Source organism: Salvelinus namaycush, chromosome 14, assembly GCF_016432855.1.
Source record: "Salvelinus namaycush isolate Seneca chromosome 14, SaNama_1.0, whole genome shotgun sequence".
In the NCBI taxonomy this organism is placed as follows: domain Eukaryota; kingdom Metazoa; phylum Chordata; class Actinopteri; order Salmoniformes; family Salmonidae; genus Salvelinus; species Salvelinus namaycush.
This window is the reverse complement of record NC_052320.1, coordinates 15,163,572-15,307,750: the sequence shown is the minus strand read 5'-3', so window position 1 is coordinate 15,307,750 and position 144,179 is coordinate 15,163,572. Positions and strand designations below refer to the sequence as shown.

General features: G+C 42.0%; 4 protein-coding genes across 8 annotated transcripts; 2 read left to right on the top strand and 2 right to left on the bottom strand.

The window, feature by feature from the left end:
- Nucleotides 1–68,930: 68,930 nt before the first annotated feature.
- On the bottom strand, nt 68,931–74,807 carry LOC120058860 (transcription factor E2F1-like). The gene is made up of 8 exons (XM_039007598.1): nt 74,709–74,807; nt 73,358–73,710; nt 73,098–73,200; nt 72,759–72,978; nt 72,416–72,568; nt 72,187–72,301; nt 71,800–72,031; nt 68,931–69,731 (listed from the first exon to the last, which is right to left on the bottom strand). Exons 2-8 carry the CDS (start codon nt 73,601–73,603, stop codon nt 69,466–69,468), a joined length of 1,335 nt encoding a protein of 444 aa, XP_038863526.1. The 5' UTR covers nt 73,604–73,710; nt 74,709–74,807; the 3' UTR covers nt 68,931–69,465.
- A 415-nt stretch (nt 74,808–75,222) lies between these two features.
- LOC120058858 (zinc finger protein 341-like) lies at nt 75,223–82,366 on the top strand. The gene is made up of 15 exons (XM_039007597.1): nt 75,223–75,296; nt 75,758–75,868; nt 77,672–77,862; nt 78,100–78,249; nt 78,497–78,712; nt 78,856–79,039; nt 79,173–79,260; nt 79,381–79,598; nt 79,757–79,965; nt 80,175–80,383; nt 80,548–80,644; nt 80,725–80,857; nt 80,950–81,061; nt 81,236–81,306; nt 81,453–82,366. Exons 1-15 carry the CDS (start codon nt 75,266–75,268, stop codon nt 81,800–81,802), a joined length of 2,370 nt encoding a protein of 789 aa, XP_038863525.1. The 5' UTR covers nt 75,223–75,265; the 3' UTR covers nt 81,803–82,366.
- A 5,613-nt stretch (nt 82,367–87,979) lies between these two features.
- On the bottom strand, nt 87,980–102,903 carry LOC120059184 (E3 ubiquitin-protein ligase Itchy-like). Of its 3 annotated transcripts, none has more exons than XM_039008040.1 (24): nt 102,778–102,903; nt 97,109–97,185; nt 96,627–96,768; nt 95,971–96,095; nt 94,817–94,954; nt 94,631–94,676; nt 94,363–94,553; nt 93,963–94,176; nt 93,543–93,638; nt 93,165–93,348; nt 92,602–92,671; nt 92,434–92,518; nt 92,079–92,207; nt 91,353–91,425; nt 91,093–91,164; nt 90,926–91,014; nt 90,554–90,713; nt 90,301–90,434; nt 90,005–90,145; nt 89,780–89,900; nt 89,556–89,660; nt 89,337–89,433; nt 89,126–89,198; nt 87,980–89,035 (listed from the first exon to the last, which is right to left on the bottom strand). In XM_039008040.1, the coding sequence occupies exons 2-24, from the start codon at nt 97,176–97,178 to the stop codon at nt 88,936–88,938; spliced, it is 2,655 nt and encodes an 884-aa protein (XP_038863968.1). In that variant the 5' UTR covers nt 97,179–97,185; nt 102,778–102,903; the 3' UTR covers nt 87,980–88,935. The 3 variants fall into 3 exon arrangements, with proteins under 3 accessions (XP_038863968.1, XP_038863969.1, XP_038863970.1); XM_039008041.1 differs by lacking the exon at nt 102,778–102,903 and adding an exon at nt 101,702–101,764; XM_039008042.1 differs by lacking the exon at nt 94,817–94,954.
- A 10,364-nt stretch (nt 102,904–113,267) lies between these two features.
- Nucleotides 113,268–141,360, top strand: LOC120059183 (calcitonin gene-related peptide type 1 receptor-like). Of its 3 annotated transcripts, XM_039008037.1 has the most exons (13): nt 113,268–113,407; nt 129,705–129,759; nt 129,866–130,007; nt 135,302–135,409; nt 135,533–135,645; nt 135,807–135,898; nt 136,484–136,610; nt 136,778–136,931; nt 139,028–139,088; nt 139,276–139,342; nt 139,436–139,654; nt 139,780–139,821; nt 139,995–141,360. In XM_039008037.1, exons 2-13 carry the CDS (start codon nt 129,709–129,711, stop codon nt 140,256–140,258), a joined length of 1,440 nt encoding a protein of 479 aa, XP_038863965.1. In that variant the 5' UTR covers nt 113,268–113,407; nt 129,705–129,708; the 3' UTR covers nt 140,259–141,360. The 3 variants fall into 3 exon arrangements, with proteins under 3 accessions (XP_038863965.1, XP_038863966.1, XP_038863967.1); XM_039008038.1 differs by lacking the exon at nt 129,866–130,007 and having other exon boundaries at nt 113,269–113,407; XM_039008039.1 differs by lacking the exons at nt 129,705–129,759; nt 129,866–130,007 and having other exon boundaries at nt 113,269–113,407.
- The last annotated feature ends 2,819 nt before the right edge of the window (nt 141,361–144,179 follow it).

The following is a 144,179-nucleotide window of genomic DNA, read 5'->3' as shown; positions in this document are numbered from 1 at the left end:
TGACTCTGTGTCCGTGTTCCCAGTTCTTCCATAGATTCTAAGGGCCTTAGCTGTAGGTCTCCATAAATTCAGAGGCAACAAGTTTGCACAGATACCATAGAGTGACATTGATTTTAGATGTTATATGGTAATTATACAGGTGATCACTTTTACAGGACTTATTCATTTGATTTTCATTATTTGTTTCCTGCCCGTATCTGCAATTTACAGCATTGTAATTACATAATCATAATACGGTTATTAATTATAAAATAATTACAGAGCAATTATGGCATGATGCGACACACACACACACATACACACACTGTGCAGCCTTGACAGTCCTCTAATCGATGCTCCACCAGTGTCTGTTTACAAAATTTCAAAATAAAGATTCAGCGCAGGGCCGCATGTGAGACGAGCAGAAAATCACCTTTTCAATCTGCGTCATTCAGAATTTATGAGTGTTGTCTGGCAGGGGCCTCCATCTTGTCGTCCTTCACTGTGACCAGCGATCTGTGACAGTAGTGCAATAGCAACAACATCCAAACAGGAGGCCATTGTAAACCAGTCAAGCTTGAGATCCCATCAACTGCCAACGTGATCTCAGGGCAATTTGTATTTGTCTGTAAGTAAATGTGTGACACTCCATTTAGTATATGTTACGTTACGTTAGGTTACATTATAAATGGAATAGCGGTCGTACAATATCATATGAATTAGAGGACGTATAGTATCATACCTCTTACCCGGTTGTACAATAGCACACGAATTGGATAATGTAACTTATCATACATCTTGGAGGATAGTATTGCACGTCTTTATCTGAGACACCAAAGGATAATTAGGGGAGAATTTACCTTGGTTATGTGAATTTATGTAGCAGGTTAGGTGAATTGGGTTAAGTTTAGAGTAAGGGTTACGGGAAGGGTTAACTACAATGCTAAAGTTGTCCCCGACGCGACTCGAACATGCAACATTTGGATTGCTAGACTGTCACAGATTACGCCCACCCATCCTCCTCGACCAACCTCCCTACTTTCGTTTCTGTCTCATTTAACTAGACCATTAGTACTGCAGGTATCGTACGTCTTGGAGGTGCTCAGAAATATGTAAAGTATATTTCGTATGGCTCTGAGGCCAGGCTGCAGCAACACAGGGGGAAAAAGAGAAGGAGACGGGGGAAGTAAAATCCTAATATACTGTACACTGAAAGCACAAGCAGTTTGGCAAAGCGAAATATACACACTTCATGGTGCTGTAATTGATGAAAAATATGTTTGTTCTTACCAATCCAGTGAAGATAACCCTACTGTATAAAAGCAGGGTATTGATAAACATTTGTCGAAAAGGAGAAAAGTGTGAATGGCTCTCGTAACTGGTCAGCAGTGTCTCCCTGCTATATATGTAATTAAAATCTGTCTTAACTCACACTCCACATGGAAAATATACCATAAGGTCTCTAAGAAACACTGCTGGAGGTGACATCTCTCATCACCATGGCAACTGTAAATGGTTGGCTACTGAGAATTACTCCTTTTTGCTGTAAATAGTGTGTGTGGTAATTCTAAATTAAATGTAGCTATTTCTTTTTCATGGGGTGCACAATTGTTATTTTAATGTGCTTCATGTCTATATTACTTTAGTCTGTCTGGATTCTTTGCTTGACTAAAAGTTTCCTGCGAAGACATGAGAGAATAACTGTAGATCTACTGTGAACGCTTGAAGTTAGAGAAAGAACCCAGTTGATGAATGGTACAGCATTACAAACCAGGCCCAAGACATATTTTGAATGAAACCATTGGAACATCTATTAAATATGTCAAATGAATCTTTGGCTGAAAATACATTATCCAGAGACCTAATTAGCAACAACTGTTATGGTTCTCTGGTTGTTATAGTTTTTCTATTACCTCCCTCCTAAAGCAATAAAACAAGGCCTGATACTACGGTGCTATTATTTCCTCTCTACCCACCTCCAGATGTATAACTTGATTAACTGCAGGTAAAACTTTGTTTAATCTTTAATACACAGATACAACATCAACTATTGTTTTATAGAAGTTAACCTGGTCCTTAACTTAAAGATGGTCAAGGGAACCGTATAAGCCTACAACTGCACAATATTATGTTAATAAACATGTGATGTGGTTACTGATTACCGTTTCCTCCATTTTGTCCTTGTGGCATTCAAATCAACATGCAGGAGCATATTCCGAATAGTGGCTCGGCTCTGACAACAATGTTAATCAACAACCAACTGCAAAGGGGATCCCCTGACAGAAGGAAAGCCAGAACTTGATGTAGTTTGCTTCAAAATTAGTTTATATTCAGCTCCTCAGGTTCCCACACTAAATCGTCCTGCAGAAAGACATGACACACATTGATCTAAAAACGTGAAAAACAAGTAGACCTACTGTATGTAGGGATATTATACTAACGGTAAAACATTTGAACCTTGTCAGTGCCATAAGGCATGCATGCCTGAGGAGACAGTGTCAGTGAAAGTCAGGTACTGTAAAACATAAAACAGGAGATATCACAGAGGACAGGGTTTCTCCTGTATCTACAGCTGCAGTACAGTCATCATGTGAGCAATGAATTTCAAGGACCATTTGGCAAAAACGGATAAAAAAGAAAACCTTGAAATCAATCCACTCTTGTTTCCTCCTGCTGAACCACAAAGCCACCATTAATAACCCCTGTTCAACAGAATGATTAACTTGTACCATGATCCCTGAAGATGTTGGGTCTTTTTATGCGGAGTCTTCTGGCTGTGTTAATAACATCTCTTCCCCCCAATGTATTTGGGCTGTGCCGCTGGATCATTTCCATAGAATAATTTCCATTGAATGATCCATCCTTCCAAACGGAACAATATAATTTCACACAAGCTGTGAGAGCTGATTACCCTAATCCGCGGAGGTCACCAGTGATTGCATCACAGCAGAGCAGATACGCTGTGTGCACCCGAATCCACACTGTGACTCCATTATTTAACATCAGGGTGATCTGGTGGCCTGAATTAGTCAACTACAAAGCATTGTTTGACTCCACATTTCACCCTGAGATACAGTGCATTCGGAAAGTATTCAGACCCCTTAACTTTTTCCACATTTTGTTACGTTACAGCCTTATTCTAAAATGTCTTTAAAAAAAAATGTAAATCCTCATCTACACACAATACTCCATAATGACAAAGGAAAAAACATATTTTTAGTAATGTTTGCAAATTTATAAAAAATAAAAAACAGAAATACCTTGTTTCAATAAGTATTTAGACCTTGTGCTACGAGACTCAAAATTGAGCTCAGGTGCATCCTGTTTCCAATGATTATCCTTGAGATGTTTCTACAACTTGATTGGAGTTCACCTGTGGTAAATTCAATTGATTGGACATTATTTGGAAAGGCACGCACCTGTCTAAGGTCCCACAGTTGACAGCGCATGTCAGAGCAAAAACCAAGCCATGAGGTCAAAGGAATTGTCCGTAGAGCTCCTAGACAGGATTGTGTTGAGGCACAGATCTTGGGAAGGGTACCAAAAAATGTCTGCGGCATTGAAGGTCCCAAGAACACAGTGGCATCCATCATTCTTAAATGGAAGAAGTTTGGAACCACCAAGAATCTTCCTAGAGCTGGCTACCTGGCCAAACTGAGCAATCGGGGGAGAAGGGCCTTGGTCAGGGAAGTGAACAAAAACCTGTTGGTCACTCTGACAGAGCTCCAGAGTTTCTCTGTGGAGATGGGAGCACCTTCCAGAAGGACAACCATCTCTGCAGCACTCCACCAATCAGGCCTTTATGATAGAGTGGCACCGACGGAAGCCACTCCTCAGTAAAAGGCACATCACAGCCCGCTGGGAGTTCGCCAAAAGGCACTTAAAGGACTCTCAGACCATGAGAAACAAGATTCTCTGGTCTGATGAAACCAAGATTGAACTATTTGGCCTGAATGCCAAGCGTCATGTCTGGAGGAAACCTGGCACCATCCCTACAGTGAAGCATGGTGGTGGCAGCATCATGCTATGGGAATGTTTTTCAGAGGCAGGGACTGAGAGTCTTGCCAGGATCGAGGCAAAGATGAACGGAACAAAGTACAGAGAGATTCTTGATGAAAACTTGCTCCAGAGCGCTCAGGACCTCAGACTGGGGCAAAGGTTCACCTTCCAACAGGACAACGACCCTAAACACACAGCCAAGACAACGCAGGAGTGGCTTCGGGACAAGTCTCTGAATGTCCTTGAGTGGCCCAGCCAGAGCCCGGACTTGAACCCAATCGAACATCTCTTGAGGGACTTGAAAATAACTTGGCAGCGATGCTCCCCATCCAACCTGACTGAGAAGAATGGGAGAAACTTCCCAAGTACAGGTGTGCCAAGCTTGTAGCGTCATACCCAAGAAAAGTCGAGGCTGTAATCGCTTCCAAAAGTGCTTTAACAAAGTACTGACTAAAGGGTCTAAATACTTATGTAAAAACAAAACAGTCATTATGGGGTATTATGTTTATTTTTTACCTTTATTTAACTAGGCAAGTCAGTTAAGAACAAATTCTTATTTTCAATGACAGCCTAGGAACAGTGGGTTAACTGCCTGTTCAGGGGCAGAACAGCAGATTTGTACCTTGTCAGCTCGGGGATTTGAACTTGCAACCTTTCGGTTACTAGCTCTAACCACTAGGCTACCCTGCCGCCCCAGGTTGATGAGGGAAAAAAACGATTCAGTCAATTTTAGAATAACGCTGTAACGTAACAAAATGTGGAAAAAGTCAAGGGGTAAGAATACTTTCCAAATACAATGTATGTCCACCTTCCTCTTGCATGCTATTCCTCCCCAAAACAATTTACGTTCAATTGTTTCAGGCCTATACCTGTAAGTGTGTGACAGCTGTCAGGGTGTGTCAATTAAGGAGTCAAATGGTTCCCACTTGATAACACAACCACAAAGTCGAAATGGGTATTAATCGTTAAAAAAAATATGAAAACAAAAATGTGCTTTTTAATCCTATAATTTAAGGATACGATTAGGCCTAAGGATAGCAGTATGTTTCAGGATATGGTTTCCATTTTTTTGTGTACTTAAGTATATTTAAAACCAAATATTTTTAGACTTTTACTCAAGTAGTATTTTACTGGGTGACTTTCACTTTTACTTGAGTAATTTTCTATTATGTATCTTTACTTTAACTAAAGTATGACAGTTGAGTGCTTTTTCCACCACTGACTGTAAACATACGGAGGAGGAATGGTTGAGTGGGGTGTTTAGGGATAGAGGGTTTGCCTGAATATAAAAGATTGTATTCTGGAGCCTATAAATGTAGCAATCACTTAACTCGATTGTTACAGAAAGGCTGAAATAAACCTACATTTTAAACCCATATACTGTAAACAAGTTAAACTTGCCGTCCATACAGGCCATTGTTTTTCAAGAACATGGATGAATAGGATCCCACTGGGCACAGACATCAGTTCAATGTTTAGTTTTGATTTACATTTGGTTGAGTTGTCAACTAACGTGAAATCAACAAAACATTTCACCATGTCATTGGATTTAGGTTAAGAGAGAGAGAGAGACTGAATTTTATCTTGGTCATGAATATGTTCACTACGGCCTGTGCTTTGGAGGACGGCTAGAGGACCAGGTGCTGTGCTTGGGGCAACAAATCTGCATACACACACACACACAAAGTCACAGACACAGAGACATGCACAGACTTTTATTTGTTTTTATTTATCCTTTATTTAACTAGGCAAGTCAGTTAAGAACAAATTCTTATTTACAATGACAACCTACCCCGGCCAAACCCTAACCCGGACGATGCTGGACCAATTGTGCGCCGCCCTATGGGACCCCCAATCACGGCCGGTTGTGATACAGCCTGGAATCGAACCAGGGCCTGTAGTGACGCCAATAGCACTGAGGTGCATTTCCTACAGTTTAGAAAAACCAGAGGGTAAAACAATCTCAGATCCTTTTTCACAGACACACATACACACTTCAGTTTCTGGCAAATCCTTGCTGTGTCTATCACCTCCACTCTTGCTGTGGGGTAATTTAAGCCACAAGTGATGCTTATAAATCTAATTTCCATAAGCTTCTATATTTTCTATGAATAATTTACACTTGAAGAATCCAAACCAGTGCCAGACATGAGATGTGGCCAGACATGAGAGGTGGTCTCTGAATCCATTACTGCCCCTCAAAACAAGAACATGCATACCTCGCTATAGCATTTGATAGACAGATACAGTGGCAAGAAAAAGTATGTGAACCCTTTGGAATTACCTGGATTTCTGCATAAATTGGTCATAAAATTTGATATGATCTTCATCTAAGTCACAACAACAGACAAACATACTAATAACACACAAATTATTGTATTTTTCTTGTCTATATTGAATACATCATTTAAACATTCACAGTGTAGGTTGGAAAAGGTTAATTGGAGTCAGGAGTCAGCTAACCTGGAGTCCAATCAATGAGACCAGATTGAAGATGTTGGTTAGAGCTGCCTTGCCCTATAAAAAACTCACAAAATTTGAGTTTGCTATTCACAAGAAGCATTGCCTGATGTGAACCATGCCTCGAACAAAAGAGATCTCTAAGATTAAGAATTGTTGACTTGCATAAAGCTGGAAAGGGTTACAAAAGTATCTCTAAAAGCCTTGATGTTCATCGGTTCACGCTAAGACAAATTGTCTATAAATGGAGAAAGTTCAGCACTGTTGCTACTCTCCCTAGGAATGTCCGTCCTGTGAAGATGACTGCAAGAGCACAGCGCAGAATGCTCAATGAGGTTAAGAAGAATCCTAGAGTGTCAGCTAAAGGCTTACAGAAATCTCTGGAACATGCTAACATCTCTGTTGGCGAGTCTACGATACGTAAAACACTAAACAAGAATGGTGTTCATGGGAGGACACCACTGCTGTCCAAAAAAAACATTGCTGCATGTTTGAAGTTCACTAAAGAGCACCTGGATGTTCCACAGCACTACTGCCAAAATATTCTGTGGACAGATGAAACTACAGTTGAGGTGTTTGGAAGGAACACACAACACTATGTGTGGAGGAAAAAAGGCACAGCACACCAACATCAAAACCTCATCCCAACTGTAAAGTATGGTGAAGGGAGCATCATGGTTTGGGGCTGCTTTGCTGCCTCGGGGCCTGGACAGCTTGCTATCATCGACGGAAAAATGAATTCCCAAGTTTATCAAGACATTTTGCAGGAGAATGTTAGGCTGTCTGTCAATTGAAACTCAATAGAAGTTGGGTGATGCAACAGGACAACGACCCAAAACACAGAAGTAAATCAACAACGGAATGGCTTCAACAGAAGAAAATACGCCTTCTGGAGTGGCCCAGTCAGAGTCCTGACCTCAACCCGATTGAGATGCTGTGACATGACCTCAAGAGAGCGGTTCACACCAGACATCCCAAGAATATTGCTGAACTGAAATAGTTTTGTTAAGACGAATGGTCCAAAATTCCTCCCGACCGTTGCACAGAAAACTACAGAAAACATTTGGTTGAGGTTATTGCTGCTAAAGGAGGGTCAACCAGTTATTAAATCCAAGGGTTCACATACTTTTCCTACCCTGCAATGTGAATGTTTGCACATTGTGTTCAACAAAGACATGAAAACGCATAATTGTTTGTGAGTTGTTAGTTTAAGCAGACTGTTGGTCTACTGTTGTGACTTAGATGAAGATCAGATCAAATTTTATGACCAATTTATGCAGAAATCCAGGTAATTCCAAAGGGTTCACATACTTTTTCTTGCCACTGTACATATACGTACTGTAACATGCTGTTAAAAAGCTGAACCTCCACTTCTAATCAGGGGTTGGAACCGGTTCAGGGAATAAAACCGGAAAATAACAAACATTTTCAAGGAACAGAAACAGAACCGGTAATGAAAGTGATCCATTTTCCATACAGAAAGTGATCCATACAGAACCGTTATTTTAAAAGCATGGGAACCGGTTAATAATGTTATTTTACATTCCAGGCAATTTTTTTCTAGTCCAACAAAAAAACGCAACAAAGTGCCTATGCAAAGCCCTCTCTGTCACTCAAAAACTTGCCAGCGTGTGTATATGTTTAAGCTACCTGCCCCTCCGAAGGATAAGCTACTGTACTGACGTTAGAAGCATGATTCAGAAGATTGGCTAGAGAAGAATGGATTCACTTTTTGAATGCTAATTAAGGACACTATAGGCCTAGTTATCACATTTCACATGACCATTTCACAAAATGACCTGCCCTTTTTTATCCCAATTTTGATCTTGTCTCATTGCTGCAACTCCCCAACGGGCCCGGGAGAGGCGAAGGTGGAGTCATGCGTCCTCCGAAACATGACCCGCCTAACCCCGCTCCTTAACTTCTCTAGGATAGGGGGCAGCATTTTCACGTTTGGATGAAAAGCATACCCAAATTCAACTGCCAGCTACTCATCCCCAGAAATTAAGATATGCATATTACTAGTAGATTTGGATAGAAAACTCTCTGAAGTTTCTAAAACTGTTTGAATCATGTCTGTGAGTATAACAGAACTTATTTAGCAGGCGAAACCCTGAGGACAAACCATTCAGATTTTGTTTTTGAGGTCACTCTCTTTTCAATGGATTTTCATTGGGAATCCAGATTTCTAATTGACATTCTTGCAGTTCCTACCGCTTCCACTGGATGTCAACAGTCTTTAGAAATTGGTTGAGGTTTTTTCCTTTGTGTAATGAAGAAGTACGGCCATCTTGAACGAGGGTCACTTGAAGTGTACTGTTTGTTAGAGGCGCGTGACCAGAAAGCTAGCTACAGTTTGTTTTAATCCTGTATTGAACACAGATCATCCCGTCTTCAATTTTATCGATTATTTACGTAAAAAAAATACCTAAAGTTGTATTACAAAAGTAGTTTGAAATGTTTTGGCAAAGTTTACAGGTAACTTTTGAGATATTTTGTAGTCACGTTGCACAAGTTGGAACCGGTGTTTTTCTGGTTCAAACGCGCCAAATAAATGGACATTTTGGATATATATCGACGGAATTAATCGGACCATTTGTGATGTTTATGGGACATATTGGAGTGCCAACAACAGAAGCTCGTCAAAGGTAAGGCATGAATTATATTTTTATTTATGCGTTTTGTGTCGTGCCTGCAGGGTTGAAATATGCTTCTCTCTCTTTGTTTACTCTGTTCCTCAGAAAATAGCATTGTTTGCTTTCGCCGAAAAGCCTATTTGAATTCTGACATGTTGGCTGGATTCACAACAAGTGTAGCTTTAATTTGGTATCTTTCATGTGTGATTTAATGAAAGTTAGATTTTTATAGTAATTTATTTGAATTTGGCGCTCTGCATTTTCTCTGGCTTTTGGCCAAGTGAGACAGTAGCGTCCCGCCTAAACTCAGATTTTTGGATATAAATATGAACTTTACCGAACAAAACATACATGTATTGTGTAACATGAAGTCCTATGAGTGTCATCTGATGAAGATCATCAAAGGTTAGGGATTAATTTTATCTCTATTTCTGCTTTTTGTTACTCCTCTCTTTGGCTGGAAAAATGGCTGTTTTTTTCTGTGACTTGGCTCTGACCTAACATAATCGTTTGTTGTGCTTTCGCCGTAAAGTCTATTGTCTACACGTCTACACGTTGGCTGGATTCACAACAAGTGTAGCTTTAATTTGGTATCTTTCATGTGTGATTTCATGAAAGTTAGATTTTTATAGTAATTTATTTGAATTTGGCGCTCTGCATTTTTACTGGCTTTTGGCCAAGTGGGACGTTAGCGTCCCACATATCCCAGAGGAGTTAACACCCGCCAGTTTAACCCAGAAGCACCAATTTTTCGGAGGAAATACTGTTCAACTGGCGACCAGGGTCACCCTGCAGGCACACGGCCTGCCACATGGAGTCGATAGGGCACGAGGAGCCAAGTAAAGCCCCCTCGGTCAAACCCTCCCCTAACCCGGACAACGCTGGGCCAATTGTGTGCTGTCCTATGGGATTCCCGGCCACGGCCGGTTGTGGCACAGCTCGGGATTGAACCTGGGTCTGTAGTAACACCTCTAGCACTGCGATGCAGTGCTTCAGACCGCTGCTCCACACAAAATACACAACTTAAATTTTTGCATGATTAAGCTTTGATTGACAGGCCTCACCTATATAGTAAGGAAGCTAATTGAAACAGATGTGAGGGATCAGGGAGGAACACAGAGCCATCAGCTGCAGGGGCCCAGGGAGCAGGTTTGAGGAGGGCCAGGTCTGGATACATGATGGCTCACATGTGAGCAGAGCTGGGCAAGTCAGGTGTTAAACTGCAATAAGAGCCAGGATGAAAATGTAATTAAAATAAACTCTTATGTAGGCTGATGAGACAAAAACGTCAAAAAGCACTAAATGCATTTTCACTTAGTTTTGTAACTTTTTTTGAGTAGCTTGGATGAAAGGTGCCCATTTCAAACGGCCTCGTACTCAATTCTTGCTCGTACAGTATGCATATTATTATTACTATTGGATAGAAAACACTCTCAAGTTTCTAAAACCGTTTGAATTATATCTGTGAGTAAAACAGAACTCATTTTGCAGCAAACTTCCTGTCAGAAAGTGAAAAATCTGAAATCGAGGCTCTGTTCCAGGGCCTCCCTAATCATTTGCTTGAAATCTATTAGTATACATGCACTTCATACGCCTTCCACTAGATGTCAATAGGCTGTGAGAGGTGAAATGGAGTGTATAGCTATTTCTATGGTCAAAAGAGAGAGCTTGGAATGACATGACCCCAAATTCCTTTGTTCAGGAAGGCGCAGGAAGTACATCAGCATTGGCTTCTGAAAAGCTTTTGTTATAGACGGCTAATATCTCCGGCTTTGATTTTATTTGATAAATTTGACAATATCATCGTAAAGTATGTTTTTTCAATATAGTTTAATCAGATTATTGAAATTTTTTCGGGAGTTTTGGCGTGTTCCGTTCTCTGCGTTTGGTGACGATGGACAGCTTCGCGCCACTTGGCAAGTTTTGCTTACTAATTCGAGAGGGAAAAAGGACATTCTCAAACCAAACAACGATTGTTCTGGACGAAGGACCCCTTGTGCAAGATTCTGATGGAAGCTCAACAAAAGTAGGACCCATTTATGATGTTATTTCCTATTTCTGTCGAAAATGTGTTGTTGTGTTTTCCGCCTTGATTTTTGGCGCTGTCTCGCTATAACGTAAGCTGCATGTCGTACTAAAGTTATTTTTAGAATTCTAACACGGCGATTGCATTAAGAACTAGTGTATCTATCATTTGCTGTACAACAAGTATTTTTTAGTAACGTTTATGATTGTAACGGTCGTCTTGTGGTGAATGAGCGGACCAAGGCGCAGCGGGTGATGAATACATAATGATTTAATTAAATTGACAAGACGAACACTGACACGAAATACACTTGAATAAGCTACAAAACAAGAAACGATGTGAACAAACCTGAACGAGATAACATAACGCACGAACAGGAACGAACACATACACGAACACAAACGAAACAGTCCCGTGTGGTGCGACATACACAGACACAGGAACAATCACCCACAAACAAACAGTGAGAACAGCCTACCTTAATATGGTTCTCAATCAGAGGAAACGTCAAACACCTGCCTCTAATTGAGAACCATCTCAGGCAACACATTAAACCCAACATAGAAACACATAACATAGAATGCCCACCCCAACTCACGCCCTGACCAACTAAACACATACAAAAACAACAGAAAACAGGTCAGGAACGTGACAATGATTAGTTATTTGGTCAGAATAGGTGAGTGTCAGAAATATATCCGGAGATTCTGGAAAATATTTGCTACGTTTTCACAATGTATAACCACGGATTTCAGCTCTAAATATGCAAATTTTCGAACAAACCATATATGTATTGTGTAATATGATGTTATAGGACTGTCATCTGATGAAGTTTATGAAGGTTAGTGAAATAATTAATATCTTTTGCTAGTTTTGTCGCTATCGCTACTGTTGCCTTGAATCAATGTAGTTGTGTGGTTGGCTATTGTAGTAAGCTAATATAATGCTATATTGTGTTTTCGCTGTAAAACACTTAAAGAATCGGAAATATTGGCTGGATTCACAAGATGTTTGTCTTTCATTTGCTGTACACCATGTATTTTTCATAAATGTTTTATGATGAGTATTTAGGTATTTCAATTTGGTCTCTGTAATTGTTCTAGCTGCTTCGGTGCTATTTCCGATTGTAGCTGCAATGTAAAACTATGATTTATACCTCAAATATGCACATTTTTCGAACAAAACATAGATTTATTGTATAACATGTTATAAGACTGTCATCTGATGAAGTTGTTTCTTGGTTAGTTTGGTTGGTTCTTGGTTAGTTTGGTTGGTTTTGTGCAAGCTACATGTGCTGTGAAAAATGTCTGTGCTTTTTTGTATTTGGTGGTGAGCTAACATAAATATACGTGGTGTTTTCGCTGTAAAACATTTAAAAAATCGAACATGTTGGCTGGATTCACAAGATGTTTATCTTTCATTTGCTGTATTGGACTTGTTAATGTGTGAAAGTTAAATATTTCAAAAAAATATATTTTGAATTTCGCGCCCTGCACTTGGACTGGCTGTTGTCATATGTGTACCGACACCGGGCTTGCAGCCATAAGAAGTTGGCTTTTTAAGGCATTAGTGACATTTTTATATTATATAAAATGAGTCTCTGGTAAATCTAAACACAGCTACAAAGAGTCACATCCTGTTTTCTCTCTGACAAAGTCAACATTATTCCTGCAAGGTGTCGTCTTTGTTGATGCGAGCCACGGATAGATCTCCCCTCCTCTGAGAGCACGATCCTGGCGGCATGAAATCAAATGTTGAGAATTGCAGACCCTATCAGAATGCTGAGGAGATAAGGACCATGGTAACCAGACCACTGTGGTTTGCTGCCTGCCGCCATGCGGCATTGAAGAGTGCATGGCCCTAATGCAAATGCGCTTGCATTTCATTAGTTCTGCACAGGCATATGAAGGGAGGGAAAGCACGTGTTCTTAGGACATACAATACATGTTACAACAAACAAAACCTAGGTTTTGTCTTATCTAGCACGTATGTCCTTATATTTACACTGTACAGGTGAACATGCTCTGAACACAGTGAGGGACTTGGGAGAGGGGCCAGGGCGGAAGGTGAAATGAGATCCCCATCTATGACTGCCTATGCCATCTCAAACCGACAGACAGGGAGGAGAGAAGGAGCCTAGATGTGATCTTAACTCAATATGCTAATGTCCTCTTCTTTTCCACAATATAGCAAAAGCATGTATCAAATATGTTAATTATATTACGTGGTTTGTTAACACGGTCAGCGTCTCTGACTCTGCATTCAGGTATGGTTATGTCCTATGTGGGTAGAGAATTTAAATATTAAATATTGTAAAAACATTGACTGCATTTCAAAGCTTCTACATTTTAAAATTCCAGAGTTTTTTTACCACCTGAAATGACTGAGTCATTGCTTTGCAATACTAATGAGGTGAGGATATTGGAAATTGGAAGGTTAATGAGATTTTCACTAAGTGTTCGTCTAGCGGTTTGAACCAAGATTAAATTGACACACTATGATTAAAATTAATTGACCTGTGAAAAGGCTGTGTCCCTGAACAGTTAGGGATTGATGTGGGAAAAATAGAGATGGGAGGAGGATAAAGCAGAAACATGGCTGAAATACTCCTCACCAACCAGCAAACAGGAGAGAGATCATAAGGGCCCCAACCTATACTGTAGATGCTCCCACGCAGGCATGGCACAACCCAATACAATATATTTGCCAACTGTAAATATGAGGAATAAACCAAGAGTGCGTGTAGGTCACTGACATTGCTTAGCTGACACTGCAGCAAAATAAAGCAAGCAAAATAGAAAGAAAGAATCCTTAAGTGCACCTCTTCAAGGGGACTCAAGACATTGAAGTACAAGTGAAAAGTTCCACAAAGGGACAAAAGTCTGTGGAGGACGTAGGCGGAAATTCACATCTCTCTCTTCTTCTGTAACAAAACAAACTCAGTCAGAAAAATAATAATTATACTAGCAGTGTCATAAAGCTGTTTAAGGACTCTCAAATCAATGTTTCGCATAGGGCAAGATAATACTTCCCAGATATAACAAGAAACATGATAGTAGGTACTACAGGCCAATGAGCGGGACATTTTTTCCACCCAGGCTATAGTAGCTAAGTCTGAATGGATTGCATTACAGCTTGAATTTCAAGGTTGAAATGGCTTTACTGCAAATCGAGAATTGTCATGGTATGGTGGATGGTGAGGACTGACAAGAGGTCAATCTTTGTTTGAGCTCATTTACGTATCTCTCTCTCTATCTCTGTCTTTATCTCTACTACAACATTTTAATTAATGTTTTATTAATTTAGTCAACCAGATCTGTCAAAGCAGCATTTACACTGTGGACAACAAGTTGTAGCACCAAGCTACACAATATTATTCACAGCCAGGCAAGTATTATTTGTATGGTGCAACCTTTGCCATTCTGACTTGTTATTATGCAAATCACTTTTTTTCCTCAGTTGGTGGTGACATTGCATAAAGTGAAACGTAGCATGAAAATATAATTAATATGCAAATCAGTCATGAAAATGACTGGTTTGGTTGAAATTCAAATCCCTAGTTGGTTTACTGGTGTGACTGTACGCCTCAGACAAATCTTCAAAGGGAATAAATAGTATTCACATCAACAGGCTAGAGAAACCCGTTGAGTTAAATTTTAAAAAGATGCATGAAAACCATGAAAATAAAAATCACGCATAACATCTCACCAGGCACAAATTTGTTGAGTCAACATTGTTTCAATGTTATTCCTCAATTTCTGGATGTATCACATTGGGTCAAAGTTTTTAATGCATTTTAAAAAATTATCAATTTAAGTACAGTGTTCTAGTGTACATTTCAAGGTATGTTTAATGCATGAAGCTCTACAAACAATATTTTACATAAAATGCTTAGACTCAGACAACCAGAGCAAGGGTTGATGATGATCAGTGGTTGTCAATGTACTGTATTTACACCACAGGAGGTTGGTGGCACCTTATTTGGGGAGGACGTACTCATGGTAATGGCTGGAGCAGAATGAGTGGAATGGTAACAAATACATCACACATGGTTTCCATGTATTTGATAACATTCCATTCGCCCTGTTTCGGCCATTATTGTGAGCTGTCCTCCCCTCAGCAGCCACCTGTGATTTACACATAACAGGAACCTTGTTATGGTGAGTCACTGGTCTCTTCAGTTCAGTACAGCTCTAGCCTCATGCAGCACTCCAATGCAACAAGGCAAAAGGCTGGATTGTTGCTATAGTAACATCTGCACAGAATAAAAGTCAGAAGGAGATACAGAGAGCATCTTTGTATGTTTATTTTCTTCTTCTGATTCTTGGTTGCCAATTGTGACACTAGGAAATTATAACTATTCACTGGCAGTCTATGACCATACAGCAGGCAGAGAAGGATAATTACTGTAAGTGACAAATTGGACTCATTTGTCCACAGTCAAAATTTAAATTATTAAATCAAACTTGTTACTTTTGTGGCCATAACAATAGGATGCATATGATCCATTGAAATGAACCCAACGCACAGATCAAAACACCCAGATAAACTTACATGCTGACCACAATGATCGCGTTATATGTGCGTTGCAATTTTTTTTTTTACACATACATGTTATTCAATAATTTAATCCAAACTGCTTGCGCACATCAACGAGCGTCTGCGTAGCCAGGCGCTAAAATAAAACTTGGTTCTATTTTTGACTCTTGACGCGCTGCAAGTCCCTCCTCTCCCATCTCCTCATTGGTTTTTAGGAGCATATACCCACATGGGTGTTTGAAAGATGAACTGAGGTCCACACTCCAGTCCAGTTGGTGGTGGTAATGCACCTTAAAGTTGGTTGCCAACCACCAAATAAAGTCTAAAGAAGAAGAAGCCTGAAGGAGGAGAGATTACTAGAAATAAACCTGGTTTACCTTTTTATCTGTGGATGAATTATCGGAGTAGAGGACCTTGTGCATTTCAGGTAAAATAACAACACAATGTTTATATCCCAGGACAAATTAGCTAGCAACAGCAAGCTAGCTAGCAAAATGGCCATGAATGTTAAATACGTTTCGACCTGTCCCCAAATTATTATAGTTGGTTCAGAGTTCGTTTTGATATTTAAACCTGCACATCCTGATCTCGTCTGGTGTGGATGGACAAAATCAACATGCGGGTGATGGCGCATGCACGCTCGTGCCCAGTCTAGTCAGCATGTTACAGGGAAACCAGACCAGCCACGTAGCGTGCGCGAGCATGGCAAAATAAATGTACGTGTACGTGTTATTCAATAATTTCATCCACACTGCTTGCGCTCGTTGCGTCTGCATTGGCGAATGCTAAAATAGAACTTGGTTCTATTTGAGATGCTTAACGTGCTTCAAGTCCCGCCTCTCCCGTCTCCTTATTGGTTTTCACGAAGATACAAACCCACATGGGTGCTTGAAAGATGAATGGGGAGAGATTAATCAAATATAAGTTTTAAAAAACTAGGTTTCCCTTTTTATCAGTGGATTAATCATCAGAGTAGAGAAACACCTGATTTTGTATGACTCCAGTTCAAAATTCTACAAAGAACCAGCTAAAAAGAGGACCATATGCATGTCAGGTAAAATAACAACTCAATGTTCATCTTCCAGGACAAACTGCTAGTAACAGCTATCGAGCAAAATGTCATGAATGTTTTGTATGTGTTTTGACCTGCCCCAAAATGTATATAATTGATTCATGATCACGTCTGGTGGGGATAGACAAAAGGATCATGCGCACGCAGACACACGCGTGGGGCCGGTTTGGTCATGGTGTTAGCTCTATCCAAATGGGTTGGATCTTTATTATCAATCATGTCTGAACACCCAATAAAGTTTTGCACTTACTGTGTGCCTACATGGAGGGTACTTAGTGGTGTGGGTGGTGTGTTGAGTTAAATGACAGGGGATATCACAGGCCTTCCAGCTCAGTTCTCCATCTTAACAGAGGTAATCATTTATCGCTGATGGATTCAGAGAATGACTCTGCTACTGACACTGTGATGAAATGATTTTCTACTTCAGCGCTTTTCAATTCACATTAAGAGAAATGTGCACTGCTTTAAAAATTCCAGAAGGTAAATCGTTCATTATTAGTCCAAGTCTGGAGAGCTAGACTTCTTATCCCTACCTACATGGCTTCATATTTGGGGCTTAAATGTGCTACTTTGGTCCTCTTACTTTATATTCAAATCATACAGAATACCATGACTAACTCATGAAATGTCCTACAGTATCACCAAACTGTATATCAGAGGAGGGAACCCCTTCCCAAGGAAGTATCTCTTCCATCCAGGTGACCTTTAAATTGGGTCAGTTGTACACTGAAGATGAGGTTTCTATGGTCACTAAATTGAATTACCCATTTGCTTTGTCCTCTCACTCTCTCTGCTGGTATTGTCCTTAGTTGTCACTGGCACAATACAAATTCCACCTCAAAACTTCAGCATTGATGAAATCACATTGCCAGAAACCATTTTTTGGATTAGCACACTCACAGAGATGCCAAGGTACAGTAGGCATCAAGGAGTGACTGTAGGCATTCAGTAGTGGTTCAGTAAGCCTTTTCAGAGAAGATGATTCACAACACAACATGAGACAATTATCCCAGGCATTGATATTAGTGATGCAAACTGTGAGTGTACTGTCCTCACAATGTCAAAAGGATAACAGGGGCACTTTGAATTTCGACCAAAATCTCAAAGAAACAGCATCACTCACTGTAAGAATTCAGTGCAATCCACAAAAATAAATATAAACAACAGTGAGGGAAATCATAATGGCAGGGCATGAGCTGAAAATTGGTTGAGTGGATTGGACCAGCAGCAGTCCCACATAAAGTCCCTATAAGAACACTACCCCCCTCTGCAGAGCTATCTGTTGGGTAGTGGTAGCCCCTGCCCCTGAGTGTGTACTCAGTGGCAGGTCTACAGGAGGAGAGGGGAATGATGGGAACACAAGGCCCAGTGTAATTACCCACACTCTACTGTGGGACATCTGTTACACTGATAAGCCCTCTGTTCATCTATCTCTCTTAAAAATCAGTTGGCCTTCAGAAAGTTGGCTTGAGGGCTTGGCATGGCCTGAACTGGCCCGGTGTGTGTGTGTGTGTGTGTGTGTGTGTGTGTGTGTGTGTGTGTGTGTGTGTGTGTGTGTGTGTGTGTGTGTGTGTGTGTGTGTGTGTGTGTGTGTGTGTGTGTGTGTGTGTGTGTGCGTGTGTGTGTGTGTGTGTGTGTCACAGATGTGGCAGTAATTCCACCCCCCTGGAAAGCCCTGAGAAAGCCCTCGATCACACTGAGCACAAACCGGCCACTCATTCTCATTCCAGGTATCCCCTCTGCCTTTCTTTCTGTCTCCATTCAGTGTTTCCACAGTTAAGTACTATGAATGCTGATTTTAAATACTCTGAATGCAGCAACCCCTAGAGTTATCATATTGAAATATGAAATACTGTATCTTCAGAGCTCACTGTATCTATGCAAACGTACAATTCCGTCATTAGGTGTTCAGAAAATAATATATCAAGCAAGATATAAACAATTTGGAAGGAATACATGTCCTCTAAGAGATTTGTCTGACAGAAAAACGTGTTGGAAAAATAGACCTTGCTGCTGTGTCTTCTACCGTACTTCCCATTCTCTTTACTGATGATACCAATTCGATTTTATCACACATACAAAAATGTATTCACTAGTTAATGAATCCAACACGGGAATGGCCAAATTTTCTGAATGGTTCCAGATAAACAAATTATCTATAAATGTTAAAAAATTCAACTTTATTGTTTTCCCTAGTAAGAATAGGAAATATTGTCCAAAAAAAAGTCTGAATCTCAATTGATGGGAATGAAATGGAACAAGTCACGTCCACTAGATTCCTCTGAGTTGTAATTGATGAAAAGTTATCCTGGATCATATTAAATTTGTCTGCAGCAAAGTGATGAAATCTGTTGGTATTACCAGAAGGATTAGTGGTTTGGTTCATCAGACTTAATTTACCCATATCTCATTTACTGTAATATTGTCTGGGCCAGTACATATGCCTCCTGCCTACACAAATTACTCATCATACAAAATACATTTGCAAGACTAGCCACCAACTCTAATTACCTGGCTCCATCTGCACCTTTGTTTAAGAAACTCAATATCTTGTCTATTTAGGACATTCATGTACGCCAATTATGCACTTTCATCTACAAATATTCATACCTCCCAGACAGTGTTCATAAACTCGTCAATGGATTCTTCCAGGTTGATTCTGAAATCCATCTATATAACACAAGACACTGTGATAACCTTCACCCTCCCCACTGCCGCACCTCACATAGTCAATTCTCTATCAGATACAGAGGTACCATACTCTGGAATTCTTATCTTCACATTGCCAAAACATCATCATCCCTCAATAACTTCAAGCGAAGACTGGGGGTCAGCCTGATGAACCAAACTACTCAGTAATCTCCTCCATATAGCCTAACTCTCACACACTCACATGCACACATACACACCAGTGGAGACTAGTGGGAGGATCTATAGGAGGACGGGCTCATTGTAATGGCTGGAATGGAATTAATGGAATTGTATCAAACATATGGAAACCACATGTTTGACTCTGTTCCATTCATCCATTCCAGCCATTACAATGAGCCCGTCCTCCTATAGCGCCTCCCTCCAGCCTCCACTGACGCACACACACGTTTAAACTTATTTATTGTATTGTGTGTTTCTGGTGTGGTTTTTATATAAGCCTTTGGGCTCCCAACCACACCTGCACAGCGTTTATTTTTTATTATTTGTATCTGTATTGTTGTCTATGACTTGTTTTCTTTTGTGCAAATAAATAAATAAAATAAGAGTCAAGGTACAGTAAATGAAAGAGCTTCATTGTGGATGTTTCTGGGCATTCTAAGCTCTGTAGCTAAATGTCAACTAACTTGAATACTTTGGTTAAAATCTCTGTCATAATCAATTGAATTTGAAATGAAAATGAATTTGAAACACAAAAAAGTTCTCAAAAGTAGCTCAGGTTGAGAATCAATGAATCGAGGGATAGATGGATGGCCAGACTCCCAATGAGGCAATCAAGAGTCCATTCTTGTTACAACTATGGCAAAAAGTTACTTTGGTTCCACTTACTCTTGATTTGTTATATAAATGTGATAAATTGCAGTAGTGGGTGGAAGTAACATTCTAAACTTTATTTGATGAATTTTGTTTTGTTTCTCCCAAACTTTAAAACATAATGAAATTATTCCAAGTTCTTTCTGCTCTTAATTACTTTACTTTTTTGGATGCTTTTAAGCTAGAACTATAGGATGCATTGATTTAAATCCCATAATAAGATTCTAAGCAGAAATAGCCAACCCACACCCGTCTCTCTCTCTCTCTCTCTCCCTATTCTCGCTCTCTTCTCTCTCACACTTTCTTCTCCCTCTCTCGACCCCTCTACCTCTCCCTCTAACTCTCTCTCTCTCTCCCTATTCTCGCTCTCTTCTCTCTCACACTTTCTTCTCCCCCTCTCGACCCCTCTACCTCTCCCTCTAACTCTCTCTCTCCCTATTCTCGCTCTCTTCTCTCTCACACTTTCTTCTCCCTCTCTCGAACCCTCTACCTCTCCCTCTAACTCTCTCTCTCTCTCCCTATTCTCGCTCTCTTCTCTCTCACACTTTCTTCTCCCTCTCTCGAACCCTCTACCTCTCCCTCTAACTCTCTCTCTCTCTCCCTATTCTCGCTCTCTTCTCTCTCACACTTTCTTCTCCCTCTCTCGACCCCTCTACCTCTCCCTCTAACTCTCTCACTCTCTCTCACACACACACGTCACACACACACACACACATGCACGCACACACACACGTCACACACACAGACACACACCCCTGCTCTCTCTCTCTCTTTCAATAAATGCATATAACATAACGAAATGGAATAACACCTTAAAGACAGCGTAACAGATTCAGACAGAAGCAATATTTCTTCATTTGAGGCAGATTACTATAGAAATCATGTCCCTCTGTATCAGACATATGGTGAGCAATATGTTTGGAACATATTAGCAATAAAATCAGAGTCACGAATCACAATACATATCGTATCGGTACTTAAGTATCGTGATAATATCTTATCGTGAGGACCCTGGCAATTCCCAGCCCTAGTTACCAGGCAACAGCCTTATAAAACAGAGATCATGCAGTAATGCAACCTGGCACTCTGTGATTTAATCAGTACACCCACTAACCCATAAATCATCATCAGCTCTGAATTATTGCACCTTAAGACAGCCCGTCTCTACACCTACCTGAGAGACTCTTAGACCTAAGCCCATTGGCTATGCATGAAGGCCACTGGTGTAGCTGCACACTCTCGGGGAAAAGTGTGAATCAAAAACAACACAGATTCTGGATTGAATACTCAATGTGCTTGGACTTTATGTGGAGCACATTACTATAGCAGCCACACGTATCTCTCTACCCTGATCTGCTAATTCATCTACCTGACCACTTTTCCCTGTCTCTCTCCTGCCTCCTCTTTGTGTAACATTGATCATTCATGGCCTCCTGGTTCTTCAGGGTTTGGGGAGGCACAGGTGACTGTACACCTTATCTGAATCCCACAGCTGTGTCCCCATCGCTGGCTGGATCATCTGTTGAGGGGAATTTAGTTGGGGGTGTTTAAAATTAGATTTAGCATCTATCATTTCCCTGGGCTGAATGGGTTTATGTCAGCACTTGGCAGGGGCAATCCTTCACCGGGTGTCCGTCTGTCCTGGCTCAATAGCCCATCAGTCAAGCCTGCGAGAGCAGCAAGGTGACAGAAAGAGGGCCATCTGTGAGAGGAGGGGCACGGGAGATAAAATATCACTGCAGGACAAACCACAAATACACTGCGAAGTAAAACACAAAAGATGCCCCTGGACAAGCGAAGCGAATGTCAATGATATGAAAACATTCCTTTCGTAACTCTCAAGAGAATCCACAGGAAGGTTCCTGACAGGTGTCTGTGGTCAATGGGAAACAGGGAGGGAGAGAGGGCAGAGAAAAAGGACTTTATGTGTCTATTCTACAAGGCTTCAGCCATCAGCCAAGAGATACAAGGTAAAGATGGTCTTAACCTTGATGATCCCACGTGATAATTCTTCTTTTTAAATGTCATGCCACCTCTCCTGGTCCAGTTAAAAGGCAGATCCCCTCGCTTCCTGTTCCATCAAAATAATAATCTGTTTTGAATAGGTTGGTTTTGTAAGTCAGTATTAATTGACCATGCATCTGTGTATGATCACAGATAGAGTATAATAAATATTAAAAACCATGACCTATTCCTGAAAGATACATGTATTGATACAGTAAGATGGGGAAACTAGCAGAACAGAGCATTTTCCATCTTTAGATGGCCAGCAGCATACCACCCTGCATCCGACTGCTGGCTTGCTTCTGAAGCTAAGCAGAGTTGGTCCTGGTCAGTCCTTGGATGGTAGGCCAGATGTTGCTGGAGGTGGTGTTGGAGGGCCAGTAAGAGGCACCCTTTCCTCTGGTCTAAAGAAATATCCCAATGCCCCAGGGCAGTGATTGGGGACATTGCCCTGTATAGGGCAGCAGTCTTTCAGATGGGACATTAAATGGGTGTCCTGACTCTCTGTATTCACTAAAGATCCCATGGCACATATTGTAAGAGTAGGGGTGGTAACCCTGGTGTCCTGGCTAAATTCCCAGTCTGGCCTTCATACCATCATGGTCACCTAATCATCCCCATCTTAAAATTGGCTCATTCATCCCCTGTAACTATTCCTTCTGTTTCTGTAAATGAGAATGTGTTCTCAGTCAACTTACCTGGTAAAATAAGGGATAAATAAAAAGATGGTCACACTATCAACAAACTATTTGTTGATAAGCAACTGATTATATATTGATAAGCAACTGCTTGCTAAGGTTACAGTTATAGTTAGGTTTAGAATAAGGGTTAGGGCCTCCCTAGTGGCGCAGCGGTCTAAGGTACTGCATTGCAGTGATAGAGGTGTTACTACAGACCCGGGTTCATTACCGGGCTGTGCCACAACCGGCCGTGACCTGGAGTCCAATATGATAGCACACACCAGCGTCGTCCGTGTTAGGGGAGAGTTTGGCCGGTGGGCCGGTCCCCTCCTGTACTCCCTGTTCACTCATGACTGCACGGCCAGGCACGACTCCAACACCATCATTAAATTTGCCGATGACACAACAGTGGTAGGCCTGATCACCGACAATGACGAGACAGCCATAGGGAGGAGGTCAGAGACCTGGCTGTGTGGTGACAGGACAACAACCTCTCCCTCAACGTGATCAAGACAAAGGAGATGATTGTGAACTACAGGAAAAGGAGGACTGAGCATGCTAATCAACTGGGCTGTAGTGGAGCAGGTTGAGAGCTTCAAGTTCCTTGGTGTCCACATCATCAACAAACTAACATGGTACAAGCACACCAAGACAGTCATGAAGAGGGCATGACAAAACCTATTCCCCCTCAGGAGACTGAAAAGGTTTGGCATGGGTCCTCAGATCTTCAAAAGGTTCTACAGCTGCACCATCGAGAGCATCCTGACGGTGTTGCATCACTGCCTGGTATGGCAACTGCTTGGCATTCAGCCGCAAAGTGCTACAGAGGGTAGTACGTACAGCCCAGCACATCACTGGGGCCGAGCTCCCTGCCGTCCAGGACCTCTCTAACAGGCGGTGTCAGAGGAAGCTCCTAAATATTGTCAAAGACTCCAGTCACCCGAGTCACAGACTTTTCTTTCTGCTACCGCATAGCAAGTGGTACCGATGCAGTCTGGAACCAACAGGACCCTGAACAGCTTCTACCCCCAAGCCATAAGACTACTAAATAGTTAACCAAATAGCTACCCGGACTACCTGCATTGAACCAACTTTGCACTAACTCTTTTGACTCATCACATACGCTGCTGCTACTGTTTTTTTATCTATCCTGTTGCCTAGTCACTTTATCCCTACCTATATGTACATATCTACCTCAATTACCTCGTAACCCTGAACAACGACTTGGTACTACCCCTAACCCTATGTATATAGCCAAGTTATCGTTACTCATTGTGTATTTTTTTTGTGTTATTATTTCTTTCTATATTTTTCTCTCTGCATTGTTGGGAAGGGGCCGTAAGTAAGCATATCAGTGTCAGTCTACACCTGTTTACGAAGCATGTGACAAAGAACATTGTAATTTGATTACTTTTTGTTCGAATCACCTGTGAGAATATATACTGTAGATGCAGAGGTTAGCGCTTCAAAATGCTAGTCACACTATTAATGAGTTCATATGTACATGTGGTTCTGGACTAAAATGTTGCCAATAGATCTGATTAATGCGTTTAATGGCTAATTGCAGCTAATAAGTAGTCATTAGATCTTAGTCATAAGGCCATCTACCATCAGAGAGTCTGAACATTAATCACCATGGTCAATAGAATTTGTATCTGCTTTCCCCCATTTTTACTTCATCTATGATAGCATAAAGTCACCTTTGTGATAACCTATTCTGAGCACACTTAGGAGAAGAACACAGGGACACATCTGTTATTCTGTCAGTACAGTGTCCTGAATGTGTCACACTCATAAACTCTCCACGTACAGTAAGGCAACAAGGTGACTGTTAGCTGACCGCTCGCTCATTACCATGGTGAAACTTACATGAAAGGCAGACAGATGACTGACATTACATACCAAGGTTTGAATTTTGTGACATTTTTTATTTGACACACAAATGTGAGCGCACACACACACACACACACACACACACACACACACACACACACACACACACACACACACACACACACACACACACACACACATATTCACACGCACTATCCATCTTAATATGTTTCTGACAAGCAGTGTACCTTTGGATCCACGTCAACAAGCAGAGGCGGCAAACAATGACCTTATATTCTACAACAAAGTCAGGGATGATTGATGACCTCAGCATGTGACCAAGACCTGCAACATGCTCTGTAAAATCCAACAAGCCATCCATCTACATCTACATATTCCAAATTCCTAAGTTGCCAGACATGCTTCACTTCCCCTTTAATACATGTGGTTCATCATACATTTGGTTGTAACAGTTCAGTGGTTAGAGTGGACGGTATGTTGATTGAAACTGTCAAAGCACTATAGTGATATTACACAACCTGAAAAACGTGCATGATCATGCGGTTTTAAGCTGATTTCTTTCAGTAACAGTTACTACTTCTCTCAGCTGATGTTTAAAAGCCAGATGTGTACACAGCTAGAATAGTTTTCACTGTGATATACTCCCTGCAGTTTGAGCTTGTGCTGCTTGGGAATGTGCAAGTGATGATGATATTTTATGTCTATTGATTTCAGAAGAGAGATTTATAGAAAGCATAATGTCTATTGATAGGAATAGATTGGCAGCCAGGGTTATGGGTGGGGCTGGTCCAGTAAAAAATAACTAACTACCCTAGAGGGCCTAAATCAATGTCTCATTCGTTCTCCTTCAAGTATTACTCTGCTGAAAACGAATAAGAATGTAAATACAAAGATGGCAGAAAGCATTCCATACAATACTTTGACTTGTGTTTTGATTGCAATCTGTCAATTTAGAAATAAATTAAATTCGTAAAAATCGACGGGACACACTCTTTTTATGGTACTTCGATACAAAGTGATTTTCATTGCAGGTTAGGGGAGCATTTCCCTAACCTACTACGGAAAGAGTTCCCCAAAAATCTACAGCCTAAGCAACAGCAACTTGATGGATGTCCATCCAAAACTACTTCACACAACAATACATTTTGTATACAAGTCTAATTGTGACAATCCACCAAATTACTGGGGTGTTGCAACACAGCAGGGACTACAAAAGTGGTCTAAAGTCGATGTCCGTGTCCGTGAAAAAATGTAATTAGCATAATAATAAATCCTCATCAAAGTCTTTATCTTTAAGCTAACCTAACGTACTATGGGTAAAATAAACGCCTGAGCAGGGTTCCCGCCATTCAACCCTAGAACATGCCTCTTTTTACGCTACAATGCCCACAAGCCTTGCAAGACTCGTCCGAAGGTAACCCAGTACCGGGCAAAAATGAATGGAAGTAAATAGGGCATTTCCATGTTAAAGGTATACCGGTCATTCCACTGAGCATTCTTATATCGCTCAAATACTTATTTTTGATAATTGCCATATATGAATGTGTTATATCAATGTGTTTCTATGGGTTAATAGCAGTATGGCCAAATTCAATGGTTCATCAAATATTTGATTTGATATATATTTTTAAAACCACAGGGGTCCTACAGTTCCAAATAAAATAGCTAATGATCCATGGTATGACCATGTTAAAACAATTCCACATGTTAGCTAAGTAGAACTTTGTTGAAGCACCTTTTGAAGTGATTATAGCCTCGAGTCTTTTTGAGTATGGCGCAACAAGCTTGGCACACCGGTATTTTTGGAGTTTCTCCCATTCTTCTCTGCGGATTTTCTCAAGCTCTGTCAGGTTGGATGGGGAGCATCGCTGCACAGCTATTTTAAGGTCTCTCCAAAGATGTTCGATCGGGATCAAGTCCGGGCTCTGGCTGGGCCACTCAAGGACATTCAGAGATTTGTCCCAAAACCATTCTTGCGTAGTCTTGGGTGTGTCCCAGTGGTCCCAGAGGTCCTGAGCGCTCTGGAGCAGGTTTTCATCAAGTATCTCTCTGTACTTTGCTGCGTTCATCTTTCCCTTGATCCTGACTGGTCTCCCAGTCCCTGCCGCTGAAAAATATCCCCACAGCATGATGCTGCCACCACCATGCTTCACCCCAGGGATGGGGGTGGTTGGTGGAGTGCTGCAGAGATGGTTGTCCTTCTGGAAGGTTATCCCATCTCCACAGAGGAACTATGGAGCTCTATCAGAGTGACCATTGGGTTCTTGGTCACCTCCCTGACCAAGGCCCTTCTCCCCCGATTGCTCAGTTTGGCCGGGCGTCCAGCTCTAGGAAGAGTCTTGGTGGTTACAAACTTCTTCCATTTAAGAATGATGGATGCCACTGTGTTCTTGGGGACCTCCAATGTTGCAGACATTTTTTGGTACCCTTCCCCAGATCCGTGCCTCGACACAATCCTGTCTCAGAGCTCTATGGACAATTCCTTCGACCTCATGGCTTGATTTTTGCTCTGACATGCACTGTCAACTGTGGGACCTTATGTAGACAATTGTGTGCCTTTCTAAATCATGTCCAATCAATTGAATTTACCACATGTGGACTCCAATCAAGTTGTGGAACTATCTCAAGGATGATCAATGGGAACAGGATGCACTTGAGCTCAATTTTGAGTCTCATAGCAAAGGGTCTGAATAGTTATGTAAATAAGGTATTTCTGTTCTGAAAACCTGTTTTCGCTTTGTCTTTGTAGGGTATTGTGGGCAGATTGATGAGGAAAACTATTTATTTTAGAATAAGGCTGTAACATAACAAAATGTGGAAAAAGTGAAGGAGGTCCGAATGCACTATATATTGAGGGAAGAGTTAATTGAGAGCTGCACATGTTTTATTTAATGTATGATTTTATGTCCTGCTTTGTATGTACTGTATAGTGAGTTTAAGGTATCTAAGGCTTAGAAAGAGAGCAAAGTTCCTCCCAGACCAAGGCATCCAGCTCCATGTGCCTTTTGGTCACTGGATGGGGCTCAGGGACAAGTCCAAGCACATGCTGTGGTCTGTACCTTATGACGCTATCTCTCATCATCCCCAAAAAACGGTTGGGGCCAATGCGACTCAAGGTTTTCACAAGAGCACCACTCTCTGCGTGAACACATTGCCCGATGCCAGGGTAAACGTCCTGATCATGCTCCACCACACACCACTTTCCGATCAATGCTTCACTTAGATCTTCAATAGGCTGGAAGGTGCTGTGAGATGTGTTCTATTTTCCATCTTGGTCTGCCTCTGATTTTTCAACCGAAGTCACGGTCTGTGGGCTGAAACAGCTGCAGTGATGTGGAAAGGACCAGTAGCAACTGAGTATCGTCCAAGTTATCTCTCCTGGACTGTCGGTGATGATCTGGAAACACAGGAAATTCTAAAAGTTATGCACATTCAAAATATGTAATGACAGCATAGTTTAGTGATGAGGAGTGTAGTAATAATATGTTCGTATAACAAATGTGAGATTTTACATAAAATAACCCACAACTTTACCTGGTGTAGCTTCATAGTCCTTTTTCCTTGTTGTTGCTCTCATGTTGTCATCACGTTCATCACGTTCATATAATCTAGTGATTTTCTCTTCTGTGGCTGTGCTAATTCTGTTACATTGCTTTATCCTGGAGTATTGAAGACTTCTTGGCCTGTTTTCATTTGCTCTCATTGCTTTTGTTGAAAGTCCAAATTCCCTGTTTGTGGCTTTGACCAGGCCATACTTTCCCAGGATGTTGCTTCTGATCATTTTTGAAGACCCTTGTTTGTCCGTGGCACTGCACATTTTTTGATACTTGAACTCCGCAACGATGGCATTTTGAAACTATAAAATCCTTCTCAAGTTTTTTGAAGTTCCCTTCATTTGCTGTTTTGTCTTGGTCTTTGGGGAAGCCTGTCTCTCCATTTACTTCATCAGTCAATCATACCTTTTTTGTATTTCTCAGTTTTCCACAAAGCAATATCAAGTTTGACATTTGTCATGCAAAGATCTCTGTATGTTTTTGAGCAACCTCTTCCAACCTTTTTCCTTCCAGCAGGTATTAGACTACTCATTCCTGTTGCAGACGATTAGGAAGGGGTATCAGAGCATACATCAGGGGTAGGCAAGTTAGAGGCAGATATGTTGCCCTCATGTTCTGGCTGCAAGTTATCTGGTGACTGAGGTGATGTGTTGCTTGATAGGTAGGTCTCCATTGCATCTGTTCTCTTTAAAGTCTGTCTTCTATTCCGTTGCATTTCCGTTACCTTCTCTTGCTTCTTTGTTCTCGCTTTGTAAGCTCAGAGATAGATTTCACTTCTCCCTTTTCTTTTTTCTTCCTGTATCTCTCCCTGTCTTTTTGCAGATGTTCCTGGTATCATATAGGATATATTTTTATTTTATTTATATATGTCTGTGATCTCTGTGCTGTTTTATGTGGCATCTTCTAAAAACAAAGAAAAATACTACTTATTTTTTTTGTAACATGTTCTAGATTAAATTAATTTAAAACATTAAATAAGTCTAAAGTTTAAAAAAAGCTACAACTAATAAGATAATGGATTTTTGTCATTTCCACCACGTTCTGTCATTTCCACCACAGTTGAGTTAGTGATGGAAATGACTGTTTTTGGAGAAAAATGACAGGCTCCTTAACATTCTTTGGCTAGTATTACAGCTAGCATATAGTTTACACTAATTACATAAAATATACAACATTTTCCCACAAATTAAATAAATGATAGCCTGTATGGAAATTACTGACAATAAAATATTCTCTACACGAGCAATATTTACTTATATTTTTCTTTAACTTCTGCACATCACATCTGGAACAACTGTCTGCTGCAGTCATGTGCTTCAGTGTCACAATAAGTTTCCATGGTAACTAAATTAACATTCTCCTCATTTTTTTTCTGACACCACTAACAAAGGACAGGTATATTTTGTGTAAAAAACAATATAAAGGGCATACTCACAATAAATATTGATATAGATTTTATTTCATTGACTCTTTCTCTAGTAGATAACCTTATAGAATGTGTAATTTTTAATGCTTTCTCATATAAAAATATAGTAGTATCTCAAAAGTCTGGGTAAGGGACAGGAACGTAACAGTGAAATGTAGGTATAAAATGCATCTGAAAAGTAGCAAAAATACTTGATAGAGAGGTGTTAAAAAGGTCTGGAGGGATTGTAGTGTGAACTTAACATATAAAGAATGTAAAAATGTTTTACCCAGAGGACATAGAAGTGCCTGCAGTTGCAGAATCACACACCTACAGTGCCTCCATAAAGTATAAACACCCCTTGATTTTTTCTGCCTGTAACAGCCTGCATTTAAAATGGATTCAATTAACATGTCAAAGTAGAATTATGTTTTCCATTTTTTTTGGTACAAATTCATTTCAAATGAAAATCTTCCATTTCTTGAGTCAATAAGTGTTCAACCCCTTTGTTATGGCAAGCCAAAATAAGTAAACATTTTCTTAACAAGTCACATAATAAGTTGCATGGACTCTCTCTATGTGCGATAATAGTGTTTAATATAATTTTTGAATGACTACCTCATCTCTGTACCCCACACATACAATTATCTGTAAGGTCCCTCAGTCAAGCAGTGAATTTCAAACACAGATTCAACCATAAAGACCCGGTAGGTTTTTCAATGCCTCTCAAAGAAGGGCATCTATTTGGTAGATAGAAAATAATATTGATAGATAACAAATAAAAAAAGCAGACATTGAATATCTCTTTGAGCATGGTGAAGTTATTAATTACATTTTGGATGGTGTATCAATACACCCAGTCACTACAAAGATACAGGCGTCCTTCCTAACTCAGTTGTTGGAGAGGAAGGAAACTGCTCAGGGATTTCACCATGAGGCCAATGGTGACTTTAAAACAGTTACAGAGTTTAATGGCTGTGATAGGAGAAAATTGAGGATGGATCAACAACATTGTAGTTACTTCACAATACTAACCTAATTGACAGAGTGAAAAGAATAAACCATGTACAGAATAAAAATATTCCAAAACATGCATCCTGTTTGCAATAAGGTACTAAAGCAATTCTGCAAAAAATATGGCAAGCAATTCCCTTTTTGTCCTGAATACATGGTGTTATGTTTGAGGTAAATCCAATACAACACATTACTGAGCACCACTCTCCATATTTCAAGCATAGTGATGGTTGCATCATGTTATGGGTATGCTTGTAATCATAAAGGACTGGGAAGTTTTTCCGGATAAAAAAGAAACGGAATGGAACTAAGCACAGCCAAAACTTGAAAATTGTTATCTTGCAATGATCAACAACCAATTTGACAAATATTGTACAATCCAGATGTGCAAAGCTCTTAGAGACTTACCCAGAAAGATTCACAGCTGTAATCACTGCCGAAGGTGATTCTAACATGCATTGACTCAGGGGTGTGAACACATATGTAAATTAGTTATTTCTGTATAAAATGTTCAATACATTTGCCAAAATGTCTAAAAACATGTTTTAACTTTGTCATTATGGGATATTGTGTGTAGATGGGCAAGAAGAAAAAAACGATTTAATCAATTCTGAATGCAGTCTGTAACACAACAACATGTGGAATAAGTCAAGGGGTATGAATACTTTCTGAAGGCACTGTACATGGGCAAAAACCCATGGTGTCTGGGGAGAAAATCTGGTAATGCCGTCATTGATTTACATTTATATTTTAGTCATTTAGCAGACACTCTTATCCAGAGCGACTTAAAGTTAGTGCATACATCTTAAGATAGCTAGGTGGGACAACCACATGTCATAGTAAGTACATTTTACCTCAATAAAGTTGCTATCAGCAAAGTCAGTGCTACTGGGGGAGGGGGGGGGGGGGTAAAATGCGAGTAGGAAAGAGTGAGGTCAAAAGAGGCAAGGGGGGGACAGAAAAATGTAGATTTTTTTTTGCGAATGCAGATGTCAGGAGGTTGAAGTTAATCAGTACAATGAGACATGAGTCATCGTCAGGAAATTAGCTTATCAAGGTGTCAAGCTCATTGAGGAACTCTCTAAGGGTACCTGATGGGCGCCAGATGGAATTCAAATGTGAAGATGGACAGGTGAGTGAGGGAGAAAATATAAAATCTCCACTTAGGTGAAATGAGTAGCCACTACCGTGACAACCAGATGCTCTTGGAGTCAGATGAAGAGAGAGCAGCTGGAGTAGCAGTGTTCTCTGGGGTGATCCATGTCTCCGTCGGGGCCAAAAAGTCTAGGAACCGAAGAGCAGCATAGGCTGGGATGAACTCTGTGTTCTTGACTGCTGATCAGCAGTTCCAAACGTTTCTGGAGAGCAGGAATTCCACATGGGTTGTGTGCGGAGGGTATTCTAAATTAGAAGGGTTGCAGGCAAGATGTGGGGAGACTCTACAGGGAAAGGAGCGAACAGGTATAGAAAACACACACATAGTTTACAAAGCTACAAAGAGCAAAATTAAGTCATCTGAAAATAACTAGGTAAGATACTCAAGTGAGAGAGTGGTGTGGAGCCTTCCTCTCTTTCCTTCCTCGAATAACTCCGCAGAGCAACTTGGCAGAACCGTCTTTGTTTGTTGATGAGATTTCCTGCTCTAAGGGGAATTGATATAGAACATTTCAACTATCCTTCAGGCAGCTAGCTGGAATGAAGAAAAACTCCATTCTCTGTGTTAATTGTTTTTTAAAACCAGTTAAATTAGACTAAATGTAATGGAAAATGTTATCTGCGTAATCCACAAAAGTAATTATTTATCGTAAGAGGGCCATAAACAATAACTATTAATGCTGCATACTCCAAGAAATGTTAAAATCTCACCTTTCTGGTAAAAATAGTCCTAACTTGCTGAGGTGTAGTCCCTTTTGAGGACACAAACTCAAGTACACAGTACAAATACAGTATAAAATATTTTATATGATGTATTTCTTATTCAACAAAACTGTATGAATAAAGCTTGAAATGACTTATATACTTTCTAAATTTAGTATAATCAAATTATAAAATGACTAACTATAAGATTTCACCTTTCTTATAACTGTCAAAAACATATTTGTATGTTTGTGTTAGAGAAAATTTGCCTATTTCTAAATGTCTCTCTTGATCAAAATGTCTGCCCTCGTCGCTGTGAACGTCTCACAGAGCTCTAGCTTAGCTTCTTGAACTCGTTAGGAACTCACCTTTCATCTCATTAATCTTCTCCGTCTATGACAAACACATTGTTTTGTTTTTTTAAATGTATGAATTATTTTAGATGAATAGCTATATATGTCGATCTCTGGATGTGCTACAATGTCATGGTTTGTCAGTGGCTGTGACATAGGGTTCAGCCAGGAGTTGATGGACAGTCGGAAGAGCGAATTAAATGGTAGGAGGGACATCCCAACTTCAAGTGGTTTCAGATTTCACGTCCTACAGGCTCAGAATACATGCTGCTGTGTCTGTGGGAACCAGGGCTATTGCTCAATGCAAGCCGTTTCAATTACAGTGTCCACAGATCGATGTATAAGCAGAAATGTCGGTTGGAACCAGTACCAGAACCACGCAGGTCCACTAAACAGGGGACTTTACATTTAAGAGGTTTTAAGACCCAACATCATGGAGGAATCAACAGGCCAGACAACACAGAGGAATATGAATGGCACACAAAAGTGGAATGCCCTCAAAGTCAATCTCTTCATATTATATCTGACGCAGCAGACAGAGCAAACATCAGTTTGCTTCTAAAGCAGAGGAAAAAACATCTAAGACAAGTGAAGTAAACAAATGCAAAAAAAATAAACTTTTTCTTCTCTCTCCTTTGTGTGTGGCACTTACATTCTCTCTGTTAGTAACTCTTGACAGAAAATGAAACGTTATATTTTCTCTTCTGGCTGGTATCAGGGCATTAAGCGTGAAATTAAAGGGAATGCATTCTGAGACCAAAATAAATGTGCTCCTCTGATGAGGTTGGAGTTCTTCCAAGCCACTGAGATGAAATGCTTTTACACTATTTCCCTCATAGGAAAATTATCTCCTGCTTATTATTGTTCACGATTCATGATTCCTTCTCTGGGGAAAGGGAACTCTGTGCCAAAGGGAGCTTACTGGAGGAAATCAGACTTTTGGAGAGTTTACAATTGACTAGTCACAAAATCACTTTATTTCCAGCTTTTCAACATTTCTATTTTGTATAGCAGTATAGCTCAGTCCTAAATTCTCACAGTAATCTTTGTCCATTGAAAATTGTGAATACATATCTACAGTAGTAGCACACATCCATTAATTTACATAAAGTATTACAGTAAATGGTTTCTTTGGGTGATAACCTATAACATTGTATAATGCGATTCTGCAAAGACTATCCATTCCTGCAAATTCAATGTAGCTCATCACAACAGAGGAAATACCTAAATGTCAACATCTATAGTAAACTACAACTAATTTGGTGGCATGTAAAGTACCAGTAAAAAGTTTGGACACCTAATCATTCAAGGGTTTTCTTTCTTTTTACTATTTTCTACAATGTAGAATAATAGTGTGTCACACCCTGATCTGTTTCACCTGTCTTTGTGCTTGTCTCCACCCCCCTCCAGGTGTCGCCCATCTTCCCCATTGTCCCCAGTTTATTTATGCCTGTGTTCTCTGTTTGTCTGTTGACAGTTTGTTTTATCTGTCAAGCCTACTAGCGGTTTTCCCCTTGCTCCTGTCTTTTTCTGTAGTTCCTGTTTTCTAGTTTTCCCAGTTTTGACCATTCTGTCTGCCCTGAGCCTGAGCCTGCCTTCTGTTCTTTTTGACTTTGACCTGGATTACTGACCTCTGCCTGCCCTTGACCTGTCGTTTTGCCTGCCCCTGTTCTAGTGGTAAACTTTTGTTACTTCGACACTGTCTGCATCTGGGTCTTCCCTAAAACGTGATGTAGTGAAGACATCAAAATGATCAAATAACACATATGGAATCATGTAGTAAGCAAAAAAATGCTTTCATATTTTAGATACTGTCACGTTCGTCTTCCTCCTCATCTGACGAGGAGAAGTTTGAAGGATCGGAGGACCAATATGCAGCGTGGTATGTGTTCATCTTGAATTTATTTATTTACACAGAGAACACTTAACGAAACTATACAAAATAACAAATGAACGTGAACGCTATAAACAACGGAGTGCAGACATGCAACATCAACATAGACAATCACCCACAACCCACAATGACAAAACAGGCTACCTAAATATGGTTCCCAATCAGAGACAACGACTAACACCATATCAGGCCAAACACAGAAACAGAAAAACTAGACACACAACATAGAATGCCCACCCAGATCACACCCTGACCAAACAAAACATAGAAACATACAAAGCAAACTATGGTCAGGGCGTGACAGTACCCCCCCCCCCCCCCCCCCCCAAGGTGCAAACCTGAACCTATAGGGGAGGGTCTGGGTGGGCATCTGTCCGCGGTGGCGGCTCTGGCGCTGGACGTGGACCCCACTCCACCATAGTCTTAGTCCACTTTAATAGCGTCCTTTGAGCGGCGACCCTCGCCGCCGACCTAGGACTGGCAACCCTACTAAAAGTCCCCACTGGACTGAGGGGCAGCTCCGGACGGAGGGGCAGCTCCGGACTGAGGGGCAGCTCCGGACTGAGGGGCAGCTCCGGACTGAGGGGCAGCTCCGGACTGAGGGGCAGCTCAGGACTGAGGGGCAGCTCCGGACTGAGGGGCAGCTCCGGACTGAGGGGCAGCTCCGGACTGAGGGGCAGCTCCGGACTGAGGTGCAGCTCTGGACTGAAGGACAGCTCCGGACTGGCGGGCGGCCCTGGCGGCTCCGGACTGGCGGGCGGCTCTGGACTGGAGGGCGGCTCTGGCGGCTCCGGACTGGCGGGCGGCTCTGGCGGCTCCGGACTGGCGTGCGGCTCTGGCGGCTCCGGACTGGCGTGCGGCTCTGGCGGCTCCGGACTGACGGGCGGCTCTGGCGGCTCCGGACTGACGGGCGGCTCTGGCGGCTCCGGACTGGCGTGCGGCTCTGGCGGCTCCGGACTGGCGTGCGGCTCTGGCGAATCCTGACTGACGGGCGGCTCTGGCGGCTCCTGACTGACGGGGGGCTCTGGCGGCTCCTGACTGACGGGCGGCTCTGGCGGCTCCTGACTGACGGGCGGCTCTGGCGGCTCCTGACAGACGGGCGGCTCAGACGGCGCTGGACAGACGGGCGGCTCAGACGGCGCTGGACAGACGGGCGGCTCAGACGGCGCTGGACAGACGGGCGGCTCAGACGGCGCTGGACAGACGGGCGGCTCAGACGGCGCTGGACAGACGGGCGGCTCAGACGGCGCTGGACAGACGGGCGGCTCAGACGGCGCTGGACAGACGGGCGGCTCAGACGGCGCTGGACAGACGGGCGGCTCAGGCGGCGCTGGACAGACGGGAGACCCTGGCGGTGCTGGACAGACGGGAGACCCTGGCGGCGCTGGACAGACGGGAGCACCTGTAGTGAGGAGATGGAGAGACAGCCTGGTGCGGGGGGCTGCCACCGGAGGGCTGGTGCGTGGAGATGGCACCGGATAGACCGGACCATGGAGGCGCACTGCAGGTCTTGAGCACCGAACCTGCCCAACCCTACCTGGCTGAATGCCCCCCGTAGCCAGGCCAGTGCGGCGAGGTGGAATAGCCTGCACTGGGCTGTGCTGGCAAACCGGGGACACCATGCGTAGGGCTGGTGCCATGTACCCCGGCCCGAGGAGACGCACTGGAGACCAGATGCGCTGAGCCGGCTTCATGGCACCTGGCTCGATGCCCACTCTAGCCCGGCCGATACGAGGCGCTGCTATGTACCGCACCGGGCTATGCCTGCTCACCGGGGACACCGTGCACCTCACGGCATAACACGGTGCCTGCCCGGTACCTCTCTCTCCACGGTAAGCACGGGGAGTTGGCTCAGGTCTCCTACCTGACTTAGCCACACTCCCCGTGTACCCCCCCCAAAAAATGTTGGGGGCTGCCTCTCGGGCTTCCTTGCCAGCCGTGTTCCTTCGTAGCGCCGGTTCCCTTTTTTTACTGCCTCCGCTCTCCTGGCTGCCTCCACCTGTTCCCATGGAAGGTGGTCCCTTCCAGCCAGAATCTCCTCCCATGTGTAACATCCCTTGCCGTCTAGAATGTCCTCCCATTGCCATGAGTCCGGCGATCGCTGCTGCCCGATACCACGCTGCTTGGTCCTTGGTTGGTGGGTGATTCTGTCACGATCGTCTAAGTGAGAAAGAGAGGAGGACCAAAACGCAGCGTGATGTGAATCCATTCTTCTATTTATTAAACGAAGAACACTTAAACTAACTATACAAACTAAACAAAATAACAAACGACTGTGACGGTAATGAAACCGAGTGCAGACATGCAACATCAACTAACATAGACAATCACCCACAACCCACAATGACAAAACAGGCTACCTAAATATGGTTCCCAATCAGAGACAACGACTAACACCTTCCTCTGATTGAGAACCATATCAGGCCAAACACAGAAACAGAAAAACTAGACACACAACATAGAATGCCCACTTAGATCACACCCTGACCAAACAAAACATAGAAACATACAAAGCAAACTATGGTCAGGGCGTGACAGATACTTCAAAGTAGCCACCCTTTGCCTTGATGACAGCTTTGCACACTCGTGGCATTTTCTCAACCAGCTTCACCTGGAATGCTTTTCCAACAGTCTTGAAGGAGTTCCCACATATGCTCAGCACTTTTCCTTCACTCTGCAGTCCAACTCATCCCAAACCATCTCAATTGGGTTGAGGTCAGGTGATTGAGGAGGCCAGGTCATCTGATGCAGCACTCCATCACTCTCCTTCTTGGTCAAATAGCTCTTACACAGCCTGGAGGTGTGTTGTGTCATTGTCCTGTTAAAAAACGAATGATAGTCCCACTAAGCGCAAACCAGATGAGATGGAGCATCGCTGTAGAATGCTGTGGTAGCCATGCTGGTTAAGTGTGCCTTGAATTCTAAATAAATCACAAACACTGTCACCAGCAAAGCAGCCCCACACCATCACACCTCCTCCTCCATGTTTCACGCTGGGAACCACACATGCATAGATCATCCGTTCACCTACTCTGCGTGTCACAAAGACACGGCGGTTGGAACCAAAAATCTCAAATTTGGACTCATCAGACCAAAGGACATATTTCCACAGATCTAATGTCCATTCCTTGTGTTTCTTGGCCCAAGCAAGTCTCTTATTATTATTGGTGTCCTTTGGTGGTAGTTTCTTTGCAGCAATTTGACCATGAAGGCCTGATTCATGCAGTCTCCTCTGAACTGTTGATGTTGAGATGTGTCTGTTACTTGAATTCTGTGAAGCATTTATTTGGGCTACATTTTCTGAGGCTGGTAACTGTAATGAACATATCCTCTGCAGCAGAGGTAACTCTGGGTCTTCCTTTCCTGTGGCGGTCCTCATGAGAACCAGTTTCATCATAGCGCTTGATGTTTTTTTGACTGCACTTAAAGAAACTTTAAAAGTTCTTGAAATGTTCCGCATTGACTAACCTTCATGTCTTAAAGTAATGAATAGCTTTGCTTATTTGAGCTGTTCTTGCCATAATATGGACTTGGTCTTTTACCAAATAGGGCTATCTTCTGTATACCCCCCTACCTTGTCACAACACAACTGATTGGCTCAAACACATTAAGAAGGAAAGACATTTCACAAATTAACTTTTAAGAAGGCACACCTGTTAATTGAAATGCATTCCAGGTGACTACCTCATGAAGATGGTTGAGAGAATGCCAAGAGTGTGCAAAGCTGTCAACAAGGCAAAGAAAGGGTGGCTACTTTGAAGAATCTCAAATATAAAATGTATTTAGAATTGTTTAACACTTTTTTGGTTACTACATGACTCCATATGGGTTATTTCATAGTTTTGATGTCTTCACTATTATTCTACAATGTAGAAAATAGTAAAAATAAAGAAAAACCCTGGAATGAGTAGGTGTGTCCAAACTTTTGACTGCTACTGTATATTCTGACAATTATATAGATTTACCTCTAGAATAGGTAGATAGTCTTGGCATGTTGCCTGTTAAAGAACATGAAAAGCATGTGCATAACCATTGTAGCAATTGAAAGGGAACAGTTTGGAGATAATGGGGAAATGATTAGATCAGAGGTACACAACAGTTCCCCTGACATAAGTCTGAATCTTAACATTACACTGATGATTGTATGTGCGTTTTACATTTCCTGTACATTTTGCCGCATTTACTGATAATGAAATCAGAAAATACACTGGATACATTCAGTAACATGATATGAATATACCTAGAAAATGTGGGGTAAGTGCAACATAAGACAAAGAAATTACAAGGGTTTGAGTGAGAGGACTAACTGGTGTCTTCAAGTGGCCATACACCTCTCCAAAGTGAGTACAGTTCCTAAAGCAATGTCAATGCACTTTTATGATTAGAAGAATCTGGGTCAGGTGGGCATGATATGAAAGCTTGTTCTATTGCCAACATGACTAGCTAAGTTAAAAAATATGATCTTACAATGTTAGGCTTTTCACAAGGCAATTCAGGGAAACAGATTGTAATTGTGGTGTGCATAGAAAGGAGTCATTAGGCTTTTCACAAGGCAATTCAGAGAAACAGATTGTAATTGTGGTGTGCATAGAAAGGAGTCATTAGGCTTTTCACAAGACAATTCAGGGAAACAGATTGTAATTGTGGTGTGCATAGAAAGGAGTCATCAGTGCATTCAGGTGTGAATACCGTTGCAAATGTTCTTCACAATAAACAAACATAGGCTTTTTCTGTTCAGAACAACCCAGGGTATGACGCCATATCATCTTGTAACTGTACATCAAACATAGTGATCATAAATGTTGACACTGTATATGACATGAGTTTCATAATTTGGAAATGTGAAGTGCGCATTTGTGTTTGGCTTGCTTGTATGACATCAAAGCAGTATTTATTATAATCCTCAACATCTCATCTTTCAAAATACATCGAGACATCAAAATTTACAGCATTTCCCTTACTCAGACAACATTTTTTGTTGCAAAAGTTGCCCAATTACCGGGAGGGATGGGGGTAACTTCTTGTCATGTGCAATGTTCAAGTTCAGAACAGCTGTCAGTCAAAACCAATACAACGCTGTGAAACGCAGAGCCAGAGCTCTGATGTCATGTATTCCATGTTAATGTACAGCCACTACGTTCTAATTTAGGCACTTACAGTATTAGTGCCCAAATCTGCCATTTTCAACCCATATACGGGTACGAGTGTAAATGGCTACATAATCATTCAGACGATCTATCGCTGTGTAGTTTGATGTCATAACCCCAGGGGACGGGACTGATATACAAACTCGTCAGGCTCTGTTTGGCTCACCTGTAAAGTCACATTCTGATTAATAATCCCTCTATATTAAAATGGGAGAGCCGGGGACTTAATTAAACCTCATGGCATGCTGCTCCATTTGTACAGGCACGGCTTATCCTAAAGCTCCCTTGTATTCTACGGGAAAATGTATTACACTGTACTTATTTCTGGAGGAAACAGTGAGGTATTATTAGAATATTAATGAAATGTAGTGAACTTTAAATAGAGAATCTTGATCAATGCTCAGCAGCCTATATGACCCAACCCACTGAGCACAGATGTCAATTCAACATTTATTCCATGTTGGTTCGACGTACTTTCATTAAAATGACGTGGAAACAACGTTGAATCAACCATGGGGAAGGTTATGGATTATCAAGACGTTGATCTCTTGAATTGATTTCAGCCCCACCAACTCCTGACAAGATGCTTATATTTTAACTGATGATTACATGAATACTTGGCTACCAATATTAGTTTGGATTGAATTGAATTTCGGTATGCACTTATGCCGTATGTATGTATCCTGTTTTCTTTCTTGACTTCATCATACAAAATGGTCCCAACTCACAGCCCACTTACTGTAATTAATAGTGGGATGATCCTGGTTGGTTGGCCAAATTCTGTGTTGGCTCTAGTTCTGCCAATCCTGCCATATTCATCATCCGCTGGTCTAATTGATTGATTAAAACCTTACAAATATAGTGGCTTACAAATGGCTGACTTGCATGGCACAACTGGGAATGATGCAAGTTTTCTATTTCTCTACTGCAATATTGTATTGCGTCACATACTGTATCTCTACATACATGCTGCTATTCTACAGCACAGAGCATGACAGTGTGGTATCACATGACCCTCTATTGTAACATAACGTAATTTATGATACTAAATGGAGTGATACAAATTTACATACCAAATCCTACGAAATGCCCAGAGGCCAATTTGGTCTATCATGTCCTGTGGTTCTACAGAGAAGTAATAGCTTTAACATGAGAATGTGTTGCGAGTCAAGGCAGGACAAGGTGGGCTGGACAGAGGTCAAAAACATTTTCTGGCGAGTATTGATTTGGCCATGAACATGGCAACAAATAAGTTGTCATTTTAGGGGTATCATACTTTTCGGATACGGAGACAAACACTCAAAATACAGTTCATGTCAATGCAGGTGACCATCCCAATCCTTTCCTCTAGCAGAAAAACACAGAGACCTGGGTGTGAATGGCAATGTTCCCATCAATTCATTTTCCCTTTGGTATTTCAGTAAACCATTGAGAAAGATTGCTGTTGTCATCCAGACCTCAATCCTGCCTGTGATTTATGGTGGTAAGAAAATAGCCATTTCCACAAACGTCATCCCAGACCAGTCGCCATATCACCAGCCTGAGGACCTGTCTCTCTACAGATGTGGCTATGGGGCCATGAAAACCCAGTGATTCAAGATGAGTGTTAGTCAACTACAATAGCCTTTATAACAGAATAGCATTCTTGAAATAATACAAAAACAAGCTCCAAGAGAGATAAGCTAAGCACTCAGGAAAAATAGCACAGGCTTTATCCACAGGGTGCCTCTGCCCAGCAGACTGTACCATGGACAGTGTAAACAGGATCAATAAAACAAAGCAAACACAGAGCAAAGGTCTCTGCTAGACCTGGCTACATCTCCATCATTCTGCACCTATTAGAACAGCCCTCAGCAATTCCACTCATATTACCTAGCCTGGCCAGGAGTGGAAACATTTTGTGTCAGAGTAATTGCGACCACAGGCGACCCTCTCTTGGCTAATGAAACAATGCAGAGTTAGTATCGGTAGCATTGAAAATACCCTCACTCACCTCACCAAGCATTCATAGATCATAATGAAACACAGAGATCAATGGCGTGAGAGGAAGCAAGGCAAAGGCAGTGATACAGTTGCACAGCTAAAAGAATGGACTGTTTGACCAATGCTGTGGGCTTCTGGCACATAAGCCAATGTTAATAATTAGCTATTGAAGCTGTGACCTCGGGGAAAAACCCATTAACGGGTGACGACGGATGGGTCGCTACTAGATTCATTATCACAGTCATTAAAGTCTGATTACTCACATTTCTCAATCAGGGGGTGGGAGCTAGGGCTGCTAGGGGACTATTATTACCACCAATGCAATAGCTTGAATAATTTCCCTCTGAATTCCCCATTATATGTCCATATTTGCAATAGGTGACATAATTTGGCAGTGGAACTGTTCTCTGGAAAGATAGGGCATACTTCAAAATCATACACGATATAGACTACAGAATAATGAAAAGTAAAGAGAAATCAGTCTTTTTTATCCCAAACTATGAAACCTAGCACCCTCTCTGCTTGTCCATAAGAGTTAGTGGACTGACACTTTACTTTGCAGCTTCGTCATTGTTCAGTTTAATACATCTACTTTATATCTGCTCTCTCACTTTGTTTCCCCCACTCCTCTGTGAAGTTCAGAAACTTTACCTCTCAACTCAAATCTCAGTGTGAAGCTCTTAGAAATGGCAGAAGAAGGGAGAGAAGAAGCTGTTAAAGGTCCAATGCAGCCATTTTTATCTCAATATCAAATCATTTCTGGGTAACATTTAAGTACCTTACTGTGATTGTTTTCAATTCAAATGGTCAAAAAGAAACAAAAATAGCCTGTTAGCAAATAGCCATTTCTCAAGCAAGAATTTTGTTAGGACGGTCTGTGAGTGGTCTTAATGGAGGGGAAAACTAGCTGTTATTGCCAGAGAGGTTTGGAACTCTCTTTCTTGTTGGTCTATTAACTCATTTATCGCCTGGTGATGTCACCAGGCAGGCCAAAACTTCATCCCACCAAAACAGGCTAAAATTTCAGGCGGTCTTTTTAAACAGCTCTTACACTAAAAGGGCATTATCATAATTTCCCCAATTTCACAGGGAAATGCCGTTTTTGACTGCACTATGCCTTTAATAATTTATTGTTGCCTCAGCTTTTCAAACACTGGAGTGGTCCCACTCCCCGGTTTCCCCCTGACATTTAATTTGTCTGAAAATCAGCAACCGTGCAGTCTGATTATCGCACACATCTGCCAATATGACTGCGTGTGAAAGCTCCACGGAACCAGAAGAGAGAGTTCGCAAGGATGTTCAAAACATCAGCCTTCACCCACCATTTCTGTTACACCTAGCCTAGGTTATAGACCTATCAAATTGACTTCAGCAAAAATCATGCTTATTATTTTCTATGCCACAGCAGAACATTTGTCAAAACAATGTTGACATTAGAAAGAATTTGAAATATGACACCTTGCCATATTCACACAGAAGGGATACAAAGGCAAACACACACAGAGACAAGAAGGTGACATTAATTTTGAGACTTCAATACTGCCATCTAGTGACGACTCAAGATCATAACAGGTAGGACTACTCCACGGTACACACACCTCAAGTCCTATAAGCTGATCCATACCCCTGGTCCTTATAGGCTTGTTTAAGAGCACTTTCAAAATGCACAATGCACTCATCCTCTATAGCAACATTCCAGTGAGTTCTTCCTGCTGGAGGGGTGAGAAGACCTATAGTACCAGTCAAAAATTTGGACACACCTACTCATTCCAGTTTTTTTCTTTCTTTTTTTTCTAGAGATTGTAGAATAATAGTGAAGACATCAAAACTATGAAATAACACATATGGAATCATGTAGTAACCCAACAAGTGTTAAACAAATCAAAATATATTGTATATTTGAGATTATGTGCGTAAATCCATGATAACAATGAAGTATAAATTGAGGGACAATCAAGGCGGAGCAACATGGTTGTGGACGGAATTGCAGAATCTCCACGTGAGACCTGGACAGAGACAGGACAAATTGAGGGAAATGATCTCTGAGAAATTGAAGATGGACCACAGGAAGATTGAGGTGGAGCGCGCCCACAGGACTGGAAAACCCCCCACCGGCCCAGGTGATAGGCCCAGGCCTATAGTGGTCGTTCCTTACATTCAAGGACAAGGTAGCTGTTCTGGAAAGAGCCAAGAACTTGAGAGGAACATATATCTTCTTCAACAAGGACTATCCTGAAGCTGTGCGCCAGAAGAGGAAAGAACTGATCCCAGCCATGAAAGCTGCCAGTGTGCGTGGGGGCATTGCTTACATCCGCTATGACAGGATCATTGTCCACCCTCCCTCTCAGAAGCCTGGAAGGGATGAGAGAGCCAAGGCTATGGGCTCGTAGCTTCAACCTCACAGCACACACACACCAAGTGATTAATGGACTGGTGTATGTATATTCTTTTCTCTTGCTTTATTTTCTATTTTCAGTATTATGTCTATCTCTGATAAGCTACCCAGGAAAGGGCTGAAAATAGCCAATATTAATATACAGTATGTAGCCTTAGAAATAAGGTTAATGAAATCAATAACTTGCTAACATCAGATAACATTCATATATTAGCCATTTCTGAGATTCACTTAGATCATTCATTTGATGATACAGCAGTAGCAATACAAGGATAGAACATCTATAGAAGAGACAGAAATGCTTATGGGGGAGGTGTTGCTGTATATATTTAGAGCCATATCCCTGTAATGCTTAGAGAAGATCTTATGTCAAGTGTTATTGAAGTGTTGTGTTTGCAGGTTCACTTGGCACATCTACAGTCTTTTCTTTTGGGGTGTTGATATAGGCCACCAAGTGCTAACAGTCAGTATCTAAATAATATGTGTGAAATGCTTGATAGTGTATGTGATGTAAACAGAGAGGTCTACTTTAAATATATAATAAGAAGATTGTGGGAGCTATACTGTTAGATTTCAGCGCAGCCTTTGATAATATTGACCATAACCTGTTGTTGAAAAACATACGTGTTATGGCTTTTAAAACTCTGTCATATCATGGATTCAGAGCTATCTATCTAATAGAACTAAAATGGTTTTCTTTAATGGAAGCTTCTGTAATGTCAAACCATGTAAAGTGTGGTGTACCGCAGGGCAGCTCTCTAGGCCCTCTACTCTTTTCTATTTTTACCAAGCTGCCCACTCAAGAAAAAGCTTCACACTGTAACCAGTGCCTGCAACATGGTTCAGGTTATCAGTCAACCTATCATGGTAGTTACAAACAGCACAGGAATGAAATCATCAACATGTATTGATCTCATCTTTACTAATGTTGCAGAAATTTGCTTGAAAGCAGTATCCAGATCCATCAGATGAAGTGATCACAATATAGCAGCCATATCTAGGAAAACCAAAGTTCCAAAGGCTAGGCCTAATATAGTGTATAAGAGGTCATACAAGAAGTTGTGTAGTGATTCCTATGTTGTTGATGTAAATCATTTTTGTTGGTCTGTGGTGTGTAATGAAGAGCAAACACTTGACATTTTTATGAAATTGCTTATTCCAGTTACTAATAAGCATGCTGCTATTAAGAAATTGACTGTACAAACGGTTAAATTCCTGTGGCTTGATGAGGAATTGAAAAATGGTGTGGTTGAGAGGGATGAGTCAAAAGGAATGGCAAATAAGTCTGGCTGCACAGGTAATGTATTGCAAATTGAGAAATCATGTGACTAAACTGAATAAAAAGAAGAAGAAACTACACTATGAAACAAAGATACATGACAAAGAATGATAGTAAAATGCTTTGAATAACCTTAAAAGACATTTTGGGAAAAAAAGCAAACTCAGCTCCACCATTCATTGAATCAGATGGCTCATTCATCACAAAACCAACTCATATTGCCAACTACTTGAATGATTTTTTTATTGGCAAGATTAGCAAACTTAGGCATGATATGCCAGCAACAAACGCTGACACTACACATCCAAGTATATCTGAATATATTAGAGAAAGACAAGCACTGTCATTTTGAATTCCGTAAAGTATATCACTGGGGCCAAACTTCCTGCCATCCAGGACATCTATACCAGGCGGTGTCAGAAGAAGGCCCTAAAAATTGCCAAAGACTCCAGCCACCGTAGTCATAGACTGTTCTCTCTGCTACCGCACGGCAAGCAGTACCAGAGAGCCAAGTATAGATCCAAAAGGCTTCTTAAAAGTTTCTTCCCCCAAGCCGTAACTCATGAACAACTTTTCAAATGGCTACTCGGACTATTTGCATTGATTAAAACTGCATTGTTGGTTAAGGGCTTGTATGTAAGCATTTCACGGTAAGGTCTACATCTGCTGTATTCTGTGCATGTGACAAATAAGATTTGATTTGATTTGAGATTGACTTCATCACTACTTGTATTTATGAGAGGTATTGACATGTTGAATGCACAAGCTGTCTGTTGGCGCATAGCTCGGACACACATGCATACCCCACAAGACATGCCACAAGAGGTCTCTTCACAGACTTGGGGACTGTGTCTTGTCAGCACAGACTATGGGGGGGGGGGGGGGGGGGGGTGGTGCACAGTACTACATAGAGCCATGACTGGAACTCTATTTCACATCAAGTAACTGATGCCAGCAGTAAAATCTGATTTAAAAAACAGATAAAAATACACCTTATGGAACAGCGGGACTATGAAGCCACACAATAACATACGCACTATACACACGTACACATGGATTTTGTACTGTAGATATGTGGTAGTGGTGGAGTAGGGGCCTTGAGGGCACACAGTGTGTTGTGAATTCTGTGAATGTATTGTAATGTTTTTAAAATTGTATAAAATGCCTTAATTTTGCTGGACCCCAGTAAGAGTAGCTGCTGTCTTGGCAGCAGCTAATGGGGATCCATAATAAATACAAATGACCTGCTACTGGCATTAAACAAAACATGTGTGGCCATGTATGCTGATGATTCAACCATATAAGCATCAGCAACCACAGCTAATGAAGTCACTGAAACCCTTAACAAAGTTGGTCTGTTTTGGAATGGGTGGCCAGTAATAAACTCGTCCTGAACATCTCTAAAACTAAGAGCATTGTATTTGGTACAAATCTTTCCCTAAGTTCTAGACCTCAACTAAATCTAGTAATGAATGGTGTGGCTGTTGAACAAGTTGAGGAGACTAAATTACTTGACGTTACCTTAGAATGTAAACTGTCATTGTCAAAACATATTGATTCAATGATTGTAAAGACGGGGAGAGGTCTGGCCGTAATAAATAGCCGCTCTGCTTTTTTGACACCATACTCCAAAAAGCAAGTTCTGCAGGCTCTAGTTTTTTCTTATCTTGATTATTGTCCTGTCGTGTGGTCGAATGCTGCAAGGAAAGACCTAGTTAAGCTGCAGCTGGCCCAGAACAAACGTCCTGCTCTTCCTTGTAATCAGAGGGCTGATATCCAGTGCATTCGGAAAGTATTCAGACCCCTTGACTTTTTCCACATTTTGTTACGTTACTGTCTTGTTCTAAAATCGATTAAATATTTTTTTTCCCTCATCAATCTACACACAATCCCCCACAATTACAAAGCACATTTTTTCAAATGTATTACAAATAAAAAACTTAAATATCACATTTACGTTAGTATTCAGACCCTTTACTCAGTACTTTGTTGAAGCACCTTTGAAAGCGATTACAGCCTCGAGTCTTCTTGGGTATGACGCTACAAGCTTGGCACACCTGTATTCGTCAGGTTGGATGGGGAGCGTCGCTGCACAGCTATTGTCAGGTCTCTCCAGAGATGTTTGATTGGGTTCAAGTCCGAGCTCTGGCTGGGCCACTCAAGGATATTCAGAGACTTTTACACCAATGCCACTCCTGTGTTGTCTTGGTTGTGTGTTTAGGGTCGTTGTACTGTTGGAAGGTGAACCGTCGCCCCAGTCTGAGGTCCTGAGCACTCTGGAACAAGGATCGATCTGTAATTTGCTCTGTTCATCTTTCCCTTAATCCTTACTAGTCTCCCAATCCCTGCCTCTGAAAAACATCTCCACAGCATGATGCTGCCACCACCATGCTTCACCGCAGGGATGGTATTGGCCAGGTGATGAGTGGTGCTTGGTTTCCTCCAGATGTGACGCTAGGCATTCAGTCCAAAGAGTTCAATCTTGGTTTCATCAGACTAGAGAATCTTGTTTCACATGGTCTAAGAGTCTTTAGGTGCCTTTTGGCAAACTCCAAGAGGGCTGTTATGTGCCTTTTACTGAGGAGTGGCTTCTATCTGGCCACTCTACCATAAAGGCTTGATTGGTGGAGTGCTGCAGAGATGATTGTCCTTCTGGAAGGTGCTCCCATCTCCACAGAGGAACTCTGGAGCTCTGTCAGAGTGACCATTGGGTTCTTGGTCACCTCCCTGACCAAGACCCTTCACCCCCGATTGCTTAGTTTGGCCGGGTGGCCAGCTCTAGGAAGAGTCTTGGTGGTTCCAAACTTCTTCCATTTAAGAATGATGGAGGCCACTGTTTTCGGTGCTGCAGACATTTTTTGCTCCCTTCCCCAGATCTGTGCCTCGGCACAATCCTATCTCAGAGCTCCACGAACAATTCCTTCGACCTCATGGCTTGGTTTTTGCTCTGAAATGCACTGTCAACTGTGGGACCTTATATAGACAGGTGTGTGCCTTTCCAAATAATGTCCAACCAATTGAATTTACCACAAGTGGACTGAAATCAAGTTGTAGAAACATCTCAAGGATTATCAATGGAAACAGGATGCACCTGAGCTCAATTTCGTGTCTCATAGCAAATGGCCTGAATACTTATGTAAATAAGGTATTTCTGTTTACACTTTGTCATTATGGGGTATTATGTGTAGATTGCTGAGGAAATTTTTTCATTCAATCCATTTTAGAATAAGATTGTAATGTAAAAAAATTGGAAAAATTCAAGGGGTCTGAATACTTTCCGAAGGCACTGTAAATAATATGCATGTCAGTCTCTGTTGGCAAAGAGTTGAGAGAGTGACTTCTTCACTTCTTCTTTTTGTAAGAAACATTAATGTGTTGAAAATCCAAAATGGTTTGCATAGTCAACTTATACACAGCTCTGACACACACACTTACCCCACCAGACATGCCACCAGGGGTCTTTTCACAGTCCCCAAGTCCAGAAGAAATTCAAGAAAATGTACAGTGTTTTATAGAGCCATTATTGCATGGAACTAGGTTCCATCTTATATTGCCCAAATAAACAGCAAAACTGCTTTCAAAAAACAGATAAAGCAACACCTCACGGCACAACGCCTCTCCCCTATTTGACCTAGATAGTTTGTGTGTATGTATTGATATGTAGGCTACATGTGCCTTTAAAAATGTTTTTATGTAGTTCTGTCCTTGAGCTGTTCTTGTCTAATAATGTTTTGTATTATGTCATGTTTTGTGTGGAACCCAGGAAGAGTAGTTGCTGCTTTTGCAACAGCTAATGGTTCTCTTAAAAAAATACCAAATAACAAACAGCTACTTGAAACGGTACCTGAGGAAGTCCCACAGCATCATCAAGGACCCCACACACCCCAGCCACAAGCTGTTCACTCCCTTTCCATCAGGCAGACGGTATCGGAGCAGGAGACAGGTTTCTACAGTGCCTTGCAAAAGTATTCACCCCCTTGGCATTTTTCATATTTTGTTGCATTACAACCTGTAATTTAAATTGATTTTAATTTGGATTTCATGTAATGGACATACACAAAATAGTCCAAATTGGTGAAGTGATGGTTCAAAAAATTATTTTTAAAATTAAAAACAGAAAAGTGGTGTGTGCATATGTATTCACCCCCTTTGCTATGAAGCCCCTAACTAAGATCTGGTGCAACCAATTACCTTCAGAAGTCACAATTAGTTAAATAAAGTCCACCTGTGTGCAATCTAAGTGTCACATGATCTGTCACATGATCTCAGTATATATACAGCTGTATATAAAAGGCCACAGAGTCTGCAACACCACCAAGCAAGTGGCACCATGAAGACAAAGGATCTCGCCAAACAGGTCAGGGACAAAGTTATGGTGAAGTACAGATCAGGGTTGGGTTATAAAAAAATATCAGAAACTTTGAACATCCCACGGAGCACCATTAAATCCGTTATTAAAAAAATGGAAAGAATATGGCACCACAACAAACCTGCCAAGAGAGGGCCGCCGACCAAAACTCATGGACCAGACGAGGGCATTAATCAGAGAGGCCAAAGAAAACCCTGAAGCTCCTGTTTTTCCATCAGTAGGGACTAGGACTGGTCAGAATTGAAGTAATGATCGATGGCGTTAAATACAGGGAAATCCTTGAGGGAAACCTGTTTCGGTCTTCAAGAGATTTGAGACTGGGAGGGAGGTTCACCTTCCAGCAGGACAATGACCCTAAGCATACTGCTAAAGCAACACTTGAGTGGTTAAAGGGGAAACATTTAAATGTCTGGAATGGCCTAGTCAACGCCCAGACCTCAATCCAATTGAGAATCTGTGGTAAAGATTTCTGTACACCAGCGGAACCCATCCAACTTGAAGGAGCTGGAGCAGTTTTGCCTTGAAGAATGGGCAAAAATCCCAGTGGCTAGATGTGCCAATCTTATAGAGACATACACCAAGAGACTTGCAGCTGTAATTGCTGCAAAAGGTGGCTCTACAAAGTATTGACTTTGGGGGGGTGAATAGTTATGGTCTGTTTTTTTTGTCTTGTTTCACAATAAAAAAGATATTTTGCATCTTCAAAGTGTTAGGCATGTTGTGTAAATCAAATTATACAAACCCCCCAAAAAAATCTATTTTAATTCTAGGTTGTAAGGCAGCAAAATAGGCAAAATGCAAAGGGGTGAATCCTTTCGCAAGCCACTGTATCTACAAGCCACCTGACTGCTTAACACTCTAACTGGACTTCCCACCAATTTACTATTGCTAATACTGCACAATTTAAACACTTGCCCCTGAATACCCCCTTCCCTGGTACTTGTAAATATTGGACTATAAATGGTGCCTTCATGTATTATATACTGATGCTAAAATGTCTATATTCTACTAAGCCATATGTTTGTTTTCTTAACTTTTATTTCCAATTGTTGCATTGTCGAGAAGGAACCTGTAAGCATTTCGTTGGACAGTACAAACCATGTGTATCCTATACATATATCTAATAAAACTTCAATGTTGTCATTTAAAAATTGGGACAGCACTATATCTGAGAGCTAAACTTCACTGTAAATGTTGTTCATTCTATCATGTCCCATGTTTATTCATGTGCCTCTTATCTCTGTAAAACGTTTCCCTCACACTGTCTGTCGAGGAAACACTCCCTACCAGTGAGTGGTATGATAGCCCCTTATCATCCAATAGGAGTTCATCATACTACAGTCACTGGACAACACAATGTCTGTCAGAGGGATACATGTTCTAATGGGGGACATACACTCCCATTAATCAACAAAGAGCTGAATTAACATACAAAACCCTGTCAAGAGGTATATAACAATAATGCCATGCTCGCTCCACATTGCATTGATTGATTATTTCACAATGCATTCAGGGAAGAAGGCGGGACTTGCTTGATTTTTATGAAACGTAGACAAAACATTTTCAATATGTTGAAAAATCTTTCTTGAAACAAATCAATAATAGGAATAACACATTTGAACATTAACTTAGCAAAAGCAAAGTGAAGACATTACACACACTCACATCCTTCGGTGTGCTCAGTAGAAAGCAATCATGCTTTATGCAGAAACAGAGACTTTGTGGAAGTTTTTGATGGCTGTGGAACTGTTGTTGTAAACCAGGCTTGCCTGCAACAGTTTTGTGCCAGTTGTTTTGTGCCAGTGGGGGGTGAAATATTTTTTTTTTCTGCATGGTCTGTCCTGGTTGCACTAGGTACACCTTAAGAGGAGAAAAATATTTGTAGAGAATGGCTGGAGTAAATAATGTCAAGGAATGCCTGTATTAAGTTAATCTAGGATGTCACTATAAGATCCATGAATGCCCCTATTCCTTCTACTGTTGCTAAAACCATATACAGTATATAAAACACAGGAATATACTGTGTATATATATATAGCGTTTGTATGTTATTGTTTCATCTTATTGTCTGAGTCAGGCATTATACAACCTGTGTGACCTTTTTAGTTTGAGGTCAAAGTCTTATGATGCAACCACATGCATTAGTTCCATGAAACTGACAACCAAACGCATACCTGGCGACATACCAATACTACGTTTCCACAATACTTCCTCAAGAACAGGTGTTTTTGTTGTCATTAAAACAGAGAAAGTGTTAAACTTAGAATGTGTTCCATAGAGACAGAGAGCTCAATGTCTTGTTTTTTCAGAATAGTTTAGAATATAATCAGTTTCTAGGTCTTCCGGTGCACGATCACTTACTTTGTCTGGTCTTTGCCCTCGATCAATCCTGAGCCTTCCACTGTCAGCACAGCACCGCTCAAAGGATTAGCGAAACCATCAGTGAAAGAAACCAGGCCACTGTGCTCCTTCTTCAGCTGAATGTTATCTCCACCGATGACCTGTGGAATAAAAGCACTTCAGAAACTGGGACTCTGCCTTGAAGGTACGTCAGTTAAAGACTAGATAAGTTGTTAGAGAGCATACTATAGAGATCTGTGTTGGGATGATGTTTAACTCTTCTGACACTGGGACTCGCTCTTTGGTCCGCTCATCCTTTATGACCATCGCCAAGTTAAGCAAACCCTCACCCACAAGCATGTTCTCATACTCAGAGTGTGGGATCTGGTGATGAACTGTCAGAACCGGAAGAAACACAGTAACAACGTAAACACAGTAGTAATGAAAAGAACAACAAACTATTTTATTATGGGAGACTACTGGATTTGGTGTCGAGCATAGAGGGTGTCTAAATTAAAACAGATGAAATATTTTTTCTTAAATCAGGATTGGAATGATTTTAGTAGGCTATTTAAAATTGTTGGTGTTGAGTTAGGGTATGACGACTGCCATACCCAATTGAAACCCCTGGTTGTGACTTGTTACCTGCACATGTGCCATATGAAACTGCTTGTGTGCCTCCCAGAACAGTTCCGTGGGCTGCCATTGTATTCTTTTGTTTGAGCATTGAGATTTTCTTTCAGAACCTTGGGGTCTTTCGCCCTGTTGGTGAAAGTGACGCACAAGCAGTGGTGGAAAAAGTACCCAATTGTCATACTTGAGTAAAAGTAAAGATACCTTAATATAAAGTTACTCAAGTGAAAGTGAAAGTCACCCAGTAAAATACTACTTGAGTAAAAGTCTAAAAGTATTTGGTTCTAAATATACTTAAGTATCAAAAGTAAATGTAATTGCTCAAATATACTTAAGCATCAAATGGTAAAAGTATAAATCATTTCAAGCAACATTTTCTTGTTTTGTAAACGCATGGATAGTCAGGGACACACTCCAACACTCAGACATCATTTACAAACGATGCATGTGTTTAGTGAGTCAGCCAGATCAGAAGCAGTAGGAATGACCACGTGTTCTCTTGATAAGTGCCTGAATTGGACCATTTCACTTTTGGGTGTCAAGGTACTTTTGGGAGTCAAGAAAAATGTATGGAGGAAAAAGTACATCATTTTCTTTAGGAATGGAGTGAAGTAAAAGTAAAAGTTGTCAAAAATATAAATAGTATAGTAAAGTACAGATACCCAAAAAAACTACTTAAATAGTACTTTAAAGTATTTTACTTAAGTACTTTACACCACTGTGCACAAGTAAATGTTCTCCCCCAACCTTGCCACTGTCTCAATCTTCAAGGAAACCTACAAACTCTGAACTGTCGCTACGGAGAGAAATGGACAGAGGATGAGGTGTGATAAACAACAAAATACATAATGAAAAACTAAAACCAAAATGTTTCACTTTTACATTTTTACAGGTACGTTGCATGGGTAACTGAAAAAAGTATACGGTAAGTATGTCAGACTTTTATATCTTGACAGCAGAATAATTTTTGTATAGTTGTGATTTAGTTGTATGGTATTTCCTGATGTTAGCACTGTCTTACTTTCAGTACACTTGTAAGCACAGGTGAGGCTCTGAGGTCTCTCCGAGTCCACGTTCTTAGTGAGAACCGACCCTCTGTTTGTACACACTCGTCCCCAACACCATTCCTCACTATCACCATGACAATGTCCACATTGACCGAAGCATAGATGAATGGAGTATCGTACAAAGCGTCATAACATCGCTTTCTGAGGCCTTTCACTGGACACGGACTACAGGTGAATATTCCTGTAGATGTTGCCGATGTTATCATTCTATTCACTTGAAGAATTGTATGATCATAGGCTATCTATTGAAAGGGCAAACATTTGACGATCAGATATTTCAGACAATCAAAGGTCAAAATGAGATTAAAACAGCATAGTCTTAATTAGCTTTCAATCTGTCATCTTCATGATTTAATTAACAGAAAGTGATTATCAAATAGAATAAGGTATTTGACCTGGATCCAAATACCTGCCAACCGCCAAAACCTTGGCACAGGTTAGTTTGGCGACGAGTATGAAGCGAGGGCCAACCAACGAGAACGTACAGGTCGCAGTGGTGGGTAGTGTATGAGGCTTTGGTGACAAAACGGATGGCACTGTGATAGACTGCATCCAATTTGTTGAGTAGAGTGTTGGAGGCTATTTTATAGATGACATCGCCGAAGTCGAGGATCGGTAGGATGGTCAGTTTTACGAGGGTATGTTTGGCAGCATGAGTGAAGGATACTTTGTTGCGATATAGGAAGCCGATTCTAGATTAAAATTTTAGACTTATTATTAGATTTACCAGATGATAAACTATTCAATACAGACACAGAATCTGAGCCTACTATAATTCTAACAGGTTGTACATCCTCCACTCACTGGAGGGCAACTACTATCGCCCACTGAGTATACTGACAGTTCATCTGTTAGTCTTCTACATATCTGCACATCAAATCCAGGAACATGAACGCTTGCTCCTGTGAGGCCACTATCAGGGTTCATCTGTGAAAAGCAGTACAAAAGCATCAAAACTTCAACCAATGTAATTTTCAACCAGTTTCCCTATATCACTGACTTCTGACCAATCTTTCCTTTTCTCAACCAAGGTAATATCAACAACAGGATCTGGGAGTAACCATGGAAGAAAACCCTCTATCACCACAGACGGGCCAACCTCCAACTCCCTCAAATTTCTCTCATCAGCAATCTTTCCAACTGTCCAACCAAAACCACTGCCTTGTCTACTAGTATATTCCCAACAGGCTAGAACAGTAGCAGTGTGATGCTCAACCTCACAGTCTTTCAACCTAACCCAATAAGCTAATGACCATTTTGTATGCCGTATATCCAAAGGCATCTCAACTGTCTCCACTAGTAAGGCACATACAGATGTTGATTTAAATGCACCATTTAGTTTTCAAGCCCTCTAATCTCCCACCAATACCAAGTATTTCGATCTTAAATCAGTAGGCCTTCTTTCCACATAGTGTTATCAGCCTTTTCAATGTCAAAAAAAGACAATAGCCATTACTTCTTCATGACCAGAGTTTTTTTTTCAACTTCATTGCTTACCTTTACTAATGCATCCAAAGTAGATCTACCTTTATTAACGCATCCAAAGTAGATCTACCTTTACGGAATCCACTTTGATATTGACTCAATAAACCTCTATGTTCCAGGAAATATGACAATCTGTTGGCTATCATCTTTTCCACCAGTTCACACAAGTTAGAGGTCAGTGCTATTGGTCTATAACTACCAGCACATGAAGGGTCCTTACCAGGCTTTACAAAATATAATATTACTGCACGTTTCCAACCAAAAGGTATAACCCCCTCACTTCAAATCTTATTAAATAATCCCAGGGGAACATGTATGACCTCATCATGTCAATGCTTAAACATTACATAGCTCAACTGATCATGACCGATCCACAGCCTATTAAGGCTGAACGCATCTCATGTATGGTAAACACATAATCCAAAGAGTCAACAGTATCCCTTATTTTATACACATTAACATGAGCATTTAAAATCTCACACCTGCGTTACTTATATGTTTCATTCAAAGTAACCCCACTATGTACCCTCAACATAGACCATACATCCCCCAGCTCAGTACCCCGCTACGTAAATTCACCTAACGTTTGTCATTTTAGTTTCGCTAACAGCCAATGTAAATTGATGCAACAAGCAACGTGACACAGGAAGGGAGACTGGGGGAGTGGGCTGTCTGGGGATTGTCATTGCCAGAGAGGGGAATTGTGGGGGTCCCTGAGGTTTGGGGAGAAAGCTGCACCCGGTAAACAACCTCCCCTAACCTCTCAAGGATGCTGCAGGGCCCCACCCAGTGACTGTCCAACTTGGGGCATCTGCCTTTCTTTCTCAGAGGATTATAGACCCAGACCAGCTCCCCAGCCACAAAGTGCCTTCCCCGGGTGTGCACGTCATAGTTCCTTTTCTGCCTCACACCTGCATTCACCAGCTGCTCTCTGGCGAAGGTGTGGGCTGTCTCCAGGCGGTCCTGGAGTCTCCGGGCATACTCTGGCCCTGGGGGAACAGGAGGGCTATCCAGGGGCCGACCAAACGCCATCTCCGCAGTGGTGCGGATCTCTCTCCCCAGCATGAGGAGGGCAGGCGTGCAGGAGGTGGAGTCTTGGACAGCGGAGCGGCATGCCATGAGGACCATAGGCAGGTGCTTGTCTCAGTCACGCAGGTGTTTGGCCGGGATTGACAGCCAGCTGCTGTCCAAGCGTTTTGTTGAAGCGCTCCACAAGGCCATCACTTTGAGGATGGAGAGGAGTAGTGCGGGTCTTGTGCATACCCAGCCTCTCACACATGGTGGCGAACAGACGGGACTCAAAGTTTCTGCCTTGGTCGCTGTGAATGGACTCCGCAGCTCCAAACCTGCTGAACATCCCTGCTGTCTGGGCGTCGACGATGGTCTCTGCCTCCTGGTCAGGCAGAGCATAGGCCTCGGGCCATTTGTGAAACAGTCCATGGCCGTGAGCACCCAGTGGTTTCCTCTGACAGTGGTGGGGAACGACCCAACTACATCCTCTCCCACCCTCTCCATGGGAGCGCCCACTGGGAACTGTTGGAGCTGAGCATGAGAGCGGCCTGGAGGGCCCTTTCTCGGCAAAATTCCCTCTTGTGCTGCCCCCTGTAAAAGCCCTGACAGAGGCGGCGGAGTGTTTTTGTGACCCCAAAGTCTCCAGTCCCCATCCCCCCATGAGTGCTCTGGAGCACAGCCCCCCGCAGTGCTTTTGGGACCACCACCTGCCACGTCTTCTCTCCCGTAGCTGACTCCTTCCATGTCCGCTGTAGCACGCCATCAGCCAGCCGCAGTCTCTCAAACTTTGACCACAACCCTTTGGTCGCAAGTGAAAGTGCTGCTACCACTACCCACGGTGGCCTCAGCTGCGCCTCTACCCACTGTAGCACCGGCTGTAGGTCTGTGTCCCGTCCCTGCTGCTGCCCCACGTCGACAGTCTACAGCTCACAGCAGACAGGCCCGCTCGCCCGACACACTGTGGCACAGACCCCCTCTTCTGCACACAGCTCTCTCTCCACTCACAGTGGTGACACCCATCTGCAGTACAGGGCCGACACGACATGGCGTAGGCGTTGGAGTGGCGTGCCCCTGCCCTGTGCACCACTGTAAAGTCGTACAGCTGAAGCTCCTCCAACCAGCGTGCCACCTGCCCCTCTGGCTCTCTGAAAGACATGAGCCACTGGAGAGCAGAGTGGTCAGTCCTTACAGTAAAGGGCAGGCCACCCAGGTAGTACTTGAAGTGTTTGATGGAAGCCACAACAGCAAGGAGGTCCCGCTGGGTGACACAGTAGCGGTGCTCATGTTTGTTGAATGTTTTGCTGAAGTACGCCCCCATTCCCTCCCACCCTCTGGCCCCACCTGGGCCAGCACCCCACCCATGCCCACATTGCGCGCGTTTGTGTCCAGGATAAAGGGCAAGGTAAGGTTAGGGGGGGCAAGCACAGGGGCCTCGATCAGTGCACGTTTGAGAGTGTTGAAGGCTCCCTCGCACCCCACTGTCCAAGTGAAGGCCTTGTCCTTCGGCAGCAGGCGGTTCAGGGGAGCAGGGACGCTTGAGAAGCTCCGTACAAACCTCCTGTAGTACGAGGCCAGGCCCAGGAAGCTCTTCAGCTGATGCTGCTCGGTGGTGGTGGGTCAGTCTCGGACAGCCTCTACTTTGTCCTCCATGGTGCTGATACCCTCCTTCCCCACTCGGTGGCCCAAGAAGGACACCTCTCTCCTCATGAAGTGGCACTTCTCGGGGTGGAGCTTCAAGCCTGCTGCAGCCACCCTCTCCAGCACACGCCGTAGCGCCCCCAGGGCTGACTGGAAGGAGCTGCCATGGGCCAGGATGTCGTCGAGGTATACTAGACACTCCTGTCGGGGGATGAAATCCAGCACCCTGTCCATCAAATGCTCAAAAGTAGCTGGAGCGTTGCACAGGCCGAAGCACAGGACCTTGAACTCTGTTAGTGGAGAATGCCGTTTTGGCTCTGGCCTCTGGGGAGAGGGGCACCTGCCAGTAGCCACTGCGGAGGTCTAGGGAGGAGAAGCAGGAGGACCCCTAACCAGGTCCAGCGACTCATCGATACGTGGTATGGGGTATGAGTCCTTCCTGGTTACCTCATTCAGCCACCTGTAGTCCACACAGAACCTCAGCTTGCCCACCTTCTTAGGAACCATGACGATTGGCACCGCCCAGAGGCTGTCTGAGGGCTCGATGAAGACTGCCTATTGCATCTCCCACACAGCCTTGTCTGCCGCTTCCTGGCGTGCCAGCGGGATACGGCGGGGACACATCTTGATGGGCCGAGCATCCTCTGTGTCGATCTCATGCTGCACCAGATGAGTCTGACCCACCTCTTCCTCACTCAGCGCAAAGCTGTCTCTGAATTCAAACAGCAACTGCCACAACTGTTCCTGCTGCTCGGGGTCAAGACCAACACAGTTCCTCTCCCATATCTCCCGGGGTAGCTGGGCTGGGGGGGCGCAAGGAGGGATGTGTCGTGGAGGTAAAAGGGGAAAAGTCACACACAGGGGAAAAGTCACACACAGATGTTGGGGGGGGGGGGGCTGCCATGAGTCTCTGCTGCTTTAACTGTTGGAGTAAAGGGGTTGTTGGGTAGTTTGAATGTGACATTGGGGAGGCCATGGTGACTGCCAGCCCTCCCTGTAAGCTCAGTGTGCCCCCATTTAGGTCTAACTGGCAGCCTGTGCTCCTAAGAAAGTCCAACCCCAGGATACAAGGGTCCTGCACAGCCGCCACCCACATCGGATGACGCACAGTCCTGCCCCCTGTCAGCGTCATTATTCCCTTTCATGGGTGCCAGCTCACCTGTGACTGGGCAGAGCTGCACAGTTGTGGGCTCAAACTGAGACCAACCTGGCACAATATCTGGCCTCACCAGGGTTACTGTGGACCCAGTGTCCACCAGGGTAGAGCAGGGCACCCCCTCCACAGTGACATGACAAAAGTCCCCAACACAGGTCCAGCCCACCACAACAACAGGCTCCATCCGCTTGCCATCGTCTGCTTCTGGGGGAGGTGGAGCCTTGCTCCCCCATACGTGTCGGTGGTCTCCTCCTGATGATGGTGGTGGCTGGGAAAGAGAGCCAGGGGTCTGCACTGCCCCGTCTATGCGGACCCCGAGGTGTTTCCCTGAGGGACATGGGGCAATCCCGGCGCAGATGGCCTGGCTGGCCACACCCCCAGCATACCCTGGGACCAGGGCATGTGTTTTGTGCCGCCTGTAGCGACACAGCACGAATGAGTTCAGTCATTTCAGCCAACCATGCAGGCTTTTCCGGCTCTGGGCTGCTCTGCCCCCCAGCCCGCACAGTGGGTCTGTCTCCCTGCACCCCCACCGAATCCACAGCTGAAGCGCCAGCCCACACAAGCTCCCTCTCCAAAGCCATCTCCAAGTCTATCTGCAATGACTCGGGATGAGCCAGCTGGGTCTGTATGCGCAGCTCCGTTGGAGAGAGTGCATGTGTGAACTGCTCCCGTGCTAGCTCGCTCTTCACGGAGTGAGGCATGTGAGCATATGCCCACTGAGAGAGGCTCTCAATATCATAGGCTAGCACCCGTAGTGGCTCTCCAGGCTGCCTGTGTTTATTACCAAATTTAGGGTGTAGCAGCCTGGGCTGTACACACTGTCCAAAGCGCCTCCTCAATGCTCCCACTAAAGCCCCATAAACACGTCTGTCCTCGGGGCTAATCAATATCAAACAGGACAGAGTATCATCCGTGAGGCACAATGTCAACTGCAGTGCCCTATCTTCATTTGACCACCCCCAAAAATGAGCTAACAGTTCAAACTGAGCATGAAAAGCTTCCCAGTCCGCCTTACCGGAGTACTTTGGGGTCTTAACAGATACGGACGCAATCTGGAACTGGGCGCCGCAATGTTTGTTTACATCCTGACAGGCTGACTACACCACTCGCGTCGCATGCGCGAGCTTGGCAAAATACATTTTGAAATCTATGTTATTCAATTATTGCACCCACACTGCTCGCGCGTGCCAACGAGCGTCTGCGTTGCCAAGGGCTAAAATAGAAATCAGTTCTATTTCTGACGCAGATCTCGCTGCAAGTCCTGCCTCTCCCATCTCCTCATTGGTTTATAGAAGCAGGTACCCACGTGCCATCTCCTCATTGGTTATACCCACGTGGGTGACTGAAAGACGAACGAGGTCAGTGGCGGTAATGCACCTAATTTATGAAAGTTGCCAATCGCAATATAAAGTCAAGAGAAGGAAAAGCCTGGAAGGAAGAGAGATGACTAGAAACGATTTGGTTGACCGTTTTATGTGTGGATTAATTGGCGGAGTAGAAGACCTTGTGCATTTCAGGTAAAATAACAACTCAATGTTTATATCCCAGAACAAATTAGCTAGCAACAGCAAGCTAGCTAAATAGGACAAATTAGCTAGCAAGTGCAAGTTAACTAGCTAAATTGCCATAAACGTTTAATGCTTTTCGACCTGTCCCCAAATTAATATAATTGGTTCAGAGTTTGTTTTGATATTTTAACCTGCATGTCGTGATCGCGTTTGGTGTAGGGGGACAAAATAAATGGATGGCGCACGTGTGCAGCCGGTTTAGGTTCCGTGTCACAGATTCTTTGACCCGAAGCGTCGACATCATCCCTTCGGTCCGCCCACCAGAATCCGCGTGAAGCACAGTCAACGAAGCACACATGCCCGCTTCAGCCGCCATCATTCTAGCGGTCTTCCTCAAGCGGCCTCTGTACTCCGATGCCCTGGCGATCTCCTCAGCCAGATGCTCCGAAGTCCATGCACACGCACCTCCTTGGCCATAATTGTACCCTAACTCCAACTTCACTTTTGGATTTTCTCGAAGCATTTTCAACCCTCGTTCTCACGTACGTTAGCTAGCCACGGTAGTCAGTTAGCTAGCTGGCTAACTTTTATCTACATTTTTAATTCTGACACCAATGTAATGACCTGGCTAGATCATAAAGGAACAATTGTCCAGACAGATATATTTTTCAACAGTGCTGTGAAGTTTCATAAAAGTCCTGAACCTTTCTATTCTCATAGTTTCAAAAGATTGTAAATGAAAGATAACATGTTTCATGTTCATCATATAAATAGGCCTGTTTAATTTAGTCTAGCTTGCCATTACAAATAAAATGTAATCTTTTAAGCTCATATAATTAAAAAAAAAAGTATTTAAGTGTAGACAGGGCCATAAGCCCTGGAATATGGACTAAAGAGTTAATCAGGGTGATTTTTCCACAAATAGACAGTTATTTTCATTTCCATGGTAGCAAGATTGTATCTATTTGTGATAACTTTCTATTAAAATGAATTGTAGAGCGATATTTTATTTATTTTGGGATATGATTACCTAGAGATTAAGATTGCGCTAAAGAGGACAGGACGGCTGACGTTTTACTTGCCCGTAACCAATTGTGCTATTTTGTTAGTGTTTTTTGCATTGTTTTTAACTTCTTTTAACTTACTACTTATTTTGAACATAATGTTGCTGCTACCATCTCTTATCACCGAAAATAACTTCTGAACTGGGATTACTCACCACGAACTGGAAGAAGCTTTTTCCTTTAACGAGTCCGACGAGAAAGATATACTGCTCTCCCGGGAACAGGCCCAGATACCCGTCATTTGCGTGAAGAAAAGACGGAGGAAAAGAGCACGCAGATCAGGCTGCCTTTTGAGAATCCGTAGGCAAGCGAGTAAACTCCCACTGCCATCAATTCTACTTGCTAACATGCTATCATTGGAAAATAGAATTGATGACCTAATATAGAGCTGGAGGGATTTTCAATGCACCGGCAGAACAGAGAAGCTACGTTTGGTAAGACGTGGGGTGGGATGTGTGTCTTTTTGTCAATAACAGCTGGTGCGCAATGTCAAATATTAAAGAATTCTCGAGGCATTGCTCGCCTGAGGTAGAGTATCTTATGATAAGCTGTAGACCACACTATCTACCAAGAGAGTTCTTATCTATATTATTCGTAGCCATCTATTTACCACCACAGACCGATGCTGGCACTAAGACCGCACTCAACCAACTCTATAAGGGCATAAGCAAACTAGAAAATGCTCACTCAGAAGCGGCCGGGGACTTTAATGCAGGCAAACAACATTTTTTACCAACATGTCACAACCAGAGGGAAAAAAACTCTAGACCACCTTTACTCCATACACAGAGATGCATACAAAGCTCTGCCCCGCCCTCCATTTGGCAAATCTGACCAGAATTCTATCCTCCTGCTTACAAGCAGGAAGTACCAGTGACTCGCTCAATACGGAAGTGGTCAGATGACGCGGATGCTACGCTACAGGACTGTTTTGCTTGCACAGGAATATGTTCCGGGATTCATCCAATGGCATTGAGGAGTATACCACCTCAGTCATCGGCTTCATCAATAAGTGCATCAACAACGTCATCCCCACAGTGACCATACGTACAAATCCAAACCAGAAGTCATGGATTACAGGCAACATCCGCATCGAGCTAAAGGCTAGAGCTGCCGCTTTCAAGGAGCAGGACACTAATCCGGACGCCTATAAAAAATCCCGCTATGCCCTCAGACGAACCATCAAACAAGCAAAGCATCAATACAGGATTAAGATTGAATCCAACTACACCAGCTCTGACTCTCGTCGGATGTGGCAGGGCTTGAAAACTATTACGGACTACAAGTCTAGGACCAAAAGGCTCCTTAACAGCTTCTACCCCCAAGTCATAAGACTGCTGAACAATTAATCAAATGGCCACTGGACTATTACACTGCCCCCCCCCATTTGTTTTGTACTCTGCTGCTACTCGCTGTTTATTATCTATGCATAGTCACTTCACCCCTAACTACATGTACAAATTACCTCTAACCTGTACCTCTGCACACTGACTTGGAACCGGTACCCGCTGTATATAGCCTCGTTATTGTTATGTTATTGTGTTACTTTTGATTATTTTTTACTTTAGTTTATTTGGTAAATATTTTCTTAACACTTCTTGAACTGCACTGTTGGTTAAGGGCTTCTAAGTAAGCATTTCACGGTAAGGTCTACACTTGTTGTATTCGGCGCATGTGACAAATAAAGTTTGATTCGATTTTAGTATTTCCACTTCACCGTCAGACCATTTTATTGGAAAACTACACGGTAATGTAAAAGTTGTATTTTTTTGTGATCGAATACGCAATATAGTACACATATCATAATTTGATTGTAATCCAGAGAGGTTAGAAAAATGATCTAAATCATTATTGAGGCAGTGGAGGGATTCTAATTGTGGATTTGAAAGAGAACATGAATCATCAGCATACAATGACACCTTTGTTTTTAAGCCTTGGATTTCTAGCCACTTGATATTATTGTTAGATCTGATTTTAATAGCTAATATTTTGATGGCCATAATAAATACATATGCCGATAGTGAACAACCTTGTTTAACTCCTCTTAATACTTTCTTTCATTATTTACTCTTTTACACCTAGGGTGACTATACATCACTTTAACCCATTGTACAAATTGTTATATTCCAGGCATTTATATACACATTCCAGTCATACTTTATCAAAAGCCTTTTCAAAGCTAGCTATAATATTAACAAAAGATAGGCTACATAAGTTCTCATAACAAAATAACCTTGCTTTAAAGAGAATAGTGAGACAGACATTGATGAGGCAGCCTGCAATGCAGGAGGGAAAGGAGACACAGAGAGCGAGGCTAGTAATACAGTGCTTCCCAAACTTGGGGTAGGGGACCCATGTGGGGTCCCCTGAAATTTAAATAGGGTCCCCTGAGAGAATCTTTAATCTTATCAAATACATTAATAACTTGTTTCTCTTCAAATGGGTAAACTAAGGGCCTTTTACACTGTTAGAACGCACTTTGTGTTGGGACAGCATGTGGGACCTAAAATGCTGTCAAATATAAAGAATTTAAATATAAAGACAATTCAATATTATTATCATGTATATAAGGCAGGCTGCAATACAGGAGGAGGAAGAGGAGACAAACAGAGAGAGGTAACAGCTGTTCCCAAACTTGGTGCTGTATGTGATGAGCATGTTGTTGGCTTGGCACAAACATTACACCTTAGAAGTCAAGCCGCTCAACAATGGAGAATCCACCAATACATGACATATACACTGACTGCACAAACCATTCGGAACACTGGCTCATTCCATGATATAGAGAGACCAGGTGAATCCAGGTGAAAGCTATGATCCCTTTTTGATGTCACTTGTTAAATCCACTTCAATCAGTGTAGATAAAGACGAGGAGACAGGTTAAGGAAGGATTTTTAAGCCTTGAGACAATTGGGACACGGATTGTGTATGTGTGCCATTCAGAGGGTGAATGGGTAAGACAAAATATTTAAGTGCGGGGTATGGTAGTAGGTGCCAGGCGCACCGGTTTGAGTGTGTCAAGAACAGGAATGGTGCTGCCTTTTTCACACTCAACAGTTTCCCGTGTGTGTCAAGAATGGTCCACCACCCAAAGGACATCCAGGCAACTTGATACAACTGTGGGAAGCATTGGACTCAACATGGACTCAACATTGGACTCAACATGGGCCAGCATCCCTTTGGAACGCTTTTGACACCTTGTAGTCCATGTTGACATGGACTTGAGACCATGCCCGACAAATTTAGGCTGTGCAACTCAAGGGAGTGCAACTTAAATTAGGAAGCTGTTCCTAATGTTTTGTACACTCAGTGAAGTAAAAGAACACATTAAAACTCAGCGACATTTCAATTATTTATGTCTTGAACCAGGGATTGAGATTAAATTCTGAACGGCACTTGCCGATCAGGCAAATCGGGAGTATTTTTTTGCTTGCCTGATTTTAATGATAATTTACTCAAAAATGTAAATTAGTTATGTACACGCAGAAGTGCCATATATTGCCATATACAGTGAGGTCCAGAATTATTGGCACCCTTGATAAAGATGAGCAGAAAAGACTGTATAAAATAATACAAATACTGAGATACAAGAGATTTTGTTTAACAAGTAATATTTTTTTCTCTCAAAAAGAGGGGTAAAAATGATTGCCACCTATTTTCAATACCTTTCAATAACTCACCTTGAGAGAATAACTGCACTGAGCCTTTTTCTAAAAATGTATACATTTAGAGAACACATTTGGAAGGATCTTACACCATTCCTCAATGCAGAATCTTTCCAGATCCTTGATATCCTTCGTCTGCTCTTATGGACTTCCCACTTCAATTCAAACCACAGGTTTTCAATGGGGTTCGAGTCTGGAGACTGAGATGACCATTGCAAAAGGTTGATTTTGTGGTAAAAAAAAACATGTTTTTGTGGATTTTGATGTGTTCTTGGGGTTATCATATTGCTGGAAGATCCACTTGCGGCGAAGTTTCAGACTCCTGGCAGAAGCTACCAGAATTTTGGATAAAATGTCCTGGTACAGGGTAAAGTTAATGATGTTTGTTGACCTTAAGGGCCCCATGACCAATGGAAGGAAATTAAGCTTCCACTGGTCCTGGGGCCCTGGATCTTCCACCAAAACAATAACCCAAGCCTAAAATTATCCGCTGCAATTGTTGCAACCCCTATTACTAGCCTGTTCAACCTCTCTTTCGTATCATCTGAGATCCCTAAAGATTGGAAAGCTGCCGCGGTCATCCCCTTCTTCATAGGGGGAGACACTCTAGACCCAAACTGTTACAGATCCATATTTATCCTGCCCTGCCTTTCTAAAATCTTCGAAAGCCAAGTTAACAAACAGATCACCAACCATTTTGAATCCCACCATACCTTCTCCGCTACGCAATCTGGTTTCCGAGCTGCTCATGGGTGCACGTCAGCCACGCTCAAGGTCCGAAACGATATCATAACCGCCATCGATAAGACAGTATTGTGCAGCCGTCTTCATCGACCTGGCAAAGGCTTTCGACTCTGTTAATCACCACATTCTTATCGGCAGACTCAATAGCCTTGGTTTCTCAAATGACTGCCTCGCCTGGTTCACCAACTACTTCTCAGACAGAGTTCAGTGTGTCAAATCGGAGGGCCTGTTGTCCGGACCTCTGGCAGTCTCTGGGGGTGCCACAGGGTTCAATTCTCGGGCCGACTCTTTTCTCTGTATATATCAATGATGTCGCTCTTGCTGCTGGTGATTCTCTGATCCACCTCTACGCAGATGACACCATTCTGTATAATTCTGGCCCCTCTTTGGACACTGTGTTAACAAACCTCCAAACAAGCTTCAATGCCAAACAACACTCCTTCCGTGGCCTCCAACTGCTCTTAAATGCTAGTAAAACTAAATGCATGCTCTTCAACCGATCGCTGCCCGCCCGAGCAGCATCACTACTCTGGACGGTTCTGACTTAGAATATTTGGACAACTACAAATACCTAGGTGTCTGGTTAGACTGTAAACTCTCCTTCCAGACTCACATTAAGCATATCCAATCCAAAATTAAATCTAGAATCGGCTTCCTATTTCGCAACAAAGCCTCCACCTATGCTGCTAAACATATCCTCGTAAAACTGACTATCCTACCGATCCTTGACTTCGTAATTTACAAAATAGCCTCCAACACTCTACTCAGCAAATTGGATGTAGTCTATCAAAGCCCCATATATTACCCACCACTGCGACCTGTATGCTCTTGTTGGCTGGCCCTCGCTTCATATTCGTCGCCAAACCCACTGGCTCCAGTTCATCTATAAGTCTTTGCTAGGTAAAGCCCCGCCTTATCTCAGCTCACTGGTCACCATAGCAACCCCCACCCGTAGCAGGCGCTCCAGCGGGTATATGTCACTGGTCATCCCCAAAGGCTGCCTTTCCTTCCAGTTCTCTGCTGCCAATGACTGAAACAAATTGCAAAAATCAGTGAAGCTGGAGACATATCTCCCTCATTAACTTGAAGCATCAGCTGTCAGAGCAGATTGCCGATCACTGCACCTGTACACAGCCCATCTGTAAATAGCCCACCCAACTACCTCAACCCCATTTGTTATTTATTTTTGCTCTTTTGCACCCCATCATCTGCACATCTATCACTCCAGTGTTAATGCCAAATTGTAATTATTTTGCCACTATGGCCTATTTATTGCCTTACCTTCCTAATCTTACTACATTTGCACACACTGTATATATATTTTTCTATTGTGTTATTGACTGTACGTTTGTTCATCCCATGTGTAACTCGGTGTTGTTTGTGTTCGCACTGCTTTCCTTTATCTTGGCCAGGTCTCAGTTGTAAATGAGAACTTGTTCTCAACTGCCCTACCTGGTTAAATAAAGAATATATATATATATTTTAAAATCCTGCCTGTCATCTACAGGGGAGGAATCAGAAAGTTCAGTATTGGAATTCTTTGTATTTTGTTTGTAAAAATATACGCAGCTTCAACTTGCCCGACAGTCATAAATTGTCTGTCTTTCACTTAAACAACGGGATGGAACTAGAAATATCTGTTTTACGCTAATGGAACTCTTTGCAGTTTGTTTTCACTTTATTTTTTATCATCAACTACCCCATATAGCAATGTTTTTATTCTTCAAAAAACAAATTTGATACAAAAGACATGCTTGATAAACCACTCGGATTGGTACAAGTAATTATTTTCACCACTGAATTTGTGAAAAAAATATGTTTTTGTAATTGTTGTTATAAAACAAAGCACTGAACAATGTGAAATTGACTGCAGAGTTAAATTCCCTTAAGCATTTTTAACACAGTGGCTGAATTCTCAAGTACAGTAGCCTGACAGCCCCAAATAGTAGTAATCCACAATTTGCTGTTAAGAAATGCAAATCTAACACTTTCATTCAAACACCTCAATTAGACACAGAATAACACCTGAATTGAATCCATCCAACAATCCATTTTTTTTTTATAAGGCACTGCATAAGACCTGCAGAAAAGGAGCTGTGATAAGGTTCATGATAATGACAAACTGTGATATAATGTATGACTAACAATCAACCAAATGTAAGGCCTGGTAAAACAATATATTCAAACTGTAGACCAATATGGACAGGTTTTAAAAGAGATCATATTTTCTTATTGGTAATTAGATTACCAAACAGATCTCATCAATGTTAAAAGGAAAGGTTTGCCCATTTTGAATGTAAGCGTTTTTGTGCATCTCAAGATTGAAAAGACAATAGCTTAGATAAACATGAAAGGACCCCGGGAATCGATAGAACATCGCTCAGAGATGCACAAAAACGATATAACATTCAAAACGGGTGAATCATTCCTTTAAGGTACTGGTTCTCAATCCTGGTCCTGGTGACCCAAAGGGGTACACATTTTATTTTTGCCCTAGCACTACACACCTGATTCAAATGATCAACTCATCAAAAGACTTTGATGATTTGAATCAGGTGTGTAGTGCTAGGGCAAAAACAAAAATGTGTACCCCTTTGGGTCCCCAGGACCAGGATTGAGAACCACTGCTTTAAGGCATGACATCCCAACCCCCATCCCAAACTTCATCTATAAAAGGTCTCTTAACCTACATAGGCTATATCCTGCCATTACCATTGGCCAACATACTGTAAGACTTCTTAAAATGCATCTGAAACCCAACACTTAGCAGAAAAGTCTGACTCTTCCTTACACCTGAGACTATGGCAAAAATGCCTACTTAATATAACAAATTCAGTATTAGCTTCCAAGCTGATAAGTCCATTTCCCACAAGTACACCTTCTCAAGCCACTTAAGGGGGAAAAAAACAAACAAAACATTATTGGTACAAAAACATTATCTGTATAGAAATAAATTAAATAGCCATCTAAAGCTAACCTCTTTTGCTAGACGACTTAAGTGCCATTACTGTCTGTGCTGTACATGGTCCATTACTGTCTGTGCTGTACAATTCTGTATTTTAGCCACATGGGAATACTTTTCTGAGAGGGGAAATGGGTGTGTATTGGGTGTTTCCATAGAGATACAACCTCATTCTTGTTCTGTGGGTGTTTCTCTCCACCCCAACTCTAGTGGGGTGAAGTCTCCAAAGTCAGAGTCAAACAGTTCAGTGATGCCCTCATGCTCCTCTAGACCAAAGTGGTAGCTGTGGCTTTGTGGAGGGGACAGGTTGATGAACCCATCCAGTGGGTTACCAAGGCCCTCCACACTGAGGAAGTCAGAGGATGACAAGGGTGAAAGGTCAAATTCTGGCAGCACTCCCAAGTTGGGGAACGGGTCACATTCCAGGACTGCTCCTGTAAAGAAAAAAAAAATGGAAATGCAGTTTTAGTGACCACGGCAAATAGCCATTTAGGAATGTTAAAGAGCGACTGAACGCACCGATTCTGTATGGGTTTCTCTGTTGCTCATTACGAAAAACAAGATTTCAGTCTTTGGGGGTGTGGTTCGATGTGGCAGTTACTGATGTTTGTCCCCCATGAGACACCATAGGAAGCCAGTATCACGTCCTCAAAATAGTCAGAATGAATCGACAGCGCATTCGGAAAGTATTCAGATACCTTGACTTTTTCCACATTTTGTTACAGCCCTATTCTAAAGTTGATTCAATAGTCACCCCCCCCCAAATCTACAGAAAACACCACATAAAGACTAAACAAAATGTATTAAAAAATAAAACAGGAAAATCACATTTACATAAGTATTCAGACACTTTACTCAGTTCTTTGTTGAAGCACCTTTGGCAGAGATTACAGCCTTGAGTCTTCTTGGGTATGACGCTACAAGCTTGGCACACCTGTATTTGGGGAGTTTCTCCCATTCTTCTCTGCAGATCCTCTCAAGCTCTGTCAGGTTGGATAGGGAGCGTCTCTGCACAGCTATTTTCAGGGCTCTCCAAAGATGTTCGATCGGGTTCAAGTACAGGCTCTGGCTGGACCACTCAAGGACATTCAGAGACTTGCCCCGAAGCCACTCCTGTGTCATCTTGGCTGTGTGCTTAGGGTCGTGGTCCTGTTGGAAGGTGAACCTTTGCCCCGGTCTAAGGTCCTGAGCACTCTGGAACGGGTTGTCATCAAGGATCTCTCTGTACTTTGCTCTGTTCATCTTTCTCTCGATCCCGACTAGTCTCCCAGCATCTGCCGCTGAAAAACATCGCCACACCATGATGCTGCCACCACCATGCTTCACCGTTGGGATCGTGTCAGGTTTCCTCCAGATGTGACGCTTGGCATTCAGGCCAAATAGTTTAATCTTGGTTTCATCAGACCAGAGAATCTTGTTTCTCATGGTCTGAGAGTACTTTAGGTGCCTTTTGGCAAACTCCAAGCGGGCCGTCATGTGCCTTTTACTGAAGAGTGGCTTCTGTCTGGCCACTCTACCAGAAAGGCCTGATTGGTGGAGTGCTACAGAGATGGTTGTCCAATCTCCACAGAGGAATTCTGGAGCTCTGTCAGAGTGACCATTGGGTTCTTGGTCACCTCCCTGACCAAGGCCCTTTTCCCCCGATTGCTCAGTTTTGCTGGGCGGCCAGCTCTAGGAAGAGTCATTTAATAATGATGGAGGCCACTGTTCTTGGGAACCTTCAATGCTGCAGATGTTTTTTGGTAACCTTTCCCCAGAATTGTGAGTCGACACAATCCTGTCTCTGAGCTCTACGAACAATTCCTTTGACCTCATGGCTTGGTTTTTGCTCTGACATGCACTGTCAACTGTGGGATCATAGACAGGTGTGTGCCTTTCCAAGTCATGTCCAATCAATTGAATTTACCACAGGTGGAATCCAATCAAGTTGTAGAAACATCTCATGGATGATCAATGGAAACAGAATGCAACTGAGCTCAATTTTGAGTCTCATAGCAAATGTCTGAATGCTTATGTAAATAAGGTATTTCAGTTTAGCATTTTTTATACATTTGCAAAAATGTATAAAATCCTGTTTTTGCTTTGTCATTTTGGGGCATTGATGAGGGGGGAAAAAATCATATTACATTTTAGGAATGATAACGGGAAATAGGCTGTAACGTAACAAAATGCACTGTAAGACAACTCAAGAAATCTGTAATTAACTGACATTATTGCATAGGTTTTGGTCGGGCAATTTAAATATACCTAAGGTGTTTGGTGCAGTATTTCTCAAGTAAAAAAATGTGTGACGTGTTGTCTTATGTAAACAAAGTACAATACGCTACGCTGCTGGGTAGTCTGTCTCACCTTGTGTTTCTGACCAATATTGATTCCCATAAGCTGTTTTCTATCAGATAGGTTGTTTATTGCCTTCAGTTGTGCTTTAATGGATTTCTTGGAAGAAATCCCTGACATTCTTGAACCTATCAGGGTGACAGTGTGACACTGAGAGCAGCTTACCCGCTTCACGAAACAATGGCAGTGGAGAGGAGTTCTGTTGGGACGCAGCTGTTGACGATGTCATTTCCTGTGTGGAACTGCACTGTGGTTGTTCTGCAGGCTGGGGCATTATCTGGTATGTGGCTTTAGAAGGGCTGATGCCTGTCACTGGGCTGCAGACACCAGAAATGTCCTCTGGACACAGGAAGACATCAATGGGACCCTGGGTGCTCTTCAGGGAGACCTGATAGCCCTGCCAGAAGACAACAAAGGAATAATTTATTGAAACAGAGAGGATACAATTCAATAGTTGTGGTTGGTATGTAAACCACATTAGCTGGAATACAGTATTTGGTCCAGAAGAGAGTCTTGAGCAAGCGTCCATTGGTCTATTATCCTCCCACATACCTCACTGGGCTCTGAGACTTGCATCTGGGTCTCTGGAGGGGCTCTGATGACCATCACCAGCTGGTCAGGAGAGTCAAAAGACTTCCGTAGATCCTGGCACATCAAATAACCCAGCGTGCAATTATGTTAAAGAAAAAACACTGACCTATAATGCATATTCAAATACATACAGTAGATACAAAAAGCACAGACACACAAACAGAAAGACAGACAAGACACAAAAGGATATTTCTTGTTCTGGGTATCCTCAGTGAGGAGTCTGAGCTGGAGGTTACACTTGGTAATGAGCTCATCCAGTTTCTCCTCCGCCTGTGTCAAATCAGAGACCTCTTTCTGTAGGTCCTGGTAACGGGAAACAGATGCTCCATCAATGCGGTTCCCCCTGTGACAAACAGAATGTTAGGATAATGTTTTTTTAGCTAATACACATATCCTGTGGAATCACTGATGATGGTGTATTGTATGTATTGAATAATATCTGTAGAGGCCTGCACAATAAGGATTGTAAGCCAGAAAGGCCAGAACACACTTTTGATATTGTCATACTGTACAGTACGTGAGTCCAGACTTACAGCCATTGTATGTTGTTCTTTGATTTCTTGGAGATGAGCTGGATACCCTCCAAAACATTGGTGATGTCATAGATGCGTCTCTTCTGCACTTCCAGGACCTGTGAGGCCCAGTTGAGGTCCACCACCCCGTCAGGAGACTGGGCTAGCAAGTCCAAGAAGCGCTTGGTGGTCAGGTTCAAAGATGTGTCATAGCGAGACTTCTCCGTCGAAGGCTTTGGAACTGAGAGCGGGACACAATAATGAAAATACTTGTATTTATTGTCTTTGGCCAAAATTATAATAGTTACAACTGAATTCAAATGAATAGTTATATTTGAATTGTGAACAGGGGGACTGTACCTCTGGGTGGTGCTGGTGTGGACGTTGGGGCCCTCCCAAGAGAGGGTGGGCGAGAGGTGCTGACATACTGGTGATCACTGTCCAAGTCCAGCTTCCTCTTCACCTGAAACAAGTTATGGGGGGGGAAACAAAGGTCAAAAGTTAGTGTGGATGCTACAGATCATTCTTTCTCACACAGACACACATTGTACAGGGATAACTTCACATCACATTCCCACCCCGGCCAACACCCATATCAAAATGGTCAGTTAGCTACCTACCGGAGGTCGTCCCAGAGTTGGCCGCCGCTGGTCCTGGACCACATCCGCAGGGCCTTGGGGGGTAGCGAACAGGAGGATCTCTCCAGTGTTGCTGGGGACAACTGAGTTTAAGCCCACATTGCTGGGGGTGGAAATTATGACTATCTGGTGGTTCTCTGATAGGTCAATACTCCCAGCATTCAAAAGAGACTCAAAGTCTGCCAAAAGATCCTCCGACGTCTGACCTGATATGAGTGCCTCTGACATGGCACACACAACCGGGGTGCTCTAGTCCCCTAAATTGTCTTTTGTGGCAGAATTCAAGTCCAATGGCTTGATATGCTACTATCAGCACCTTCTGACACAAGTCATCTCTAATTTGGGAGAATAATAGTGCAAACGTATTAGAAGAGTTGGTTTACAAATACTGAGGTTAAGCATGTCTAATATTAACATTAGCTTACTGACAGTCAAGCTTCAACAACTAAAACTCACAAAATCAAAAATGCATGGTAATGCTTCCTCACAATTAGCCAGCTATAAAATAACCTTAGAGACAGTTGTTGCGCTTTCGGACAGCTGCAGTCTAGCAGACTGTAGTTACAGTCCGTAGCTATACAAGATAAATTGTTATATTGAATAATTTATCTATAGTTTACAAAAGTGAAATAAACATGCATCATTGTTAGCTAGCGTGCTAACTCGCTGCTAGCTTTTCTATGCAATCTATTGTTTTCATCTTCACAATGAGAGTGCGGTGAGGCCTGGCCACATCTATCAACTACTTTCCCTTGGTCAATTCGCTACCTAACGTTGGTTGACATCAAAATAACGTTCGTTTGGTACAGTTTGTAAACACAACTCATCATTTGCTTACTGTGTTGCTAGCAAGCAGAGTTCCTTGAATACTGCAACGACCTAGAAAAACTTAGCTAGTCTAGTTAGCTACCTAGCTGGTATTGTTAGCCAAGAAAAGTGGTTGTTTTTGGCTTCAGGGTTAGGATGGGACAGAAGACACAAGCCAATTCAGTTTCAGACTAAATGTACCAGCAACATATTAGCTACAAACAAATCAGGAACCTAAATAGTTTGTATACTTCCTAACGCAATATTGCACTAACCTGAACTTTTAGTTCAGCTACCTTGGACGAATAACTGGATTTATTACGCATCCTTTCAAATGACAATTAGGGCACCTTAGAATGCTAGCTAGCTTGCTGCAGTAACGTTACCAGCCAACTCAGTTCTTCACCCTCTCGTTTGGTCAGCATACCCACGAACCAATCCGACAAAACCGAAATAATGGCAAATATTCCCCCCAAAAAATCTACATATCCTATAAACAAATTATATGGATCATCTTGTTGATCACCTTGACTGAAATCCATCCATAAAAGTTATAATCTGAGCGCCAAACCGACTGTGTTATTGTTGTTATTGTTCCAGCTGATCAGAACAAGTGTTGAGGTTTACGCGCCAAATAATTTTGCCGCGAAACATGCACGTGCATGAAAATCACGATTTCAATTGGTTGGGCGAATGCGCCCCTCAAACGTCAGAATTTCCCAGATTTGTCATTGGCTCCCATGAAATGCCACTCTCTGTGATGCCACGCTTTTCATTGTTATGAATGGAAAAACATGTTTTTGGCTAATAAACTGTGGGAAAGTGTACCTTTGAATATGTCATGAGTGATTTGATTAGCTTATTCTTTGGTAACTATTTTGTGAAGCAAATCGAGAGTGGTGATGAATGAGTTAATGTCTGACTTGGGATCAGCCTTTCCTACCCGAATCCAAAAGTCAAAATAACACAAAAACTGTTGAAACTGGCCCTGGACCAGCTGTTGAGCAGAGAGAATCCGCCTACATAACGTTATCGGCTACGCAGTCGTATTCATCGAAAGCCTACACACAGAAGAACTACAAGATGGCGCAAGCTATATTTGAAGTCCTGGAAGGTATCGATACGTTGATCATATACCACGTTTTTAATTTAACAACATATGAATGTGTTGTAAGACAACGTTTTTTCGAAAAAGTTAGGTTATTTTGGGTTATCTAGGAGGTGTAATTATGGTAATGTAATATGGTAAAGCACAATTTGTATTATAATAATCGATGCCAGAGAGCTAGCTAGTTATCATTTCGTTGAGTAAATTTGGATAATTTTGCATGTGTTCTTGAAATTTGCTTATGGTAATGTATAGCTATTTCCTTTGTTTGGGGATTTTTTGAGAAGAGTGAGTATGTCGCATTGAAACAACAGCCACTTGCGCTAGCTACAACCCACGGAGCGGCTGCTTTTTGTCAAAATAGCAGTGGCGCACCAATCCTATTTTGATTTGTTCCTGTCGTACTATGGTATATCATCACCATGATCTGCACCGTTCTGACCTCCAGATCTATTATTCTCTTCTAGGGATGGACAACCAGACAGTCCTGGCTGTCCAGTCTCTGTTGGATGGCCAGGGAGGTGTCCCTGACCCAAACAACCAGAACGTCTCAGGCGCATCTACCATTCAGGCAATGGGTGTGTACTTCCCTTTTATCCACTCAATTTTTTTCTCACTGCAATTTCTATTGTGTTGATCAGAGAACTAGGTACTACAGTAACTCAAAACAAGGATGCATTCTGTATCTCCACTGATTGCAGTTTAAATATGGAAGGGTTGATACAGTGCCTTCAGAAAGTATTCATACCCTTGATTCCACATTGTGTTGTGTTAAAAGCTTGAATTCAAAATATATGTTTTGTCTCACTCATCTACACACAATACCCCATAATGACAAAGTGAAAACATGTTTTTAGAAAATGAAATACAGAAATCTAATTTTACATAACTATTCAGATCCCTGAGTCAATACATGTTAAAATCACATTTGGCAGTGATTACAGCTGAGTCTTTCCGGGTAAGTCTTTAAGAGCTTTGCACACCTGGATTGTACAATATTTGCACATTATTCTTTAAAAAATTCTTCAAGCTCTGCCAAGTTGGTTGCTAGACATCCATTTTCTATTCTTGCCATAGATTTTCCTCTGGAAACTGGAACATTTAGTGTCATCTCCAGTTTATAATTAGCCTTGTATTTTAGGTTATTGTCTACCAGTGTCTGTTGGAAAGTAAATTGAACCAGGTTTTCCTCTAGGATTTTGCCTGTGCTTAGCTCTTCTGTTTCTTTTTATTCTAAAAAAATCCCTAGTTCTTGCCAATAACAAGCATACATACCTATTACATGATGCAGCCACCACCATGAAAATATGGAGATTGGTACTCGTGTTGTGTTGGATTTGCCACAAACATAATGCTTTGTATTCAGGACAAAGTTAATTTCTTGGCCAAATTTTTTCCAGTTTTACTTTAGTGCCCTATTGCAAACAGGATGCATGTTTTGGAATATTTTTTTATTCTGTATGTAACAGTATAGCTTCCGTCCCTCTGCTCGAACCAGGGACCCTCTGCACACATCAACAACAGCCACCCTCAAAGCATTGTTACCCATCGCTCCACAAAAGCCACGGCCCTTGCAGAGCAAGGGGAACAACTACTTCAAGGTCTCAGAGCGAGTGACGTCACCGATTGAAACGCTATTAGCGCGCACCACCGCTAACTAGCTAGCCATTTCGCATCGGTTACATGTACACACTTCCATATTTTCACTCTGTCATTTAGGTTAGTATTGTGGAGTAACTACAATGTTGACCATTCCTCAGTTTTATCTTATTACAGCCAATAAACTCAATAACTGTTTTATAATCACCATTGGCCTCATGGTGAAATCCCTGAGCGGTTTCCTTTCTCTCCAGCAACTGAGTTAGGAAGGACACCTGCATCTTTGTAGTGACTGGTTGTATTGATACAATACCCAAAGTCAAATTAATAACTTCATCATGCTCAAAGGGATATTCAATGTCGGGTTTATTACTATTATTATTATTTTTTACACATCTACCAATAGGTGCGTTTCTTTGTGAGGCTTTGGCAAACCGCCCTGGTCTTTGTGGTTGAATCTGTGTTTGAAATGCACTGCTTGACTGAGGGACCTTACAGATAGTTGTATGTGTACAGAGATACGGTAGTCATTCAAAAATCATGTTAAACAATATTATTGCACACAGTGAGTCCGTGCAACTTGTTATGTGACTTGTTTAGCATATTTTTACTCCTGGACATAATTCCACTTTGACATTATGGGGTATAGTGTGTAGGCTAGTGTCTTAACATCTAAATTTAATCAATTTTAAATTCAGGCTGTAATGCATCAAAATATGGAAAAAGTCAAGGGGTGTGAATACTTTCTGAAGGTACTGTATATTCCCAATTGTTCTTTACAGATGATGAAGATGTCTTTCTTTGTGGGAAGTGCAAGAAACAGTTCAACTCATTGCCTGCCTTTATGACCCACAAGCGAGAGCAGTGCCAGTCCAATGCCCCTTCCCTGTCTACAGTATCACTGGCATCTAGTAACGCCTACACCCCTGTGCCCTCCATTAGCTCTGTGCCACAGACCCCCGCCAACAGACAGGTGGGTACAGCACTACTGGCTTATGACGTACGGTTTTGATTGTTAGCTAAGATGTTTTTTTATTTTTTATTACTTAGTCTTTTCCCACAGCGGCACACCATGAGTCTGGCAAGAAACTAGTTACCTATCGCCTGTACTTACTGTATGGGCTGGGGAGTATCATAGCATGCTCCAGAACAATAATTCACTTGCAATAATGCAGTCTTCCTTTTTTCTTTGTTTTGCTATCCACATCAGGTATCCACATACATCACAGTGCCTTCATCTCCTCTTACTCACACACTGGTCCAAGGCAATGTTTTAGTGAGCGATGATGTTCTGATGTCTGCCATCTCCGCCTTCACATCCATTGACCAACCCATGGCAGCAATGCAGCCACCTATTCAGGTAAGTTGTTTTCATTCAATTAAGTATAGGGTTGCACAATTCCAGTAACTTTCCCAAGATTCCCTGGTTTTCCAGAAATCCCGTTTTGGAGGATTCTGGATTTACTTGCTTATTGCCTAACTTGGGTGGGAAGCTTTCCGGAATTGTTAACGGAACTTTGCATCCTGAATTAAGCTATTTTTCTCAATAAGAAGTATATTCCTTTAGCCTTTATTCACTGCATATCGTGTTTACCTTTCCTTCTCAGAGTAACCTGAGTATGCACACAGGTGCATCCTACCTTCAGCACGATCAGCAATCCTCCCACCCTCTCCCACCCGGACAGTCTCAGCCTCTGTCCTCCCAGGTGCCGTCCAGTATCAGCAACTCAGTGGTCCAGGTCTACAGCACAATGCCTCAAATGTCTGGGAGTGGTAGTGCAGAGATTCACACCTTGGGCTTGCAGCTGTTCCAATCTGTACAGGTGAGCTTTAACTAATGCAATCTGTGATTTGCAGAGAATGAGGAGGATGACAAACTTGTACTCTGCAGTCTTTGGGCAACTTCCTAAAGAGTTTGGCTCAGTAGTTCACTAACACTATACATGTATTTTTTTTCTGCCCACAGGTCCCAAGTCAGTGTGTGGAGAGCCAGTCATTCAACACTCCTCCAGTATACAGCCCTGGGAAGCAAGGCACCAAAACCAAAACCTGCAGCATCGCTGCAAACCTAACTGGGCTTGAGGAGTTTGACAAAGTGATTATTCCTAAACGACCCAAAAATGGAAAGAAAGGCCAGGATGGAGCAGTGGGTATGATTTTGAAAACAAATGTCAATATACAGTACATATTGGTCTGACCCTAACAAATATATTTTTACATTGTTTCTCATCATTGGCTAAATAAAATAATGTTGTCCATTGTTAATATCCATTGGCTCTTCAGCAGAACAAATTAAAGGAAAGTCGCTGAAGTGCAATTTCTGTGACAAAGTCTTCTCCAAAAACTTTGATCTCCAGCAACATATCAGAAGGTGAGCTTAACAAACCAAATGTACCATTCAGCCCAAACAGAAAAGCAATATCCATATGCATTGAATCTACCCAGGATAAGAAAATATGTTTTACATTTATAATCTTTGATGTCTCTACAGTCATACAGGGGAGAAGCCTTTCCAGTGCATCGTATGCGGCCGGGCCTTTGCCCAGAAGTCTAATGTGAAGAAGCACATGCAGACACACAAAGTGTGGCCCTCGGGCGTGGCCAGTACAGTGTCCAGACTGCCCATCACAGTCAAGGTGGTCCCACTGTGTGCAGAGGAGGTCATGGAGCAACAGGAGGAACAACAGCATGAGGAGGAGGAGCAGCCAGGTAACCATCTCACTGTGGAATCTTTATTTCTCTATAGGCCATTGAGACCTTTTGTGGATGACATAGTGGTAATAATAACCAAAATCAATGAAGTATGTCATAATGAATGTCTTATTAAGGGCCTAAGTATGTATTATAAATGTAGATTGTGTGTTCAGAAGCCCCAGGTAAGCCTGAGGAGAGAGACTGTGACTCCCAGACTGATGTAGACAGCCTGGGTGATGGTGATGGCAAGCACAACGGCCAGCAGACTCAGACCAAGCAGATCATCCTGATCGACAGCTCTTACCAGTGCCAGTTCTGTGCTGGCAAGTTCAGCACCTACTTCCAGCTCAAATCTCACATGACTCAGCACAAAGGAGAGCAGGTGAGTCCACATGGCCAGAGGGAAGGATCTACCCAGAACAATAATGAAGCACAAGCATTATTAAGCACAGGGGGCAATTGGTGTTCATATTGTTTGGAAAAGTTCTTTGAACAGGTATTCAAATAGAAATGTTATTGTGTCAGATGTCTTCCTTAAGAGCTCTGTCCTCACCACTCATCCTTCTAATGTTCCTTCCTGCTGTGTTTCAGGTATATAAGTGTGTGGTGAAGACCTGTTCCCAGACGTTCCAGAAGCTGGATCTGTTCCTGGAGCACACCCGGATGCACCAGGAGCAGCTCACCTACCGCTGCCACCTGTGTGGCAAGGTGTTCCCCTCGCTGTTTGAGCTGGGGGTGCATCAGTACTCCCACTGCTTCTGTCCCCAGCAGAACCCACGCAAGGAGACCACTTTCTATAGGTCAGCTTTACTATCTCCAGTCTCCTAATTAGGCCATACTAATGCTTACAAAGTTCAGTCAGTTGCTTTCTTTTCAGTGTGATCACTGCTTCCCTCTGTGTTTTATATGGCCTTTAGTTTGACCCCATGGTTACGGGTTTCACCAGTGTTTCTGTCACACTCAGGTGCATGAAATGCCAAAGCCGGTACTCCACGCAAGAGGCCTTGGAGCAGCATTTGTTAACCGCCTCACATAACTTCCCCTGCCCACATTGCCAAAAGGTATGCTCTAGAAAAAATGGATGTCACTCACTGCTATGTTAGAATTAAGTCACTCTAAATAATGCATTTATTTTTAACAGGTTTTTCCTTGTGAGAGGTATTTCCGGCGGCACCTGCCCACACATGGTATCGGAGGAAGGTTCAAATGTCAGATATGTACAAAGTTCTTCAAAACAGACCACTACCTCAAACTGCACACTCGTATCCACTCAGGTGAGGCATGCAGGCACATTACCCCATGGTGCAAATAACTTTCACTTGATTCTCTCTGCTGTGCTTATGGCAACACTGTCATTTCATTGCAGGAGAAAAGCCATACCAATGTTCTGTTTGTGAGGCCATGTTCAACAGGAAGGACAAGGTGAAGAGGCACATGCTCATTCATGAGCCCTTTAAGAAATACAAATGTCCATTTAGGTAAGTGAGGTGTCTATTTTTCTAACAGATCATATGTGAGCCTATTTGGAAACCTGAGCCACAAAAGATTCGATAAAAACCTGGGGATACCTTCGACTTCAATCTTCGACGTCAATGTAACAGAAAGTTGCGTTTTTTTATTGGTGTATTCAAAGCATTGTTTTGTGCTTTCAGGACACATGTTGGCTGCATTAAAGAGTTTAACAGACCAGACAAGCTGAAGGCACACATACTGTCTCATTCTGGTGAGTATTTCCTGTCTATTGTAGTACATTATTAATACACCAGTCACAACTGTAAACATAATTTACCTTGTTGCAGCTCTTGACGGCCATTTAAAGTGATGATTCAAAACTATTTAGAGCCATACTTTTGTTTCTGTTGTCCCAAGGTATTAAGCCCTATAAATGTGGGTACTGCCAGAAAGCTTTCAGCAGAAGAGCCCACATGCTTGAGCACCAACGCTCCCACACAAACAACTATCGTTTCCGATGTGCCACCTGCAAAAAGGGCTTCACCCGACAGAAGTATTACAGAGACCACAAGTGCCCCATGGCAGGGGCTGCGGTGGACAAGGACAGGGCGGAGAAAAGAGTGACGAGGCAGGGACACGGAACAGAGGGGAACGAGGAGTCAGAGATGGAACAGAGCAGGGAAGAGGTGGATGAAAAGGAGGGCGATGAGGATGATGATGAAGAGGAGAGGATCGAGGACCCTCAGGCGGTCAGTTGTCCCAGTTGAGGATCTGTCGGCGGGAGGAGAGGCAGAGCTAGAGGAACACTTTGGAGACTGCTGAGTGAGACTGGCTGGTTACAGCAGAGCACCTATGTTCATAGAGACAGTGGATTGAGGCCTGAGTTAGCCTAGGTACCAGTCTATTTAGCTAACATTCCACACCTTGTCTCCTTGTCAAATGCCAAAGTTTTGCATGACAGGAGTAGAATGATAGCTAAACAGACTGGTGCCAAGACTAGGCCTGAGTTATTCAAGCAGAATCTTGAAAAGATTGTCCTGAGACTACCTTTGCATATGGAATGGATTTTAATCTCACTATATCCATCCAATTAAATTAAAGGGGGTTCTATATTTGTTTTATATTAAAACGTTGAAGCTTGGCACTTTTTCTTGCAGTGATGATTGTTATTCAGAACAGTGAGTTAGTGTCTTCAGAAAGTATACACACCCCTTGACTTTTTCCATATTTTGTGTTACAGCTTGAGTTTAAAATTGTCAAATATTTTTTTTGTGACTGGCCTACACACAATACCCCATGTTGTCAAAGTGGAATTTTTTAATTAAAGAAATATTTAAATGAAAAGCTAAAATGTCTTGAGTCAATAAGTATTCAACCCCTTTGTATGGCAAGTCTAAATAAGTTCAGGAGGAAAAATGTGCTTAAGTCAATTTCCATGGACTCACTGTGCAATAAGTGTTTAACATTATTTATTTTGTATGACTACCTCATCTCTTTACCCCACACATACAGATAATTGTAAGGTCGCTCAGTCGAGCAGTGAATTTCAATCACAGATTGAACCACAAAGACCAGGGAGGTTTGCCATTGCTTCGCAAAGAATGGCACCTATTGGTAGATGTGTAAAAAAAAAAAAAAAAAAAACCATTGAATATCCCTTTGAACACGGTGAACTTATTAATTACACTTTGGATGGAGTATCAATCCACCCAGTCACTACAATGATACAGGCGTCCTTCCTAACTCTGCCGGAGAAGATGGAAACTGCTCAGGGATTTCACCAAGAGGCCAATGGTGACTTAAACTAATTTTTTTAATGGCTGTGATAGAAAACTGGGGATGGATCAACATTGTTGTTACTCCACAATACTAACCTAATTGACAGTGAAAAGGAAGCCTGTACAGAATACAAATATTCCAAAACATGAACGCTTCTTGCAACAAGGCACTAAAGTAATACCGCAAAAAAATTGGCTGAGTAATTCATTTGTCTTGAATATAAAGTGGTATGTTTGGTGTAAATCCAATAACATTACTGAGTATCACTCCATATTTTCAACCACAGTGGTGGCTGCATGTTATGTGGTAAATGCATGAAGGTGGTAAATGACCTTTTAATGGCGTCAGACCGAGGCTCTGCATCTGTCCCCGTGCTACTAGACCTTAGTGCTGCCTTTGATACCACCGATCACCACATTCTTTTGGAGAGATTGGAAACCCAAATTGGTCTACACGGACAAGTTCTGGCCTGGTTTAGATCTTATCTGTCGGAAAGATATCAGTTTGTCTCTGAATGGTTTGTCCTCTGACAAATCAACTGTACATTTCTGTGTTCAAGGTTCCGTTTTGGGACCACTATTGTTTTCACTATATATTTTACCTCTTGGGGGATGTCATTCGAAAACATAATGTTAACTTTCACTGCTATGCGGATGACACACAGCTGTACATTTCAATGAAACATGGTGAAGCCCCAAAATTGCCCTCGCTAGAAGCCTGTGTTTCAGACATAAGGAAGTGGATGGCTGAAAACTTTCTACTTTTAAACTCGGACAAAACAGAGATGCTTGTTCTAGGTCCCAAGAAACAAAGAGATCTTCTGTTGAATCTGACAATTAATCTTGATGGTTGTAAAGTCGTCTCAAATAAAACTGAAGGACCTCGGCGTTACTCTGGACCCTGATCTCTCTTTTGACGAACATATCAAGACTGTTTCAAGGACAGCTTTTTTCTCATCTACGTAACATTGCAAAAATCAGACATTTTCTGTCCAAAAATGATGCAGAGAAATTGGTCCATGCTTTCGTTACTTCTAGGTTGGACTACTGCAATGCTCTACTTTCCGGAAACCCGGATAAAGCACTAAATAAACTTTAGTTAGTGCTAAATACGGCTGCTAGAATCCTGACTAGAACCAAAAAATTGTATCATATTACTCCAGTGCTAGCCTCCCTACACTGGCTTCCTGTTAAGGCAAGGGCTGATTTCAAGGTTTTACTGTTAACCTACAAAGCGTTACATGGGCTTGCTCCTACCTATCTTTCCGAGTTGGTCCTGCCATACATACCTACACGTACGCTACGGTCACAAGACGCAGGCCTCCTAATTGTCCCTAGAATTTCTAAGCAAAACAGCTGGAGGCAGGGCTTTCTCCTATAGATCTCCATTTTTATGGAATGGTCTGCCTACCCATGTGAGAGACACAGACTCGGTCTCAACTTTTAAGTCTTTACTGAAGACTCATCTCTTCAGTGGGTCATATGATTGAGTGTAGTCTGGCCCAGGAGTGTGAAGGTGAACGGAAAAGCTCTGGAGCAACGAACGGCCCTTGCTGTCTCTGCCTGGCCGGTTCCCCTCTCTCCACTGGGATTCTCTGCCTCTAACCCTACCCTATTGTGTTTATGAACATCTTGGCTATGTTCTGTTATAATCGCCACCCGGCACAGCCAGAAGAGGACTGGCCACCCCTCATAGCCTGGTTCCTCTTTAGGTTTCTTCCTAGGTTTTGGCCTTTCTAGGGAGTTTTTCCTAGCCACCGTGTTTCTACACCTGCATTGCTTGCTGTTTGGGGTTTTAGGCTGGGTTTCTGTACAGCACTTCGAGATATCAGCTGATGTACAAAGTGTTAAGTTCATGTTTTAAGTATCCCTATATTTCTGTTATTACGGGGCTATAACTCAGTCAAGAGTGCGCATGCGCAGGAAGTCTTGTCGTTGTTGGACCTAGCCTGGAGTGTAATGGCTACCTTGTAGTGTGTTCATATAGTAGAGTAAACTTTGTTAAACTGGAACCTTGTCGTTGTGTCATTTCGAGTTAACATTGGTAGCAGAGGATGGCTTCTAACTACAACGTGCCACCTCGCTTCGACGAGAAGAGGTCGTACGAAAGTTGGAAAAATGAACTGGGAATCTGGACACGCGTTACTAATCTGGACGCGAAAAAGCAAGCACTTGCGGTGGTATTATCGCTCGAGGGAAGAGCGAGAGATACAGCACTGGAAATATCCGTTGAGGATTTGAACAAGGATGACGGTATGGGAACTTTGATCACAGCACTGGATTCTGTATTTCTCAAAGAAGAGAATGACCGTGCCTACGAGGCATATTCAAACTTTGACAGTGTTACGAGAGATATTTCGGTTGCAATGGCAGACTACATCATTGATTTCGAACAGAGGTACAATAGAATGCGCAAGTACGACATGGTTCTCCCAGATGCAGTGTTAGGGTTCAAGTTGCTAGGCACTGCTTGTCTAGATGGTAGGGAGAAACAGTTGGCTTTGACTGCTTGTACTGTGCTGACTTTTGCATCTATGAAGTCGGCACTAAAAAGAATATTTGGTGAGAAGACGTCTGTCGCGCCAATAACAGATGGAATGCAAGTGAGTGACGCAGCATATTACACCGAGCAGCACAGAAAAGGCGCCAACAAGTCACATTCAAGACAACCAGAAGAGGGCGCCATTTCCCGGCACAAATCCACTGGACAAATATGGAAGGAGATCGAAATGTGCAATTTGTCAAAGCACTTACCATTGGGTTAAAGACTGTCCTCATAAAAATGAACAAGTTAAACTGAGGAAAATGTAAACACAGAGATAGAGCAGTGTAACATTACACTGTTTTCAAATGAATCTGCTTCTGATACTGAGATTTTTATAGTTGAATCCTTAGGATCTGCTGTGATTGATACTGCATGTACACGGACAGTGTGTGGTGCAAAATGGCTTGATAGCTATGTCAGTGAACTAAATATGAAAGAAGTACAAAATATGATTGACACACCAAGCAACAGAGCTTTCAAATTTGGAGACTGGAGAATTGTCCATTCTACCAAGAGAGTTAAGATACCAGCAAAAATTGGTCAGACTAAGTGTCACATTGAAACAGAGGTGGTCCCTACAGATATCCCCTTACTATTAAGCAAAGCTTCCCTCAAGAAGGCAGAGGCTGTACTAGACATAAAAAATGACAAGGCAGTGATGTTTAAACAACCAGTGACTCTTGAACTTACTACCTCAGGCCACTATTGTGTAAACATTTTAGACAAAGACATCACACAGAGTCCATGCAAAAATGAGATTCTGACTGACACAGAGCACATGAAGATTCTGACAGTCACAGAGAACATGAGCACTAAAGAAAAACACAAAGTATTGTTAAAGCTTTACAAACAGTTTGGACATGATACAGTTAACAGACATCAGAAGTTACTCAGCAGTTCAGGGAATAATGATGATGAGAAGTACGAAACTGGAAACAAAGTGTACTACAAACGAGTTGACTGTCAAGAGTAGAAAGGACCGGGAGTAGTCATTGGTCAAGATGGTGTGGTGATATTTGTGAGGCACGGAGGCATGATTGTCAGGGTGCATCACTCAAGATTGCAGAAAGTAAATGATCAACAAGATAGAGGGGCTGTTGCTGAGAATCAGTCTCCTAATGAAAATGACAAAAAGGACACAGTAACAGACACAAACCTACCAGATGTCGCATCCGATGATATGGACACCGAAACTAACACAGGAAATGGAGCAGAGACCTTCAACCATGCCACAGGTAATACTGTTGAGCGTTCAAATGAGGAAAACATTCAACAGCCACATGTGTTAAGAGAACATGGTTGTTCCAATCTGAAAACTGGACAAACTGTTAAATACACGGACAGAGAAAGTGGTATTCCACATACAGCAACCGTCATTGGACGAGCAGGAAAAGCAAAACACAAGAACTGGTACAACTTGCAGTACTCTGAACCAGCTACACTTTCTGGTACAACAGGGTCAGCTGACCTGCCACTTGTAGATAATATCAGAATTGAACCAATGGAAAATCGAGAAAAACAGAATGACATTCAAAATGATGATGTACTTGAAACAAAGGACGTGTCATTTGACTCAGCTAAGCTAGATGAGCTCAGTAATTGGAGGAAAAATGGAGTGTTTGAGGAAGTCAAAGACATTGGCCAAAAGTGCGTCTCAACAAGGTGGGTGTGTACCCTTAAAGAATCCTTAACTGGAATAGTGCCCAAAGCACGTCTAGTGGCTAGAGGTTTTGAGGAGCTGGCTGCTAAAGAACTCCCAAAAGACTCACCGACATGCGCCTCAGAGTCACTCAGATTGCTGATGTCAGTGATCTGCCAGAAAAAATGGAAACTTAATTCCATAGACATCAAATCTGGATTTTTGCAGGGAACAGAGCTGTCAAGGGACATTCACATCCGACCTCCGCCTGAAGCTAAAAGTGAAGGAACACTGGAAAATAAAAAAGTGTGTGTATGGACTGGCAGATGGATCACTCTACTGGTACTTTCATGGGGTATTGTATGTAGATGGGTGAGAAACATTTGATCCATTTTGAATTCAGGCTGTAACACAAAATGTGGTAAAGTCAAGGGCTATAAATACTTTCTGCAGGCACTGTATCTCATCCATGCGCAGATGTCTATTTTTTCACCTGCCGCATGTACAGTAAATCTATCGTGCAGATTCCTGACTTCCTTTGGAGGTACCAATTCTATTTTTGTATATAACATTCTATGAATGAATCTTAAGGCATGCACTCTATGTATAATACGCTGCATTTAGCTCAAATGAAATTATTCAAAATGGATAGCCATGATTTGAAGCCGTTTCACTCGTTTAACTAGATTGTTTCGTTTTCAGACGTCACTACCACAGTAACACCACAAAAGGAAAACACTAAACCCATAGAATTAATTTGATATTTTTTTATATATTTTTTTTTACACAAATTCATAATGTACATATAAATCAAAACAGGGGGAAACATTTTTTTCAAATGGCGTTTCACAATACACCCCTTATTACTAACGCCATTTTTATTTTACAAAATGAAATTAATTTGTTATTAACACAATTTACATGGTTTCATATACAGGGAGAGCAGTTTAAGTTGCATTAAGGATAAATCTGGAGACAAAAATAGGAGCTGACTTTATTTGCAATGCACCATAAATGATCATTATTTACACATCAACTTCCCTAGGATTTCCATTCAAAATCAACCCAGAAAAACAAACAAAATGTATTCTCACCGACGTTCCCATGCCTTTGCCACGGCCAGATAAACATCTCCCATTAATATAAAATGGATAAATCAGTTTGTTAAAAATCTCTTTTAAAAGCTACCTGTTTTAGTCTTCACAGGCACAACCTTAGCACACAACTTGGTTAAATCTCAAATCAGCCAAGACATCAAGGCAATATTCTGGACACAAACATTTCACACTTCCTATTCCCCAGAATACTTAAAGAGATTACATTTTATCATGTCACAATGCCCTATAAAACTAGGGTCATAGTAGAGCCACATCCATGTACCTTTATAAATGTAGGCGCCAATATTGTCCCGTGCAATATTTTATTGATTCACAGATAAATGCTAAGGAGCCTTGAACGGAAGAACTGTTCCGTTCAAATGCTAAGGAGCCTTGAACGGAATAACTATTTTAAAGCATGTGCAGTGCACCTTCTGGATCTGGCCATTGTCTTATCAGACAAGATTTTTTTATTTTTTATTTTTTTCTGATGAAATTACAACATTTTCCTCAAAGTCAGTGTTGGGATAGTCAGAAATAGTGGTGGGACCGATGCTGCTGATAACCCTGTCCCATATATGATATGATGTTATTAAGGGTGAGTTTCCAGCATTAATACATGATGAGGGGAGGGGCACACATTCTATGAGACGGGAGCAGTTTACTCTTGTGGATCAATAACCACCTCTAATATGCTTCCAATATTTTAGAGCAAGGTCTCTCCCTTCAACAGCACGCACGCACAAACACGCTTACACAGACGCCAGTCTTCGAGAGGCTCCCTGGCTTAAACACTGACAAACGAAGACCACACTCCTGTGTCTATCGATCGGTTGCTAGATCACTCCTGCCCAAAGCCCTCAGTCTCTTCAATCGCAAACATCAATTTCTCCTTCAGCTGCTCATAGCTTTTGTAAGGAGGCAGATCCAATCGATTGAAGCTAGAAAAGGGGGAAAGAGGGGCAGGTTCTTTATCTGTCGAATGAAGCCTTTACTCTGTTTTAACCTTGACTCTTCCATACAGTACTCACCAGGTGTGACTTCTGGGCAGCCAGTTCTCCTTTCCCACCTTCTCAATGCAGAACTTCTGCGGGCCATTGCTCCCTACGAAACCAAATATGTAAGTCACTAACCCATCTATTTACAGGTAAAAAGGGCACAATGTTATGTTTCATTATCTTTTACCTCTGCAGATTGTATTTGTCATCCACCCATGAGGGGAAGGAACAGCCTCAAACTTACCCAATAGGTCAGCAAAGCCTCCAACAGGAAGGCGACAGGTGCCTGTGACGAACTGGAGGAGCCTCATCCGCTTCTCGTTGTCCATCTCTTTGATGAGCTGGAAGGAAAGTACAGGAGGGTACAGCATGTCCAGGCATGTTCTTTCGTGCGTGATCTGAATGTAATGATACTGAGGAGATGTAGCATCTGACTGTAGCACAGGTGACGAGTAACACTGACCTGCCAGAACCAGAGGACCTGCTTGCTGCTGCGTGCGTAGTGTCTGTAGATGGTGTTCCTCTGCCAGTCTGTCAGGTCGATCTCCTGCATCCCACACAGCATCACCTGCAGGAAGTGGACACGTCACAATTGTTTCAATGGAACATGCGTTGGAACAACTGATCTTTACCAGAGTGAATATTGGGAACCTGGTGTAAATAAGTAGGCCAAACTAAGACCCATACCTCCAATTCTTTGGCGTCAAAGTACTGCAGGTACTGCTGTGGGAGGACCTCGTTGAAACCCTCAAAGAAGGCCTGGGTCTGCTCCTCCACACCTCTGGACAACCTCCACTCTGCTACAAGCCTGGGGGAGAAACGCAGACCATCAAGGCACCACACACCAGGACAGTAGTGAAAAGGGGTCAGAGGTACCAAGAGGGGAGAAGGCGGCCATACGCCGAGACCGACCTAATATACTCCCCCTTGTTCTCCTCAGTGACCAGGACCTCGCCACCGTCCGGCTTGAGCTCATGAGTGGTAATTTCACCCAGAATCTCTTTGTCCACAGAGAAGTACATCTCCAGGCCACACTCCTCAATGTCATTCTCCCTAAAGTACACAAAAAGATGACAAAGACGTGTCAGCGACTTAATGAAAGAGTTGTTGTTTTCTGTGTTAAGAAAAATGGGACCAAAACATTGAACAAACATTAACATCCGTTACAACCAAAGTTAATATCAGTACAGCTTCCGCAGAAGACTCACTTAATCCAGATAAGAGAATTGTAGAATTCTGTGTCAATGGACTCAAGATCTTTCAGTGCCCATGGCTTGTTCAGCATGCGCTTGTAGAACGGCAGCGAGAAGCCTGTGTCAATGAACTTCCCATGAAAAAGAGCCTGGGAAAAGAGATCAGGAAGTTAACATCTAAAAATATAGAACTGCATCAGATCTTTGCACTTGCAAACAGATCACATTGCATTAGAAAAAGTTGAACTTAGTAACTCAAAATAGTTACCATAGCGATGAAGCGTCCAATGAATTTAAAGTATTTGAGGTGGTCAGGGTTGATGTATGAGGCAGGGTTGATCTGCAGGCAGTAGTTGTCCTTCCCAGCATATTCAAATAGGCAGTACATGGGGTTCAGCACCTCGTGAGACAGCAGGAAAAACCACTCCCTACAGAGGAAGAAATTGATAATCATCACAATACCTCTCTGCAAGCATCCAGCTAACACCATACTTTATAACGTGGTCAAATAACTGGTAGACAACCACTGATCTAGGATATTTTACAAGGCAATTCAAATAGCTGAAACTTTGACCAAAGGCAACTTCATCACTACAACGACATTATTTATTGGAGTGCAATGACTGTACAAGAGCTTTACCTTGCCACCCCACCATAATCGAGGCCTTCTTCCCCAGGGAATATGATCCATAGTCTCCTGCGGAGGTCCTGTGCATTGAAGCTCATTATCTACAACGGAAAGAGTCAAATTAATATGGACAACATATGTCAGTGTCAGCATGATCATTTGGGAGGATGTTTACTCACTTGTTGGAACGAGTCCTCAAACAGGGTTTTGCGGGTGACAGTGATCTTGATGTGCTGAGGCATTGACAATTGCTGGACAAGAAGAAGAGGAAATCATAAGTGATTTTGAAGCATGTGACTTTTTTCAGAACGGGCCAACAGAAATAACAGGTCATCATTTTCATTTAATTGGGTCACTGTATTAGAATTCATGTGGTTCTGTTGATCATAAAAACAATGACAATGTTCAACCACTCAAACTCAGAAGGCATGACACCTACCTGGCACCAGAATCTGAAGTACTGGACTTTGGCTTTAAAGTCTCGAACGTAAGTAATCTGGGGCCCGTTTTCACTGTTTTATAGTAAGAGGGAAGGAACAAGGCACACATTGTCACACATCATGGCCAAAACACAAATCAGCCTTGTCAGATTACCTGGCTTTTACTATAGTTTATGAGAACTATCCAATAATGTCAAATCATAGACCCCAGACAGACAATGGTATGTGTTCACTACTCTCTTCAGAAATAACAAATGGCTAGATAATGACAATTATTTCAGCCAAAACATGCTACATGTGAGCAGACTGAAACAGCTAGAGGGGAAATATCAATAACCTCAGTCCTGTGAAAGGCACCAAACAGGTAATTCCTGTTAGTTGGAGAATAGAGCTAAGCAAAGTCACTGCTGCACAGAGAGCAGTCATGTTGACAGTACACCATCATCCCTCAGGTGTGGCTCATTACAATACTAAAAGATAGACAGTACAGTATCGGTTCAGCCCATTTTAGTCATCCTTATTTGACATTTGTAGAACACAAAGGGCTGTTATTAGTAGCAACACTTCCATCACCAGTCTGTTTTAGGTCAAAACTAGTCTCAAACAGAACCGTGTTTGCTACATACAGCTTAGTTTTAGTCTAAAATATGGCCTCAAGAAAAATGGTTTAGTCAGAGTGGTAGCCCAATGCTTTTATATCAAGTGAATGGAATCTTGTGACGTACAGTGAGGATGTTCCAGTGCGAGGGTCGATGTATGTAGTGGCTCTCCTGTTATGGTCCACAAAGTATGGGATGCCGTCGACAGTGAACCTCATCTCCCAGCCCTCTGGAAGAGGCTTTTCATTCAGCAGCCTGAGAGAGAGGGAGAGCGAGAGAGAGAGTCTGTCATCACTTGGACCAAGAGTCAGACACAGATCTGCACAATGTCTGAATTAACACTTCAGTTCCAGCACATGGGCATGTGGAGAGTACTAGAACCAGGGGCTGAGCTAATCTTACCAGGATAGCTCCCACTGAGGTTAAAAGTAGCTGTTAGAATACATATCTGCACTAAGAGTAGCACAGATGAACTTCTCACCCCTGAGTGCGAGGGTCCTCCCACTGTGTAGTCCGTGTGGTGTGTTGGACAAAGTACACTCTCTCGTTGCTGTCAGTTCTTTTCTCTGAGGACGTAAATCAGTTCATGAAAAATTCTAGAAAACATTTAATTAATCTGTGCGATGTGAGGTAGTGAGTGAGATCTTACCCCATCCATGTGGCAGCGGGCCCAGGGGATCAAACTGCTTATTCTCAGTGGCTGGAACCTGGTCCTGGAGCTTCAGTGCACCAGAGAAAATAAGGAATAATATTTGAACAAAGTTAAAAAAATTCAACTGTCAACTGATCAAGATTGGTTAAATATCACCAACTGAAAAAAGGGAAACTGTTTACAGCACAATATGTAAAGAATTAAGAGAAGCAGACAATCTGATAAGGCTGACACAAACACTAATAGATTGTCTGAACACTACAGCAAGGCCCAATTAATTACATTTCATAGTTAGAGCAGTTATAGGAAGATAATATGTCTGGCTTGCCAGCTAGCTCATTTGGCTAAATAAAGCAAGGGGTGAGGTAGCATCCCCCTTTAGTTCTTTTGTTCCTAATAAACTTCCTGTAAATTACCCAATCCATTTGATGGCATTATCATTTCACACAGTGCAAATAGCAGCTTGCCCCATTTATTTAAAATCTTCATCTGTTGAGTGTTTCACAACTGTTATTGAAGGAACTGAGCACTTGATTTGACCAGTCAGAGTTCCCACTTACCCCATTCACCCCAAATATGAAGCGCTGGTTGAACTGCTGCATGGCACCCTGTAGCTGGTTGCGTTGGTGCTGCCACTGTTCATAGTTCCGTACCGTCTCCATAGTGGGCCGTTGCCAGGTGGTAGTTCTGGTAATGTGGTCTACAAAGTAGACCCTGCCCATGGGGTCCACTCGCCGCTCCCACCTACACACAGGGCAAAGAGGAACAGGGGAGACTGTATAAGAGCTTTGGCATTTAGTATCCTCTAGTAACAAAGACACTATTCTCTGTGTTAGTATGGGGGTAGGAAAAATGCATTTGAATACTGCATGTAGAACATATATTGTAGTTTGAGTATCAGTTGAGTATGAAGACACAGGATATGTAAGGGGAGTTACCCAGAAGGTAGAGGCTCAGGCCGCTCCCACGTTGTCCTCTTTTCCACATGATCTACAAAATACAGCCTTCCGTTCTGATCCACCCTCTGCTCCCATCTTCACAGCAACATGCGATTCAAAGAAAATGTTAACACTTATAAAACAGTCTACCCGTTAAAAAAGCTAGAATCCAAATCACGTCAGGTAGTGTAGAGTTAAAGTATAAAAATGATGAGACTAAGTAAGCCTTGAGCAATAATAACAGGTAATTGCAGTTGGTAAGCAGTCGCAGCAGACATATTTCAAACAGCTCTCTTGCTCACATCTTCAGTTTAACAGAACATAACAGTCAGATGAACTCCTGAGAGTTGTATTGACACCACTAACTGACTGACTGAGTGTTACTGCCAGACCGATCAACATGGATGGCTTGACCCTTACCCAGGAAGCAGTGGGCCTGCAGCGACAGTGGGGACTCTGGGGGTGCCTGGGGCAACACTGGCTGCTTGTCTGGCTGCTATTGCTTGGCTCTGGTCGTGTGTAGGGGGTGGGGCATTGGGGTCTGCGGCTGGTACTGCAGGTGCAGGCATACGGACTGGGGTTTCTGAGCTGGGGCCATCGCTTCCTTCAGTTGGTATGGAACTATTAGAGGATGCTGCCGAAAACCAGTGAATGAGAAAAAAGATTGAGTGAGTTTGAGAAAACGACACTAAATGGTTGATTTCTGCCACATTATCTTACAAATGCACACAAAACGAAGCATAAAGCAAAATACCATGTCATAAAATCCCCAGGAGCATTAGTGTTAGTTTAAAATGGGCTAAGAGGTTGACCCACTCACCTGGAGAGGAGGTTGGTCTGCGTGGGGTGGGTGGTGGGGGTCGGGAGGGCCTGGGGGGCCGTAGAGGATTCCCCTTGGAGCCCCCTGCTGACAGAGCGGGAGACTCTGTGCCGTTCACTGCGACCGCACGCCCAGTTGGGGAAGCTCTGTGCTCCAAACCATCCACAGAAGGAGAGCAGTCTCTACTCCGCCTGCCACAAGGTCAACTATTAACTCTGTCCATAAGCAAGACCATCATTACCACAGTAACCAGGAATAATAGGCTTACCTCACATCATGATCCCCGTTGTGTTGCGATTCCCCATTTGACGTACCTGAGATCAGAAACACAAACATATAGTTGTGAACTGAACATACTGGAACTTATTTTCTGGGCAGGTTGGGAAAACCATAACTCTCTCCCATAAATCAATACAGATAACAGTGCGGATAACATTGCACAGAGCAGACGCACTTCGGCTGTTGGCCTCGGCAGCAGAGGCAAACATCTCTGGGTCGACTTGCATGCCGTCCAGACAGACAGACAGGTCCCCCACCACATCTGTCTGGTCTTTGTCTGCACTCAGCTGCAGGGTCTGCACCACCTCAGAGACTGAAGGAAAAACACCATGGAACAAAATCATTGGTTATCAGAGATGGGGGAAAGAATCTAGTTACAAATCGGGATATTATTTTTGACAAAATATCGTATTGTCAAGCTGAATATTATGTTTGCGCTAGTTGGCTGTATCTGCACCAAAACTATAGTATTTTTCCTTCATAGCTTGTTCATCTTCTTTTTAAATAGGGAGCCAATTTGTTTTCTGCACTTTAATTTCCATGACTGATGAAAACTTATTTTCTCATGGCTCCCTCTTGTCCCTCTGCAGCAGACATATATATGGTGAGCAATATGTTTGGAATATCGAGTTGCAATAAAATCACAATATCCAATCGCAATACATATCATATCAGCACCTAAGTATCACGATAATGTCGTATCGTGAGGTCCCTGGCAATTCCCAGCACTATTGGTTATGTAATAAAAAGCCTCCTTCCACTCAGCTCCTTGTCTGTCAAAAGCCTTTATCAGCAGTTTGAGTCATCCTGCCACTTTGCACCAGGATGATAACCTTGAGTTCGGGACACAAGAGGGACATTAAAGAACTGCTTGGAATATATACCACATAGGCTATGACCAATGATTATCTCTGTTGTCACCTTATGAAATATATATTCAACAAACTAGTGGAAAAAAGTAATGGAGAGATCATTCCCGTAAAAGGAAAACAAGGAGAGTCAAACAAATATACAGCCATAAGAAACAGAGTAATTACCCTACTCCAAAACTAAGCTGTCATTGTTTACTGCTTTGTCAAAATAGGAGACTGGTGTGATATGTTCAATCTGGTTTGTCGTAAATAAATTTAGAAAATTGGCAGGGGACTGAATGAACTCTTTATGAAGGGGAAGTAATCTCATCTGCCTCTGATCTGTGACATCACACAGTCAAATCAGAGGGAGGTGCTTGTGGCTGTGTTATGTAAGAGAGAGAGCACAGACACAGTACAGGCCCTTATAACACAGCCAAGCAAGGTATGCATAACATGATACAAGGAAGGCACTCACTATTCATGTCGTTGGATTTGAGTGTGTCGCTGACCTCCAGAGTTGCCATTCCTAACAATACGTCCGACTTCAAGGTCTGGTGACTCCATACCCGGAAGATGAGCTTGCTGAAAGGAGTGACAATTCTATTGCCGAGATAAAAGAAAAACATACAATGAAGATCACATTGGTTAATTCACTGGGAATATAGCATACATTTTAGGTGAGAGTTTATCAGACACGAAATAGTCAAAGATAATTATTTTCAAATATCTGAAGACAAAACAAACAGCATTAGCATGGAGACAAATAGAAGCAAGTATCCATGCCCACTATAACAGCTGCCTACTTAAACCCTGAATATTTGCAGGAAAAGACAGTTATGGAAGCGCATCAGCTTACTCAACCATAGTATAACTGCTCTGAATTCTCCACACCAAGACATACTGAAATTGGAGAGGGACTTTAAATTAAGAAGGGACTGCAGAGTAAGACTCCAGAGCTATATAAAGAAGGGATTGATTGTGTGGATGTGTTGGCACTTGGCACTACTAAATCATGAGTGGATCCTCAGTCAACCCTGTACACTTGCGAGAGAATTTGTACTCGTTAAATTAATAGGCGGCTGTTCCTTGTTCTCAACACTGACTGTCAACAATAACACGATGACAACTTACACTGTGAGCGGCTGCTTCCATTTGGGATTGTGGGTGTTGTTGCATTTTTCGGTCTTTTTGGACTGGCCGTCAACTGCAACTTCAACATATGGACTGGGGCCAAACCAGTTCTTCTTGTTCTCTTTCAGTTTTGCTGATAGCACTGAGGAGATGAAGAGTGTTGTGAATTAGGGCAGAGCTAGAAGGAAAACTGTCTGTTAGAAGTTTGTTTGACAGCAGCTCAGTTAGTAGTCGCAGTGCTTGCAACGCCTGGGTAGTGGGTTCGATTTCGCCACCCATACATAAAAATGTATGCACACATGACTAAGTCGCTTTTGATAAAAGCATCTGCCAAATGACATATTACTATATTATAGGGCACTTCGGGTCAATTCTGTTTTATGAACATCGCCCACACCCTGAGAGAGCATTTCCTATGTTTGGTATGGACTAAGCCCTTCAACACCCAAAATAAATGACAAGGATCAGGATTAAGAACCTACCCATAATTTGCAGTTGTGCCTTCATGGGGTAGCCATTCCCAGGGCCTGGTTTAGCAATGCTGGAGGCCATGACATACCTGCAACAAACATCACACTCAGTCAACCATTCAATGGCCCAACGCACATTCCATGCAATGCAAGTTCCAGCCTTTCTATCCTCTGTCTAGACATAACATTTGTGTTCACTGCATTGTGAGAGATGCTTTATGATATTACAGTGAGCTTATCTGATTGTAATGGAACAACAAAATATCATGGTCAGCATTCTGTTAGTTACACTATTACCACCCAGCAACTAACACAGACCTCTTTTGAATGGTAATGAAATGATATTGCTATTAGTTAAAAGGTGTAATACGGTTATGCTTGTACCTACCATTCTCTGACTAGGCTAGTCTTCTCTATAAGTACATGGAAGTCGGCGTCAAACTTACCGAGCACAGATGTATAGTTATAAGATTCCTAAGAGTCATTTAGGTAATTCTACAGTAACAAAGTGACAGATTCAGATGTGTCACTTTAAAATGAATGTCAAACAAAAACAATTGCAAAGTTAAAGAAACCATACAACTCTATGCACAAGGACTACTTTGAAGAACATTGCAGATGCAAAGTTTGATAACAGAATGACGGTTTGTGCTGTTTGTGTCCTCATTCTATTACCCAACTTTGCATCTGCACTGTTCTTGAAGTGAATGTGGTTTTGTAAAAATCTCAGTGGAAATTGTTGAAGGTAGTCCTTATGCATAGTATGGTTTGTTTAACTTGGCAATCATTGGTTTGTTTGAAATGTATTTTAAAGTGAAAAAGTCCCAGTGTCAGTCTGTTACTGTGGAATTGCCCATTTACAAATAACTGTTCTCTGGAAAATGCCTCGAGTATGATACCACCCCACAAGTAACTTTCTAGGGAAAATCAAACTGGCGAAAGTAGCACCAGGAATCATAGGCTAGTCCTCATTCCTGGTTTGTGGTTACCTCACTGTGCATAATGTACACTACAGTGCATTCAGACCCCTTGACTTTTTCCATATATTGCTACGTTACAGCCTTATTCTTAAAATGAAAAAAATATTTTATTTCCTCTTCAATCTACACACAATACACCATAATGACAAAGCAAAAAGTTTTTGAAATTGTTGCAGATGAACTAAAATTAAAAACAGAAATACCTTATTTACATAAGTATTCAGACCCTTTGCTATGAGACTCGAAATTGAGCTCAGGTGCATCCTGTTTCCATTGATCATCCTTGAGATGTTTCTACAACTTGATTCGAGTCCACCTCTGGTAAATTCAATTGATTGGACATGATTTGGAAAGGCACACCTGTCAATATAGAAAGGTCCAGCTGTTGACAGGATTGTGTTGAGGCACAGATTTGGGGAAGGGTACCAAAACATTTCTGCAGCATTGAAGGTCCCCAAGAACACAGTGGCCTCCATCATTCTGAAATGGAAGAGGTTTGGAACCACCAAGACTCATCCTTGACCTGGCCGCTCCAGCCAAACTGAGCAATCGGGGGAGAAGGGCCTTGGTCAGGGAGGTGACCAAGAACTGTCCCTCTGACAGAGCTCTAGAGTTCCTCTGTGGAGATGGGAGAACCTTCCATCTCTGCAGCACTCCACCAATCAGTCCTTTAGGGTAGAGTGGCCGGACGGAAGCCACTCCACGGTAAAAGGCACATGACAGCCCTCTTGAAGTTTGCCAAAACAAATCAGGAGAAAACAAGATTCTCTGGTCTGATGAAACCAAGATTGAACTATTTGGCCTGAATGCCTAGAGTCACGTCTGGAGGAAACCTGGCTCCATCCCTACGGTGAAGCATGGAGGCAGCATCATGCTGTGGGGATGTTTTCAGTGGCAGGGATTGGGAGACTAGTCACGATTGAGGGAAAGATGAACACTCCAGAGCGCTCAGGACAGTAGACCGGGGCAAAGGTTCACCTTCCAACAGGACAACGACCCTAAGTACACAGCCAAGACAACGCAGGAGTAGCTTCTCTGAATGTCCTTGAGTGCCTGAGCCAGAGCCCAGACTTGAACACGATCCAACATCTCTGGAGAGACCTGAAAATAGCTGTGCAGTGACGCTCCTCATCCAACCTGACAGAGCTTGACAGGATCTGCAGAGAAGCATGGGAGAAACTCCCCAAATACAGGTGTGCCAATCTTGTAGCGTCATATCTAAAAAGACTCAGGGTGTAATTGCTGCCAAAGGTGCTTCAACAAAGTACTGAGTACTTATGTAAATGTTTTATTTCAAAATGTTGAAAAAGTCGAGGGGTCTGAATACTTTCCAAATGCACAGTACATGACCAAAAGAATGTGGACAGCTGCTCGAACATATCATTCCAAAATCATGGGCGATTAGACCTGGCTCGCAGTCGGCGTACCAATTCATCCCAAAGGTGTTTGATGGGGTTGAGATCAAGGCTCTGTGCAGGCCATTCCAAGTTTTTCCACACCGATCTCAACAAACCATTTCTGTATGGAACTTGTGTTGTGTACAGGGGCATTGTCATGCTGAAACAGGAAAGGGCCTTCCCCAAACTGTTGCCACAAAGTTGGAAGCACAGAATAGTCTAGAATGTCATTGTATGCTTTAGCGTTAAGATTTCCCTTAATTGGAACTAAGGGGCCTAGCCCGAACCATGAAAAACAGCCCCAGACCATTATTCCTCATCCACCAAACTTTACAGTTGGCACTATGCATTGGGGCAGGTAGCATCCGCCAAACCCAGATTTGTCCATCGGACTGCCAGATGGTGAAGCGTGATTCATCACTCCAGAGAACGCGTTTCCACTGCTTCAGAGTTTAATGGCGGCAAGCTTTACATCACTCCAGCCGACGCTTGGCATTGCTCATGGTGATCTTAGGCTCGCGTGCGGCTGCTCGGCCATGGAAACCCAATTCATAAAGCTCCTGACAAAACAGTTATTATGCTGACATTGCTTCCAGGGGCAGTTTGGAACTTGGTAGTGAGTGTTGTAAACGAGTACAGGCGATTTTTACGCACATCATCACTCGCAGTTCCCGTTCTGTGAGCTTCTGTGGCCTAACACTTCGCGGCTGAGCCGATGTTGCTCGTGGACGTTTTCACGTCACAATAACAGCACTTACAGTTGACCAGGGCAGAAATTTGACAAACCGATGAAAGGTGGCATCCTATGACGGTGCCACGTTGAAAGTCACTGAGCTCTTCAGTAAGGCCATTCTACTATCAATGTTTGTATATGGAGATTGCATGGCTGTGTGCTCGATTTTATACACCTGTCATGCAGCTGAAATAGCAGAATCCACTCATTTGAAGCAGTGTCTACATACACTATATTACATAAAAGTATGTTCCTTGCCTTTCTCCCTTGTGCAAATGAGAGGAAAAAGCTCTTGACAAACAAACTTTGGCTGTACCCGGAGTTAATAATTTATTACTACTGATCCTGGGCCTACAGTGAGCGACTGCTTTGTGTGCCAGGTAACTCACTAGTCAGAAACTCATCAGCTACAACCAGGATCAGACTCACCATAAGCCAATGATTACCTCCCTCAGCTAAATATCAGATAATGCACAAATGAATAAAAAAGTGGAAACACAGCCTAGGCTATTAGAGTTGATTACAGGTGGTTGTGATTTTTGGAATGCCTGAATGCCTACACTACAGGATAGGCCTATTTGTAATGTTTCAACCTAGTCCTGCTTCAGGGCTAGAAGTAGGGTAGTGGATGGCAGTAGTCAAGTCAATAAACCATGAATCCTAATCAAGTATCAAGTCCCTAGGTTTCGAGTACGAGTCAGTCCTTTATACTCGAGTCACAAGTCCCTTGTCAGTGTTAAAAGCTGCAGTTCAACCATTTTTGCATCTACCCTATGTTACATTGTTACACAATGCAAGGCTAACTAGATAATACAGCTATGTAACATTTGCTGTTGTAGCTGGTATGTTGAATTATTCAAGAGAGATTTTCTAACAACAAGTCTTCTAAACTCCCATGGCTAGTTGCAGGGGGAAAGTTGGAAATTAGAAAATGCTCCTTAATTAAATTAAAATACATTTTTTCTCCATGAAATAATCCGACAAGGTATATACCACCATCTAGTCTTGTTGGATTACTTCATGCAGCAAAAACATATTTAATTTAATAACAGAGCATAAATAAATTCCAACTTTCCCCCTAAAACTAGCCTTGGGAGTTTAGATACCGGTGACGTCCAAATCGAGAACGAATTAAGTATTGCCAAGGTTAGACGAAAAGATCCTGATTAAAGGCTAAATAGCAGCTTAAGCAACTGTACACGACCTCAGGAAAGCTCTGCCGCTGAGGTTCTTATTGACGAGGCTAGTAGGCTACTACTATCTTTCCACATAAACTACTGTTTGGGTTAGGTTATGTCTTTGGGTTTAGCTAACGCACTACCAAGTTAATAGTTAACATAAGAACTGACAAAATCAACTATACTGTACACAAATATAATTGTCGGTCCCATGTTTCATGGGCTAAAATAAAATATTTGTTTTAGAGAATTTGGCAGTACATCCAACTAGCCTCACAACCGCAGACCACTTGTAACCATGCCAGCCCAGGACCTACCGATATGGCTTCTTCACTTGCGGGATCGTCTGTCTGAGTATTTCTGTCTGTAATAAAAGCCCTTTTGTGGGGGAAAAAAAACTCATTCTGATTGGCTGGGCTTAGATCGCCAGTGAGTGGGCCTATGCCCTCTCAGGCCCACCCATGGCCTCACCCCTGCCCAGTCATGTGAAATCCATAGATGAGGTCCTAATGAATTTATTTCAATTGAATGACTTCCATATATGAACTTTAACTCAGTAAAATCTTTGGAATTGTTGAACGTATATTGTTGTTCAGTATAATATACACACAGGCATGTTTAACTTGTTTTTAAAGTATTGGTTAGAGTGCAACATTCCAAGAAGAGCTTTGTTTCTTGAAGAATACAACTTATAAATGCCAAACAACTTCCTTACCAATCATTACCCACAATGCATTGTGAAAGGTTAGCTACATTTACCCAGCCCCACCCCTCAGTTCAAACAAATTGGAAGGGTGGGGTTGTTGAAATGATAGTATGCTTTATGAACACATGTGACTGGATGACAGCAACAGAACCCCAACGTCATTTTACGCAATAACAATATGTCTGGAGAACATAAACATAGCTAACTATGATAGCATTTTGTTTGCCATCGCTAGGATTTGATGTTAACCATCAGTCGCATGACATTAGCAAAAGGCAAAGTGTGGGTATCTCCGACATGTTTGACAAGGAAGAAGGCTAACGCGTTTAGCCTAGTTAGCTGAGTGGCTAAATTAGATGTAGTCTAACTCAAAACGAGTGAAATTACAACCTTGAAACTCCGCTATCTGCTAGCTAGCGAAATGTTATTTACGTTCTGCTCCGGGATACAGAGCTTGGATGCAATATTTGTGTTGTTTACGTGTTACATATCAGCTGGCAACTTATGAATAGTTATACCATTTATGAATGGGTTACTCACAACTGCTCGTGACAACACAAGAGCACGAAATACAAAAAAATAAATTAAATAAAAAGCTGGCAGGTTAGCCTGTGTCGTGGCTGGCTGACCCAGTGTTTAGGCTAAATATTGTGGTTGAGGACTTTCCACCGCGGATGTTATGCTTACCCGAATCCAAGGGTAGAAGAAGTTCAAGACGTGACAGGCAACTTTCCTTAATATCCCGGTCTGTTTTGGTTCTTTTGCGGCTTCACTTCAAGAAATACACTTCCACCATATTCGTAATCGTCTCACGTGACGGAAACAAGGTGGTGCGCACGCATACTATTTCTGTGGTGTTTATCTGCGGTTGGCATCCAACTTTATGGTATATTACCGCCACCTACTGTACTGGAGTGTGGGCCAGAGACAGGGAGGAAGTAAATCCTTCCTGCCAGTTCCGTTTTTCTTAAAAATCTTGAGACACTCTTAAAATGTTTTACTCCACATCCTTTCTCCTAAAGGCCTGTTTAGCTAGCACATCTACTTCCTCATTTCCTTTCACCCCCACATGGGCTGGAACCCAAGCAAAAACTTCTGGACACCCATCTGTCTCACCCGTGAATGAATTTGGAGTACCTCATATAGCTATATGAGCTAAGTGTTTGCATACTCATCAGCACAGTACATGAATCAGAGCATATATCTATTATGTTTGGCTTGACTTCCACCACTCATTACAAGGCCAACAGTACAGCCATCAGTTGTGCAATGCATACAGCCAGGTGGTCTGTAATACGTTTCCTTACTGCAAAACCACTTCCCTGTACAACAAAGGCGGACGCAGTGTGACATGTCCATGGATCTTTTGATCCATCTGTATATATGAGCATAAAATCCTGATATACAGTGCCTTCGGAAAGTATTCAGACCCCTTGACTTTTTCCACATTTGTTACGTTACAGCCGTATTCTAAAATGGATTAAAATCGATCTACACACAATACCCCATAATGATGAAGGGAAAACAGGTTTTTAGACATTTTTGCAAATGTATTAAAAAAATTATAACTGAAATACTTTATTTACATAAGTATTTAGACACTTTGCTATGAGTCTTGAAATTAAGCTCAGGTGCATCCTGTTTCCATTGGTCATCCTTGAGATGTTTTCCATCTTGATTGGAGTCCACCTGTTGTAAATACAATTGATTGGACATGATTTGGAAAGGCAAACACCTGTCTATATAAGGTCCCACAGTTTATGTCAGAGCAAAAACCAAGCCATGAGGTTGAAGGAATTGTCTGTAGAGATCAGAGACAGGATTGTGTCAAGGCACAGATCTGGGGAAGGGTACCAAAAAATGTCTGCAGCATTGAAGGTCCCCAAGGACACAGTGGCCTCCATTTTTCTTAAATGGAAGAAGTTTGAAACCACCAAGACTTTTCCTAGAGCTGGCCGCCCCGGCCAAACTGAGCAATCGGGAAGAAGGGCCTTGGTCAAGGAGGTGACCAAGAACTTGATGGTCACTCTGATAGAGCTCTAGAGTTCCTCTGTGGAGATGGGAGAACCTTTCAGAAGGACAACCATCTATGTAGCACTCCAACAAATTAGGCCTTCATTGTAGAGTGGCCAGACGGAAGCCATTCCTCAGTAAAAGGCACATAACAGCCCGCTTGGTTTTTGCCAAAAAGGTAGCTAAAGACTCTCAGACCATGAGAAACAAGATTCTCTGGTCTGATGAAACCAAGATAGAACTCTTTGGCCTGAATGCCAAGCGTCACGTCTGGAGGAAACCTGGCACCATCCCTATGGTGAATCATGGTGGTGGCAGCATCATGCAACTTGTCAGGATCTAGTCAAAGATGAACGGAGCAAAGTACAGAGAGATCCTTGATGAAAATCTGCTCCAGGTGACTCAGGACCTCAGACTGGGGCGAAGTTTCACCTTCCAACAGGACAACGACCCTAAGCACACAGCCAAGACAACGCAGGAGTAGCTTCTCTGAATGTCCTTGAGTGGCCCAGCCATAGAACGAACTTAAACCCGAACGAACATCTCTGGAGAGACCTGAAAAAAGATGTGCAGTGACGCTCCTCATCCAAGCTGACAGAGATTGAGAGGATCTGCAGAGAAGAATAGGAGAAACTCCCCAAATTAAAATATGCCGACTACCTTACAGTGAAATGCTTACTAACAAGCCCTAACCAACAAAGCAATTAAAAAAATACCTAAATACCTAAAAAAGAATAAGAAATAAAAAAGTTACAAATAATTAAAGAGCAGCAGTAAAATAACAATAGCGAGACTATATACAGGGAGTACCGATACAAAGTCATTGTGCAGGGGCACTTTTTAGTTGAAGTAATTGAGATCATCATTTAAAAGTAGAGCTTTTAAAGTGACTATGAATAGATAAGAGTAGCAGTGGTGTAAGCGGGGGGTAATGCAAATAGTCTGGGTAGCCATTTGATTAGATGTTCAGGAGTCTTATGGATTGGGGGTCGAAGCTGTTTAGAAGCCTCTTGAACCTAGACTTGGCGCTCCGGTACCTCTTGCCATGCGGTAGCAGAGAGAACAGTCTATGACTAGGGTGGCTGGAGTCTTTGACAATTTTTAGGGCCTTCCTCTGATAACGCCTGGTATGGAGGTCCAGCATGGCAGGAAGCTTGGCCCCAGTGATGTACTGGGCCGTACGCACTACCCTCTGTAGTGCCTTGCGGTCAGAGGCCGAGCAGTTGCCATACCAGGCAGTGATGAAACCAGTCAGAATGCTCTCGATGGTGCAGCTGTAGAACCTTGTGAGGTTCTGAGGACCCAAATCTTTTCAGTCTCGTGAGGGGGAAAATGTTTTTTTGTGCCCTCTTCACGACTGTCTTGGTGTGCTTGGACCATGTTAGTTTGTTGGTGATGTGGACACCAAGGAACTTGATGCTCTCAACCTGCTCCACTACAGCCCCGTCGTTGAGAATGGGGGCGTGCGCAGTCCTCTTTTTCCAGTAGTCCACGGTCATCTCCTTTGTCTTGATCACGTTGAGGGAGAGGTTGTTGTCCTGGCACCACACTGCCAGAACTCTGACCTCCTACCTATAGGCTGTCTCCTCGTTGAAAGTGATCAGGCCTACGTTGTGTCATCGGCAAACTTAATGGTGGTGTTGGAGTTGTGCCTGGCCGCACAGTCATGCGTGAACAGGGAGTACAAGAGGGGATTGAGCACGCACCCCTGAGGGGCCCCCATGTTGAGGATAATCGTGGCGGATCTGTTGGTACCTACCCTTACCACCTGGGGCGGCCATTCAGGAAGTCCAGGATCCAGTTGCAGAGGGAGATGTTTAGTCCCAGGGTCCTTAGCTTATTGATGAGCTTTGAGGGCACTATGGTGCTGAATGCTGAGCTGTAGTCAATGAATAGCATTCTTACATACAGTTGAAGTCAGAAGTTTACACACACCTTAGCCAAACACATTCAAACTCAGTTTTTCACAATTCCTGACATTAAATCCTAATAAAAATTCCCTGTTTTTTAGGTCAGTTAGCACTTTATTTTAAGAATGTGAAATGTCAGAATAACAGAGTGAACGCTTGCCTTTAAATTGTTTAACTTGGGTCAAACGTTTCAGGTAGCCTTCCACAAGCTTCCCACAATAAGTTGGGTGAATTTTGGCCCATTCTTCCTGACAGAGCTGGTGTAACTGAGTCAGGTTTGTAGGCCTCCTTGCTCACACACACTTTTTCAGTTCTGCCTACAAATTTTCTATGGGATTGAGGTCAAGGCTTTGTGATGGCCACTCCAATACCTTGACTTTGTTGTCCTTAATATATTTTCCCACGACTTTGGAAGTATGCTTGGGGTCATTGTCCATTTGGAAGAACCATATGCGACCAAGCTTTAAGTTCCTGACTGATGTCTTGAGATGTTGCTTCAATATATCCACAGAATTTTCCCCCCTCATGATGTCATCTATTTTGTGAAGTGCACCAGTCCCTCCTGCAGCAAAGCACTCCCATAACATGATGCTGCCACCCCCGTGTTTCACGGTTGGGATGGTGTTCTTCGGCTTGCATGCCTCCCCCTTTATCCTCCTAACATAACGATGGTCATTATGGCCAAACAGTTCTGTTTTTGTTTCATCAGACCAGAGGACATTTCTCAAAAAAGTACGATCTTTGTCCCCATGTGCAGTTGCAAACCGTAGTCTGGCTTTTTCATGGCAGTTTTGGAGCAGTGGCTTCTTCCTTGCTGAGCGGCCTTTCAGCTTGTGTCAATATAGGACTTGTTTTATTGTGGACATAGATACTTTTGTACCTGTTTCCTCCAGCATGTTCACACAGATTTTTGCTGTTGCTCTGGGATTGATTTGCACTTTTCGCACCAAAGTACGTTCATCTCTAGGAGACAGAACGTGTCTCCTTCCTGAGCGGTATGACAGCTGTGTGATCCCATGGTGTTTATACTTGCGTACTATTGTTTGTACAGATGAACATGGTACCTTCAGGTGTTTGGAAATTGCTCCCAAGGGTGAACCAGGTCTTGGCTGATTTCTTTTGATTTACCCATGATGTCAAGCAAAGAGTTTGAACATAGGCCTTGAAATACATCCACAGGTACACCTCCAATTGACTCAAATTATGTTAATTAGCCTATCAGAAGCTTCTAAAGCCATGACATCATTTTCTGGAATTTTCCAAGCTGTTTAAAGGCACAGTCAACTTAGTCTATGTAAACTTTTGACCCACTGGAATTGTGATACAGTGAATTATAAGTGAAATAATCTGTCTGTAAACAATTGTTGGAAAAATTACTTGTGTCATGCACAAAGTAGATGTCCTAACCAAATTGCCAGAACTATAGTTTGTTAACAAGAAATGTGTGGAGTGGTTGAAAAACGAGTTTTAATGACTCCAACCTAAGTGTATGTAAACTTCCGACTTCAACTGTAGGTGTTCCTTTGATCCAGGTGGGAAAGGGTGTTGTGAAGTGCAATAGAGATTGCATCATCTGTGGATCTGTTAGGGCGGTATGCAAATTGGAGTGGGTCTAGACCACGGGTGTCAAACTCATTCCACGGAGGGCCTAGTGTCTGCAGGTTTTTGGTTTTTCCTTTCAATAAAGCCCTAAACAACCAGGTGTGGGGAGTTCCTAACTAATTAGTGATGTTAATTCATCAATCAAGTACAAGGGAGGAGCGAAAACCCGCAGACACTCGGCCCCCCGTGGAATGAGTTTGACACCTGTGGTCTAGGGTTTCTGGGATAATGGTGTTGAAGTGTGCCATGACCAGACGTGAGTGCTACGGGTCAGTAGTCATTTAGGCAGGTTACCTTAGTGTTCTTGGGCACAGGGACTATGGTGGTCTGCTTGAAACATGTTGGTATTGCAGACTCAGACAGACAGAGGTTAAAAATGTCAGTGAAGTCACTTGCCAGTTGGTCAGCGCATGCTCAGAGTACACGTCCTGGTAATCCGTCTGGCACTGCGGCCTTGTGAATTTTGACCTGTTTAAAGGTCTTACTCACATTGGCTGCGGAGAGCGTGATCACACAGTCGTCCAGAACAGCTGATTCTCTCATGCATGTTTCAGTGTTACTTGCCTCGAAGCGAGCATAGAAGTATTTTAGCTCGTCTGGTAGGCTTGTGTCACAGGGCAGCTCTCGGCTGTGCTTCCCTTTGTAGTCTATAATAGTTTGCAAGCCCTGCCACATCCAGCGAGAGTCGTAGCCGGTGGAGTACGATTCGATCTTAGTCCTGTTTTGACGCTTTGCCTGTTTGATGGTTCGTCGGAGGGCATGGCGTAATTTCTTATAAGCTTGCGGGTTAGAGTCCTGCTCCTTGAAAGAGTTATCTCTACCCATTAGCTCAGTGCAGATGTTGCCTGTAATACATGGCTTCTGGTTGGGGTATGTACGTACAGTCACTGTGGGGACGACGTCATCAATGTACTTATTGATGAAGCCAGTGACTGCCACCGGAAGAATCCCAGAACATATTCCAGTCTGTGCTAGCAAACCAGTCCTGTAGCTTAGCATCTGCTTCATCTGATCACTTTTTTATTGACCGAGTCACTGGTGCTTCCCGCTGACATTTTTGCTTGTAAGCAGGAATCAGGAGGATTACATTTTGGTCAGATTTGCCAAATGGAGGGCGAGGGAGAGCTTTGTACGCTTCTCTGTGTGGAGTAAAGGTGGTCTCGAGTTTTTTTCCCTCTGGTTGCACATTCTACATTCTGGTAGAAATGAGGTAAAACAGATTTAAGTTTCCCTGCATTAAAGTCCCCGGCCACAAAGGGGGGCCATCTCTGGATGAGCGTTTTCCTGTTTGCTTATGGCGGTATACACCTCTTTGAGTGCGGTCTTTGTGCCAGGATTGTTCTGTGGTGGTATGTAGACAGCTACGAAAAATACAGATGAAAACTCTCGAGGTAGATAGTGTGGTCTACAGCTTATCATGAGATACTCTACCTCAGACGAACAAAACCTTGAGACTTCCTTAGATATCGTGCACCATCTGTTTACAAATATACATAGACCAACACCCCTTGACTTACCAGAGGCTGCTGTTCTATCCTGCCAATACAGTGTAAAACCTGCCAACTGTATGTTGTTCATGTCGTCGTTCAGCCACGACTCTGTGAAACATAAGATATTACCGTTTTTAATATCCCGTTGGTAGTTTAATCTTGCTCGAAGTTCATCGATTTTATTTTCCAATGATTGCATGTTTGCCAATAGAATTGGTACTCTAATTGGTACTCGCTCGCCTACGAATTCTCAGAAGGCAGCTCGACCTCCACCCCCTTTTTCTACGTCTTCTCTTCACACAAATGACGGAGAATTGGGCCTGTTCCCGTGAAAGCAGTATATCCTTCACGTCGGACTCGTCGGACTCGTTAAAGGAAAAAGCTTCTTCCAGTTCGTGGTTAATAATCGCTGTTCTGGGTTTTTTTCGGTCATAAGAGACGGTAGCAGCAACATTATGTACAAAATAAGTTACAAACAATGCAAAAACATTAACAAAATAAGTTGGTTAGGAGCACGTAAAACATTAGCCATCCTCTCCGGCGCCATTTCAGGTGAGCCAAGCTTGTAGCGTCATACTCCAAAAGTCTCAATGCTGTAATCACTGTCAAAGGTGCTTCAGAAAAGTACTGAGTAAAGGGTCTGAATAATGATGTAACACTTCAGTTTTTTATTTGTAATAAATTTGCAACATTTCTAACCCTGTTTTTGCTTTGTATTATGGGGTATTGTGTGTAGATTGAGGGGAAAAAACTTTAGAGTAAGGCTGTAACTTAACATGTAGAAAAAGTCAAGGGGTCTGAATACTTTCCATATGTAATGTACGTAAAACATAAGTAATATTAATATATTGCCATATTACTTTTCTAAATGGGCACAGATGTTATCCACAAGTTTATCTGATTCTGGGGTAGTAGATAAAGGGCCTTGTTGCCAAAATCCGAAAGTATCCATTGAAGACATCGGTTCGAATCTAATTAGTTTGTGCCATTACATTTTGAGAAAATTACCAAATAAGTATTTTTCACGTCTCATTTGACTTCTCAAACCCCAGCCTAGTCTGTTTGGTCTGTTTTGCAAGCGTTCCCGGAAGTTTCGTAATGTTGTTTCTTTGGGTTTAGAAACTGTGGTTTTAGCATGGGCAGTGCCATTGAGAGCTTCCAACATGCTTCTGCCATTATAAAGTTGTCAAAGTAGTCACCTGGTTTGGGATTCCTATGGGTTATAGCCTCAACAGTGCTAAGATTCTTCTTCTGTGGATATTTTATGGCGGTTGTCAACCAACTTTAAGGTGCATTACTACCACTTACTGGACTGGAGTGTAGACCAGTGACAGGAAAGGTCTGAATCCTACCCAAAATTCAAATACATAATGAAATAGTACATCCACTGAAGATATCCCCAGCAGTTCACTTCATCTAGGCTTTTCAACCCCATTTTTCCTTAAATCTATTAATAAATCGCTCCCTTTCCCTCCTATATTGCTGGCACTAAAATAGAAATTGTTCCACTGTCTCCATCTCCTTCTGACAATGATCCCACCTCCCAGTCGAATGTTTTCCCACCAATTTCAATGTACTATTGAGCCTAGTGTGTCCCAGTCAGTCTCAGCCCTTCCTGCCCCCACCTTTTCCTGGATCTTATACAGATGTCTTTCCCTCCCTTTTCCACAACTCTTGCCATTTGGCTTCTGCTTTACTGATTGACAGTTCGATCTCAACATTAGAATGTTTAGGAGCCTGCTTCGCGAGAACATCCACCTCCTCATTCCCCTCTACTCCCATATGAGCTGGTATCGAGAGGAACATCACACATACCCCCATCTGTCTCACCATATACATGCACTGCAAAACCTCATACAATACATCTTGTCTGCTCCGAGACACAAATGAATTTAAGTTCCTCAGTGCTGCACAGGTAACAGAGAAGATGACTACCCTGTCTGGCCTCACCTCCTCCACCCACTCTGCAGCCAAGAGTATGGCCAGCAAATCCATTGTGTAAACAGATAAATTATCTGTTGCTCATTTTATCACTGTGACCTTAAACTCAGGAACACCAAAAGCTGCACCTGTCCTCCCTGTTTTATGGTCCTTAGATCCATTTGTGAATATATTCAAGAAAGCATAGTACTGTGTTCTTAAATGGTCACTTACAACTGAATCTACTCCTTCCTCAACATCTCTTACCCTCTCAAGCAACCCTACATCTATCACTGGCTGAGGGAGCAACCAAGGTAGGATAGCAGGAAAAACCACAGAGGAGCTAAACTTCTTCCTTAACCTCTCGCCATGCCATTGCCTATCCACCCAAAACTGGTATTCAGATTTCGTTCATGTTCCCAGCACTCCATGAGTACCATTTTTGTAGGATGTGTAACCTTGTCTTTGTAGATTTTCCCAATGTGTCATGCTTAGTTGTTGTCTTTTTAACTTTAACAGCATCTCTCCCAACTCTACCTACAATGCTGTCACATACGCTATAATGGCACAGATATAAAGATGAGTCCTATATCTATTTATATGTGTGATGGAGCCTGCCCCCACCGCTGGAAAAGGATACAGATAAAACATTATAGCTAAAAATGTAACACACTAGCTAGGTTTCCATCCAATTGGCGACAGATTTTCATGCGAATATCCCCATAAAGAAAATATATGCATTTTCCCACCAGTGTTTCCACCAAACGGACTTGTTGCAGATAACAGTCAGTGCATGATGACATAGCGCGCACAAAATGTATTTTTTCCCCGCTTACATTTTCATGTTTCCATCTTATTTTCAACTCTACTGTAGTTTGTCACAAAAACTGCTGCTTTAAATAGCAAATGTGCCTACTCTGGTTTTTGCACGTGCGCTCTAGCCAACAGCTCGCAGATACAGTGCTGATAGGTTCTACATGATGAGATTATTATGGATAAAAGCTAGAATATTTTAATTTGTCAAAAGGCAGTCAAGCATCGATCATCATGTCACCAGAATAACACCCTCAATATGTATTGTAAGGAGCATCAATATGACCATGCATTTTCACAACTCTGTGAAGTTCATCATCATTTATTTATTCTGTAGACTAATTAACAGCATGGTTTCCCAAGTCATATACATATAAAGGATGTGTAACCTTATGTCCTACATTTCTTGCATAACTCATTTTAGACAAAAAGATCCCCCCCCCCCATGTCGAACTAACAAATTATCTGTCGGCATTCATAACATTTTACCGAAACTTCCTATTTCCATCACAGCTGTTGTGCTTTTTTTCATACTTTATGATAAAAATTGTGGATGGAAATGTGGTTACTGACAATTATTTGTGGTTCTAGATTTCAGGTTCCATTTTGTAAATATAACATTCAATGTATTCGTTTTTATCTGTAGGCTTAATGACATGATTACTTTTACTTGTTCATCATAATTTGTATGATTTTGTTGATCTGGTAACATTCATGCAAAAGACTGTACAGAATATATTCAGCAAAATAATAAAATGAGAAAATGAGACCCCTAAATAGACATCAGAGGGCAGCATTACTCAGTAGCTACTGAGTGTGTACGTGTAATGTCTTCTCTATGTCAGAGGGTGGAAATCCTTATGTCTGTGCTCAGTACTCTTGAATATTAACTAGAATGTTAGATCATGAGAAATTTAGTGAGTTACCAAAATTCGGGTTGTGCAGAGATTCCTTTTTTTTTGACCATGCAAGGTCGATGTTTATAAATGTAACTGTGACTTCAATAAATTGCAACAACAACAAAAATCACACATCAGCCAATTAATTCAGGCATTTTCTGTTTAATGTGAGTGAAGCAGCAGCTTGCTATAGTCTAAAAGCCTCAGACAGTTGACCTGCCATTAATGTCAACAGTCATGTGCAGTGGAAGGAGTAGTAGGTTGACTACATCACAAATACGTCATTCGTATTTGCTTCTTTTACTTTCGGTTTTGTACACCAGCTTCAAAAAGTAGAAAATACAATATTTATGGTTATTGAAAATATATTTCACATCGGTTGAGATGGTACAATGAATATCTGCATTGCTTGTTTTGTCACATAAATTGAAACTAGTAGAACTTTTCGAATTTTAGCAACCAGGAAATGGTGGTGTGATTTATGCATATTGCACCTTTAATGTTGATAATAAAATAGCCTCATGCCGGTGAGATGGACCGCCCTCAATATCCGCTGTTATCAATTCAATGCGTTGGTGCGGGCTGGACGCAGTGCCTGACACATTTACACTGGAACATGTGAAGGTGGGAAGATTTGGAAAGTAGTTAGAGCATCCAGCAAATTCTGAAGGTATTTTTGCATATTTTCCAAGAGTATGTCCATGTTAGATTTAAATGTTTTTGCTTGTAACATAAATAGCTTTATTTTTTATCAGCTACAGAATGTTACTGTGATTGTCTCACGATTTCAAATCATAGATATGCTACGCGCCTATCAGTAGCTTACTGTATGTATGCCCAGCGAAACTTCAAGAATTTAGTGTCCTTTTTAAGTAAATGGAAAATGTTTGTTTTTAAACAAAATGTCAATTAGTAAAAACAATTAAAACACATTTGGTTATATTGGCACATTTGGGCATTAATGCACGGATAACTCCACCCAAACATGTTGAGTGATAAACAAGCCCAGACCAGTTAGTTGGTTGCCTTGTTTGGGAATTGGAGTGCATGAATTTTAAGTTGCAAAATCCAATTGTGTGTACGTGTTTGTGCGCGTGCGTGTGGACGTACGTGGTTATTGCAACAAATTAGCTTTTTAAGAACAAGTAATGTACGTGAAATGAAATTAATTTCCTTGACTGTTGTGCCTTCATATAACTACACGTGACTGTTTTATGCCACTCAAATTATGAATAGGGGTTCACATCAAAAGCTGGCAATAAGTAACTTGAGGTGTTTCCAGATCTGTTCTATTTATGCCTATTGTTTTAAAGGGATAGTTCGCCCAAATTACAAAATTGTATTTGGGTTTCCTTACCCTCTAAGCACTCTATGGACAAGGAATGACTGCAGCCCGTGCTTTGATTTAGTTTCCCTGTCACGGTTTCCACATGCTAACGTTTTATCATTTGTGGCACAAATCCCATTCAAGTCGTGCAATATTAGACATTTTCGTGCATCATATTTAAAACATCTATAAGTGACTTTGTTGAGCTTCACAAATACATTTTAGATACTTTAGGATGGTTTGAACATGATGCGTGAAAGTACCATGACTTGAATGGGGCTTGTGCCACAAATGCTAAAATGTTAGCATGTGGAAACAGACTATGGAAACTAACAGTAAAAATACGTTGAAGTACTACTTAAGTCGTTTTTTTGGTTCTGTACTTTACTATTTATATTTTTGATTACTTCTACTTTTAGTCCACTACATTCATAAAGAAAATAAGTACTTTTTACTCTTGTACATTTTCTCTGACACCCAAAAGTATTCTTCACATTTCGATTGCTTTAGCAGGACAGGAAAATGGTCCAATTCACGTGGTCACCTCTAGTGCCTCTGATTTGGCGGACTCACTAAACACAAATGCTTCATTTGTAGATGACGTCTGAGTGTTGGAATGTGGCCCTGGCTATCTGAAAAATGTTAAACAAGAAATCGTGCTATCTTGTTTGCTTAATATAATACATTTGAAATGATTTATAACATTTACTTAAGTATATTTTAGCCTTTTTTTGTTGTTGCATGTAAGCAATCAATTGTTCAAGATGTATAACTTTCAAAATACATAAATACAGACAATATGATGCATTCATACCAGCTGTATTTATGTATTTTGAAAGTTGTAACTTAAACTTGATTGCTTATATTCAAAACCTTTTGGGACTATATCAACAATGGACTAATGAAACAAATACCAAAATATAGTGTGTGGGTGGATTTTTCCTTGTAAGTATATTTAAAACCAAATACTTTTAAACTGAAGTATTATTTTACTCTGTGACTTTCACTTTTACTTGAGTAATTTTCTATGAAGGAATCTTTACTTTTATTCAACTATGACAATTGGGTACTTTTTCCACCACTGGAAACTAAACCAAAGCATGTGTAACGGATGTGAAATGGCTATCTAGTTAGCGGTGGTGCGCGCTAATAGCCTTTCAATCGGTGACGTCACTTGCTCTGAGACCTTGAAGTAGTGGTTCTCCTTGCTCTGCAAGGGCCGCGGCCTTTGCAGAGCGATGGGTAACGATGTTTCGTGGGTGTCAGTTGTTGTGTGCAGAGGGTCCCTGGTTCGCGCCCGGGTCGGGGCGAGGGAACGGACTAAAGTTAAACTGTTACACATGATTGTGGTCATGTCTTGTCTATAGACTGCTTACAGGTTAAGGAAACCAATGTGTCATTTTTTTATTTGGGTGAACTGTCGATTTTAATGGTGCTGTTCAGAAGTCCCCGCCCCCCAACATGTCTTTGCCCCAGAACATGCTGGACCTGCCAGGCAGCTGTTGAGTGGTATAAATAGGTTTTGTGTGCCTTCTACTTTAGTCCAAAACCCTTTTGAAATCATGCCAAGACACTGTGCCTAACTAACCTCTGCTTTTTTGGGGTAGTGAAAGGAAATGGGGGCCAGGGTATCATGTTACCTATGGATTATTTTTTATTGTGAGGAACTGGATGGCATATAAACTGGGGGGGGGGGGTGCTAGAGTGCATCCTCCCAGTCTTACTGGCACCAGAGTGTATTTGTTTGGGGGTATCACAGTGATAAGTTATGGGAGTCGGGACAGTGTGTTGGAGAGCTGTTCTGGACAGTCTGTGCTGTCTTTCTTTCTCTCTATCGCTCTTTCTCTCTTTGCCTCCAGGAAAAAGTGTGGCATGGCTCCAAGCTTGGAAAACTATTTTTGGATCCAGCTATGGGAAAATAAGCAAGTCCATAATCACTCACAAATAGACAGCTTTTTGAAAATCCCTAGAAAACAAAACAGTGATTTATGGAATCAGTAAGTAAAAGTAAAGAATCTTTTCCATGAAATACTCTACCATTTGTCAGATTAGACTTTGCACTGTGGTCCATACAGGTAGGTTTACACATTATGTACAGTATGCACTGACCCTATCTTGCACTGACTATGCACACTCACAAGACTATATACACTGAGTGTAGAAAACATTAAGAACACCTACTCTTTCCATGACATAGACTGACCAGGGGGATTCAGGAGAAAGCTATGATCCCTTATTGATGTCACTTGTTAAATACATTTCAATCAGTGTAGATGAAGGTAAGGAGACAGGTTAAATACAGATTTTTAAGCCTTGAGACAATTGAGACATGGATTGTGTATGTGTGCCTTTCAGAGGGTGAATGGGCAAGACAAAAAATGTACGTTTCTTTAAACGGGGTATGGTAGTAGGTGCCAGGCAGACTGGTTTGTGTCAAGAACTGCCACACTGCTGGGCTTTTCACACTAACAGATTCCCATGTATCAAGAATGGTCCACCAAAGGACATGCAGCCAACTTGACACAACTGTGGAAAGCATTGGAGTCAACATGGGCCAGCATCGCTGTGGAATGCTTTGGACACCTTGTAGCGTCCATGTCCTGATGAATTGAGGCTGTTCTGGGGGCAAAAGGGTGGGTGGAACTCAATATTAGGAAGGTGTTCTTAATGTTTTGTACACTAAGTGTATACACACTCACTCCACACACTACACTTCCACTCTCACACAAAACTTCCACACGCACACACGCGTACAGACACAAGACAAACACACACACACACACACACACACACCTCATCTATCCTGACACCTAGTGACTTTACCCTGCCTTCATGTACATAAGTTTCTACCTCAAATACAGCATACAATGCTGTTAAAGGTAAAGCTCACAAGTGAATATTGGTATTATATTGGGAAGATGATTAGTTGTTAGACTATCACTATTGATATAATTAGTTATTATCATTAGTATTATGTTCCACACTTTGCTGCTATCTGGGTATCTTAAGGTATTTTTGTCCTCAGTGCTATTGCATTTATTGTTCTCTTTCTCTCGGTCCCTTTTTCTTTTTCCATTAATTCCAAAAGAGGATGTACTTCTCATGGTCATGCCATAGGCTTACAGGGTTTTGGCTGGGCGCTTGAGGGGTGGCAGCATTGAAACAGGTTTCACGGGACAGTACCAATTCTTTACTTTGGCCATGCCAATCGGTGGTTGAAGGTGTGCATTAAGACACTAAAGGTGCGTTACGGGTACAGAGGTGGTATGATAGTATCAGGGACAACAGCCCCATCTGGGATCGGGGAGACTTTCACAGGAAGGATATTGGAAGACAGCTGGAGGTCTACTTAGAGTCAGTTGCAGCTACAGTATGTTTAGCAGTGCATACATTATAGTACAGCTACATGGATAGAGGTCATGTATTGATTCTTGTAGTATTGGTAAGTATGATACATTCAGGGTGTTTAGCAGGTTGATCATCATGGTACATTTTGTTAGTAAGTTTACAGGCATGTATAATTGAAACTTGTATCTCATTATGAGTATAGCTAGTTATAATTGTAGTGGTTTAGCAGATTATAAAAAAAGATGATGAATCTTTCCTGTAAACAATAGATATTACTTATCTTTCAGCCAGGTAAACTCACTCTACAATTACAGATGAGGTTGTGTGGGAAAAGGACTGGGAGAGAGCAATACATTTCTGTCATAGGCAAAGAAACTCAAAAGTGGTGATGATATTAAATTATCAATTGTCTTGATCTGAATGTGCAAACTGTCCAAACAAGGAATTCTACCTCATGGCTTGGTTTTTGCTCTGACATGCACTGTCAACTGTGGGACCTCATATAGACAGGTGTGTGCCTTTCCAAATCAGTTCCAATCAATTTAATTTACAAAAAGGTGAGCTCCAATGAAGTTGTAGAAACATCTCAAGAATGATCAATGGAAACAGGATGCACTTGAGCTCAATTTCGAGTCTCATAGCAAAGGTCCTGAATAGTTATGTAAATGTAATGTTTCTGTTTTTTATTTTTTATAAATTAGCAAACATTTCAAATACTTGTTTTTGCTTTGCCAATATGAAATTGATGAGGGGGGGAAAAAACAATGTAATCCATTTTAGAATAATGCTGTAACGTAACAATGTGGAAAAAGTCAAGGGGTCTGAATACTTTCCGAATGCACTGTACCAATAGCTGCCCTTCTTTGCAAAGCATTGGAAAACCTCCCTGGTCTTTGATTGAATCTGTTTGAAATGCACTGTTCGACTGAGGGACTTTACAATTATCTGTATGTGTGGGGTACAGAGACTAGGTAGTCATTCAAAAATCATGTTAAACACTATTATTGCACACAGAGTGAGTCCATGCAACTTATGTCACTTGTTAAGCTAATTGTTACTCCTGAACTTATTGAGGTTTGCCATAACAAAGGGGTTTAATACTAATTGACTCAATACATTTCAGCCTTTCATTTGTAACAAAATAATAATACAAATATACAGTGGGGCAAAAAAGTATTTAGTCAGCCACCAATTGTGCAAGTTCTCCCACTTAAAAAGATGAGAGGCCTGTAATTTTCATCATAGGTACACTTCAACTATGACAGACAAAATGAGAAAAGAAATCCAGAAAATCACATTGTAGGATTTTTTTATGAATTTATTTGCAAATTATGGTGGAAAATAAGTATTTGGTCACCTACAAACAAGCAAGATTTCTGGCTCTCACAGACCTGTAACTTCTTCTTTAAGAGGCTCCTCTGTCCTCCACTCGTTACCTGTATTAATGGCACCTGTTTGAACTTGTTATCAGTATAAAAGACACCTGTCCACAACCTCAAACAGTCACACTCCAAACTCCACTATGGCCAAGACCAAAGAGCTGTCAAAGGACACCAGAAACAAAATTGTAGACCTGCACCAGGCTGGGAAGACTGAATCTGCAATAGGTAAGCAGCTTGGTTTTGAAGAAATCAACTGTGGGAGCAATTATTAGGAAATGGAAGACATACAAGACCACTGATAATCTCCCTCAATCTGGGGCTCCACGCAAGATCTCACCCCGTGGGGTCAAAATGATCACAAGAACGGTGAGCAAAAATCCCAGAACCACACGGGGGGACCTAGTGAATGAACTGCAGAGAGCTGGGACCAAAGTAACAAAGCCTACCATCAGTAACACACTACGCCGCCAGGGACTCAAATCCTGCAGTGCCAGACGTGTCCCCCTGCTTAAGCCAGTACATGTCCAGGCCCGTCTGAAGTTTGCTAGAGAGCATTTGGATGATCCAGAAGAAGATTGGGAGAATGTCAGATGAAACCAAAATATAACTTTTTGTAAAAACTCAACTTGTTGTGTTTGGAGGACAAAGAATGCTGAGTTGCATCCAAAGAACACCATACCTACTGTGAAGCATGGGGGTGGAAACATCATGCTTTGGGGCTGTTTTTCTGCAAAGGGACCAGGACAACTGATCCGTGTAAAGGACAGAATGAATGGGGCCATGTATCGTGAGATTTTGAGTGAAAACCTCCTTCCATCAGCAAGGGCATTGAAGATGAAACGTGGCTGGGTCTTTCAGCATGACAATGATCCCAAACACACCACCCGGGCAACAAAGGAGTGGCTTCGTAAGAAGCATTTCAAGGTCCTGGAGTGGCCTAGCCAGTCTCCAGATCTCAACCCCATAGAAAATCTTTGGAGGGAGTTGAAAGTCCGTGTTGCCCAGCAACAGCCCCAAAACATCACTGCTCTAGAGGAGATCTGCATGGAGGAATGGGCCAAAATACCAGCAACAGTGTGTGAAAACCTTGTGAAGACTTACAGAAAACGTTTGACCTCTGTCATTGCCAACAAAGGGTATATAACAAAGTATTGAAACTTTTGTTATTGACCAAATACTTATTTTCCACCATAATTTGCAAATAAATTCATTAAAAATCCTACAATGTGATTTTCTGGATTTTTTTTCCTCATTTTGTCTGTCATAGTTGAAGTGTACCTATGATGAAAATTACAGGCCTCTCATATTTTTAAGTGGGAGAACTTGCACAATTGGTGGCTGACTAAATACTTTTTTGCCCCACGTGTGTGTGTATATATATATATATATAAACATAATTCCAGTTTGACATTATGGGGTATTGTGTGTAGGCAAGTGACAACTCAATGTTTAATCAATTTTAAATTCAGGCTGTAACACAGCAAAATGTGGAAAAGGTCAAGGTGTGTGAGTACTTTCTGAAGGCAATGTAAATAATGGTTACTTCTCAAAGTATTGAACTGTCAAGGAGTTAAACAAGGTTGTCCATTGTCTTCGTATCTTTGTTTTGGCCATCTAAATGTTAACTATGAAAATCAGTTCCAACAATGTCAAGGGGTTACAAATCCAGTGTTAAACAACCAACGTGTCAATGTATGCTGACGACTTAAGTTCTCTTAAGTCTGCAATTTGGATCACTGCACAGTCTCATTGAGGATCTAGATATTTTCCTCTGACCTTTCTGGACTAAAACCTAATTATGATAAGTGTACCATATTACATATTGGATCGTTAAAAGACAACTTTAACATTACCCTATAGTTTACCAATAAAATGGTCTGATGGTGAAGTAGACATACTTGGTATTCATATGCCCCCCAAAATAAATGAACTCGATACAACAAATTTCAATAGAAAGTTAGCAAAAATTAACAGGATCTTGCAACCAGGGAGTGCCCTACCTCTCCATTTATGGAAAAAAAATCACACTGATTTAACTCTAGTCATATCACAGTTTACATAATGACTTATGATGCTGCTTACTCCAGACAAATAGTTTTTCAAATTATGAGCAAAAAATAATTTTATTTGAAACGGGAAGACAGACAAAATTAAATATCCCTATTTATATAATAAGAGTGAGTCTAAAGTGATTACACATTAAAGCATTAAACCTCTCACTAAAAGCTAGAGTAATACAAAAGTTATACTCAAACAAGCCATACAAAGCTGGTTGCAATTCCAGTTATCCCCCAGAAAAGGCAGAATAATTATTATGGTTAAACGCAAATATACTGATTGATAAAAAAAAAAAAAAAACATTCTTTATTAATAAAAAGGTATTCTTTGTTCACAATATTATGAATAGGAATGGTAGAGTTGTCACAAGTGCAGTGAACAAAAAATATGGAAATGTTTGCTCTATCAAAATTACACCCAACTGATTGCAGCATTAACCAACTGATTGCAGCATTACTGCAAAAATTAAGGAGGCAGGTGGAAGGGGGAGAAGGTTCTTGTGTGTCTGCCTTTTATTAAAATACCAAAATTAGCAATTTTAGGGGGGCATAAAATAAACATATACCAGTTGAGAAGAAACAGAATCATTAGGTCACTTATTCTGGTATTACCCCTATGTAGCTTATTTCTGATCACAGGTTCAGGAGTGTCTGAAAAATCACATTTACCTAAAACTAGCCCTGCAAATAGCACTGTTGGGAGATTTGGAAAGCCATAGTCAATCAACAATATAATAACTTATGTAAAAATATTAATCTTTAACTTACAATCTGTAGATACATTCTGAACCTTTCTAATCACATAGTATGTGAATTATCCCAGCACAGTTGAAAATCATAAGGGGGTGGTTTACGGAGATACTGTAGGTGGGATTGGCTGAGAGCAGCTGAGGGGTGGTTTTAAAAGCCCTTGATCTATAATATTTATGACTGCAAAAACACTATATATAATGTACAGTTTACCGGATGTGTTTAAGTACCATCTATCCAGATGTACACTGAACAAAAATCTCTTAAAGTCGTCTTAGAAAATTTGGTAGTACGTCCAACCGGCCTCACAACCGCAGACCATGTGTAACCACGCCAGCCCAGGACCTCTTCATCTGGCTTCTTCCCCTGCGGGATCGTCTGAGACCAGCCACCTGGACAGCTGATGAAACTGTGGGTTTGCACAACCGAACAATTTCTGCACAGACTGTCTCAGGGAAGCTCATCTGCGTGCTCGTCATCCTCACCAGGGTCTACACCTGACTGCAGTTTGGTGTAGTAACAGACTTCAGTGGGCAAATTGTCACCTTAGTTGGCCACTGGCATGCTGGAGAAGTGTGCTCTTCACGGATGAATCCCGATTAACTGTACCGGGCAGATGGCGTCGTGTGGGCGAGCGGTTTGCTGATGTCAAAGTTGTGAACAGAGTGGCCTATGGTGGCGGTGGGATTATGGTATGGGCAGGCATAAACTACGGACAATGAACACAATTGCATTTTATTGCTTTCAATTTGAATGCACAGAGATGCTGTGATGAGATCCTGAGGCCCATTGTCATGCCTTTCATCTGCCGCCATCACCTCATGTTTCAGCATGATAATGCACAGCCCCATGGTCGCAAGGCTATGTACACAATTCCTGGAAGCTGAAAATATTTTTTTACTCTGCATCATTGGTAAGGGCTCATAAGCAAGCATTTTACGGTAAAGTCTATATCCGTTGTATTCGCCGTATATGACAAATACATTTGATTTGACAGAACTGTTTTAGTTAAAATAAAACATTTCGGGAATCATTTTCAGGCAGTTAAATGTAAAAAAAAAAATTGTATTACTGACACCAACACCCAATGTTGAAAGTTCAACATTTTCTTCCTTCTAAAACCCTCTGCCTTTGTAGGTGTAACAATGGTGTATTTTTAACCTGTGGCTGTTGGGAGAGGGGAACGGAAGTGCCAGGACAACTAAGGAAGAGAGGCCTCCTCATACTTTATCCTTCCTGGGATTTGGAGAGGCTCTCCGCAGCCCCTTTTGAAATACAAATAAACAGGCCTCTCCCCAGTGAGTAACAGTCAGTGAGCTATGACTGCCTGACCTACAATTAATAAAAGAGAGGGAAGTTGTGTAGAGGTCGTCCCTAAACTCAACAAATGGTTTACCATTATTGCATGGAACGCCGTTCCATCTCAGATTGCCCAAATAAACAGCAAATCTGGTTTTAAAAAACAGATGAAGCAACACCTCACGGCACAACGTCTCTCCCCTATTTGACCTAGATAGTTTGCGTGTATGCACTGATATGTAGGCTGTGTGCCTTTAAACATTTTTTATGTAGTTCTGTCCTTGAGCTGTTCTTGTCTATTAATGTTCTGTATTATGTCATGTTTTGTGTGGACCCAGGAAGAGTAGCTGCTGCTTTTGCAACAGCTAATGGGAATCATAATAAAATACCAAAACTACCACCATCATGTGGCAAGAAACAACTAATTGGCACCAGAGAGCCACCATTAGAATGTAACCCCTAAAGGACAGAAATAGATGAATTGCTCTCGGGGGTCATGGGGTCATCAAAAAGGAGCTGGGAAATCCAAATATTTTTCATAACATGGAATGCATGATTAGCATCTCTCCTAGTCAAATGGGTTACAGATGCTTCTAACGCGTGGGTGGAAATTTAGAGCCCAGACGTCATTAAGGTCTGATGTCTCAGAGGAATTTATAAAACTGACTGGATGAAAGTTTTTCTTTTTTTTAATGGTGAAATAAAACGGTAAACAGCTTAGGGTTAGGGAGGATGGTGCTTGATGGAGACAAAAAAACATGAGAAAAGCTTTTCTGAGAGACCTTGGTTTTAGAATCACACCATAAGATGATATTGTATTGTCCGGTCAAAGACAGACAGGTTAGCCAAATCATAAAGAAGGGTTCTTCTTGCCACATGACGGGGGTAGTTGAGCCTTGGGATGATTCTGCACATCATAACACAAAAAGGTTTCAGGATCTGGGTTGAAAATGAAATTTATGGCAATCCATTTCACAAACGCATCAGCCACTTTCGAGTCCTATGGAAATCGTGGGAAACGTGTTGCTTCCCCTCCATCCCTTCGAGTTCCCTCGTAAAAATCCAACACAATATAAACAGCTCCTCTTGCTGCTGTCGGGAAATACTCAAGATGTTCAATATACGGTGCGACCCACATAAAAAAAAATACTATGGTATAAAAACTATATTTCCCGTAGTGTTTTTGTGGACTTTACTGAAGTGTTTTTGCAGACTTTAGTCTGCAAAAACACTACATTGAAATACTGTAGTATTTAATGTAGTATTTAATGTAGTATTTACAGTTAACTCAACTAAATACTGTAGTAAATATACTTGTTTCTAATTAATTCATGTAGTGTTTTTGCAGAATTTAGTATTTACTGTATTGTTTTTGCAGACTAGTTTACTGTAGTGTTTTTGTGGACATTACTGCAGTGTTTACTATAGTGTTTTATTATATTTGACATAAATGGAGGCTTTCTCCTTCAGGAAACATACTGGAGAAAAGCGCACATTTTCCATAACTTGTAGATGGGTAAAACTGGGGTCCGAACAGAGCAGAAGCGCTGAACTATAACCTGTAGGGAACACAATATATGGTCTACACTTGGCAGTTAGGTTACTCACTAATGGGTGGCACAAATTGCAATACAAAGGGAGGGGAATGGGCAGGGTATATGCAAATTAAAAACTCTAGTTTTTACTATAGTTAAAAAAACATTACTTTTATTTGCTACAGTGTGTGTTTTTGCTGATTTAATACTGTAGTATTTACTATATTATTCTATAGTATACTACAACATTCTATAGTAAGTACTACACATGATCGAGGGATACTAATTTTTACAAGCATTTTGCTACATTATAAGCATTGCTACACCCCCAATAACATCTGCTAAATATGTGTATGCAACCATTACAGTTTGATTTGACTTGATTACTGCAGTGTGTCGTATTGTATACTACATTTTACTATAGAAAACGGTAGTATTTTTTTCATGTAGGAAGACACTGCAGCCACATCTGTATTTTTCCAGTGGCAGGACTCTTTGGTAGAACATAATGTAAGGAAGAGTGAACATGAGAAAGGCTTGTCTGAACCTACCCATACACTCCATGGTACATGGAGACATTTATGAAAGTGTAAATGGACATTTTCATTTATCTATGGAAGTGCACATGTGCTATATGTAACCCAAGAAGATAATCAAAACAAGTAAAAGTGCTTTGAAAGATTAGAACACAGAATACATTCCTGTGAGTCAGACTTAAAAGACTTGGACTGGAATGAATGAATTATTTGAGTGGTTATGAAGAGCCTCCTGAGTGGTTGTCAAGGGACAGTTTCTAGCAGTAATTACACTTTTTAAATAGTCATACCTGTAAATATGTCAGTGTGCAAACCAGTGAATAAATCAATGTAAATAGTGTAAATCAAAATTTTGCATCAACTATTAATATAAGTACCAATTTGATCTTTAAATATGTTGATTACCTAGGATGCTGGACCATGGATGTGAGTTTCTTAACGGCACTGGTGCATTTTGTTTTGAGTTGAAATTCTGTTGAACTTAGATTAGGACTCAGAGTATGTGACCACTTGTCTCGCCCTGACCTTAGAGCAGGGGTGTCAAACTCATTCCACGGAGGGCCTAGTGTCTGCAGGTTTTTGGTTTTTCCTTTCAATAAAGCCCTAGACAACCAGGTGTGGGGAGTTCCTAACTAATTAGTGATGTTAATTCATCAATCAAGTACAAGGGAGGAGCGAAAACCCGCAGACACTCGGCCCCCCGTGGAATGAGTTTGACACCTGTGCCTTAGAGAGCCTTTTTTATTCTCTATTTGGTTAGGTCAGGGTGTGACTTGGGTGGGAAAATCTATGTGTTCTTTTTCTTTGTTGGCCGGGTATGGTTCCCAATCAGAGGCAGCTGTCTATCGTTGTCTCTGATTGGGGATCATACTTAGGTAGCCTGTTTTCCACCTGAGTTTATGGGATCTTGTTTTTGTACAATTACTGTGTAGCCTGCAGAACGTTCTGTTCATATATATATATATTTGTTGGTGTTCATCTAAATAAAGAAAGATGTACGCTTACCACGCTGCACCTTGGTCTCATTCATCTAACGACGGACGTAACACCATTAGTGTTGGCCACAGACACATATCCAAACAGACTACTCTTTCCTTCCATGTCAGGGTAATGATAGGAGGCAGTGGCCTCTGGTAATGTCTTTCTCGTCCTTATACAAGTCAAGGGTGTTCACAATCACAGCATGGCCTCTATCTTTTGTTTTCCGTTCTTCCTCGTTTCTCTACATCAAAGCAACAAACACATAACAGTACAATAACAATAGACAAATGGGTCTCTACCCAAAGCTGTTGTAGCTCATGAGTCATGGCTTTGTTTCTGGCAACAAATGAAACAGCTTGATTAAGGCTTTCTTTTGCAGTTTCTTTCTTGGTCTTGATATTTTTCATAGCCTAATTAGGCCTCTTTGTCTGGTCTACAGGAATTCAAATGTTTTGATAGCAAACACTGCATGTGTTTGAATCAATACTTGTTAATTGGGGTAATTAAATGTGGCAACGCATGATACCAATTGAAAATAAAAAAAATCCCAGACTTGTTAGACACTAATTTTCAATGACACAATATCAGCTTTGTTCAGACAAACTACAGTGGCGTTAACACTTTTTTTTTTAACAAGATTTATTCAACTAAGCATTGTATTTCCTACTTAAAACTGTAGTTGGCAGAAAATCCACTGACATTTACATTTTAGCAGACGCTCTTATCCAGAGCAACTTACAGTGAGTGCATCCATTTCCATACCTTTTTCATACTGGTCCACCGTGGGAATCAAACCCAGAACCCTGGCGTTGCAAGCACCATGCTCTACCAACTGAGCTACACGGGATGTGTAAAAGGGTTCTTCGGCTATCCCCATAGGATAACCCTTTTGGGTTACGTGTAGAAAGGGTTCTTCCTGGAACCCAAAAGGGTTCCTCTTGGAAAAAAACTGTTGGCAGAAAATCTACTGACCACTATGCTAGAGCTATAGTGCATCAAAAGGACAGTTGGAGGGACTATTTTCAGGTTGTTCTCTATCATCTAGGGTTGTGTGATCATGATGTTTGCTGATGACCTTTATCCTTCATAAAAGGAGAAAGTGAAGGGTGTCACTTACATGATAGACTGATCTAGGTCTCTCCATGGAAACACAACCCTAGATGATGGAGAACAACCTGAAAATAGTCCCTCCATGGAAACATTTTCTGTTGGACATTCTTCCGCGCTGGCCTAGCAGTCTCAATCTCTCTCATCTGATGAATTGATGTCCTCAGAATGTAGACTGTTATTACAGTTCTCATTCCAGTTTGTTTTCCTTGGCATAGGAGGCAAATAGTAGTTTTACAGATGTAAAGGGATTGGGAATGTGGCTTGATTGTGAAAGGGTGTTGTATAGTCTTGGATGAGAACACGTGTGACACCATGTCCCTGTGTCTCTCTTTGGGACTTTGGTCAGGTGACAAGCCATTGAAGAGAGGACCCTACAGTGCATTCGGAAAGTATTCATTCCCTTTGACTTTTTCCACATTTTATTACGTTACAGCCTTATTCTAAAATGGATTTAATTGTTTTTCCCCCCCCCTCACCAATCTACACACAATACACCATAATGAGTTTTTTTTGTTGCAAATGTATTACAAATAAAAAACTTTATCATATAAGTATTTAGACCCTTTACTCAGTACTTTGTTGAAGCACCTTTGGCAGCCGTTTACAGCCTCAAGTTGGTTGGGAGCGTCGCTGCAAAGCTATTTTCATGTCTCTCCAGAGGATGTTCGATCGGGTTCATGTCCGGGCTCTGGCTGGGCCACTCAAGGACATTCAGAGACTTGTCCTAAAGCCACTCCTGCGTTGTCTTGGCTGTGTGCTTAGGGTCATTGTCCTGTTGGAAGGTGAACCTTGACCCCAGTCTGAGGTCCTGAGCGCTCTGGATCAGGATTTCGTTAAGGATCTCTCTCTGTACTTTGCTCTTTTCATATTTCCGTCGATCCTGACTAGTCTCCCAGTACCTGCCGCTGAAAAACATCCCCACAGCATGATGCTGCCATCACCATGCTTCACTGTAGGGATGGTGCCAGGTTTCCTCCAGACGTGACGCTTGGCAATCAGGCCAAAGAGTTCAATCTTGGTTTCATCAGACCAGAGAATCTTGTTTCTCATGTTCTTTAGGTGTCCCTTGGCAAACTCCAAATGGGCTGTCATGCCTTTTACTGAGGAGTTGCTTCCATCCGGCCACTCTACCATAAAGGCCTGATTGGTGGAGTGCTGCAGAGATGGTTGTCCTTCTGGAAGTTCTCCCATCTCCACAGAGGAACTCTGTCTTGGTCACCTCCCTGACCAAGGCCCTTCTCCCCCGATTGCTTAGTTTGGCCGGGCGGCCAGCTCTAGGAAGAGTCTTGGTGGTTCCAAACTTCTTCCATTTAAGAATGATGGAGGCCACTGTGTTCTTAGGGACTTTCAATGCTGCAGAAAATGTTTGGTACCCTTCCCCAAATCTGTGCCTCGACACAAATCTGTCTCGGAGCTCTAGGACAAATCCTTTGACCTCATGGCTTGGTTTTTGCTCTGACATGCACTCTCAACTGTGGGACCTTATATAGTGTGCCTTTCCAAATCATGTCCAATCAATTGAATTTACCACAGGGGGACTCCAATCAATTTGTAGAAACATCTCAAGGATGATCAATGGAAACAGGATGCACCTGAGCTCAATTTTGAATCTCCTATCAAATAGTCTGAATAAGGTTTTGTTTTGTTGCTTTGTTATTATGGGGTATCTTGTGTAGCTTGATGAGGAAAAACATTCATCAATTTTAGAATAAGGCTGTAACGTAACAAAATGTGGAAAAAGTCGAGGAGTCTGAATACTTTCCGAATGCACTGTATGTACACACTTAGAAAAAAGGGTTATTTGGCTTTCCCTATAGAAAGGGTTCTACATGGAACCCAAAAGGGTTCTACATACAATCAAAAAGGGTTCTCCAATGGAGACAGCCGAAGAACCCTTTATCGTTCTAGATAGCACTTTTTTTTTAAAGAGTGTATAGACTACACCAGTGTATTGTATTTCTGGGCCAACCATAAGCCTCTGTGGATTGTCCTTGGTCTTCACCCAAAGCTCCACAGTGTTCCATATTCTATCCTCTCTCTTTTCCTCCTGTCTTTCTCTCCCTTTGCTCATGTTTTACACATCATTTTCATGTCTAATACTACTAAAACAATCGATATACTTATATGTTCTTGTTCTAACAGGAAGTTTACTGTGCTTTTAAACTGGGTTAGTCAATTAAAATGTGGATTTCATGATGGGACACTAGTGTTATACTTCACGTTTTTCCAGTTTCAAATTTCAACCATAATCAAATAAACATCCTGCTTGGTATTGTAAATATGCATGTTCCCTGACCTTGAGTGGAATGACTGCGGTGCTGTGACCTCCTATTGAGAGTGGACATCCTGTTCTGAGACACTTGTACACGCTGCGTGTTCAGCGAGTGCAAAGACAGACAGTAGAATCATGAACAAACAAGTATTTTTGTTGTTTCCTCATAGTATGGCCAATTACTGTTGAGTGGTCCATTCAAAAGAGAGCCATTGCTGCAATTAATCCCCACCGTGAACCAAACCACATTAAGTATATCCCAAAGTTAGAAATACAGCCACTCGCTCCTCTATATTATTTCCATGCTTGTGATTCCTCTTGCCATAGTTCACTGATGCTCACTGGCAACACCTCTCTTTGTCCCATATAGAACCATGTGGAGGATTCTAGCACTATGGCTTCCGGTGCTACTCCTGGGAGTTGAGGTGAGAGAGCGCGACTACTCTGTGTGTGTGTGTGTGTGTGTGTGTGTGTGTGTGATGTCTTTGTCATATTAGAAACTCAAAAGGGGCCCTTAAACATATCCAATAGGTGTGCCACTGTGAAGATGTGCTGGAATCAGAAGAGGTGCCTATCAACCCTGTGTCAACCACAGTGACCCGCAGCCAGATCCTCTCAGCTCAGTTTGAGTGCTACCTAAAGATTCTCCATGACCCACCACACCATGAAGATGGTGAGGCACTATACACATGCACCCCCACACACACATGCACCTGTGGAGGCTCTAATAAAAACTATGATAAAAATATATTCACAAGTCACCAAATAGTTGATTAAAACACACTGTTTTGCAATGAAGGTCTACAGTAGCCTCAACAGCACTCTGTAGGGTAGCACCATGGTGTAGCTGGAGGACAGCTAGCCTCCATCCTCATCTGGGTACATTGACTTCAATACTAAACCTTGTAGGCGCATTGTTCTCACCCCCTTCCATAGACTTACACAGTAATTATGATGACTTCCGTAGGACGGCCTCCAACCTATCAGAGCTCTTGCAGCATGAACTGACATGTTGTCCATCCAATCAAAAGATCAGATAATTCATCCAGTACTGAAAGCATAAGCTGCAACTAGCTAGCACTGCAGGGCACAATGTGTGGTGAGTAGTTGACTCAAAGAGAGCGAAAGACAATAGTTGAACAGTTTTGAACAAATTATTCCTTTATTCAAAAATGAAGGAAAAGCAGTAGAGAGAGAGCTAGTTATATTTTTGGTTCTTCTTAGTTTACCTTTCACTTACTTAGCTAGCTAATGCAGCAAATTTAGCCTACTCAACAACCTGACTTAAACAGAGAGGAATGCTATTAAAATGTTAGCTAGCTGGCCAAGGCTATCAAACACTGCAACGCAGTGGCAATTTTGTATTAATTTATTGCCACTGGGCCCCAACGGTGTAACTGCTGAACTGCTTGCTGTACACTGTACTGCGTGATCGTACACATGGATTGGGTTGTAGGTTTACTAACGCGTTAGTTCCGCTGTTGACTATGATGTTAGCTAATATGGTGACAACGATGTAGGTTGTGTAGAGGCAGGGTTGGGGAGTAACTGATTGCATGTCATCAGTTATTAAAAAGAAACTGTAATCAGTTACATTACCCTCAAAAATATTGTAATCAGATTGCATTACTTTTGAAAAACCTAGATTACTTTTAAATTCAGAAAGGATGTTAGTGAAAAAAGAAAAATACATTATGATACCTTTGTTCTCTCAATAACATTCAATTCAGCATTGAAAAAAGGCACAAGTTTAAGTTTGTTCCACCTGAGCGAGTCTAACCACAAGTGAGAGACCAATGTGATGACACACTAAATGCGTTTGATGGATCATTTTTACTTTACAGTAATCCAAAAGTAAAAAGGAAAAAATGTGAGTAATCACATTACTGAGTTTGGGTAATCCAAAAGCTATGTTACTGATTACAATTTTGGACTGGTATCTATTAACTAATGGATTACATTTAGAAATTATTATAATTATTTTTAATCCCAGCCCCCATCCCCTCAGGTCTTTTGCCTTTTGGTATGCCGTCATTGTAAATAAGAATTTGTTCTTAACGGACTTGCCTTGTTAAATCAATAAAGAATGCAACCCTTCCCAACCCTGTGTAGCAGTTACGGTTTGAAAGTAATCCGTTAGCATCCAGAACATTCCTAGTAATCCTATTTTATTTATGTAAAACAAATCCACTGGGACAGACATGCTTGACCCATGCCGGATTCTGGAGCAATTGACATGTTTTTAATCTAGCCATTCTCTTGGGTATTATTCCTAAGGTGTGGAAGTTGGCCCTTTTTGTTCTCCCGCTCCACAAAGGTGGTGATCCCTGTGATCTTAATAATTATTGCCCGACCTCTAAACGTTCACGTCTAGCGACAATATTAGAACTCTTGGTAAATTCTCAAATGGGGTCCTTTTTAGAAAATGTATTCTGAATGCTCACCAGTCAGGCTTTAGGCCAGGTCACAGCACCATCTCCCTGCTTCTCAAGTCTTAAATTACATAAACACACAAGACAGGAAAGAGCACTGCGCTGTCCTTTTTATTGATCTGTCGAAAGTATCCAATATAGTTTATCATGCACTCCTGCTACGGAGGCTATCCGAAGTTGGTCTAGACCAAGAGACCTGCGGCTAGTTAAAAAATGACCTGCACGACGGAAGTCAGTGCATATCTGTTGATGGAGTTCAGTCTAATTTTCTTAAAATAACCAAAGGAGTGCCACAAGGCTCAGTACTAGGCCCTTACTGTTCACTATTTACATTCATCATTTTGGTTTGTCCCCCAACAACAACAACTGGGGTTTACATCTCTGTGGATGACACAGTTACTTATTCCCGTCCCCTCAGTGCAGCAGGCCATTCACAACTTTCTGCTTGGCTTTGATTAAATTCAATCTTTAAATTAGTGCTAAAATGTTGATATAACAAAGTTTATATTTTTCTCCAGGTATCCTAAAGATCTGTATATGTATGTGTGTATATGTATGTATATACTGTGTATGTACATTAAAAGGAGTCCAAATTGAGCTAGGCCCCCATTATAATTATATAGGTATTTGATTGACGATAAGCCAGCCTTTTATAAATCACACATTGATAAGCTGACAAAGTTGCGAGTATAGAAATAAATCCTGTCTCACTTTTGAAAATAGGAGGAAGACACTCCTCTCAGTAATTGACTATGGCGACACAATCTACATGCACCCGGCAGCCTGTTAAAACCTCTGGATTCAGTCTACTACTCAGCCTTGCGTTTTATCACTGGTGAGAATTCCGTACGCATCTCTTATATATTTCTGTTGGCTCGGAGTCTCTGACTAACAGAACACCACAACATTGGCTATTATTCGTATATAAAGCAATTCTCCAGGAACTCCCTTATTACCTCACCTCACTTCTAAATTGGAAATCTAGTAACTATAAAACTCGCTCTCAAGAATGGTTGGTACTAAAGGTTCCCGTGTCTCCTTTGAGTTAGGGAAGACAGCTTTCAGTTACTATGCTTCTCCGTCCTGGAATGACCTACAGGTCACTCTAAAACTTCATTATTTGGTCCCAAAAGGTGAATTCAGGGCTCTGATAAAAAGAAATCTGACCAATGAAAACTGTACTTATTTTGATTGACTGTATATAAACTCAGCAAAAAAAAGAAATGTCCTCACTGTCAACTGTGCTTATTTTCAGCAAACTTAAAGTGTAAATATTTGTATGAACATAAGATTCAACAACTGAGACGTAAACTGAACAAGTTCCAGAGACATGTGACTAACAGAAATGGAATAATGTGTCCCTGAACAAAGGGGGGGGGGGGGGGTTAAAATCAAAAGTAACAGTCAGTATCTGGTGTTGCCACCAGCTGCATTAAGTACTGCAGTGCATCTCCTCCTCATGGACTGCACCAGATTTGCCAGTTCTTGCTGTGAGATGTTACCCCACTCTTCCACCAAGGCACCTGCAAGTTCCCTCACATTTCTGGGGGGAATGGCCCTAGCCCTCACCCTCCGATCCAACAGGTCCCAGACGTGCTCAATGGGATTGAGATCCGGGCTCTTCGCTGGCCATGGCAGAACACTGACATTCCTGTCTTGCAGGAAATCACGCACAGAACAAGCAGTATGGCTGGTGGCATTGTCATGCTGGAGGGTCATGTCAGGATGAGCCTGCAGGAAGGGTACCACATGAGGGAGGAGGATGTCTTCCCTGTAACGGACAGCGTTGAGATTGCCTATAATGACAAGCTCAGTCCGATGATGCTGTGACACACTGCCCCAGACCATGACAGACCCTCTACCTCCAAATCGATCCCGCTCCAGAGTACAGGCCTCGGTGTAACGCTCATTCCATCGACGATAAACTCAAATTCGACCATCACCCTTGGTGAGACAAAACCGCGACTCGTCAGTGAAGAGCACTTTTTGCCAGTCCTGTCTGGTCCAGACAAGGTGGGTTTGTGCCCATAGGCGACGTTGTTGCCGGTGATGTCTGGTCAGGACCTGCCACGACCTACAACAGGCCTACAAGCCCTCAGTCCAGCCTCTCTCAGCCTATTGCGGACAGTCTGAGCAGTGATGGAGGGATTGTGCGTTCCTGGTGTAACTCGGGCAGTTGTTGTTGCCATCCTGTACCTGTCCCGCAGGTGTGATGTTCAGATGTACCGATCCTGTGCAGGTGTTGTTGCACGTGGTCTGCCACTGCGAGGACGATCAGCTGTCCGTCCTGTCTCCCTGTAGCGCCGTCTTAGGTGTCTCACAGTACGGACATTGCAATTTATTGCCCTGGCCACTAGTGCAGTCCTCATGCCTTCTTGCAGCATGCCTAAGGCACGTTCACGAAGATGAGCAGGGACCCTGGGTATCTTTCTTTTGGTGTTTTTCAGAGACAGTAGAAAGGCCTCTCTAGTGTCCTAAGTTTTCATAACTGTGACCATAATTGCCTACCGTCTGTAAGCTGTTAGTGTCTTAACGACTGTTCCACAGGTGCATGTTCATTAATTGTTTATGGTTCATTGAACATGCATGGGAAACAGTGTTTAAACCCTTTACAATGAAGATATGTGAAGTTATTTGTTTTTTTATTAATTATCTTTGAAAGACAGGGTCCTGAGTTTATTTGTTTCTACTGCCCTTTTGAAAGGAACGTAGTTTATTTGAAATGTTTTAACTGTAATTTTGTAGTGATCATGCTTGAATTGTTGCTCACTGTTGTTCTCAGGGCACCATTGGAAATGAGACCCTGGTCTCAATGGGTTCTCCTGGTTAAATACAGTCTAATAATCAAAATAAATGGCACTGACCGCCACTGACATGCAGCCACATACACACTCATCATAATAAGAGTGGAGGAGTAGTGCATGTCAGGAGAGAAATAGGGAGAAGGGAAGTGACTACCCTCAGGTCTGAAAGGAGGGAAGTGTTCTTTGTCTCCAAGCTGCCCCTGTTACTGGAGCTCAGTAAATAACAGCCTTTGAAATGCTATTTTGCGCTCTATTTCCCTACATGCAACAACCTGGACACAGACTTCCTTGTATTGTTTACTAGGAATGTATTTAAAGTGATATGTGTGTTTGCATATGTAGCTGTTTCTCTCAGCTGTTTTAATGTACATTATTGATACAATATTCAATGTTTTATATCAATAATTTTTAAGGGACATTTTAGGTGTTTTGTTTCTCTGTTGGCTTTAAAGTCACATTCCCAGGAAATAAGAGACTGTTGTTTTCAGTTTGTCTTAGAAAACGACCCAACACAGTATTTTAAAATGAGTGTGAAAGTGTTATACCTAGATTATTAGTGTTCTTTGATCACTAATATAACTACCAGATGTCACTCTACCTGTATATGTTCATAATATAATACACAGTTCAGAGTTCACTAATGCAATGAACCTAAACTTTTTGAAACATGAAATGGTTGCAGTACTATAATACACTGCAAACAGCTGCTCCTCCCTCTTTGCCCCCTACAGGCACATTCTGTAACCGCACATGGGACGGCTGGCTGTGTTGGAGTGACTCTGCCCCTGGCACGGCCATGCAGCTCTGCCCTGATTACTTCCAGGACTTTGACCCCTCAGGTGAGCCAGCCAGTCAGCCACACATCTCATTCAATCACAATTCAACTGACTTGATCTTTACTGATGATGCCCTACCTGAAATGTTTTGTGACATCCATACTCTCCCTGTGTCCATTCAAACAGAGAAAGCGACCAAAGTGTGCAACTTGGATGGACAGTGGTTTCGTCACCCTGAGAGCAACCGTATTTGGTCCAATTACACCCAGTGTCAGATGTACACCAAGGATAAACTGATGGTATACTTTTAAGCCAAGTAGTTTATCAATTCTGACAGTGGCTAAACCATTTTTATTAGAGTCAATTTAGTGATTGTTGTTGTCAACGTCTCTATTGTGTCCACTTAGTTAAAGAAGTGAATTAATGCTTCCTGTTGCGTCCTCGTTCCCTTCTTGCCCAGTTTGCTTTCAGCTTGTACTACTTGGCCATTGTGGGACATGGATTGTCTGTGGTATCCCTCATCATCTCACTCTGCATCTTCTCCTACTTTAAGTAAGTCATTCATGGTTTCCTCCATGGACCAATTGAGGCAGATATTCAGAGCCCAACAGTAGACTGTCACATTAGTGTACTTTTTCACTTTACATCCTTGAATCAAAGTGATTCTGTTGGTGTTGCTCTTCCTGCACACTGAGCCCTCTATTCTAAAACAGAGGTATTTGGTTCTAACTACACACTGAGCCCTTTATTCTAAAACAGAGGTATTTGGTTCTAACTACACACTGAGCCCTTTATTCTAAAACAGAGGTATTTGGTTCTAACTACACACTGAGCCCTTTATTCTAAAACAGAGGTATTTGGTTCTAACTACACACTGAGCCCTTTATTCTAAAACAGAGGTATTTGGTTCTAACTACACACTGAGCCCTCTGTTTTAGAATAGAGGTATTTGGTTCTTCCTACATTGCCAACTTGAATTCACAACATTTGACTACTAGTGCTACACCATGAAGTTGAAAAGTGAAAAATAAGAAAGTTATCCTATGACCTACACATTTTTTTTACAAATAAAAGTAATTACCATACCACACCACTTGTTTCTTGAGTTGTGTCCCTCTGTTCTAATCCTCCCATTAGGAGTCTGAGCTGCCAGAGGATCTCCCTCCATAAGAACATGTTCCTGTCCTTTATCTTCAACTCCATCTGCACCGTCATCTGGATCTCTGCTGTAGCCAAAAACCAGCAGCTGGGGGCCAGCTACCCTGTAAGTAATGTACACCTCTGTCATCAGGGGGATTACTCTGAACATGAATAGCTACTGGTTGAACTCATGAAGTTGGTGAAGATGCAATTTTGAGGTGCTACACTCCACAATGTGTGGCAATGAGTGACAGTGACAACTTCAGAAAGTTGTCCCTGTGCTGTTCTCAGATTGGATGCAAGATCCTGACAGTCCTGAACCAGTATACATTTGGCTCCAACTACTTCTGGATGCTGTGTGAGGGGATCTACCTGCACACTCTCATCGTCGTTTCTGTGTTTGTGGGAGAGCAGCAGCTGGGCTGGTATTATGTCCTTGGTTGGGGTGAGTGACTGACTGCATCTTTGTCACACTGCTGTTCCCCTAGCACAATGTTGAATATGTCTTCTATGCTTTCATATCTCTATATTATGCATCATATCATCTAACAAGGCCTTATGGAAGCTCATGACAGTCTTGAGCTGCAGTCCAAACACTTTCATTTTACCACCTCAGCCCTTGCGCTTGCCACTTTCCCTTGGGGGAATCCCCGTCGAAACCAGATGCAGTTTGATTGCCGACATAAGTGGAGGTTAAATTCACAAACGTTGCCCCCTCGGCCCTCGATTTAGCTTGAGGGAGCGAGTGAAGGAGTTTAATCACTTGTGGGGTTGACATGTGACTACAAAATGTAGCTATGTGTCAAACTCCGGTGCCCACGAAGTGTCAAATTTAATCAACAAAATTATTAAGCTCGGTTGCTAAAAATATATATACAGATGATATTGTGACCTGTAGCACTCACTTCTGTAGCCTTGAAGTGCTTTGAAAGGCTGGTCATGGCTCACATCGACACCATTATCCCAGAAACCCTAGACCCATTCCAATTTGCATACCGCCCCAACAGATCCACAGATGACGCAATCTCTATTGCACTGTCCTTTCCCACCTGGACAAAAGGAACACCTACGTGAGAATGCTATTTATAGTACCCTCAAAGCTCATCACTAAGCTAAGGACCCTGGGACTAAACGCCTCCCTCTGCAACTGGATCCTGGGCTTCCTGACGGGCCAGCCCCAGGTGGTTAGGGTAGGCAACAACAAATCTGACACGCTGATCCTCAACACGGGGGCCCCTCAGGGGTGTGTGCTAAGTCCACTCCTGTACTCCCTGTTCGCCAAGCACGACTTCAACACCATCAAGTTTGCCGATGACACAACAGTGGTAGTCCTGATCACCATCAACGACGAGACAGCCTATAGGGAGGAGGTCAGAGACCTGGCAGTGTGGTGCCAGGATAACAACCTCTCCCTCAATGTGATCAAGACAAAGGAGATGATCATGGACTACATCGACAGGGTTGTAGTGGAGCAGGTTGAGAGCTTGAAGTTACTTGGTGTCCACATCACCAACAAACTATCATGGTCCAAACGCTCCAAGACAGTCGTGTAGAGGGCACGACAATGCCAGGAGACTGAAAAGATTTTGCATGGGTCCTCAGATCCTCAAATTCTACAGCTGCACCATTGATAGCATCCGGATTAGTTGCGTCACTGCCTGGTATGGCAACTGCTGTATACCTGTTGTATTCGGGCATGTGACAAATACAATTTGATTTGATTTTAGCATTGGCAAATGGGAATAACGCTCAAATTGGCTTAGGCTCCTCACTATGAGACTATAAAATGTAGCTAGCTTCATAAATTTTTTGGGGAATTCTGAAAATTATTTGGAATAAATTACCAAACTATAAACCTAGCTAGCCAGCTATGGGTAACTGTAGCTAGCTACCTGACATGAGTGCTAGCTAGTTATGTTAGCTTGCTAGCTACATTTATTTATTTTATTTTTTATTTCACCGTTATTTAACCAGGTAGGCTAGTTGAGAACAAGTTCTCATTTGCAACTGTGACCTGGCCAAGATAAAGCATAGCAATTCGACACATACAACAATACATAGTCAATAATACAGTAGAACAAAAGAAAACAAAAAGTCTATATACAGTGAGTGCAAATGAGGTAAGATAAGGGAGGTAAGGCAATACATAGGCCATGGTGGCGAAGTAATTACATTATAGCAATTAAAACACTGGAATGGTAGATGTGCAGAAGATGAATGTGCAGGTAGAGATACTGGGGTGCAAAGGAGCAAGATAAATAAATACAGTATGGGGATGAGGTAGGTAGATGGGCTGTTTACAGATGGGCTATGTACAGGTGCAGTGATCTGTGATTAATAGCTTTAGGTTGGTTGTTTTTAAGCTCAACTTCAAGATTGTCACCAAGGACATTGCCTCTCTCCCTCGCTTGGGCAAGGGACATTTAAGGTACACTCCGATGTGACGATGTAAAACGTCATTCAAGGGCTGAGGGTTTAGGGCTGAGGGCTGTCTACTTTGCGTTTGAACTGCAGCCATGGACTCCTCTGTCTCTCTCCCAGGCTTCCCCATCATTCCTGCCATTACACATGCTGTGGCCCGCGGGGTCTTCTATGATGACAGGTAATGTGTCAGCTCCTCCCTCTGAATAATATGCTACTGTGCACAATAGTAGCAGAGGTTGACAGTGCACTGCATGCTGCATTAGTACGCTGCATCCTGTCAGTTACAATACTTATGTCCCAGTAAAGCTCAGGATCTTATTTTACTGTCTCAGTTGAGTTTAGCCTCGTCTCTCCTTGTCTCCCAGATGCTGGATCAGTTCCAACACACACCTGCTCTACATCATCCATGGTCCTTTCCAAGCTGCCCTGCTTGTGAGTCTGCACTACCAAAACAAAAAATAGAAACCAAAGTGGACAGTGTGCTCAAACTCGACCCCTCCTCCGCTTCCCTCTGGCTGTTTCCAGGTGAACCTGTTCTTCCTACTCAACATAGTGCGTGTGCTGATCACCAAGCTGCAGGTGACCCACAGTGCACAGTCCAATGCCTATATGAAGGCTGTGCGAGCCACTCTAATCCTGATACCTCTGCTGGGAGCCCAGTTCATCCTGGTTCCTTGGAGGCCAGAGGGACATAAGGCCAGGGCCATCTATGAGTTCATCATGAACATCTTCACACATTTCCAGGTATGGGTGGTTTTTTATTAAAAGCAAATCTGATAACCTTTCAACACAATATCCACAAGTGATATAAGGCCATTACAGAATGTTTAATCTGGAGGAATATTCACTGAATAATTATTCCTTTATAGGGACTCCTGGTTGCAATTATATTCTGCTTTTGCAATGCAGAGGTAAGTGTCAGTATTTCTTAAATAGCTGATGATTACCCTCAGTCTCTTTTCATTTAGAAGTAGAATCATTGTCATTCAGGAATTCTCTATATATTTGTTTGCCAGTATTTACTGATAAGGTTCAAGCTCGCATTTTATGTTGCTCTTAAACCACTCTGTCTTTGGTTCCACAGGTGCAGGCATGTCTTAGAAGGAAATGGGCCCAGACCAAGCTGGTGTGGAAATGGACAGATTCCTACTCCCACTACAACACCAACTCCTCTGTGACCGAGACGAGTCGCGCTACAGTCAGCCTGGAGCTCACTGCGTCTGAGGAGGACACCATCATTAAGCCAGGTGGCAGTGTGCACTACCGAGCCAATGGACAGAGCAATGGCAAGCGCTGCACCAATAGGGAGATGGATACGCCAAGGATCCTGGAGACCACTGACATCTGAGAGCATTGCATTGTCCCTTCCCATAGGCGTCATCACATAATGCTGGTCACAAACAGGCTCACTTAGCTCACAGCGTGGCCACAGACAATTGGTCAGAGCAGTAAAAGAGGATCACACACACACGGTAAGAATATACGCACAAATGTGTACAAGATACACATGCAAGCACAAACACACAACACAGACAAAGACACATACACACACATTTGATAATGAATGAGCAGTTTACAGGGTCCAGTTGAAACCTTGCAGACAAGTATTCGCCCCAGATGTATATACATTTTACTGTAGCTTCTCACTGTTGCTCATGTTGGCCTTATGGAACAAATCCAGTGATACAAGGACCCAATGAAGGTGGCTATCTCTGGTCATGTTTGATCTTGGCCTTCAATGTGAATTAGTGTCTGATGTAATAATTTTCTGTAGGCCTATTGTACCATTTGTACAGTATATAAGCACTCTTATATTTGATGAGTTTATTAAACTCTGACACTACTTTTATATTATTAAAATTAGGATCTGTCTTTTTGATGTCACTTTTTAATGATGTGGAACTTATTATATAATTGTCTGTTGCATAAGCTTGCCTTTTTAGAACCATGAAATTACTTGGCATAGTTCTGACTGCTGAATGTTGAGTTCTCAGAGGCAAGGAAGATGACTGACAGTGAATAAGGCATACAACACAATGAGGAAAAGTGTGTCTGTGTGCTTTGACACTCTAATGGGAGAACCTATGATTCAGTGATGTGGGGTTGCCCTATGTCTGACAACACCCAAGTCACTTTTTTATCCAGTGTTATTTTCTTACGGTTTTACAGTCTTGTTTATTGAGTTGCTTTTCACAATATGAAAAATCTAAGGATACATGTATTATACCACTGAGCTGCAGTTTAACTATTTATACATACATACATACATACATACATACATACATACATACATACATACATACATACATGTGTGTGTAGTGGGGAGAATTTGCAATGCTGCAGTTTATGAAAAACATTCCACTTTGACTTCAGAATAAATGCCTAACTGAATAACACAACTTTATAAACCTGTTTAATTGTGTAACAATGGTATTAAAATAAACTTTTATAATTTAGGTTTTTGCTTGTTCTTTTCTATTTAACTATTACTTTTTTGTAATGTAGATCTGACTCACTCAGAATGTGATATCTTCAAAGGCAGAGGTATTAAAAGAAAGACCACCAGGAGGGAAAAGCTTTTGTTAAACTGACTCACTCACTCACTCTACTTAATCTTACAAATCGGAAGAGGGAATTTATTGCAAACCATTAAGATCACTATTAAAAAAGGGGGATGGTATTTTTTCCAGACTCTTTTCATCGTATGTGCCGGTGGACAGGGCCTGTTTCAATCCTGTCTTGCTGGAAATGAAAATTACCTTTTATGGGCTGATGGTGTTACTGCTCGGTGGCCTAGTTTAATTAGATGTCATTTTTTTTATTATTGCGAGAAGCCTTAAGTGATCACATGAACCTAACAAATAATGCTGACCTAAATTGAATGTAGGCCTAATGGCGAATTCCTTTGGTACGCCATTGGCACAGGTTCATGAGGCGTCCACATATATATATGGCTAATTGGCTTTCCCAACAGGTCTTTAGTTGGGGGATGTTACTATTTATTGCAGATAGACAAGTAAAGTGCAACTTTGCATAATAAATAGGCCTACCGTAGGTTCCAACATGAAGATGGTGCTCTACACAAGCATTTTCCTGTGAGAAGTGTATGCTCTCTCCTCCCACCTGTGTTGCGTTCAGAACGACAGAACGGTGTGCAACATCGAATTCAACATAAATGGTACTGTAGTGAACAACCAGTTGAAAAACATTGTAATTACGGTGGCTAAGGTTGCAAACTTTTGAAGTTTACCAGTAAGCTACCAGAATTGTGGTCTCTTTCAAGGATTTTATGTAATCACAAGACATCTAGTGCCCTTTTTGGGTACTTCAAATTATCACAGGTGTCTAATCATGTCTGGCCTACTGTGTGGCCTTATCACATGTAAAAGCATTAAATAGTACCCTCAAAACACCAGTCTCAACGTCAACAGTGAAGAGGCGACACCGGGATGCTGGCCTTCTAAGCAGAGTTCCTCTGTCCAGTGTCTGTATTCTATTGCCCATCTTAATCTTTTATTTTTATTGGCCGGTCTGAGATATGGCTTTTCTTTGCCCCTCTGCGTAGAAGGCCAGCATCCCGGTGTCGCCTCTTCACTGTTGACGTTGAGACTGGTGTTTTGTGGGTACTATTTAATGAAGCTGCCAGTTGAGGACTTGTGATGCGTCTCTTTCTCAAACTAGACACTCTAATGTACTTGACCTCTTGCTCAGTTGTGCCCACCACTCCTCTTTCTATTCTGGTTAGAGCCAGTTTGCGCTGTTCTGTGAAGGGAGTAGTACACAGCGTTGTACGAGATCTTCAGTTTCTTGGCAATTTCTCACAAGGAATAACCTTAATTTATCAGAACAAGAATAGACTGACAAGTTTCAGAAGAAAGTGCTCTGTTTCTGGCCATTTCGAGGCTGTAATCAAACCCACAAATGCTGATGCTCTAGATACTCAACTAGTCTAAAGAAGGCCAGTTTTATTGCTTCTTTAATCATCACAACAGTTTTCAGCTGTGCTAACATAATTGCAAAATAGTTTTCTAATGATCAATTAGCCTTTTAAAATGCTAAACTTGGATTAGCTAACACAATGTGCCATTGGAACACAGGAGTGATGGTTGCTGATAATGGGCCTTTGTACGCCTATGAAGATAACCTTTTTTTTTCTTTATCTGCCGTTTCCAGCTACAATAGTCATTTACAACATGAACGTCTACACTGTATTTCTGATCAATTTGATATTTTAATGGACAAAAAAAATAAGCTTTTCTTTCAAAAACAAGTACATTTCTAAGTGACCCCAACATTTGAAGGGCAGTGTGTGTATATATATATTCTTTTTGACACCAAAGTTCCATATACTACACACCACTGCGACCTGTATGCCCTCGTTGGCTGGCCCTCGCTTCATATTCGTCGCCAAACCCACTGGCTCCAGGTCATCTATAAGTCTCTGCTAGGTAAAGCCCTGCCTTATCTCAGCTCACTGGTCACCATAGCAGCACCCACCCGTAGCACGCGCTCCAGCAGGTGGTCACCCCCAAAGCCAATTCCTCCTTTGGCCGCCTTTCCTTCCAGTTCTCTGCTGCCAATGACTGGACCGAACTGCAAAAATCACTGAAGCTGGAGACTCATATCTCCCTCACTAACTTTAAGCACCAGCTGTCAGAGCAGCTCACAGATCACTGCACCTGTACATAGCCCATCTGTAAATAGCCCATCCAACTACCTCATCCCCCTACTGTTATTTATTTATTTTGCTCCTTTGCACCCCAGTATCTTATCTCTACTTGCACACTCATCTTCTGCACATCTATCACTCCAGTGTTTTATTGCTAAATTGTAATTATTTCGCCACTATGGCCTATTTTTTGCCTTACCTTCCTTATCCTACCTCATTTGCACACACTGTATATATCTTTTTTCGATTGTATTATTGACTGTATGTTTGTTTTTTCCATGTGTAATTCTGTGTTGTTTGTGTCGCACTGCTTTGCTTTATCTTGGCCAGGTCGCAGTTGTAAATGAGAACTTGTTCTCAACTAGCCTACCTAGTTAAATAAGAGTGAAATAAAATAAAAAATATATAATTGTTATTTATTTTATTATGTCAACAAATGTATTTGTTGTCAATGTTTTGGAGTCAAACTGGTGGCAGTTGTGAAGAAAGTAAATAGTTGGAAAAGTTGCAGAGTTAATTGAATGTTTATGCTATTGTTGATTAGACAGTTTTTTAAATTAATTTGGCTATTTTCTCTTGAACCATATGGTATCTGATAGA

Bases quoted from the DNA above. Each gene is read 5' to 3' on its own strand.
- LOC120058860 (XM_039007598.1), bottom strand. From the start codon at position 73,603: ATGTCAGAGGCACTCATATCAGGTCAGACGTCGGAGGATCTTTTGGCA. The intron at 72,979-73,097 runs GTACAGTCCCCC...TCCCGCTCTCAG, and splicing joins CACACCAGCACCACCCAGAG to TTCCAAAGCCTTCGACGGAG. The intron at 72,569-72,758 runs GTAAGTCTGGAC...TGTTTGTCACAG, and splicing joins AAGAACAACATACAATGGCT to GGGGAACCGCATTGATGGAG.
- LOC120058858 (XM_039007597.1), top strand. From the start codon at position 75,266: ATGGCGCAAGCTATATTTGAAGTCCTGGAAG. The intron at 80,645-80,724 runs GTATGCTCTAGA...TATTTTTAACAG, and splicing joins CCTGCCCACATTGCCAAAAG to GTTTTTCCTTGTGAGAGGTA. The intron at 81,307-81,452 runs GTGAGTATTTCC...TGTTGTCCCAAG, and splicing joins ACACATACTGTCTCATTCTG to GTATTAAGCCCTATAAATGT.
- LOC120059184 (XM_039008040.1), bottom strand. From the start codon at position 97,178: ATGGCCTCCAGCATTGCTAAACCAGGCCCTGGGAATGGCTACCCCATG. The intron at 89,661-89,779 runs GTATGGGTCTTA...CACTTCCTGCAG, and splicing joins TTGACGCCAAAGAATTGGAG to GTGATGCTGTGTGGGATGCA. The intron at 89,036-89,125 runs GTGAGTACTGTA...CCCCTTTTCTAG, and splicing joins CTGCCCAGAAGTCACACCTG to CTTCAATCGATTGGATCTGC.
- LOC120059183 (XM_039008037.1), top strand. From the start codon at position 129,709: ATGTGGAGGATTCTAGCACTATGGCTTCCGGTGCTACTCCTGGGAGTT. The intron at 135,410-135,532 runs GTGAGCCAGCCA...CCATTCAAACAG, and splicing joins CCAGGACTTTGACCCCTCAG to AGAAAGCGACCAAAGTGTGC. The intron at 135,646-135,806 runs GTATACTTTTAA...CTTCTTGCCCAG, and splicing joins ACACCAAGGATAAACTGATG to TTTGCTTTCAGCTTGTACTA.